This window comes from Acomys russatus, chromosome 4 (assembly GCF_903995435.1).
Source record: "Acomys russatus chromosome 4, mAcoRus1.1, whole genome shotgun sequence".
NCBI classification, from domain to species: domain Eukaryota; kingdom Metazoa; phylum Chordata; class Mammalia; order Rodentia; family Muridae; genus Acomys; species Acomys russatus.
The window spans coordinates 14,831,443-14,958,393 of record NC_067140.1 but is presented as its reverse complement, the minus strand read 5'-3'; the positions used below and the strand labels follow the sequence as shown (position 1 = coordinate 14,958,393).

The window sequence follows — 126,951 nt, the reverse complement described above, 5'->3', positions numbered from 1 at the left end:
AGGGTCATGGGAGGAGGTTTCATCACAGCCTGGGACAGGTCCACCGGGAAGTCACTTGGCCCTGGGATTTACAGGAATGCTATGCTTGCCTAGGTTGGGAGATGAGCCTGGGACCTCTTTTTTTTTTTTTTTTAAGAATATTTATTTATTATTATGTATACAGTACTCTATCTGCATGTATGCATGCCTGCAGGCCAGAGGAGGGCATCAGATCACATGATAGATGGTTGTGAGCCACCATGTGGTTGCTGGGAATTGAACTCAGGACCCTTGGAAGAGCAGTCAGTGCTCTTAACCTCTGAGCCATCTCTCCAGCCCTGAGCCTGGGAGCTCTTGTCAGGCACTTCACCCTCTCAAGGCTTCCCTGGGCTGCAAGTTCACTGTGGCTCTGCTCTCTACACCTTGAGGTATTTGGTCTCTTCTTCTATATTCCTTGACATTGTAGACATAAGTAGATTTTATTTAAAGGGGGGTGCTTTAAAAAGTCACAGATGAAATGAATTTTTAAAAACTCACCTGCCCCAAGTCAAAGGTAACTGCAAGAATGAGCGACTATACCACCATCTGATTCTGGCAAGAGACCAAAGTCTTCAGCTCCAATTCTAGTTCTAGAATTAATCTAGGTTCTCAAGAGCCTGAGGTAGGAGGATTACCATAAGTTCAACACCGGCCTGATCTACAAATCTCAATCAGAAAGGTCTCTGCCAGTGTGAACCTAAGGACTGAACTTGCTCCCTAGCACCTACATTATGAGCCAGGCACATTGGTGTGCCCTTGCAGTCCTAGAGCTGGGAGGCAGAGACAGGGAGATCCCTTATGCCAGCCGACCTGGCCTGACTGGTGAGCCTCCAGTCCCAGTCAGACACCTTTCACAAAACTTAAAGAGCGATTGAGCAAGATACCCAGTGTCAGCCTCTTCCCTTCACATGCACACACATGTGCGCACACACCTGCTACCACTTCCTCCCCACAGACTTGTGCACTCAACGTTCAAAGCAGCACTGTTCCTATCAGCCAAAAACGCCAATAGTCTCAATGTCCCTCAACTGATGAATGACTGATAAAATGTTGTTTTACACGATGAAATACTATTTAACAATGAAAAGGAGCAAAGTGCCAGTGCATGCTAAGACAGGGATACCTATGGAGACTCTGTTGAGTGGGGATGCAGACAGCAAAGGGCCCACACCATCTGCTTCTATTGATGCTAGCCGTTCAGAACGGGTGGCGCTCTAGAGCCGGAAGCAGGTCCTCAGTTGCCAGGGGCCACGGGGTGACCGTTCATGGTGTGGAGCTTCATGGTGGAGGCAAGAGCACCTCTAAATCCTCAGGGGTTCCCAGATGCAACCAAGGTTGGGAACCAGCCTGCTGGACATTTCAAGGATGCTGAAGGCGGGGATCATCCTGAAGGGTGAGCACACACATGTAGAAGTTTGCAGTACCTGCAAGAGCCTGCCATGGAGAGACACATGCTGGCTGCAATGGTTGTGTCCCATGTTGTCACCAACATCAGTAATCTCATACCAAAGAAAGGCACACGTCACTGTCCTTTGGAGCCTGTGCTTCTGGAACACCTTGAGGAGAGTGCTAAGCACAGGAGTTCAACTGACTTATATAACATGCTTTTCATGTAATTTTTCATATAATTTTTCCACCCCTCTCATGTTTTATGTGAGTCCTGATACTTATGGTCCCAATGTAATACACACTATGTAGTTAGTCATTACACTATATCTTCTAAAGAATAACAAGAAAAAACCCCTGCATATTCCGAGAACAGGTTTAATATTTGGAATATTTGCTCCTTATGGGTGGTTGAATGGGGACATCATGAGCCCTTGAGTATAGAGGGCCAGCCACACTGAGGGACACGGCTGCATGGGTGTGGCATGTGCACCTGGCCTATACTACTGTGCTTCAAGTCCCCATTTTGTGTCCTTGGATAAGTTCATTGAGCTCTTTGTACCTGTTTCGCCCTCTGCAAAATGAGGCATGTGAAGACCAATTTGCGGTGGACTGGGCCCTCCTACATCAATTAACAATCAAGACAACCCCTCACAGACATGCCCACAGGCCAGTTTTGATCTGGGAAAATCCCTCAAATGAGAACTCCCTTTTTAGGTGACTCTAAGTTGCGTCAAGTTGACAGTTAAAGGTGAGTGTGATAGTTCCCTCCCACACCCACATGTAGTTACATGTTTCCATAAGCTGACTCTTATATGGCTCAAACAATAAATATACAGAAATCCCCTTGTGACAAAACTCACGAGTACCTTGACACCACAACTCAAGTTCGTACTCTACTTTCTAAATTTTACTTTTTCTTTTCTTTCCCTTTCTTTCTTTTCTTTGGGGGAGGTCATAGGGGTGTGAGGGGGAGAGGGACAGGGTGTCATAGAGCCCAGCCTAGCCTTAAGCTTATCCTGTAGCTAAGGCTGGCCTTGAACTCCTGATCCACCTGCTTCTACCTCCCAAGCCCTGGGAGTACAGGTATATGTGCACATAACAGCCCAGCTTTTACTTCATTTCCTACTAGAATGTTGCTAGAGTCTAATTTTATGCCTTCCCAGATACAGTGTTAATACACACACACACACACACACTACCACCACCACCACCACCATCACCACTACCACCACCACCACTTCCACCACCGTCACCATCACCACCACCTCCATCACCACCATCACCACCACCACCATCACCACCACCACCACCATCACCACTACCACCACCACCACCATCACCACCATCACCACCACCACCATCACCACCACCATTACCACCACCACCACCACCATCACCACTATCACCACAATCACCACCACCACCACCATTACCACCACCACCATCACCACCATCACCACCACCACCATCACCACCACGATCACCACCATCACCACCACGATCACCACCATCACCACCACGATCACCACCATCACCACCACGATCACCACCATCACCACCACGATCACCACCACCACCACCACCACCACCATCACCACCACCACCACCATCACCACCACCACCACCACCACCACCACCACCACCACCACCACCACCACCACCACCACCACCATCACCACCACCACCACCATCACCACCACCACGATCACCACCACCACCACCACCATCACCACCATCACCATCACCACCATCACCACCACCACCACCTCCACCACCACCACCATCACCACCACCACCTCCACCACCACTTCCACCACCATCACCACCACCTCCACCACCACCACCACCACCACCACCACCACCACCATCACCACCACCACCATCACCACCACCACTTCCACCACTACCACCACCACCATCACCACCACCGTCACCACCACCATCACCTCCATCACCACCATCACCACCACCACCACCACTACCACCACCACCACCACCACTACCAGGTTGAGCCTAGTCCTATACTCCTACACCATTCAAGCTTGAGTAACAGATACCTCCTTTTTCACCCCGAGACAGGCTGTTGCTGGGCAGACCAAGCTGGCCTTGAATTCTCCATCTGTTAACCCCCACCCCAGCCTCACAAGTTCTGGGACTGTAGGCACCTGCCATCACACCTGGCTCCTTTTCTTGGTGCAGTCTTACCCAGCCACACGAGATGCTATGAAATTCCTATATTCTATGCAGCAATATTGAACATTAATTTTTGGCAGTGCTGGCTGTCTGGCTAATATAGAAGGTACAAGATATTATTCAGGGCCCAGAGAGATGGACTTAGCTCTTAAAAGCTAAGGCTCCCAACCAAGAGAATCTGCTTCCACTCTACCATCCCAACTCCACCAAGAAAGAGGCTTTCACTCTTCTACAGAGACCCGCCAACATGGGCTGCATTTGCACCACAACTGTAAAGAAGATGGCCCCAGGTCAACTCGCTTGGGTAATGCCTTGCACACCAACAAGCACATGCACGAGGAGATCGCAAGAAACTCCGCAACAAGATAGCTGGCTGTGTCATGCATCTGATGAAGCGATTCAGAGAGGTCCTGTGAAAGGTATCTCTATCAAATTTCAGGAAGAAGAGAGAGAGAAGAGAAACAATTATGTTCCTGAGGTCTCAGCCCTAGACCAGGAGATCTTTGAGGTAGATCCTGACTCCAAGGAAACGCTGAGGCTTCTGGACTTTGGCAGCCTCTCCAACCTGGAGGTCACTCAGCTACAGTTGGGATGAATTTCATAATACCATGTCGAGCCATTTAAATCTGTTCTCTTATATTTTCCATAGACCCGAAAACAAGTTTGAAGAAAAAAAAAAAAAAAAAAAAAAAAAAAAAAAGAGCTTTCTGGTCTTCAAAATAACCAGTGAAAACAACTTGTAGAGAGCCAAAGACATAAAGTCTGAAGTAAATAGTGTTTTTCACACCTCTATGTGTGTGGTTTGTGTGCATGTGTATATGTGTGTGTAAGCCTGTGTGTATGGGTGCATGTGCACATGTGTGCATGTGTGTGAAAGCCTGAGATAGACACTGAGAGGCTTCCTCCATCACTCTCTACCTTATTCACTGAGACGCGGTCTCTCACTTGACCCCAGAGCTCACCCACATGGCTGGTCTTCCTTTGGGTATCCCCCGTCCCTACATTCTAAGCCCTGGAATTACAGGAACGAACCCATGTGGTGTTTATGTGGGTTCTGGGGATCTGAACTCTGGCCCTCAAGTTCACAAAGCAAATGCTTTATCCGCTGAGCCAGCCACCTAAGGCACTACATTTTAGCAGAAATGGCAAGATCATTGCAACGGAGAAAAGTCCCTGCCGCTCCAGTTCCAGACCAGCTGCCCAAGAGCAAGAACTGCATCCCATGCAGGTGAGGAGCTGGCCATGTGCCACAGTCCCAGATTGGCAGGGACAGAGGCCACTTACGAAGGAGGTCTGCATCTGCCTGCTGCCCAGCATCGTGGGTTTCACCATGCACAACAAGACACCAAAGGGAGGGGATGGAGTGAACGAGGAGTCCTGGGGAGGAAAGGGCCTCCCTGAAGAGCAAGGAACTGCAGGCATGAGGGCAAGGAGACCTGAGAACTGAGAGGGGAGGCTGAGGTGATGCACACTCACCCATGACACTCAATGAGTCCGAGAAACTAAGAAGCATCCTTGCTCCCAAGAAGTCCAGACTGGGGTTACCAGAGATTGAATGAAGTGTGAGGTGTCTAAGAGTTAGCCATGCCTGGCATATTAGGCCTTCAAAACTGTGTGGGTGGGGTCACAACCCTCCTGCTACCAGATGATTGACAGCAGCACTCACTACAAGACTCTTCCAGCCCCAAGATATGAGGTGGCCCTGGTGGGAAGAGGTCACCTCCCAACAACCACAAAACCCCATGGTAACTCCGCTTTACATAAGGGAGACACTGGCTGCCATTCCCAACACAGGCGCTAGGAGCCAAATAGCTCTGGCTGCCCCCATGCACTTGCTCTCAGAGCATTTGAAGCCAGAGGCAGTTGAGACCACACAGAGACTGAGGCCCAAGAAGGCCAAGTGTCCCCTCCTGAAGGGAAATGTGATGGACACCATTCTCTCCTGACCTTGCACACACTGCATTCAAAGATTAACAGACGGGATTGTGGGATGGGAGAGCTAGCTCTGTTAGTAATGATCTTAAAGAGGATCAGAGTTCAGTTCTCAGCACCCATGCCAGGCAGCTCATGACCAAACCACCTGTTACTCCAGTTCCAGGGGATCTGATGGCTTCTTCTGGGTGCTGCAGACACTTATGTGGCAGATACTCACACAGACAAGTGAGACTCTGCTGGTTAAAGTAGAAGCCTAGATTCTCCAGAGAGCCATTTTGCTATCCATCTAGAGCGAACCCCCATTTCCCAGCAGGATCCTCACTCCACCTGATCTCGTGACCCCAGATCTTGTGAGGAGAGTCACATAGTCCTAATGCATGACCTCATGCATGAGGACTGAGCCCTGCCACAGGTGGATACAGTGAAGGACAACTTACGAAAACCAAACACAGGATATTTAGGGTACCTAGACTGGAACACACAGAGGGAAAGGGCAAGAAGATGTGGAAGGATTTGAAATTTGCATGCTAATACGAAGCACTCTAACACCAAGGGCTCAAACACCAAGGATTCTGATACCAAGGGCTCTAACATCAAGCACTCTATCACCAAGGGCTCTAACACCGAGCACTCTATCACCAAGGGCTCTAACACCAAGCACTCTATCACCAAGGGCTCTAACACCGAGCACTCTAACATTTCATGCTCTAACACCAAGTGCTCTAACACCAAGGGCTCTAACACCAAGGGCTCAAACACCAAGTGCTCTGACACCAAGGGCTCAAACACCAAGTGCTCTGACACCAAGTGCTCAAACATCAAGCACTCCAAGAGGGCTCTAGCACCATGTGTTCTAACAATAAGTAGTCTAAGACCAAGCGCTCTAACACCAAGGCCTCTAACACCGAGGACTCTAATACCAAGCACTCTATCACCAAGGGCTCTAACACCAAGCGCTCTATCACCAAGGGCTCTAACATCAAGCACTCTATCACCAAGGGCTCTAACACCAAGCACTCTATCACCAAGGGCTCTAACACCAAGCACTTTATCACCAAGGGCTCTAACACCAAGCTGAAGAATGCTCCGTTTTGAGAACCGGTCCTGGGCACAGAGAAGGCCTTCTGGGCAGGGAGGAAGTGCAGGGCAGCTGTGCTCAGCCGGGTTGAGACAAGAAAAATCTGAATCCCTTCCAGAGGGGGAATGAAGCCTCTGGCTACACTTTATTAAAATAAAGACAAGCTGGGCGTGGTGGCACACGCCTTTAATCCCAGCACTTGGGAGGCAGAGGCAGGTGGATCACTGTGAGTTCGAGGCCAGCCTGATCTACAAAGTGAGTCCAGAACAGCCAGGGTTGCATAGAGAAACCCTGTCTCGAAAAACCAATAAAAAACCAAAATAAAATAAAATAAAATAAAGACAAAAAGAGTCAAACAGCTAGATTTTAATTCACTAAGTTTTAAAAAGAACAAGGGGGCAGAAAGCTGTGGGGAAGGGATAGGGGTGCGCTGCTCAACCTTTCAGCCCCTGGGTTTTTAAACTAAGCTTACTTGAATAGCAGGAGACACTCCCAAGACACTTTCTGGGGTTTGTCTCCAGGGTACCTTTGATATGTTTTTCTTCAAAGAGCCAGCTTTTGATATCTTTTGTGTGGGTTAGAGTCTGCAAGGAACTATCTTTTAACACATTTGGTTCTGGCTGCCTGTTACCAGCAGAGGGTCTGCTCACCTATGTTGGAGCACAGAGCTTACCGGGAGGGAGAGGGAGCGTCCTCCGCCTCCAGGCAAAGGTCCATAAGCCGCCATTGGGGAAACGTGTCATACTCTTAAGGAGGCAGGTGACCAGCTGAGTGTAGACCAGAGTTGGTCCTCGTGCCTCTTGCTTTGCATGGGCAAGGCCTTAGGTTCCTTCCCAGCATCTCAGGGAAACAGAAAAGTCCGGATGATCCCTTGTTGCAAATACAGCGGTCTATGGAGGGTGCTGAAAAGCGGGAGGGGGGCGGCGCTAGCTGCTGGCGGCAATGTAAAAGTGCAGACTAGGAAGAAAGAGTCCCTGGTTTCTTAAAATAGTAGAGGTTAGATTATAAGCTGACCCAGCAGCTGCCCATCTGAAACTGGGGATGTTGGCACACTTCCATAATGCCAACAACACTCAGAAAGTAGAGGCAGGAGGATGATGGGAGTTAAAGGTCATCCTCGGCTGCATAAGGAGATTGGGGCCAGCCTGGACTAAATTAGAGCCTGTCTACCCCGGCCCGTCCCCCCGCCCCCAACCAAGCAGGTTGTACCACTGTGAAGGGAATACTCCCACCCACAGGAGACTGGGCCCTTCGCACTAAGCATTCTCCCCACCAACCTCCAGTCACGAAGAGGCTGCAAGCATGGTTGGTCACTAGAGGCCACTTATGGGTCAAGGCACCATGGTCTGTCTCGACAGGGTCTGAACTAGGGTGACAAAGCTCAGGCCTTCAGCCTCACTTGGTCTTTGCTTCATTTCCCACGTGAGTCCAGAGTGGGTCGCGGGTCTGCGGGTGTGTGTGGAGAGGGGGGGCGGCCTCTGGGGCCCCTTTCCTGCTCCTTGTCCTCAACTCTCCCCGGCCCAGGAGGCGCGGCCGGGGCGGTTCCGCGTGGCTCCTCCCCGCCCCTTAGGGCTTTTAGGTCCTTGCCGGCCCCGCAAGGGGCAGTCGGGCCTCTCGGGTCTCCGGCGATCGCGCGGATGGCGGCGCTAGCGGCGCTGGCCAAGAAGGTGTGGAGCGCGCGGCGCCTGCTGGTGCTGCTGCTGGTGCCACTGGCTCTGCTGCCCGTGCTCTTCGCCCTGCCGCCCAAGGTATGGTGGCCCCAAGCCGAGACCCTCCCTCCTGCCTCGAGCTGGCCTCCAATTAGGAACACCAGCTCCTGTTCTGCCTTCCTTTCCTCTCCCTGGTCCGCCTCTCTCATACCTCTGACTCTTCCCCCGCTTCTACAGAAAATTCTAGATTTTGAGCTCTAACTGCGTGCTTGGTGCTATTGCGGCATCTCCCTTCACAGTCTTTCCGAATGATAGCTGTGTGACCTGTCGCCAGTCACTTAACCTCTCTGAGCTTTGGTTTACTTACCTCCATTTAAAAAGAGAGAATACGATAACGCCACGTACACTCATGGTGAATATCTTAGAACCAAGCCTGGTATGTAGTAAGCGCCTGATGCGCGCCAGCTGCTCTTGCTCTGTACCCGTTGCTCAAAGGTTAGAGAACTACGCCTTCTTCCTGAGTGCTTCCTAGAGGAGGTGTCACCTGTCCTGTGTCACTTCTGGAAAATTCCTGCAGAGACCCCCCCCCCCAATCAAGCTGCGGCAACTACGGTTTGGACACAGCAAGAGACAGTCTCAGGGTGACTCAGAGTGGCGAGCTCATGTCTGAGAGCTCAGAGCCCTTGGTACTTCTAGAGTTCAGAGTGGTCTCAGAGGGAAGGTTGGGAGTGAGCTCGGGGCACACATCAGTTCCTAGGGGCTCTAACACCATTGGGAGTCCCCGAAGGGCACCAGGGCCATCATGTTAAGTTGCCTTTTTCAGAAGGTGCTTGGCCACCTCAGGACAGTACCATGAGCTAGTGACACCCAAGAGCAAGCAGCTGAGCCCCACCCAGGGAGCTGCCTGCAGAAGGCCTCCAGCGTGCCTGACAAGGAACGGTGACCCCAGGTGGGCCGTGCACAGCGAGGAGTTCTTCGGTGCTCACTTATCCAGCCCATCGGACTCTGTTGACATTGACTAGAGCAAATAAATGAGCTCAGCAGGGCCCTGGGCGAATTGCTTGCCTGGGCCCCCCCACAGTCTCCTTCCTTCTCCAGGTCTGGCTTTCCTTGGCTTTAAAATGGGGGTGATCTTCTCTTTGAGAAACAATGTGGGGCTGGTTGAGGCTGGTGTGACAGGCTTCTTCCGGGAAAGGTGGAGGGTCAAGCCGGGACACTGGTCTCGTGGCCAGCAGAGGTCTGGATAGAGATTGTGGACTCGTAGGAACAGGATCTCTGCAGGGTCGTATGGTTGCTGCATGCTCTGCCCCAGAGTCTCCAGTGAGGCCCTGACAAGAGAGAGGACATTCCCACTCTGCCTTTAACTGGATGGGGCAGCCGCAGCTGCAGCCGCAGCCACCTTAACTTGTGTTGGAAGAGTGGCCAGCCTGTGGTGGCCCCAGGGTAGCCATGAATATGGCTCAACACAAATCTCAAACTTACTTAAGGCATCATGATATATATATATATATATATATATATATATATATATATATATATATATATATATATATATATATTTTTTTTTTTTTTTTTTTTTTTTTTTTTTTTTTGTAACTCAATGGTGAGGTTCTTAGGTGCTTGTAGATGGCATGGTGTGGCAGTGTCAGAAGGTCACACATGCTCAGTAGGGCTGTTTGTAATGGGCTGGCACCTTAGTTACCCAGGAAGGACTACTTGTTGGTGGTGGCTCCCTGGTAAGAACTCTTTCTGTGGCCCTAGATGTCACTGCCTCTAACCGTCGTGGAAGGCAGGTGGGTTCAGCTTGGGGAATGAGTGATTTCACATATTTCTCCTCAGGCTCCTGGTTAGTAAGAGCTGCTGGGTGCTACTCTGCGTCTGGTGTGAAATGTGATTTCACGGAGGGCACCTTGGTTTTCCTTGCTAACTCCGCTTGAAAGCTTCCAGGCAGTGTAGACACGGCCTCCCTCAGGGCCAGTGGTCCAACCTGAAAGTGCTAACCGTAGCTCAGTGCGTCTGTAGTGTCTGCCCCACTTCCCTCCTCAGGTGGCTTCCTGGAAGCTTCTAAGCCCAAAGCATGCCAAGGCCACCATGCAGGAGGCACTGGACAAACATGGCCTGGTCATCTTTGAGAGTGGCAGGTACCTAGTCAAAGGAAGACAATCGGAGGGCCAGGGCATCTGCCACTTGGTGTGTTATGAAGTAACGGGGGGGGGGGGGGACCTGCCCCAGATAAGCCCCAGGCTTCTACCTCCGTGATCCCTCCTATAGGCCATATGTCTGCTATCCAGATGGAGCTGGTCCACTGTGGGAAGCTGGGGTCGAGAACGGAGGTTCTTGGCCTTGTATCTTACACCGCGATTCGAGGTGTGAGCTGAGGGGAAAGGGGAAAGCCAAGCTGAGGCCTAGAATTCCTGGCACCCTGGATTTTTGCCCCCAGGATCATTTTCCATGGCCCCAGGGGTTACCAGAAACTCCGGAAAGTCAAGAGGCTGTTGTGTTTCCCACCAAAGGCCCTCTCCGGAGGTGGGAGTGTACCAGTGGCATGGATAGCGGCTTGTGGCCGGGACCACTGTAACCCGCCTCCGAATTAACAGCAGCCTGTCTGCTTGCAGAGTAGCTCTCTTCCCTCTGGTTCTAGGAGGAGCAAACAGCTGCTCTGTCCCTCTGGCTGCTGTGAGTTCTCCGGCGTTGGCATATGACTCTGAGGTTGTGCTAAGGAAGGAAAGCTAGGGAAGGCTGGACAGCAACTGTGGCATAGGTGGTGATCCAAGCAGGCTGCAATGGAGGGCATTCCCCTGGGGAAGGCCCTGCTTTCTTTTCCCATAGGCGTTCTATGCACAGGCTTTGGGGGGGGGATGTCTTTTTAGGGGGAGGTAGTTCATCTGTAAGTTCAGGGGTGCTCTTTTGTTAGAAGGATTTTTACTTCCCTGTTGGTGGGATTTGAGACCAGGACTGGATTCTCATCCCACAGGCCTCCTCTGGCACCCAGACAAGTCACTGGCTCCTCTGGGTCTTCCCTTCAACATGGCCGGAATGCCGCCCGCCTTTCTGGCTACCCTTTGGGCCCCATGATTTTAAAAAACCATGGAAGCATGGGTCTTTGTGACTCTAATTCAACACTCAGGAATGGGAGCAGCTCCCATTTTCAGATAAGGAAAACAGGCCCCGAGGAAATTAAGTGATGGGAGAATAGAGACTGAAGTGAAGGACTGAATAGAGAGGATGTCTCCTTGCTTGAAGGCGGAGTTTCTGAGCCTTACTTTCCTCCTTGGTGAGGGAGGGGCTCCCCAGCTCAGTGGATCGTGTGTGGGTAGAATCGGGCAAGGCTCTGAGGCAAGACAAGGCTACATGTGTGTGCAGCCAGCATGTTGCCCCTCCCTTCCTGAGCCTGGCTGTCACGGCACAGCTCACTTCCCTCCCACACTGGTCTTAAGCAGGGAGTACAGGCCACGTGCTGTGGGGCACACCTGTAATCCCAGGACTCTGGGGAGGCAAAGGCAGGAAGACGTCTGTGAGTTCAAGGCCTGCCTGGTGTACACAGTGAGTCCAGGACTGCCAGGGCCACACAGAGAAACCCTGTTTCAAAAAACAAAAACCAAAAGAAGAAGGGAGTACAGCGGCCACCTTCATCTCCACAGATGAGGAGAAGGAGACAGAGCAGTTGAGTCCTGTTCCTGACAGAGCACCACCCCAGCGCCTGTTCCTCCACTCTTGTCCCTGCGCATTGGAAGACAGAGTGACCAGGTTGTGCAAGGCCCTGGTGGGGAAATACAATAGGATTCCAGCCCCGTGGGACAACATTTTCTGTGACCAGACCCTGCTGAGTGCTCTTCACTTACAGCATTTCACTGAGGCCCAGAGAGGGAGGGGGCTGGGGGCTGGAGGGCGGACAGCTCAGATTGTATAGCGCTTGCCTCGGAAGCATGTGGGGCTGATTTCAAGCTCCAGAACATGTCCCATGCACCTGTGATTCCCTCACTGTGGGAGGCAGAGACAGGGGATCCCTGGGACTCACTGGACAGCCAGGCCACTGAGAGACTCTGTCACAAGGAGGTAAACGATCTTCCTCAGGATGCCCTCTAGCCTCCAGGTAAGTAGATACATCATGCATGAACACACACAAACACACAAACACATACATACAACAAACACACACATACACACAAACACATAAACGCACACATACAAACACACACAAACACATGTACACACACAAACACATAATACAGACAAACACATATATACATACAACAAACATACACAAACACATAAACACACACACACACACACACACGCACACACACACACCACTGAACCCTAGAAAGCTAGGAGCAGGGTCTGACTTTATCTCCTTGTATAAATACCACCACAGCAGTCACTGGTCCCACACACCTCTGCTATTTCCTTGATCACAATCCTCTTGTTTACTTTTGTTTACAATCCCATACTGTCCCCCATGCCTTCAGTACACGTACAGGGGAGCCTTTGTGTGTGCCCACGTATGAAGATCCAGGATTGTAAAGATCGAATGAACGGAGACGGCAGCGCATACATGGATTCTGGGGTCTAGGTCATCCTGGTCACATGGTGCATCCAAAGCCCAGGGCCTGAGGAGGCCTTTTGGGGTACCAGGTCATTAGGAGAGAAGGCAGGCGTACACCAGAGTTTCAGAAGTAACTGGAGGCACGAAGGTAGTGGCCCAGGGCAGCCTGTGGGTCTTTAAGCCTCTGTGTCCTGTCCAGCCTTCTATGTTGACCTTTTGTACCTAATCGGCTGGATTTGGACTGGGCTCCTGCTACACTGGGCAGCTGTGAAAGTGCCAGCAGCCCTGACTGCTCGCTGTTACCCTGTGAAAACCTGGGGACCACCTAGGTTCAGGAAGTCTCCGAACAGTGGTCACCAAAGATGGCGGCACCCAAAGCCCTTGTGTATTGAATAGGAAAGGGACTTGACAGAGGTGACCCACAGAAGGGGAGGCCATTGCCCCATTATGACATGGGTCATATAGAATGGTATTGGAGCCAAAAAGTGACATGATGGCAGAACCTCAGGGCAAGCAGGAGGATGCCTTAGAACTGGCTCTCACCTCAGGGCCTTCGCAAGCATGCTTCCCTCTGTTCACCCTTGGGGCTCACAGCACCTCCTCTAAGGCCTTCCCTGCCCCCACCTTCAGGTGCTGTCTAAAAGGGAAAATGAAAGGTGCACCCGGCTCTGCTTTCTTCTCCGCTCCTTTCTCTCACAACCTTTACCACCAGCTGGCAATCCATTTTGTATTAAACTTAAACAATGTATCTGTCTACACCCCTCCCTCTGCTCAGAGTTCAGCTCCACAAGAGTGGGGTTCTCTGTTCATACCGAGGAGTCTTCAGCCCAGCATAGGGCCTGATGTGTAGTAGATACCCGGCAAATACATGTTGCATAAGAGAACAAAGGAATGCTGGCCACCAGCCAAGCTCTCGCGGTGCGCTTCTCACAAATCCTCTCTTGTGACCCTGGAGAGGAGCTCCTGTGGTCCCATGGTCCTCTCTGCCTGTTTGATGCAGATCTGAGGCCGCCTTCCACCCCCACCACCCGACTCTGTGAGTGTTGGTGGGCAACTGCCTTCGGATGTTCCCCAGGCTGAACCCAAAGTCTAGCTTGTCTGCCCCCCCACCAGGCCTTTTGCCTTGTTTACCATGGTGTTGGGGTGACATGGACAGACAAGCTTTTACCTTGGGCCAGGCCGGCAAGCCAGAAGGCATCTGTCCCATCGATTGTCCCTAGCCTGGATGGAATAGGGACAGGGAGGAGGGTAGGACCCTGCTCACTGTGCTGGGAACAGCAGGAAGTGGGGCCTCCATTTGCCCCACACTAGACTTCAGGGCACTGTGACCCCAGACGGCAGGAGCTGGCACATTATATCCAATAGAACTGATCCTGTGACACCAAGCAAGGCAGCCTCCAGGGTCCAAGGCTGTAAAGCCACTTGGACATTAGTAGATGTCTCAATTCACTTCCAAGTCCCGCCCTGCATTGGGCTGTCCGTCATCCACCTGCCTCCTCCTCTTCTCATGATGCTGGGATTTGTCAGTGTGCTCCTAGCCACAGGGTGACTATCGTGGAGGAAGAAGTTCGGCACATTCACAGGCGCCTAGAAACAGGAACAAGCCACTGTGCCACCAAGGATGCCCAGGAAGTCCAGGGCTTGCCAGAGGCAGAGGGAGGGAGGAAGAGAGATTGGAGCCCCTTTCAATGGGGACAAAAGCTGAGGCAGGGCTACAGGTCAAGGCTGGCTGCTGGGAGGACCTCAGTGCTCTGGGACACAGGGCTGTTCTAGATAGTGTCTGGCCCTGGGGTGATTTGGGGGACGTGAACAACAGCCTAGACTTGGGTCCCTCTAAGCATGCCGCTGGAGTGGGCTCTGCAGTGGTTAGCTTGCTGTGTGAGCAATGCTGCAGGCTTCTTATCTCAAGGGGTAGATATCGCTTGGTGATGCAGCCCATCCACGTGTCAGCCCACCAGGTGCAGAAGCCACCAGCCATGCTGGCCTCAGGACCTTTGCACTAACTCTCCCCCTGCTGTACCTGGATGCCTATGGTTATTGAGGTCTTAGGACCTTGGGCACATCCTCCCGGATGTGCGCTTTAAAAACCTTGTCCCTTTCACCCCGCAAAAGCTCTCCAGAGCTACACTGCTTGATTGTCTGTACAGCACTGTGTTCGGGTCTATTGTTTTGTTCCGTGTCCATCTCTCACCCTGGCCTGAGGGCAGCTTTCAGGGTAAAGGGTTCCCTCTGTGTCCCCAAGGCCTAGAACTTTGTCTGGCGCCTGGAGGGATGCTTGGCACCAGCAGAGTGGACAAGCTTGAGTTTAAACATAGGTCCCTGCATTAGAGTGTGTCTGCCTCTTAAAACCCCCGCCCACAAGCCGGGTAGTGGTGGCGCACGCCTTTAATCCCAGAACTTGGGAGGCAGAGGCAGGTGGATCACTGTGAGTTCAAGGCCAGCCTGGTCTACAGAGTGAGTCCAGGATAGCCAAGGCTACACAGAGAGACCTTGTCTGGAAAAACCAACAAAACAAAACAAAAACAAAAAACGCAAAAACAAAAAAAACTTGCCCACATCTGGATTGTGGCACATTTGAGCTGAACACAATGGCTTCTGCTTCTTCAGCTGGGAGACTGGGGTCAGGGTACAGAGGGAAGCCATCCTGGCCTACCCACAGGGAACCCCAGAGCATCCTAGAAGTCCTCTTGGTTAGGTGGCTAGCTGCCTGTCTCTTGTGGGCAGCACCCCTAGCTCTGGGCCTCAGCCGTAGTCCTCTGAGGCCTGGCCAGCTTTCTGCGTCTCCATACTTCTGCCAGGTGTGTAAACAGGCCTGCGTGGTTCCTGGTGAACCAGCAGGGAGCTAGATCAAGTGTCCTGACCCAGCCCCATGGGACGGTGCCCTCTGCATTGATGAGCTAAGGGATCTGATACCCCCCAGACCCTGAAGATAGGGACAGCGTACCACTGCCAAGCTGCTGCCTCCAGGGCAGAGGCACAAGGCACTTGGGAGGAGTTGTTTCCCTCCCAAGCCTCAACGTCCCCCCAGCAGAGTGGCTCAGTGAAACCCTCTGGCCAGGAAAACAAAAATGCCTGGTGTTCAGCAGGTGCCTAGTAAAGGCTGGCTGCCGCTGCCTGCAAGATGAGGGCGTCAGTGTCTGTGTTCTGTGTCTCAGAAATGCACATCAGTTGTGGCAGCAACCCACAGGATGAGGACACTGGAGAAGGGCCCTCCAGGGTAGCATGCCTCTGTCATCCAGCTCGGTGGGGACCCACAGTTTCCTAAGGAGCCCTGAATTCACAGGCTGGCCTGAGAGAGACCTCAGTGTTCAATGTATCAAGCTCCTCTGCAGAGAAATGATGGAGCCCAGGAGGCTGCAGGGAGGGATTTCTTCCCAGAAGTCTTTTAAGAATCATGGCTCAGCAGGATAGTGGTGGTGCACGCCTTTAATCCCAGCACTCCGGAGGCAGAGGCAGGCAGATCTCTGAGTTAGAGGCCAGCCTGTTCTACAGAGTGAGTTCCAGGACAGTCAGGGCTATCACAGAGAGAAACCCTGTCTCGAAGAACAAAAACAAAACAAATAAAAGAACCACAGCTCAGGTGTCACATGCCAGCTCTGGGATGTTCAGGACTGCTCCACACGTGTGTGAAGCAACCAAGGCTAAAAAGCATTTCACTGAGCTGTCCTGGCTGGTTTGTGGCAAATTAAAACTTCTTTGAGGTAGCCCCTCATCCCCGTTACAACGGCTATCATCAAGAAATCTGATAACCTGGAGACTGGAGAGATGCCTCAGTGCTTAAGAGCGCTCACTACATTGCAGAAATGAGTATTAGAAATAGAGGGGGCTGGAGAGGTGGCTCAGTGGTTAAGAGCACTGTCTGCTCTTCTGAAGGACCTGGGTTCAATTCCCAGCACCTACTTGGCAGCTCACACTTGTTTATAACTCCAGTTCCAAAGAATATGATATTTTTACACTAATGCACATAAAATAAAAGTAAATAAATTATATTTTAAAAATATTAGAAAAGTCTGACAAAAGTGTTGGGGAGGATATGGAGAAAGAGGAACACTTATTTACTGCTGGTGGGCATACGAATTCATAGGCCCACCATGGAAACATGTTTGAAGGTTCCTCAAAACTTTTTAAATAGAAGTTAACATGAGCCCGCTGTTCTGTTTCTGGGGTATACCCAGAAAACCCCATGTCCTGCCATTTGCATTTTGCTGGTGGTCAGGGATATTGAAGACTTTTAAAATTAGGGATTGGCTATTTGTTTTGCTTTTCTTCTCTTCTTTTGAAAACTGCCTATTCCATTATTTTGCCCACCGCTGATTGGCAGCTCTATTTCCTCAGTTTTTAATTTCTGCAATTCTTTGTAAATTCTGATGTTAGCCCCTGTCTGAAGCAGAGCTTCTCAAGATCAACACCTGTTCTGCAAAGCTCCCGGTGCTGACTGGTTAACTCTGCCCACTGTTTCCTTCTTTGAACTCCATTAATTGACACAGACTCCCAGCTGTTGGTACTTGGGGCCGGCTCCTGGGCTGTGCATGTTCTGGTCAGAAAGCTCTTGTCGGCCCTGCTGCCTTGAGGAATATCCCTTGGCTAGAAGCTTCAAGATTTGGGGTCTTAAAATCAAGGTTTTTAATCCATCTCGAGTTGATTTGGGGGGCAAGGTCAAAGATATGACACTGATTTCCGTCCTCTGTAGGTGGACACCTAGTTTTGTCAGCACTGGTTTAACAGGCAATCCTTCTTCCAATGCACAGTTTTGCTTCCTTTGCCAAAAACTAGGCAGCTGTAGCTTTATCAGTTTATTTTCAGGTTTCCAGTTCTGTTTGGGTCTACCTGTCTGTTCCTAAGCAGCACCAGGCTGTCTTTATCACTGCCACTTCTGCATTGTGATTTGAGATCAGGTGTGGTGATCCTTCCAGCTGTTTCTACTCCACATGGTTGCTTTTGCTGTTTGTGGTTCCATACGAATTTTGGGTGTTTTTCCACCCTAGGTTGTTGAGATGTGGCATCAGAATTTTGGGAAGTGTTGCTCTAGGTCTACACATTAATTTTGGTAAATGTTGGTATTGCCATTTCCATAATATTAATTCTGCCTATGCCGGAGCGTGGGAGATCTTCCCACCATCCTCTGTATCTTCTGTGATGTCCTTTCTCGTTGACTTGACATTTTCATAGTGGAGGTCTTTCTTAAGTGTATCCACGGGCATTTAAGTTGGTGGGGCATCTGCTTTGAATAGGAGATTTCCCCTAATCTCTCTCTTGGAGAGTACAGGAGAAAATAAGGCACAAAGATGTGCTCCTGCCTTGACTGCACTTGACACATGGAACATTTCTCCCTCAGCCTCCCCAGCAGCTGTTCATTGTCACCTCAGCACCTCATGACTGCTGCAAGAATGAACATCTGTGCCAGGAACAGGTCCTTGGATTTCTGTATCAAACCTCGACCCCCCCAACAGTGCTGGTTTACAGCAGCTCAGTGTGAGTGAGGAGCTAGGGTCACTGTCTCTCTGTAGAAAGGTGAATGGAAGCAATGGGGTCACGATCTTTTGAGGACATACCACACACCAGACCCCAAGCTACATTTCAGCTCCCTCACACATCATAGCAGCTCTGCCCAGAAATGGGTAAACTGAGGCATGGGGCAAGCTCAGCAACTCCTCTGCCCAGGGTGAATACAAAATGAAGCTACAGCTGAAGGATGGTGGTCTGGACCCACGGACCTCAGATCTCCGCAGTGGGTTCCGGTACCCCGTGCGCAGTGTGGGGCTGAGCCTGGCATAGTCAGCGCCTGACTCCTCGTGCTGGAAGGTTCTGGTGGAGGAAATGAAAGGATGACCCTCGGCAGAGCGCTTCTATGGGCTCTTCCCACTTCCTCCCTGGGTGGCTCAGCATGGAGGGTCAGCAGAGCACAACGCAGGTTCCCTGTTGCTAGAAGGAGAGACTGAGGCAGGAAAGGCTCAGCCAGAAGCACCCTGAAGGTTCATGGTTGAAAGGCATGCCTGGGTCATCCTGTTACACAAGGGTGGGCCTCTACTACTCTCCCCAGACCTTACTGCTCCATGATTCAAGCCCGGAAGCCATCGAAAGAGAGTCGTGGCTCAGGAACCCACCATGTCTCTCTTGAGTGCCTAACAGGTTCAGTGCATAACAGGTTTTCCTGGCTGCTTCTGGCTTCCACACAGGGTAAGAAGGGGTAAAGGGGGCAGAGAAAGCTTCCTTCTTTCTGATCCTGTCCTCTGCTCCCCAGAACCAACAACCAACAGAGAGAGAGAGAGAGAGGGAGAGAGAGAGAGAGAGAGGAGAGAGAGAGAGAGAGAGAGAGAGAGAGAGAGAGAGAGAGAGAGAGAGAGAGAGAGAGAGAGAGAGAGAGAGAGAGAGAGAGAGAGAGAGAGAGAGAGAGAGAGAACAAGGACAGCTGGGTGGTGGAAGGTGGAACAGGCTGTCTTTTGTTAGCTCCTCCACTTCAAGGCAGGCACCATCTAAGCTCCCAGGAACCCAGAAGACAGAAGACCAGGGCAAGGAGCGCCTTTACATTCCCATGACCCTCTGGGGCTAGGCGGTGTCCAAGGCTTCTGCTCCCACTGTGGGCCAGCTTTGCTGATGGCGAAGCCAGACTTCTTGTGCCAGTCTTGTCCCTCCACTTCCTGGCTGTTTGAACTTGGGAATGTTACTCAGTTTCTTTATGCTGTGGTCTCCGCTTCTCTAAGTGAAAAGACAGCTGGTAAGGAGCTGGAGGGATGGGGGTGTTCAGTTTGTGTGTCTGAGAAACCGAAGGAGTGAGGCCCATTAGGGGCACTTGGGAAGCGTTCTGTAGTACTGTATGCTAGTCTGGATATTTGCATCACTATGAGCCAGTGGCTGGTGGGCCCAGAGGGCCTTTAATGGAAGCTGGGGCTCATCCCTGTACCCTCTGGCCTTTCCTCATCACTAAGGTCCTGAGTTCTTAGATTCTCACCCCCCCCCCTTTCTTCCCCTTTAAGCTGGAGTAAGGCTCCTCTGCCCTAGTGGGCTGCATGGAAGGTCAAAGGAGATAGTTAGTGCCTGTGCTGAGAAAAACCTCAGAGGGCACTCTGTTGCCCTTCTTATCTTTGGTTCAAAGCCCAGTGCCCTGGAAACAGGGGGGGTGGGGTGGGGTGGGGGGCGGCAGGGGGGCCCTGTGTGAGTAGTGGAGGCTGTCCATCAAAGGGGATCTGGAGAGTGCCAGCGCCAGGCCTGGGAGGGCAGGGCGAGGTTCCTGGGTCGGACAGTGGAAGATCACTGAGGTGGGGCAAGTTGCCCCATGCCAGGAAGCCCTGGACACGAGATAGGACATCTGACCCATGAAGCATCTGAGTTTGGCTAAGATCCAGCTCTTCGAGAGGAAGCCAGGCACATCCTCCCCAGCCTCAGTTTCCTCACCCCGCTCACCTCTGCACACTAGGCCAGTCTACCATGCTCTCCCTTGTACCCAGTACTAGGCATGCAGGTGCCTCGGACACATGTTCTAAACTTAAAGTCAAAGGAAGCTTTCTTTTGTTTTATTTCAGAGACAAGGTCTCATGTAGCCCAGGCTAGCCTCAACCTCCTTATGTAGCTGAGGATGACCTCAATTGTCCAGCCCTTTCTGCCTCTGACTCCCTGGGACCCTGGTCATAGAATGGAACACTCTGGATAGGATTTGAAGTTCACCTCACCAAACACCTTCAGGCAGGGATCCCCCCAAAGCTAGAGAAGCTCTCCTGAGGCACCTGGACCGCCAAGTATGGGATGCATCTCCTGACCCCATGTTTAGAGTTGATGGGATTCCGAGACAGTTAGGGAGACTGAGGCACAGCCAGGGGAGGAGCTGCACAAGGTCATACAGTGAGTCAGCTTCTTTTCCCAGAGGGACACAGCAGACTGCTCTAGGGCTGGGCTAAGTCAGGCTGCTCAGGCTCCTGATCCAGGGACCTTCCTGCCTGGAGCCTGGCTGCCTGCTGGCTTGTGAATGATTAGTGAGGCCTGGGCAGCCAGAGTGTGAGCTGCCCCAGGAACACTTTTAATGAATGGCTCCAGGGGCTTGAACTTGTCAGGACATCTGCTAATGAGTCCAGGGGTCAGCACAGCACTGGGTAGGGGAAGGGGCAGCATCCCTGCCCCCCACAACCAGCTCCTCTCTTCTGTTTTGACCCCTAGATGCTTTCTTGGGTGGTCTCTAAGTCACAGAGTGAGAACCTAAGTCAGGCTTGGGGATTCCTGGTCCTCTCAGAGCAGCCTCCTGCTCAGAAGGGACAAGCACTTGTCCCAACACTCATGAGACCTGGGAGCTGTGGCACAGGATCTTCACCTAGGACTGGGTGACACCTCCTGGGCTTATCTCTGGGCCTCTGAGGCCGTCACAGGACCCTTGTTTACAAGTGGAAGCCTCTAGCTGGCACCTAGCTCTGTGGACTGCATTCCTGTTGGGTTCTTGTTTGAATTGTCAGGTCAGGACCCGACCCCAGGCTAGTGGTCTGTACTCCAAACTCCATTCCCTTCAACACTTGTGTCCAAATAGCACCTACAACCATCGCCTTCACCCCACAGAGATGATCCCGAATCCCATGGGCGTGTCAGAAGGGAAAGTCTAAGGCTTCCTTTTGTTAGGTCTTGTTTGAGCTAGGAGTCTCGTGACGTAGCCCAGGCTGACCCCTGCTTCTGCCTCCAGAGTATTAGTTAAGGCTACAGGCGTGGGCCTCCAGGGCAGGCAAACCTAATGTAAAAGGAAAGAAAGGTGCACAGGTGGCAGGGCCACTCTGCAGGAAGTGGCGCCACACCTGCAGAGTGTGAATGTGGCTGACTCTGTGCCATGCTTGGCTGCCAGGCACAGGGATAACTCACAACTAGGAGGTAGAAATTGTTTTGGAAAGAGTTAAGTAATAGAGGCAGGATTCAAACCCAAGTACCACGGCACTGGACACCACCTCATAAGTCACAGGTTCCTCTGGGTCCAGGGTTTTACCTAGGTCTCGGTTCCCTGTCTACTGCTGTCTCCATGGGCCCCACACCTGCTTTGTGGGGGATGACCTGTCTTCCAGGTGGTAGACCCTTCTATGGTGGTAATGGGGACCATTGTCCCTATCTGTTTGCAAACAGGCTCAGAGAAGAGAGGCGGCTTAGCAAAGGATCCACACCACCGTCAGGGCACCTAAGTCTGACACTTCAAATCCTGCTCAGCTCCTTCCCTGCTGGAACCTGCCTCAGGGTCTCATAGTGGCTGTGCATTCCTGGAGCCTCGAGGGACAGTGGGTACCACTGTGGGCAGCTGGTCCCTTTCCTGGTCCCTCAAGGGCCAGCCTGGAGCAAGGGAGGAAAAGTCACCTGGGGCTGCCTGGAAATTATTCCCCAGCTCAAAAATTAACCTTCTGACACGGCATTTTTCTCCCCCTCCTCCTGCATGCTTTGTCTGAAGACTTTAATCCCTGTGACAAGGGTTGCAGAGTTGGGCTTTCTTTGGTGGAGAGATTACAATGCTTCTTCCTGTGAGAAGGCTGGGTCCTGGCCAGTGTGTCAGGGTAGCCCTGGCATGACTTTGGCTGAATCAAGAATGGTAACCAATTGCTAACTCTATCCTTGCTCTTAAATAGGCAAGAAACAAGGGTGAGCCCAGAGTACCCCCACAGAGTAGGTTGGGGAAGAGATTCCCAGTAGGGGTAGGTGCAAAACCTGAGTTCTAGGGCTCAGGAAGCAGAAGCCAGGGGATTTAGGAGTCTAAAGCCAACAATGGCTACATAGTAAGTTGGGGCCAGCCTGGGCTACATAAGACCCCTGGCTCAAAAAACCAACTAATCCACCAGGTAAAAACCAGAGCACAGGTCTCTCCCAGGGCTTAAGGTGGGACGAGAGTGGAGGCCCTGACCGAGCAGGGGCAGCTCTGACAGGCCTGTTCCGGGCTGCCTGATCTCCTAGTCAGCTCTTCAGTCAGTACCACTTCAAAGGTTCCTCTCCAGAGAGTTTATTCTCACTTGCACAAGCGTTGGGATTCTTTCTGGCTAAGCTTCTTCTTATTTGCTGGAGTCGGCTGCCAGTTTGTCGTCCATCACCTACCTGCCCCCCTCTGGCCCCCGGGACCTGCACCATCCCCCCACCCCCTGCCATCAGACAGGGCTCCTGCCTGTCTCTGCTCACTTCCATGCTCAGCACAGTAGACAGCAGCCACAGGAAGAAAAAAAATGCTGCAAACCAGGCCATGCAGGCTCGCAGGCAGGGCACAGTGGAGTGAGTGGTGGGCTTGCGTGAGAAAAGTCACAGCCTCAGCAAGGATGTAGGGGAAGAAAGAGCATCTCTCACAGGGGGAGATGCTCCACTGGAGGGTAGCTTAGAGCTAAGACGGTAGTGTCCCAAGGACCACAGGGAGGGGTGGAGGTGGATGTAAAGTAGGGCACAGGGACAGAAAGTACTGCTCCCAGCTCTGTGGCTGGGCAGTGAGGATGTGGGCCCCACTGTGTCTGAGTGCACCTGAATTCCTAAGAGGTGCCTCAAAGTGTTTATCTGTGGAATTTAAGAGTATTAAATTTTTTACTCATCAAAAGGAAATGTGAGCCAGAAAACAAACAAGAGAAACCTGTCTTTTTGGGATTTTGTTTGTTTGCTTTTGGAGACAAGATTTCACTATGTAGCTCAGGCTAGCCCCTGTCTTCTTGCATCATCCATCCTGAATGCTGGGGTGACAGGCATGTATCACCATGTCCAGCCTGCAATCTTTTATTTATTTATTTATTTTGAATTGGTGAAGTCATAGATGCCTATGGTAAGGAGTGAACATGTTAAGGGAGTGCTCATGCCTCCAGTGCTGAAGGTAATGTCAACACAGGGATGAACACTAAGTGATCCCAGGACCCTCTGCCAGGTCCTGCTGTCCTGAAACCCCCAACTTACAGATGTCAAAGCTGAGGCCTGGGGAAGCTGGGGAGATTTCAGGACCATGGAGAGCACACAGAGAACTCCTTGGTTCTGTGTCCTGGCGGGGGGGGGGGGGGGGGGGGGGGTTTGAAGTGTCACAATTCTGCCACACCCCCACAGCAGATGATTCTACTTCTGACTCTGAGCTTCTTGTGTCATTAGCTCGTGCCAGCCACATGGCCACACCGCCATCTGCCAGGAAGAAGCTGATAGAGATGGGACTTGGGAAGGAGTTGAAGTGGGAGTGCCCATTAGCATAGAAGAGAAAGGAAGCCCCATGTCACAAACCCAATTAATATGGGCAGCTGAGTGTGTGTGTGTGTGTGTGTGTGTGTGTCTAGATACATGATGTATGTACTTGTTAGTGTAAGGTATGTGCAAACACATTTATTTGAGATGGGTTCTAACTACGTAGTCTAACTAACAGTGATCCTCCTGTCTCTGCCTCTCAGGTGCTGGGATCACAGGCATGCACCATCTGTCATGCCTGGCTTCTCTTTTGTTGAGTCTTCTCACCTGTGGTATTGTTTTGAATGCACCCCTTACTTTCCATCCCTAAAGGCCAGCTTTCTGCTGCCACTCACTGCCCGAGCCCTGGTCTCCACCACCCCTCTGCTGAACATTTATTTTTAGACTTGTTTATTAATTTATGTTTATTGTTTTACTTATATTTGAGACAGTGTCTACCAGGCTGGCCTGGAGCTTGCAGCATAGCCCAGACTGACCTAATGCCAATCCTCCTGCCTCATCCTGCTCAGTACTGGGGTTCCGAGCATGTGGCACTCCATCTGGGGCTTCTGTTTTTTATTTGGAGACAGTTTTAGGGAGGCCATGCCCTCTGCTTTAGCCTTTCACAGGGGAACATTTGCTTTGAGGCCCCTGCTCTGTAGCACAGCTCCTCCTGGCTTTATTTCCTTTCCTATTGCACTCTCTTTCATCTTATTGCTCACTGCAGCATTGTGATGCTGCTGCACTGGCTGATCACTACACACTTGGGACCATTCTTTTAGAGACAAGTATTGGAGGAAAGTGTGGGGTCAGGGTCCAGAGCTGCAGGTGTCTGTGTATAACCAGCCCTGTGGGCTATCTCAGGACTTTGTCTGGTCTGTATTGCCCTTGGAGTGCTCTCTTCTAGCCAGGCTGGATCCAAGTGTGAAGAATGTCACATGCTTAGCTTGGGAATGGGCTTTTATGTCTCTTTTAGTCAGAGTGCGTTCCAGGCTGGGCTCGGTAACATACTCCTGTTATCCCAGCATTCAAGAGGCTGAGGCAATGTGAGATGTGGAGTTAGAGGTTAACCTGGGCTATACAGCAATTGCAAACCTGGTTTTTTGTTTGTTTTGTTTGTTTGTTTGTTTGTTTGTTTTACTCCCAAACCCCAAACCAACTAAAGTCAGTGGCGACCGGAACACTGAGCCATTGATCACAATACTGATCACAACCGTCATTGTCCTGCAGTTGCCACTCAGACAACCTGCTTCTTGTCAAAGGTCCTGGAGTCTCTACAGTCAGCTAACTTGGACTCTTTACGGTCACATACCTCAGGACACGTTCTCCCCCAAGTGCATAAGTAGTAAAGATGATATTGCTTCCCAGAAACCCACATACTGTCACACTCTGAGGATGCAACTGCCAACAGAAGGGGCCCCCTAATTCTAAGGCCTAACCCGACTGTGGGCGCCAGCTTTTCTTCATACCTGGGGATGGACTTTGCTCTTTTCTTTCATCATCAAAGGTAGCATCTTGTTCTACTCTGTCCCTCTTTGTGGCCAACACCCTGATTGCTCCAGCAAGGTGACCACAGTAGAAAAGACTTTGTCCTGTTAGCTTGCTTGCACACACTTCCTACCCACTGATTCTGCTCTCGGTAAGTGTTCAAGAGCTTTGTTCTGAATCATTTCTGCCCTCCAGACCCAGCTTGGCTGGGAGGACATAAGGGGCAGTGGCCTCTCTCCATTCCCTGGCAGACCTGAATCCATTGCACATAGGATGCTCAGCTGGGGAAGGGAAGATGTTTGGGGTCACCAGCACTGCTCCAATTGCTAACCAGAAAAATAATGAGACATATTCCTGACCCATGTACTGCCTAAGCCCTGCTGCTTTCCCAGCATCCTGCCAGGGCCAGCGCATCCAGGGAGGAGTTCTGTGCAGGTGGAGTCTCTGTAAGAGAGAACAGGGTAATCAAGACTCGAGGTCAGACTCAGTAGCCCAGGAGCTGCGACAGGATGTGGACTTGGCTTTCTGGGCATGACTGAAATGGATGGCTTCCTGCTACTACCTCTGAAAAGAGGGGGCAGGTAATAGTGTCCCCATAGATGTTGGTTGGGGACATTAATTGAATCTATGTGTATGAGAAGCCTAGGACTTAGAGAGTATTCTGGAAATGTTGCTGGTTGTCATTGTTACTGTCTCACCACAGCTACCTGGTGACATGGGTCAAGGCAGAGAAGGAAAACAGGACTCAGAGCTTCTTGAATTGATGTCTCCAGGCAGTTCTGTACACCTGGCCTCACAATTATTCCAGTCTACTTTCTTTTCTTGTAAAACCATTGTTGAGGCAGCCCCAGGTTATACTTGAGCCCACAGACCAAAACAGGAAATGCCCCTTTTAGTCCATTCTCAAAGAACTATATACAAGACACAAACCCTGCCAGGTCCACTTTGTTCAGCAGAGTCAAGGCTGAAACAAGCAGGGCAGAGGGAGGGAGGAGATGTGTATGTGTGTGTGGAGGGGTGAGGGGTATCTTAAAGACCGGTTCCATTTCTCGAGGGAGTGTTGGAATATTTCGCTTTTCTACTTCTGTTTCTTAGAACTGAGTGCGCTGTTTTCAAGAGATTTGTTTCTCTGAAGTCGTTGGCATGGCTGTTCGGTTTATCTTCATCGTCCCTTTGACACTGTAGTCACTGTGGGGCCTCCTCCCAGGTCATTGTCTGATGAGTTTCAGCCTGAGTGTTGCTAGCCAAGAAGCCACACTGTTGCCTGAAAGTTTTAGCTTGGGTATTATATGAGAGTGCACACACACACACACACACACACACACACACACACACACACACACACCAACTTCTAATTAGTCAGAGGGCCTGACTTGCAAGATTCCTCTACTGCCCCACAAGTCTCCTCGGGGATCTGAGTGCACAATGAGAAACAGACACTGTGTCCACAAGACAGCGGGGAGCTTGACCTGTGGACTCTGAGGAAGTGTGCAGTTTTCTGAAATGGAGCTGAGAGCTCCGCCTGGTGTGCCTGACTTCTCTGTTTGGCTTGTAGCTAATCATTCCTCTGGAATCTCCTCTGGGGCCACACCTGCCACTGAATACACTGTTTTGTGCTGGGCGTAGGACTCTACAGACATGACTGCAGCCACCTGCCCTACTGCAGCTGAGGGCAGATGTTTCTTTTCTGCCTCTATGTCCTGAAGCTCCAGCCTAGGACCTAGCCAAGAGAACCCATCTACCCTTCCTTCCACCTACCCACTCATCCAACCATCCATCTGCCCCTCACCTACCTATCCATCCACCCATTTATTCCTCTATGCATTCAATCACCACCCATCCATTCATCCATCAGTCCATCCATCCATCTATTCATTTATCCATCCATCCATTTCTCTATCGATCCATTCATCCATCAGTCCATCCATCCATCCACCCATCTGTCCATCCATTCATTCATATGTTTATTTACCCATTCTCCACTACAGACAACAAGACTAAGTATGTTTCGGGCTGTGCTAGGTTCTAGAACACAGAAGAGAATGAGACACAACACAACAAACAGAAACCCTCTTCTCCCAGAATTTTGGTCCTAACTGGCTAGACAGCACAAGGAACTCTCGTTGAATGCTGGAATCTCCCCAGGTCACATAAAATTAGGCTGATTTTCTAGCTGTTTCCACAGAGTACAAACTAGAGTGTTTAAGAAGTACTGTGCATGAATGCATCTTAGGAAACTTCATTAAACAAATGCAAATATGATTTTGTAACTTGTCAGCTTTCAACGCATCTGTCATGGAGCTTTAGCAGATGCTTGAAACTTCCCTTGGCCTTAGAACCCTCCTTGGGAATATCTTACACATCCTTAGATGATGGGTCTGGGTATCTGCTAGAGATTCCATAATGCCTGATCAACCCCTGGGAAACCCCCCCTTCACTGTGGTTCTGCCCATGTAGAATGCACTGGCTGGAGATACAGATTGCCCTGTTGAGGAATTGCTTGTCTGCAAACATGAGGACCTGAATTCAATCTCCAGAACTGACACGGAGAGCTGGCATGGAGGCCTCTGCTCATAATCCTATTGGCTGGCCAATGTAGCCTAACTGATGAGCTCCAGCCAATGAGACACTCTGTCTCAAAGGAGGCCGACCACATTTCTCAGAATGACTCCTGAAGCTAGCCTCTAGCCTCTACACACATACCAATATGCACGCATGCCTGCGCACGCACACACATCCATCCACACACATGCCTTTAAAAAAATATATTTCCTACCAGACATGGTGACTCGGGCCTGTAATCTCAGATACTTGGGAGTCTGACACAGAAGGGCTAAAGTTCAAACCCAGCCTGGGCTGTGGCATGTGCTCAAGGCCATCAAGTGAACAACGACTGAAACTAGTTGGACAACTAGTGGAATCCTGCCTTGAAATCTACAAAAGTAGAAAGAGGCCTGGGGTCGCAGCTCAGAGTTGGAGGAGTACATGCAAAGCCCTAGGTTTAGTCCCTGGTACATCAGAAAATACCAGACCAAGAGAGAGCAACCTGTGTTCCCATCTGCCTGCCTCAGAACACAGCAGACAGATGCTGGGCACACAATGCCAGCCCTGGTTAGCTAGCTTTGGCATAGATAGGCTCTGGGTTCAGCTGGAGAACACAACTTCTTTTTGAGTCCCACACAAAAGAAGCTTCCAGCACAGGCAAAAGGCATCCCTTCTCCTTCCCTGTGCCAGATACCTCTCACCCCCAGGTCAGAAAGCTGCCACTGTCTCCTAGAAGGTTTCAGTCATCCCTTCAACAGTTCTTCAAAGGACCCAGAGACAGAATCTGAGATCGAGGTATGACAGGAACCCAGGATGAAGAGGTTAGGGCAAGGATGATGAGATCCAAGCTTGGGAGACGGTGTTCAGTATGCTTCCATCATCTTGCTAGAAAGTTCACCAAACTCTGTAGTGAGAACAGGTCCCAGAATGCTGTTTCCCTGGAAGTCTTGGCCAAGAGTGCATCTAAAGCCGGAAGAAGCTGGAATTTCTCAGCTCTGGTAGGAGGGCAGCATCTTGGTCCATTTGAGCTTCTGTAACAAAACACCTCAGCCCGGGCCGTCGATAAGCAATACAGGCTCCCTGTTCACAGCCTTGAAAGCTGAGAGCCTTTATGATTCAGGTTGGTGGCCCAGCAAATGCCCAAGATGGAGATATTGGCTGATTAGGCTCCCAGTGCAGTCAGCACTCAACCTCAGAGAAGTGTCCTGCTCCAGAGTCCTCACAGAGCAGAAGAAAGGCCCTGAGGCCTTACAAAAGCACTCCTCCCACTTCTAAAGACCTCACCTGTTAATCACCACCACAGTAGAGACTGGGCATCAACAGGGAGGAGAGGGACATGCACATTCAGATGCTGCCATCTGCTCTTTCAACACTCAGCTCCTACCCCCTCAATTCCCACAGCTCATCAGAACCAACTCTGCTATAAAGCTTACCTCCCAGGGCCGGAGAGATGGCTCAGCAGCTAAGAACACTGGCTACTCTTCAAGACGACCCAGGTTCAATTCCCAGTACCTACATGACAGCTCAAAAACTGTAAATCCAGTGCCAAGGGATTAGATGCCCTCACAAAGACATACATGCAGGCAAAAGACCAATGCACATCAAATGAAAAATAAGGGTAAGTAAAACATTTAAATTTTAAAACAAAAATAAAACCTGGGCTGGAGAGATAGCTCAGCAGATAAGAGCACTGTCTGCTCTTCTAGAGGTCCTGAGTTCAATTCCTAGAAACCACATGGTGGCTCACAACCATCTATAATGAGATCTGGTGCCCTCTTCTGGTGTGCAGGTGTACATGCAGACAGAGCGCTGTATATGTAATAAATAAATAAATCTTTAAAACAACAACAACAAAAACAAAAAACAAAACAGTCTACCTCCATGGGAGTGAACGCCACACTCCATGTTCTCTCCTGGAGAAGCGGAAGCCAGTCATCCAGTGGTAGCCAAGGCACCAACCAACCCAAACAGCATGTTGGAGGGTCTGCTGTTGCCTAGCAGCCTGGATGTCTTGGGTTGGACCCAAGCTAATAGTAAATGACCTTACACACAGAAGGACCCACCTTTCTGAAGCTGATATTCATGTCAGGCGGTGTGCAGAGCAAGGCAAATGCTTGCTGAGTGTGGCTCCTTCCTCCCATGTGGAGGGTGTGCCTGCCTGAGTGTCCTGTAGGGAGGTAGTTGCAACCAGTGCTGGCCAGTCCCACTCACACCAGTGGCCTCTGACTGCCTCCATGGCAAACGTCTCTGGCTGAAGGGACACGCTCAGTGTGTGCCTGGGGCATTTGGGAATGCTGAGAATTGATGCTCCCAGGATCAGTCCTCAACCAGGACTAATGAGGGGTCAGCTGTGAAATACTCCAGACATCAAACATTTCAGAGAACAGCTCAAAGCATGCTTGACAGCATAGAACTGCTGAGGATCGCTGTCAGCACAGCCCCACACAATCCCCTAAACTTACAACATTAAGAGGTGGCTTCTTAGCCAGGTGGTGGTGGCGCTCGCTTTTAATCCCATCACTTGAGAGGCAGAGGCAGGTGGATTGCTGTGAGTTCGAGGCCTGCCTGGTCTACAAAGGTAGTCCGGGACAGCCAAGGCTACACAGAGAAACCCTGCCAAAAAAAAAAAAAAAAAAAAAGAGGTGGCTTCTTTTTTCTTATCTTTCCTTTTCTTTCTTGTAACTGTACTATGTGACTTTCAAGCATAATCTTTGTGGATGGCATCTTTTCCCAGCATCAAAAGACTGGAAACATCTGTTACTCCACCTCCACGGTTCGCACCAGAACCAAGCTTCAGGCGTCCATTCGGAAAACCTTCTAAGTATTCTTAATTGGGTTTCTTCTGTTTCACTTCCCCACTGTCTTTCCAGAACTTTCTAGAATTTTCGTATATCTCTAACAGTGTCTGTGGCACATAGAGAGCTTCTCCTTTTTATAGTTGAGCAAGATGACACTGTCCACTGCTTCCTTGAGTATGAGCCTTGGTGCCCACCCCCTCCTCCTGCTCCCCAACGCCTCTGGCCTGATGCACAAGTCGCTGACCAAGTGTTCACTCCTTGCTCCACACACAGGAAGGCCGCTGCCTGTATGTCATCTTGCTCATGGCGGTGTACTGGTGCACAGAGGCCCTGCCCCTGTCTGTGACAGCTCTTCTGCCCATCGTCCTCTTCCCCTTCATGGGCATCCTACCCTCCAGCAAGGTCTGTCCCCAGTACTTCCTTGATACCAACTTCCTCTTCCTCAGCGGGCTGATCATGGCCAGCGCCATCGAGGAATGGAACCTGCACCGGAGAATCGCCCTCAAGGTCCTTATGCTGGTTGGGGTCCAGCCTGCCAGGTAAGGCCACGCTATAGGGCAGCCTGGGGCCGGCGGGGGAATCAGCAAAGCTCTTCCTGTTTGGTCACTGAACCAAGAAACTCATTTCCCACATGTTTTGGCTTATTAGTTTCTAGACAATTTGGTGGGTTCCTCACTTGTAAAGGGTCGAGCTGATTTGGTGACAGCTGTCTTCAATATGCTTGAAAGTCACTCAGTGCCAGCCATGACAGCGCATGCCTTTGGTCCCAACCCTCAGGAGGCAGAAGAGGGCAGGTGGATCTCTGTGAGTTCAAGGTCAGCCTGGTCTACATAGTGAGTTCCAGGACAACCAGAGCTGCATAGTGAGACCCTGGCTCAAAAAAGCAATAAAATAAAAGTTAAAACTTACTGGGGATGGGGTTGGGCTGCTGGCCCCTCAGCCTTGTGCACAAGGACTTAGAATACTGTCACCAGGCCTCCAGGGCGGAAGTCAAGATCCTCTGCCCTGGAGAATGGCAGCAACCATCTCTGCGATGCTGGGTGTCAGCATTTGTTCCATGAAGTCCTTGTGGGATTAGGTGGGCAAGGTCAGGGGATCACTCGGACTCTGGCTGCCAGTGTGGAGGGCATTGGAGGGGCCTAGGGGAGCCAGGAGGAGGGTAGGAGACAGAGAGAGAGACTAACCAGAAATGGCCTCAGTCTCTCAGAGAGGATTTGATCAGATGATTGAGTGCCTTAAAAAAGGAGTGTTCCTGGGATATGGTGGTGCATATCTTTAGCCCAGGTACTCTGGGGGGCAGGGACAGGTGACTCTCTGTGAGTTCAAGGCCAGCCTGATCCATATAGTGAGTTCGAGACCTGCCAGGGCTGCATACATAGTGAGACCCTGTCTCAAGAAGAAAGTAGTGTTGGCATGTATTATTGTTTTCCTGTGAGCCCCGGAGGCAGGCTGCTGACTCTTGCCTTTTCTAGAAGGTTGTTAATGGCATGAAACACAATGCGTGGAATTTTAAAATGACTACCCAGGCCTGTGATGTCCCATCCTGATGACACGAACCTAAATCTGAGACCCGTACGTAGTAGGAGAGAATCAACTCCCAAAAGGGGTCCTCTGACTACCAACATATGCCTTTGTGTATGTGCGTACACACACGGGGGGGCTGGGGGGTGGAGGAGAGAGAGAGAGAGAGAGAGAGAGAGAGAGAGAGAGAGAGAGAGAGAGAGAGAGAGAGAGAGAGAGAGATTTAATAAAAATAACGGCCCCAGTGACAGCAAAGTGCAGTTACCTAACAATTGTGCCAGCTGTGCCAGGGTGCCACACACTAACCTCCAGTAATCCAGCACAAGGTGCACTCCATGGCAAGTCTAACAAGAACCATCATTTGGTGTCAGGTTTAACTGTCCACGACACCTCAAGGTTCCAAAGCTCTAATAGTGGCACACGGTTCTCAACCTGTGAGTCTTGATCCCTCTGGGGGCCAAATGACCCTTTCACCGGGGTCACCTCAGACCATCTGAAAACACAGAGATTCACATTGCAATTCACATCCGCGGCAAAAATCATGGTTATGAAGTAGCAACAAAATCAGTTTATGGTTGGGGGAGTCACCACGGCCCGAGGAACTGTATTAAAGGGCTGAGGACCCGCTCGCTATCTTACAATGTAATTGGGAAGCGCTCATGTCAACGTGTTTCGGTGACACAGTCCCCGTTCATGCTATGAAATGCTCTGCTCCCATTAGAGCTGTCCTGTAGGACACTCTCAGATAAAACCTTGTTTAATGCCAAGTGGACTTGGACCCCCTTAGTATGATGTCCCAGCAGAGAGCCAGGGGACTTCCTGGAGGAGGCAGCCTGTGGGCTCAGCTGGGTGGAGTGGACAAAAAGGGCAAAAAACACACGCTGAAGCTGCAGCCGGGGGGGGGGGGGGCGGACAGGAAGGAGCTGGCCTAAGAGGAGACAGGAATGGATGAAGAATCCAGAAGCTATGGAGTCACAGGGAACCTGACAGGGCTTGGGGTCCTTGGTTTAATCTACGGCAAAGCCTCCACTTACCTCCTACTTAGCGCCGTAGTTAAATGAGCTCCAGGTGGAAAAACGCCATGACACCTCAATTCTGCTGGGGGGGGGGCGGGGGGAGAGGGGGGGGGGGGAAGGGGCGGTGGACCAGACAGAGACCAGGAACAGAAGCACCCAGGTGGCTTCACGCTGGCAAGAAGCAGGTGAGCGAGCAGTAGGTGCAGGCACAAGTGGGAGAACAAGGAGCGGCAAGGGGGCAGATTGAAGTGCCCGGTCAGCCAGGTGGTGGTGGCTCACGTCTGTAATCCCAGCACTCGGGAGGCAGAGGCAGGCGGGTCGCTGTGAGTTCGAGGCCAGCCTGGTCTACAAAGCCAGTCCAGGGCAGCCAAGGCTACACAGAGAAACCCTGTCTCGAAAAACAAAATAAATAAATAAATAAATAAAATCAAGTGCACACCAAGCCACATTTTTTCCTCTAAAAACAAACTTAGGGCAGGCACGGCCAGCGGTGCAGTGGGGACCTGAGTTAGATCCCTAGAAAGTGCATACAGATGGAAAGAGAGAAGTTCGAGTGCACCATTGTGCACACACCCCAAAGAAAACAAGAAAAGCCTAGCTGCTCCTGTGATTGCTACTCATCTGCCTTCTCTGGACCCCAACTTCCCTCTTGTAAAACCAACCACTTAGACGACTCCCCAGGTACTCGACCATAGCTGCCCTTGGACCCTGAGTTCTAGACCCAGTCCTAACTCTTTCTGCCGCCCAGGCTCATCCTAGGGATGATGGTGACCACTTCGTTCCTGTCTATGTGGCTGAGCAACACGGCTTCCACCGCCATGATGCTGCCCATCGCCAGCGCTATCCTCAAGAGCCTCTTTGGCCAGCGTGAAGCTCGGAAGGACCCTCACCAGGAAGGCGATGAGAGCGCAGGTGAGGCTGGGCAGGTGCCAGGGCCCATGTTGCTGCTCGGGGGATGGGCACTGGAAATCCACCGGCCACTGAGGAAGGCCAAGGGCACACTCATGTGCTAGGCACACACTGTGGGATGAGTGTTTTAATGATGACGGTTGAGGAACAGATACACCAAACCATGGTTACCTTGGCCTTTTTAGATGTGTTTAAATTGTATACTAAGTAATGGGCTAAGCGTGCTTCCTGTACATTTGTAAGCAAGTGCTGTAGTTAACATAGTTTGCAAGCATTTGAACAGGCACTCCTAAACTCTGAGACCCAGGGAAGTATCCCAGGAAACAAAGAGGCTAGCAAGCATCAGATGGGCAACTCCCCGTGCTGGTAGGAACAGGAACTGTGCAGATTCTCAGGCACTGCAGGAGAGAGTGTGGTCCAGGCTAGCCTTTTTTTTTTTTTTTTTTTTGTTGTTGTTGTTGTTGTTGTTGTTTGTTTTTTGTTTTCGACATGGAGTTTCTCTAGTCCTGGCTATCCTGGACTCACTTTGTAGACCAGGCTGGCCTCGAACTCACAGCAATCCACCTGCCTCTGCTTCCCAGTCGCCACCACACCTGGCCAATCTAACTCTTCTTCTTCTTCTTCTTCTTCTTCTTCTTCTTCTTCTTCTTCTTCTTCTTCTTCTTCCTCTTCTTCTTCTTTAAGATTTATTTAGTTATTATGTATACAGTGCTCTGCCTGCATGCACACCTGCAGGCCAGAAGAAGGCACCAGATCACACTATAGATGGTTGTGAGCCACCATGTGGTTTCTGGGAATTGAACTCAGGACCTTTGGAAGAACAGACAATGCCCTTAACCCCTGAGCCATCTCTCTAGCCCGGTCTAACCCTTCTTAAAGGCATTTTGCAAGGACTTAATCAAGTTACAGGAAAGCTTGCAGTTTCTTTTCCAGATGCAATTGCTCACGGAATTCTCCAGCTGACTGGCAAGGAGAACACTGTTACTGCAGTATTCTCCATGACGGGAGGTGAGATAAAAGGGGTTAGGGTGGTACAGGCCTGTAGCACCTGCACTCAGGAGGCAGAAGTAGGCTAATCTGAGTTCTGGGTCAGCCTAGTCTACATAGTGAGTTCCGGGTCAGCCAGAGCTACATAGTGAGACCTTGTCTCAGAGTAGGGCCTGACAGGGGGATGAGATCAATGTAAGATAAGCTACTGTCACAGTGTGTACTGACATGAAAGGTCTGACCTCTCTACCCTTTGACACTTGGCTCTCAGCAGATGCTGTGTTTTCAGGTGACTGTGTTGGGCTCAGATGGAAGCTACTGTCCTAGATCACACAGAGAAAAGGCGGCTAAGCCTGACTTTAAACCCATACAATGTGGCCAGAAATGAGTTACATTTCTTTTGGCATACATTTTTTTTTTTTTTGCAGCAATAGAAAACATGTCTGTCTTCAAGTTATTTTCTTCATACATGACAATATCAGAGAAAGGCATGGGGGGTCACTTTGATGACAAAAGGATATCGAGACTTTTCATTGTGATTCACCCCAACCTGTGGTGATAAAGTGACTGCCACATTACCTCTACTTTAAATTGTCTTACTTTTTTATTGATGTCAATATACTTCTAAGAGAGGCCTAAGATTCATCCACTCATGGGCCAAAATTGCCAGCTCATCTCCAGCATTATCTCTTCCTTGATCACAGAACCTACATGATGCACATGCTAAGCTGAGGAAGGTGGAGTTTCCCATGTTCCCTTGTGTATTAGGTGATCAAGTGTCTCCGTTTGGTCCATGAGATGTTAGTGGAAAGATGGGGGCTCTTGTGGTTCTGCCCTTCCCTGTCTCTACCCCATGTTGAATTGATGTGACTGCAATGGTGAGAGGGGGAGACACCTCCTGGGATGAGAGATGAAAGTGGTTGATCACTCCCACAGAGGTGTCTTTCAGGCCAATAAATGCGGCAAGCATCATCCTTGAACCCATGGATAGCATTATCCACGAAACTATGCTAGCAATGTTCTTTGCAAGTGTCTGTTTCTAGGCTTACCTCAGAACAGACTTGTCCTACAAGGATAAGGACTTGAGTTCCATTCTCAGAGCCCATGTTAAAAAGCCAAGTAAAGTGGCGAGTGCTTGTAAGCCCAGCACTGGGGAGGTGAACACAGGTGGATCCCTGGAGTCTGCTGGCCAGTCAGCCTTGCCGAATTGTTGAGTCCCAAGCTGTTCCTGTTCCAAAAAAACCCAAGATGCTAGGTAGGGTGGTGCATGCCTTTGGCCTTTGATCCCAACACTTGAATGATAGAGGCAAGTGCATCTCTGTAAGTTCAAGGCCAACCTGGTCTACATAGGGAGTTCCAGGCCACCAATTAGCACTGAACGTGAGACTCTGTGTAAAAAAAATTATATTTATATATATATATATATACACACATATATATATATAAAATAAGGGATGACTACTCCTGAACAACAATACTTGAGGTTCACTTCTGCCTTCCACTAGCACAGATATGTTTGCACACATATACACATACACACATGCATGCATACATACCTACATACACATGTACACTGCCTATTCACACACTGTATACATACTCAAACCTGTACATGCATATACATATGCATACCTACACAGCATGTCCACTGCATATACATGCACACAAATATACAATGCACACATGTACAGCCATACACACGCGCATACTGCACACACATGTACACATGCACATCCAAACATATGCATGTACACATGCGCACACACACACATACACTGTACACATGCAAACCTGCACACACATACACGTCCACACATGTATGCACAAATTGAATTGCACATTGGTCCATACAGCATGTCTGGCAAGTGTGGGTGTTTATTCATCATGCGAGGCCCTGACAGCAGTTAGAAGCACTGTATAGGGCAGGGTTTGGAAAGGCGGAGTGACACATCTGGTGTGTCACTGTTGGTGAAGTAACAGAGGTGGATTGTCACGAGGACAAAGTCTTCCAGGTAACCCAGGAGAGTTGCCAGGTAGTGGGGTTAGCAGTTGTTCCCTGCAAATAACCAGACAGTAAACATTGTAGGCTTTTGTGGGCCACTCTGTCGCAACTTTCTAACTCTGCCTTTGAAGAAGGTGGCAGGGTGCCGACGGCTGACTACATGCCGAGAAAAAGTCAGGTATGGAAGCCAAAGTTAAGATTTCCTATAATTTTGTTGTCCCCAAATGGTCTTCTCCCATGGATCATGTGTGTTTCTGTTTACATTGCACATGTCCATATGCATCTGAGGGAGATGCACACGCAGCGTGTCCTCTGATACATGGTCCCCTGATAAACCTGGAGCACACTGGTTCAGCTAGACTAGCTGGATGGCCAGCTTCCGGCAAGGGGCCTCCTGTCTCCTCCTCTCCGGCTCTAGGATCACAGGCACATGTGCACTTGGCTTTTTTTTTTTAATGATTTATTTATTTTTATTTTACATGCCTTGGTGTTCTTCCTGCATGTGTGTCAGGTCCCCTGGAACTGGAGTTACAGACAGTTGTGAGCTGTCATATGGGTGCTGGGAATAGAACCCAAGTCCTCTGGAAGAGCAGTGCTCTTAACCACTGAGCCATCTCTCCAGCTCCAGCACTTGCCTTTTACTGGGTGCTGGGAACGAAACTCAGATCCCCATGCTAGTAAAGTGAGCGCTTTGCTGACTGAGCTATCTCCCAAGCTTCGGATATTTTCAACTATTTAAAATTGTAAGAGCTGTTCTTGGTGGTCAACTAAAATGAGGGGAGCCAGGTTCGGGCTACAGAACCTGGGCTGCTGAGCCCACTCTGCGATGCTGGCCTTTAAACTGCTCCCTCCCAAGCTGTGGGGGCTCTGAGAGGAAAGCTTCACAGTGGCCTTGGGGTGGCCTCAGACAGTTGGCACTACCTCTGCACTCATTTGCGCATCAGCTTGCACCTGTATCTTCTGTTTTGCCTGATGTGTCTGCAGAACTGTGCTCACTGGATACTTAATCTATTCGAGGACCCTTCTGAGGGCCTGTGCCTGAATGGGGCGGGCTTCCATCGACTTCATTTTGATAAGTGAGAGTCAAGGAAGAAATAAGGAGAAGATGAAGAAGATGATGCAGGGGTTACCGTGGCAACATGGCCTGTGGCACTAAGAGTTTGGGTTGGGCTGGCTGACTGTGGGGCTGTCCTTCCATCCCATTCTCCTGCCTCCCACGAGATGGCCACATAAATGTTTGACTATCCAGTCCCTTATAACAAAAACAGAAACTCTAAGACCTTTAAAAGGGAGGGCACTTGCCTGAGGTCATACACAGGAATGGTTATGAAAAGAATCCTACTCTGCAGGCTGTGGGGAGGTCGAGACCCTGGAGCCCAGGCCGGACGTCTGCCTTCAGGCTGCACAATCAGAAGCCTGAAGGTTAATGATCAGCCTCAGAGACTCAGGGGCAGTGTTAACTTCAGGGCAGAGAGAGGCGTTTTCCAGTCAGTTTCTGCGCTTTAGGCAGGAGGGAGGACGTGTGGGGTTTGTGTTAGTGGAGACAGATTGGAACAAGGAGTGTCTCAGAGGCTCCAAGTTCATGAGGGTCACTGATAGGCAGGTTAACAACAATGGCAACAGCAAACTGTCCCTTCCTGAAGACCCCGAGGGTCAACCTGGCTCATTTCTCAAGAGCCTGCTTGATGTTTGTGGTCCCCATTTTAGAGGCAGAGAGATGGAGGATCTCAGGGGCAAAATGTTTTTGCGCTGAGCACATGAACAGATAGGAACAGATGCTCGTGAAAGAGTGGGGATCACTAGACAGGACCGCAGGAAGTCCCCCACCTTGCAGGGAGTCCCTGCCACCTCTCCTTCCTATCCTGGTACTGCTGTCTGAATGGTTCGGTGGCATTTTGCAGTGACACCTTCCACTCGTTAGGGAGTGCTGTTCTAACCCAGGCTTCAGTCAATGTATATTCCTTCAAAGCTGTGTTTCACTTGAGTCCATCAACCAGCAAGGGTTTGCCTAGCTTTCGAACCTGAACTCTTCCGTCTTTTCTCTGCCGGGAATAGGCCGCCTATATGCTCCACCCATCGAGTTGTAGTTAGAGCAACCATTCAGGTTGAGGTAATTAACTCGCTTTTGTATCTTACAGTACTACCTGGCACATAGTAGGTGCTCAATAAACGCACATAGGTAATGAGTGAACAAATGAACAGACCAGTAAGGATCCGTGATAACCCTCAGTTTCCCTCCAGGCTACTGGATGTGCTGAGTGAGTTGTGTTCATTAAACTACCTAATGCATTTAGCCCTCTGTGAGGTGCTCTTTGCCTAACACAACAGGCTAGCTCTTTCCTGAGGCAAATTTAAGAGCTTGGACAGGGAAGTTGGAATAATCATTAGCTCTGCATCATGCCTACTAGGTGCCGGGAGAGTGTCTTGGACACTTGGTGAGAATTACAGGTGGAGATGGGCAGCTCAGGGTAAATCGTCAGTCCTGGGTATAGCATAGGTTTGCTTCTGCCACTAAGCCATGGGGGTCTCCTTGCCCCCAACCTTGACCTGCCTCTTCAGGCCTCATTTTCCAAATGCAGAGGATGGTAAGTAGGCCAACTCCATGGCTGCTGGAGGCTATGTGCTGGCACTCTCGCTATCCCAGTGTCCACTCAAGGCTTGTTGTCTGCATGGCCCTTACATAAGCACCAAGCTCTGGGCTGACCTGTGGCTCCAGGACCCAGCAGAGGTGCCCTAGAGACGTTGCCCCACAGACCTGTTTCCATTCAGTCTCTCTAAGGCCAGTTGGGTCACAGGAACGCTGTGGGACAGCCAGAGTAAATGTCGAGCAAGGAACGCTCACTCCCCTTGGTTTTCCTGTTTTTCCAACTTCATGTTCATCACCATGTCATCAAAACTAGTGCCCAGTGCCGAACACTTTGACATCGATATGAACCCCCGCCAGTGTACACACCAAGCCCCTTGTGCCTAGTCTCATATAGGGCTCCCCAACTCTCATGTAGGCAGTGAGTAGCCAGGTTCCACATGAGATGACACCTCCCTGAAGTGTACATGCCCACTACCAGGACCTGGGCAGACACCTCAAGCTGCAATTTCCCTTCTGTGACTTCAGATCTGTTGCTCTCAACCCCTATTACACAAACGAATCCCCTGCCAGTCTTGTCAAAACCACCAAGGCCCTGTCCACTGCATGTCCCCTGCAGACCCTCCTTGTAGGACTCACACCCAACAGAGTCCCTGAGGCTGGGGATTCTGCCCCAGGTACCAGGGGCCCAGTAAGAAAGATACAGGGCAAGGTAGAGATATATGGGCCAGGGGTCACTGGGTCAGAGGTCATCCCCTAGGGAGTGACTCCCCCCCCTCCCCAAGCCCCACCCCCATCTGTGTGCTATTAACAGCCTTTTACTCCCTGCTTCAGTGCCCTGAGCCCTGGCCTCGTGCACCGCATGTGGACATGTGTCCCATTGCCCTAGCCAAAAGCTGTTCAGCACCTGGCCTTTCACCTGAGACCCCTGCTGTGCTCAGCAGGGACGGGGCACCCCAGGGCACAGCAGAAATGACACTGTCAGCCACCATAAAGTCTTGTTCTCTTTTGCTGCTGGCAAGATAGTGATAGCCTGGGGCAAGGAAAGGTGTCCCCAAGCTAGTGGAGGAGACTGAGAGAGGCCAAGGCAAGAAGAACCCAGACCCTCTCAGTGCACAGGGCTGACCGTATGGCCTGATGTCCAGAAGGAAATCAAATGGTGAGTGGGTGTGTATGCTCAAGTTTCCGTGTGCTGGTGGTGGTGGTGGGGTGTGTGTGTGTGTGTGTGTGTGTGTGTGTGTGTGTGTGTATGTCTGTGAGAAAGGGGGAGGAGAAGGGGAGGGGGAGTGTCTCCAGGCCCTCTGGTCTCCTTTGATGTGTAGTACTTTCCTGCCTCTGGTCTTTTGCCATCTTTCTTCATCTCCCTTGGAATTTGCACCACCTGTCCTGTCCTCACTTCCTGCACATAGCTAAGAGATGACAGATTGCTCCCTCCCATCCAGGTCTCCAGTCAGCTGGACTCTTGTCCCCCTTCCGTGTGTTGTGTGTTTCCTGTGACGCCCACCCACCTACGTATTCTATTTCTTTATCCCTGGCTGGAAGACAGTACCCAGTGACAAGCTTTGTGTCTTATCATTCCTTGCTGGGTACATAAGAGACACAAAGAGATTTTTTGCGATTGGCCCATTTTGTAAAAATTTGCATGTGCGAGTTCCAGCTTCCACTCCCAGCAGTGGTGAGGTCTTGATTCCAAACAGAGAGAAACCCAGGAGCAGCTTGATCACCCTCAGTGTCTGTGAGCACGGCTGTTGTCCAGCCACCATCCTTACTTAATGTGTACAGCCAGCTCCCTGTAGTCCATCCAAGCCTACACCTTCTAAATGCATCTTCCTTCTCAGGCCTCACAGCCTACAGGGCAGTTCTGTCACCTTTGGCTTTCCACGCCCCTTAACCCTTCTTGACTCACTACTGTCCCAGTATGCCCAGCTTCCTCAGGTCTGCTGGCCTCTCCTACCCCAAGGCCTTTGTACTTGCTGTTCCTGTTTCCCATGGAGCTTCATAGGACTGACCAAAACTCATTAGCGCATAGTGACATGACATCAGTGGCACCTGACTACCCTTTCCCTTTCCTAGCCTGGTTTTATTTCTGCTATAACATGCATCACTGCTTGAAACTGTCATTATTATAGTCTTGTCTGTCTCCTATTCTAGAATCCAGTCTCCAGTGGAGCAGGGGCCTTGTTCAGTGCTGTACACTGGGCCAATGACTGTGTTTTAGATGAACGGATGGATGGATGGATGGATGGATGGATGGATGGATGGATGGATGAACGGATGGATGGATGGATGGATGGATGGATGGATGAATACCACCCCTCACATTGCTCATCTTTCCCAGAGAACCTTTGGTAATGGCCCCTCAGGTCAGCTTTGGTTCTGTTAGATGTAGGGTAAAGTGTAGGATGCAGAGTGTTGACCTTCCCTTTCCTCCTCCCATGTCCCCCTACTCTTTTTCCTTCCCTCCCTCCTCCCTCTTCCCTCATTTTTATTCTTCAATGAATAGCACACCATCTTGGCAATGAAATCTTGTTCATTGTGACTGGCTGCACAAGAGCTGGAAACTTCCAGTTGGTGCCCTTGCATTCACCCATGTGTCTGCTCTCTTCTCCCAGCTGCTGTGCGGGGAAATGGACTTCGAACAGTGCCCACGGAGATGCAGTTTCTCGCCAGTTCAGAAGGGTAAGCTCTGGCTACATTCCCGGGGAATCCTGAGCCTGGTTCAAAGGGGTGATTCACAAGGACTGGGTATCACACCAGCCCCAAATTCTCTCCAGAGGTTCAGAATCCAGGTTTCTGCCCTTCAGCCCCGTGGCTCAGGTGAGGCCCTCCTTTTAAAAAAGCAGCCAGTAGCCAGGTGGATAAACACACACACACACACACACACACACACACACACACACACACACACACACACACATATCTGTAGTCACAGCCTTTTGGAGACTGAGGAAGGATGAAAGCTTGGAGGTTATTCTGGGAAATGTAGCAAGATAGTATCACAAAAATTTTAACTATATCAAACCAAAAGGCATCCATGTGGCTGGGGGTGGGGGTATCTACCAGTTACGTGCTCATCTTACAAATACAAAGATGAGTCGGGTGTGGTGGCGCACGCCTTTAATCCCAACACTCAGGAGGCAGAGGCAGGTGGATTGCTGTGAGTTCGAGGCCAGCCTGGTCTACAAAGCGAGTCCAGGACAGCCAGGACTACACAGAGACACCCTGTCTCAGAAAAAAAAAAGAAAAGAAAGATGAGTTTGATCTTAGAATCCATGTAGAAAGAAAGAAGGGAGAAAAGGAGAGAGGGAGGAAGGAAGGAAGGAAGGAAGGAAGGAAGGAAGGAAGGAAGGAAGGAAGGAAGAAGTCAAGCATGATGACCACAGGGAGATTCCTGGTGCTTGCTGGCCAACTAGCCTAGCCTTCTTGGTGAGTTCTGGCCAATGAGAGATGTTGTTTAAAAATGTGTGCATGTGTGTGTGTGTGTGTGTGTGTGTGTGTGTGTGTGTGTGTGTGTGTGTGTGTGTGTGTTTACAGCCACAATATACATGTGGAGGACAGAGGACAATTTGCAGGAATTAGTTCTCTTCTTCCACCATGTGGGCCAGAGGGATCAAACTCAGGTTAATCAATTTTAGTTTTGAAAATCAATTTTCAAAAAAACAAAAGAAAATTAATTTTCAAATATGTTTTAGAAACTGCTTAGTTACACAATAACTTCATTTTCATTCTAGTGTCAGAGATCAAAGCCAGGGCTTTGTGCAGGTTAGGCAAGCCTGTTGAACCGCATGTCCAGCTTGCACTTTGTTTTTGTTGGGTGTTTGTTTGTTTGTTTTGTTGAAACAGAGGTTCTCTGTGTAGTCCTGGCTGTCTTGGACTCACTTTGTAGACCAAGCTGACCTTGAACTCAAAGAGATCCACCTGCCTCTGGCTCCTAAGTGCTGGGATTAAAGGCGTGTGACACCACCACCCAGAGAAATTTTTAAAAATATTCATTTCATTTTTCTTTTCCTGATTTGTTGGGGAATAACTGACAAACATCAAGATGTTTTGAGACACATGTATGTGGTGAACTGAGTGCTTTAGTCAGCATACCCCACCTCAGACCCAGCACATGCAGCTCCTAATTCCAACCATAAATAAGCACTTTATAGCAGCCCTAGACAGTAAGCATCACCCTTAAGGGACGAGAGATAGCTCAGTCTGTAAGGTGGTCCTGTGCAAGCCTGAAGACATGAGTTCAAATCCCCAGAATGCAAGTAAAGAAAAGCCAGACATGGCACTGTGCACCTATAATCTCAGAACTGGGGAGTGGAGACAAGTCAACACGTGAGGCAAACTGGTGAGCCAGCCGGTCCAGCCAAATCATGGTCTCTGATTTTGAGACAGGGAGTTCTCACTGTGTATCCCAAGCTGACCTCAGTCTCAGGGTCCTCCGGCCTCGGCCTCCAGAGCACTTGGATCCCAGGCCATGCCGTCTCTGGCTTCCTCACAATCTCTCAAAGAAGCAGTTAGGAACTCTTTGCTTCATTCACTCCCAAACTGTACAAGGAAAACAATACAGAAAATTCAAAGAAGAAATGAAAGTGGGGGAACACGGTAAGGATGGAAGTGAAACAAGATGGTGTACACCGTTGGGGACTGAGCACTTGTGCATCCCTGAGGCACAGTATTACACAAGTATCATTACAAGAAAAGTCCAGGCAGTGATACCAGCTGCCTCTCATGTGATTCTGATACAGACACTCATCGGAACAGATGCCTCTCAAGGCCACCCAGTTAGTTTTACTTCTAAAATTACACTCTACAATTTTAATTTTGCTGGGTTTGTGTGCATGTGTGTACGAGTGTGCATGCCATGCACGTGTGCGGAGGTCAGAGAGCAACTTGCAGGACTCGGTTCTCTCCTATCGCCACATAAGCTCCAGGGGCCTTTACTTGCTGAGCCCCAAAGGACACATTTTAACAGCTGCAGAGATGTCTCAGCCAGAAAGAGACTCCACGTGTAGCCGATCCCCCTTTGATGGACATTTAGGTTGCTTTTGCGTGAAATAATATTTAATGCCATGGTGCACCCTGCATTGTTTCCTTGGCATAAATTCTTTGAGTAGAGTATCTGAGCTGAAGGCTTTCAGGGCCCATGGCCGTTCTGACTCTAGAAAGACTCCTGAAGCAGCAAGCCGAGCATTGGGTGGCTGCCTTCTCCCAGAGCCAGAGGCTCAGATGGCTCTTAATTGCTTCTCTTGGGTCCTTTCCCACAGAGGCCACCTGGAGGATGCAGAGGCTCCGCTGGAGCTGCCCGAGGATTCCAAGGAAGAAGAACACCGCAGAAACATCTGGAAGGGCTTCCTCATCTCCATTCCCTATTCAGCCAGTATCGGGGGCACCGCCACCCTCACAGGCACAGCCCCCAACCTCATCCTGCTCGGTCAGCTCAAGAGGTAAGTGTGGGGCTGGGAAGATGGCTCCGTGGGTAAAGTGCTTGGTGTGCAAGCATGAGGACCTGGGTTTGAATCCCCAAAGCCCACATAAAAGTGAAGCATGGTGATGTGTCCTGGCTCCTGGGAGGCAGAAACAGATGGATCCCTGGGGACTCACTGGCCGGCCAGTGTAGTTGGGTCAATAAGCTCCAGGTTCATGGAGAGAGATCCTGCCTCAAAAAGTAAGGTGGAGAGTGATCAAGGAGCAGACTCTGCACTGACATCCGGCCTCCGTGTGCACACAATGCACACGCATGAGCACACACATCCACACATACATACACACATATGCACACACATAATGAATACATATGCACACAGACGTGCACACAATGGGTGGATATGCACACACACACACACACACACACACACACACACACACACACACACACACGCATTGTTAACTGCAGTGTCCCTGTGAACCAATGGTCCATCCTTCTTCTCTTCCCCTTCCTTCCCCAGCCAAGGATGGTAATCATGTGACTCTCTTGGTCTAGCTGTAGGAACACAGAAACACTCAGTCCCATCAGATCTCCATCTTTGGGGAAACCTCCATTCTTGGAAAAAGACAAGGCAATGAGCAAAGAGCAAATGAATGCCAGGTGGTATGGTAACATAATCAGGAGTTAGAAACGGGAAGATCCAAGGTTCAAGGTCATCCTCATAGAGTTCGAGGCCAGCCTGGGCTCCTTGAGATCCTGACTCAAAACACAAACCAAGCGAAAGCAAATGAATGCATGCTACGCATGAGGCAGAAATAAAGCAGAGCAGGTGGCGTGCTACAAGACCGGGGCCTGTGGTGATAGGGCAGCCGGGGACATCTGTTCACTGAGATGACCTTCCACAAGAGCCCTAGAGTGGGAGCATGACACTGGAAGCTGGAAAAGCAGAGGCTCCGAGGTGTGCCTGCTCTTGGGAGTCTCAGGGAACAGTAAGACCAGGGAGGGAGGGGAGGGGGCACCTCTGAAGGCTGTGGCCAGAAGATCACTGGGGTTCATAGATTAGGCACTAGCAAGACATGATCTCAAAAACAAACAAACAAAGTGTTTTAAAAAGAATGGGGCAGAGGAGGGGGAGTTCCAAGCATAGTTGGTAAGCTGTCTTACCAACAAGTAAGACAGTGAGACCCTAAGGGGCCAGGTGGTGGAATGGCAAGATGTAAAACTCAGATCTTAGCTGGACAGCAGTGTTGGCACAAGCCGGAGGCTTCTGGCTCTGAGCAGGCTCCTGCAGGGGAGCCCTCAGGCCAACAGGTAGGGTCTCTAGACACTGAGAACAAGAGAAAAGGGCTCCCCAGTGCTTGGCTTCACTCTGATAGCGCAGGCTCTGGCTTGTCAATCTTATTTCAAGATTCCCTATGACTTTCAGATCCAGGATTCCAAGTGGTGGGGTCCCCGGAGTTTCTCTGTCCGAACCCCCTCAACCCCCACCCCCTTACTGCCTATTTGTGTGATCTGCATGAATGCAAATGTAAACATTTGGCAGACAGCACTAAAAGGGACCTGGTAATTCAGCATGGCTGCAGAGCCTGGCCACCAGCTACACCTAGTGTTCAATCAGAGTCCAGAGCTGAGAGGCAGGTGGTGGTGACGGCCTGAGGAGCTGCTGGTCATTTCTCACATGCAGCCATGATAACAAGTGATGCTTAGGCATCTCCAGCACTGTAAAATGCTCTCTGCCTGAGCATGAGGACTCAAGTTAGATCCTCAGCACCCAGGTGAAAATCCAGATGTGGTGTGTACCTGTCACCTGTCATCCTGGCACTGGGAGGCAGAGACAGGAGGGTCCCTCTGGCTCACTGAGCCCCAACAGGGACCGGGGAGAAAGGAAAGGCTATGGTGAGTTGCTTTTTGCACAGACACATCTTTACCGGTTTATTCTGGTGACAAAATGAAATGAGCACACTATAAACTTTTAAAGAAATATTAAAAAATTTTAAACCTTCAATTCCACTGAGGGTAAGCTTTTTTATAGTCCTTTCTATATATTATATATAATAGTAATATATTTATTAATATTTATATGACTATATTTTACATATATTAGCATAGAAATAACATGCTGTTTATTAATATATGATATATTAATTAATAATATGATTTGTATAATGTTATAAGCACACATTTCTATTTAGTACTATTTTGCCTACAGTTTATCTACTTTTATAGCCTGATTTTATCATAAAAATGTTACAGAAAATATACATTCCTAAAGGGTAGAAATGATCTGATCTTGGGTATTATATTTAATCAACTATGGCATCTTGATTTCTTTCCTTTTAGTATTATTTTGATACATTAAGAATTTATGCAACTTGTCTCATATCTGCTATGGGATACACTTTTTATTGTAGAAAATCAGATAAAACCAAAGTTATAAAATTCTGTCGCTCTTCAGTTTATTGATGGTCTTATTTGCTAGACAACACCTACTCATGTTTGGTTCTGTCTTGTTTATTTATTTATAACTGACTGCTGGTAGTTATTTGTCCACATATTTTGTCTTTTTGGGTTTCTTTTGAGACAGTGTTTCTCTGTAGCTTTGGCTGTCCTGGACTCACTTTGTAGACCAGGCTGGCCTTGAACTCACAGCGATCCGCCTGCCTCTGCCTCCCGAGTGCTGGGATTAAAGCTGTGCGCCACCACATGTCCATATTATTTTATCAACATCATTTTATAACTTTTCCCCAATCTAATACCACATTTTCTTCTTTTTTTTTTCCAGTCAGTCGCTCGCCACTGTGCCCAGCTTTGTCTGTATTATTTTATCTGCATCATTTTATAACTTTTTTTCCCCAATCTAATACTTTTTTTTTTTCAGTTTTGTTTGTGACACTATGTAACCCTGGCTGGCCTGGAGCTCACTATATAGACCAGGCTGGCCATGGACTCACAGAGATTCCCTGCCTCTGATTCCTGAGTGCTAGGATTAAAGATGTTCACCTCTAGGTCCCACCCTTGGGTCAGATTTACAGGAAACATTTGAACGTGATGCCGGAACTTAAACAGCACAGAATTCCAAACAAGGCTCACAGGGCATGTGGTTCCACTGAGTCAGAACCCCTCCCACCAGAAGGAAAGGTACCTTCTGCCTAGGGGAGGGGATCTTCTCTTCCTGTTCTCCCAGGGCCTGTAACTCTGTCCTGACCCTGTGGATGCCTCCCTCCTGGCCCTCATGGTCCTGTCTGATGGCTGCCCTTGCTTTCCTCTCTTCTCCAGTTTCTTCCCACAGTGTGATGTGGTAAATTTTGGCTCCTGGTTCATCTTCGCCTTCCCTCTCATGCTGCTGTTCCTACTGGTGGGCTGGCTCTGGATCTCCTTCCTCTATGGCGGAATGAGTTGGAGGTATGTGGAACCTTCTAGAGGGCTGGTGGTGGGCCTCACCTGTTGCCTTTTGAATGAAGAAAAAGTGGCTCTGGCTTTGAGGATGATTTGGACCAGAGATGGTGTCAAACCAAGACATAGGCATATGCTCTGCCCTCATGTCTACCTTTATGGCTTCTTTTTGCTTACGACCATGGCTGTGTGTGTGTGTGTGTGTGTCTGTATGTCTGTCTGCGTGTGCCTTTGTGTGTCTGTGTATGTCTCTGTGTTGGTGCACATATAAGTATGTGTTTGCACAAGTACATGTGTACAAGCACACGTGCCTGCCTGTGTTTGGAAGCACACACATTTTCACAAATGTGTGTTGAGGCCAGAAGGCCTCTGGCGTCATTCTTTAGGCACCATTGACCCTTCTATTTTTTGTTTGTTTATTTGTCTTTATTTTGTTATAGGGTCTCACTAACTAGGCTAGATTGGCAGGCCAGCAAAAGCCAGGGATTAGCTTGCCTTCCCTTCCTCAGTGCCGGGACTGAAAGCACCAGCACTATGCCCAGCTTTTCCACATGGGTTCTAAGGATCCAGCTCGGGTCCTCATGCTGACAATGCAAGAGCGCTACCCACTGAGCCATCTCCCGCTCTGTGACAGTGATTCTCGCTTCCGTTTATGGGTGTCATATGAAGTTTGATATTTAAATTCACTGTTGTCTGTTTATTTTGTTTGTGGTGCCCTGAAATCTCACCCAGGGCCTTGTACATGCCAGGCAAACATTGTCATTGAGCTATACCCCCGTCTCCTTGTCTTTGTAAGACTGAGTCTCACTATGTAGCCCTCCTCCTGGCCCCACTTGTTCCGTGGTGCAAAGGCCCCAGGGCAGAGGTGATAAGGGGTATTCTGGAGCAGATAGAAGCTTAGCAGCTGGTCTCAGGATACAAGAGATAGAGAGAGGGAGACAGAGAGAGAGAGAGAGAGAGAGAGAGGGACATTTGGAAGTATTTTGGTTCTCAGTTGAAAGGGCTACTGGACTCCCCTGGATGGAGAGCAGAGGTGCCACTTAACACCCTGACAGGCACAGGACACCCTAGAACAAAGAACGATACAGCCCCATCCAAATATAGGAGGGACAAGGTTGTTGATGGCTTTGTGGGGCTTGGTCCTCACACAAGATAGCCAGTGTAGGTCACTTTTCTTTGTTTGTTTGGTGGGTGCTTGTCTTGTTCGTCTGAGACAGGGTCTTGCTATGCAGCTCTGGATGTCCTGGAGCTCACTGTGTAGACCTGGCTGGCCTGGAACTCACTGTGTAGACCTGGCTGGCCTGGAATGCACTGTGTAGACCTGGCTGGCCTGGAGTTTACTGTGTAGACCTGGCTGACCTGGAATGCACTGTTTAGACCTGGCTGGCCTGGAGTGCACTGTGTAGACCTGGCTGGCCTGGAGTGCACTGTGTAGACCTGGCTGGCCTGGAGTGCACTGTATAGACCTGGCTGGCCTGGAGTGCACTGTGTAGACCTGGCTGGCCTGGAACTCACTGTGTAGATCTGGCTGGCCTGGAGTGCACTGGGTAGACCTGGCTGGCCTGGAGCTCACTGTGTGGACCTGGCTGGCCTGGAGTGCACTGGGTAGACCTGGCTGGCCTGGAGTGCACTGGGTAGACCTGGCTGGCCTGGAACTCACTGTGTAGACCTGGCTGGCCTGGAGTGCACTGTGTAGACCTGGCTGGCCTGGAGTGCACTGTGTAGACCTGGCTGGCCTGGAGTGCACTGGGTAGACCTGGCTGGCCTGGAGTGCACTGGGTAGACCTGGCTGGCCTGGAGCTCACTGTGTGGACCTGGCTCGCCTGGAGCACACTGTGTAGACTTCGCTGACCTCAAACCCAGAGATCTGCCTGCCTCTGCCTCCTGAATGCGCGACTAAAGACATGTAACACCATGCCCTGAGTGTTTTTAAAAAATGTTTTCCCATTTGAAATGACAATACATGCACATGGCTCAAAAATCAAAACAACACAAAGTGGTGTGTGGGGGTCTCTCTCCAGGCCATTTCCCAGGTGATTCTAGATTCTGACCAATTGGCAGTGAACACCAACCACCACAACCCCGCCCTCTGTCACCTTGACACCCAAACACATTGCTTTAAAACCATAGCCTTCTACGTTTGCCCCCATGGGCTTATGACCATGTTATAGGATAAAATGTGTCCAAACAACTTAAAGTCACCAAATCACTAGCAATCCTAACACCTGGAAAGTCTAAAGTCTTTTCACAGTGAGATTGCATGTGTCCATCATGTAATGCCACATGTGACACTGCCCAGTTCTTGGTGAACTTACATGTGTCCATCATGTAATACCACATGTGACACTGCCCAGTTCTTGGTGAACTTACATGTGTCCATCACGTAATACCACATGTGACACTGTCCAGTTCTTGGTGAACTTACATGTGTCCATCACGTAATACCACATGTGACACTGCCCAGTTCTTGGTGAACTTACATGTGTCCATCACGTAATACCACATGTGACACTGCCCAGTTCTTGGTGAACTTACATGTGTCCATCATGTAATACCACATGTGACACTGTCCAGTTCTTGATGAGCTTACATGTGTCCATCATGTAATGCCACATGTGACACTGCCCAGTTCTCGGTGAACTTACATGTGTCCATCATGTAATGCCACATGTGACACTGCCTGGTTCATGTAATGCCACATGTGACACTGTCCAGTTCTTGGTGAACTTACATGTGTCCATCACGTAATACCACATGTGACACTGCCCAGTTCTTGGTGAACTTACATGTGTCCATCATGTAATACCACATGTGACACTGTCCAGTTCTTGATGAGCTACATGTGTCCATCATGTAATGCCACATGTGACACTGCCCAGTTCTCGGTGAACTTAAATGTGTCCATCATGTAATGCCACATGTGACACTGCCTGGTTCATGTAATGCCACATGTGACACTGTCCAGTTCTTGGTGAACTTACATGTGTCCATCACGTAATACCACATGTGACACTGTCCAGTTCCTGGTGAACTTACATGTGTCCATCACGTAATACACATGTGACACTGCCCAGTTCTTGGTGACTTACATGTGTCCATCACGTATACACATGTGACACTGTCCAGTTCCTGGTGAACTTACATGTGTCCATCACGTAATACCACATGTGACACTGTCCAGTTCTTGGTGAACTTACATGTGTCCATCACGTAATACCACATGTGACACTGTCCAGTTCTTGGTGAACTTACATGTGTCCATCACGTAATACCACATGTGACACTGCCCAGTTCTCGGTGAACTTACATGTGTCCATCACGTAATACCACATGTGACACTGCCCAGTTCTTGGTGAACTTACATGTGTCCATCACGTAATACCACATGTGACACTGCCCAGTTCTTGGTGAACTTACATGTGTCCATCACGTAATACCACATGTGACACTGTCCAGTTCCTGGTGAACTTACATGTGTCCATCACGTAATACCACATGTGACACTGCCCAGTTCTTGGTGAACTTACATGTGTCCATCACGTAATCCACATGTGACACTGTCCAGTTCTTGGTGAACTTACATGTGTCCATCACGTAATACCACATGTGACACTGTCCAGTTCTTGGTGAACTTACATGTGTCCATCACGTAATACCACATGTGACACTGCCCAGTTCTCGGTGAACTTACATGTGTCCCATCACGTAATACCACATGTGACACTGCCCAGTTCTTGGTGAACTTACATGTGTCCATCACGTAATACCACATGTGACACTGCCCAGTTCTTGGTGAACTTACATGTGTCCATCATGTAATGCCACATGTGACACTGTCCAGTTCTTGGTGAACTTACATGTGTCCATCATGTAATGCCACATGTGACACTGCCCAGTTCTTGGTGAACTTACATGTGTCCATCACGTAATACCACATGTGACACTGTCCAGTTCTTGGTGAACTTACATGTGTCCATCACGTAATACCACATGTGACACTGCCCAGTTCTCGGTGAACTTACATGTGTCCATCACGTAATACCACATGTGACACTGCCCAGTTCTTGGTGAACTTACATGTGTCCATCACGTAATGCCACATGTGACACTGCCCAGTTCTTGGTGAACTTACATGTGTCCATCATGTAATGCCACATGTGACACTGTCCAGTTCTTGGTGAACTTACATGTGTCCATCATGTAATGCCACATGTGACACTGCCCGGTTCTTGGTGAACTTACATGTGTCCATCATGTAATGCCACATGTGACACTGCCCAGTTCTTGATGAGCTTACATGTGTCCATCATGTAATGCCACATGTGACACTGCCCAGTTCTTGATGAGCTTACATGTGTCCATCATGTAATGCCACATGTGACACTGCCCAGTTCTTGGTGAGCTTACATGTGTCCATCATGTAATGCCACATGTGACACCTGCCCAGTTCTTGATGAGCTTACATGTGTCCATCATGTAATGCCACATGTGACACTGTCCAGTTCTTGGTGAACTTACATGTGTCCATCATGTAATACCACATGTGACACTGCCCAGTTCTTGATGAGCTTACATGTGTCCATCATGTAATGCCACATGTGACACTGCCCAGTTCTTGATGAGCTTACATGTGTCCATCATGTAATACCACATGTGACACTGCCCAGTTCTTGGTGAACTTACATGTGTCCATCACGTAATGCCACATGTGACACTGCCCAGTTCTTGGTGAACTTACATGTGTCCATCATGTAATGCCACATGTGACACTGCCCAGTTCTTGGTGAACTTACATGTGTCCGTCATATGATACTGCATGCACCACTACCTAGTTCAAAGAAAGTGGAAGTTAGGCAAAAACCAAGACTAACCAAACAAAAGCCAAACTTAAATCCAGCAGGGCAAATGCTAAACCCAGGATCTCTGAGCCTGGCACCTGGGGCTCACCTTGCAACGTTCTAGGCTCCAAATGTCTGGGGCAGCCCCTGCAGCCAACCCCTGCCACCCCACAATGCCAGCCCTGCAGCACACACAGCTCCTCTCTGAGGACAACTCCACTCCCTGGCGGATGTCCCATGTTCCCATCATCTCCAGGGTCCCTAAATCTCTGCCCCAGCAGAGGCTTCACCATCACAGATTCACACTGTGGCCTCCCAGGGCCTGTGTGCAGGAGCTCCAACCCTGCCACACGTCACCAGGCCTCAGCTCCTCCGTGACCCCCTTCAGTCTTGCACCTTTCATGTCTTCCAAGCTTAGACAGACGATGTGGCCAAGTTTTGCTGCCAGCTGAAGATGCAGCCTGGATGTAGCCTGTCCGCCACCCCCCCATGGGCCACAGTTGTGTCAGTTCCTGTGCGCTGACGCTCTGAGGCAGCTGTTTCACTGGTAGACACTCCCCAGCTTAGGTTTTCTTGCTTTAAATGAATCTGGGAGCCTCTAGTGGACGGACACTTTTCCCGATGTCCTAGCATAAGTCAGGACACTGCTCTTCTATCGCGTTGATCTCTTTAACAGTTGGAGCTGCTTTCCCAGAACTTGCCTGAACACTCTCCTGCCCTGAAATTTCCTCTGCTGAACACATTAGTTCACCACCTCTCAGTTCCAGCTTCACTCGGACTCTCAGAATATGAATAGGACAAAGCCATGTTCTCAGCTAAGATGTCGTACAAGCAGCCCCTAGCCTAGGTGCTGATGGGTCCTAGTCCCTCATTCCCCTGAACCCACCCGTGTTAGTTAGCATTTTGTCTTCCATTTTTGTCACTGCCCAGCATCTGAAGGCTTTTCTAGCCCAAAGCTCCAAAAATCTTCCCACAAGCCAGTTCCAGAGGCCTAAGAGCCACATGGCCAGGCTCATCACAGCAAAGGCCTCACTGCTCAATGCCAGTTTCTCTCAAATGCCCTGGCGGAAGCAACTCAAAGGAGAAGAGTTACTTCAGCCCACAGTTCAGATGAATAGGCCATCCTCACAGGGAGGTTCAGGCAGGGACACCTGAAGCAGCATGTCACAGGCGGTAAGCAGAGAGTGATGGATAAACGTTGGCTAACATCTGGTTCTCTGAGATCCAGGATTTCCTCCTGCCCAGGGAGCTGGCCTACCTACAATCAGATGAATCGTCACACCTCAGTCAGCACAACCAAGACAGTTTCTCACAGGCATGGCCAGAGGCCATCCTAAGCCCTGTGGTGTGTAGAGAACCCAGATAAAAAATGAATAAATGCTTCACGGCATGAAGTATTCCCTAATCCCAGAACTGAAAACTGCCCAGGGCTGTCAATCCACTGTCCTGCACATCCAGCACTGGGATTGACTAGCCCTCTTTTCCAGGCCAGTCGAAGACATTGTCCTCACCATAGACTGAATTCTCACTGGTGATGGAGTCTATTTTTGTTTCGTTCCATTGGCCTTTTGTTTATCCATGAGCATGTTTGACTTATAGCCAATCACATTTCAGGTTTTTTGTTTGTTTGTTTAAAGATTTGTTTATTTATTTATTTATTTATGTATTTATTTATTTATTATGTATATAGTGTTTTGCACCAGAAGAGGACACTAGATCTCATTATAGATGGTTGTAAGTCACCATGCGGTTGCTGGGAATTGAACTCAGGACCTTTGGAAGAGCAGGCAGTGCTCTTTACCTCTCAGCCATCTCTCCAGCCCCCATTTCAGGCTTTTAAAAGGCCAACCCGAGCATAAGTTGTAGGAAGGAAAGGCAGATGGCAGGAGACCACGCATCAGGCATCAGAGCCTACAGAATGGGCATGCTGTGGCTGGGCCAGGCAGCGAGGAGGGAAGGCAGGTCAGATCATCATGATGGCTCAGCAGGTAAAGACACGTGCAGCTTAGCCTGAAGACCTGAGTTTAATACCCACAACCCACTCATACGAGAGACTCCAGCAAATTGTCCCCTGATCGGCAGGTGGGTACCAGGACACTTGCAGGCTTCCAAACCTACATGAGTAAATTAACAAAACAGGGAACTTTAGGGGTGAAGTAGTCTCGCCGCACCTGGCAGCCACTACCTTTAACCTTTCTCTTTTCTACCCCAGGGGCTGGAGGAAGAAGAAATCTAAGATAAGAGCTGATGCAGAGGATAAGGCTAAAGCCGTGATTCGGGAAGAGTTCCAGAACCTGGGGCCCATCAGGTATGAGAGAGTGTTGGGGTGGGCTTCAGGGAGTTACCTCAAGCTTGGCCCTGGCTGAGTCTCAGGTGCACCTCAGGATCGGTGGCCGAGAGTGATGGTGACAGAGGGCAGGAGATGGCTCCTGCCTTGCACTGGTGCCGGAAGACACCTTAGGGACCATAAAGCTCAGGGTGGACTTTGTTGGGCACCTTCCCTGTCCCACCTGAGATAACCTTTCTCCTGTAGTATCTAACACCACCTCCCAGAACTGTGAGCCTGATTAACAGGTGTTTCTTGTGTGATTAGAAACAAGTACACCCCTGCAAGCTCCAATTCAAGCAGTGGTTTGGCCATTACTTCCTATGCCTTAAGAGTCCAACCCCTGCCCGCCCGCCCCCCCGCCCCCCCGAGTCTGGGACTAGATACACTGCTTGCTGCTTCCTCCAGACTCGAAGAGTCTGTCTTCCCACCTCTATGCACCCCCCTTTCCATGTCTGGCCATGCCCCCTCCCTGTGTATGCCCCTCTTGGAGCATCTGTCATTTTCTGTGTATTTTGGTCAGTCTGTATGACTGATTCTCTGTGTCTCCCTCCATTTTGTTTGTTTGTTTTCTGGTTTTTGAGACAGGATCTCTCTGTTATGTAGCTCTAGCTATCCTGGAACTCACCATGTAGACAGGCTGGCCTTGAACTCAAAGAGATCTGCTTGCCTCTGCCTTCTGAGTACTGGGATTAAGTATGTACTGCCACAGCAGGTCTGCCCCCTTCCATTTTTATTTTTCCTTTCTCTTTGCTTTTCTGCCTTTCTTTTGTTCTGTCTGTCTGTCTGGTTTTTCTGTAGGACCCTGGCCAGCTCCCCTTAACAACAATAGAAGCCTTTGAGAACCCTGGGGAGATGTGACTCATTTGCTCCCTGGACACCCCCCACCCCCACTCTAGGTTTCTGTGAGAGTGAATGCCCACCCCACCCCCATATATCTCTGCAGCAGGGCAGGGCCAGCCCAGGGCACCTGTCTGAGCTCTCTGCAGCAGGACAGGGCCAGCCCAGAGCACCTGTCTGAGCTCTCTGCAGCAGGGCAGGGCCAGCCCAGGGCACCTGTCTGAGCTCCCTGCAGCAGGGCAGGGCCAGCCCAGGGCACCTGTCTGAGCTCCCTGCAGCAGGGCAGGGCCAGCCCAGGGCACCTGTCTGAGCTCTCTGCAGCAGGACAGGGCCAGCCCAGAGCACCTGTCTGAGCTCCCTGCAGCAGGGCAGGGACAGCCCAAGGCTGTCTGAGCTCTCTGCAGCAGGGCAGGGACAGCCCAGGGCACCTGTCTGAGCTCTCTGCAGCAGGGCAGGGCCAGCCCAGGGCACCTGTCTGAGCTCTCTGCAGCAGGGTAGGGCCAGCCCAGGGCACCTGTCTGAGCTCTCTGCAGCAGGGCAGGGCCAGCCCAGGGCACCTGTCTGAGCTCCCTGAAGCAGGGCAGGGCCAGCCCGAGGGCTCAGAGCCATCAGCATGTCTGTATCTCTGCATCACAGGTTTGCTGAACAGGCTGTCTTCATCTTGTTCTGCACATTTGCCATTCTCCTCTTCTCCCGCGACCCGAAGTTCATCCCTGGCTGGGCCAGCCTCTTCGCACCTGGGTGAGATTCTGCAGCCCCAGAAGGCAGTGCCTCGTGGGAGGGTCCTGGGGTGGGCCTTGTGGAGCTAGAGGGCAGAAGTCCCTCCCAAAAGAGGTTAGGGGGATGATAACATTTGGTTTCTCAGGTAACAAGCACTCAGACAAAACTGGGTTAGAATCTAGCTCAGTCTTTATGACCTATGTAACTCAGTGTGCCATTTGTTCCTTAAGTCACTCACTTATAGAGAATATGTCACATGCTAAGCCTGGGACGGTGTCATGGGCACAGTCAAGAGCAGGCTCTAGCAGCTAGGACCGGGTGCATTGTTGAGTGGGCCGGCCTATAAAACAATGGAGTGGGGCCCCCGACTGTGAATAGTTCTGGAAAGAATGCAAAGCCAGAAAAGGAATGTCCTCTGAAACTGAGGCATGTGAACCGACTCAACTGTTTGAGCTGGTAGGAAGGAAGGATGAGGGGCTGCGGTTGGGAGGGCGGACAAACACCTGCCTCCAAGGCCCTTCTCAGGTGTGTTAAGCACAGGCCTTTCCCTGAGAGTACCGGAGCAGTTATTGGCGGGTGGGTGCATAAGAAAGAGTCTTATTCTTGAGGGTAAGTAAAATAGCTCAGTGGAGGAGAGGTCCCATGTTAAGAGTGTGAAACATAGCCAGGCGTGGTGGCACACGCCTTTAATCCCAGCACTCGGGAGGCAGAGGCAGGTGGATCGCTGTGAGTTCGAGGCCAGCCTGGTCTAAAAAGTTACCAGGACAGCCAAGGCTACACAGAGAAACCATGTCTGGAAAAACAAAAACAAAAGCAAAAGCAAAAGGCAAAAAAAAAAAAAAAAAAGTGTGAAACATGCTAAATCTCCCCCACACAAGGCTAACCCCACAGATCATCTCACTACTCAAGTGTTCCCAGTGCCCTCACTAGGCTTGTCCCTGTGAAAGGCGGCAGAAAAGTGGCTCCACTTAGGATATGAGATTAGCCCAGCCCTCTCCATCTTTTTGGCAATTCCAAGTAATCTTGGTTAGTGTGAATTTTAACAGTTAGCAATGGGCTCTGGGCTTCATTGAACTTGGAATTGGGAAAATCAGGGTTTGAGGCCCACTCCCCAGGCCATGGTCTGGTCTTAAGCATGTCATTTGTGCTTTCTGAACGTCCCCTCCTAAAGTCTGCTCTGAAGGCCTCATGTCTACTAAGCTCCCACAAAGACACCGTGTGAGTTATTAAAATGTGGAAGCTGGGTTTGGAGGCTGTGAGGCTGGTGTAGGTGGCTGTCCCTTCAGTGGTGAGCTGCCTGTGTCAGGAGTCCAAGCAGAAGCTAGACACAGGTACAGGGCTCTTATCGGGGTCTAAGGTTAGGTGATTTATATTTGCTCCATGGGCCCTTCAAATTCTCCTCTTTGGAAAGTCCCTACTCTAGACTCTTAGATCAGGAGACCAAGCTTTTGTTTGATAGCAGTAATATGCCCTAGGGAATGCTGGGTAATGCTTGAGCCCACCTGGGAAGGCACTTCTGACCTGGGCACAGGCGATGGTCCCACAGCCCTAAGTGTCCCTTGGAGCAGACTTCTCCCAGTCCACAGACTCTCCTTCACACATCTGCCAATCCCTGGTCTGTCAGGAGCCAGAGTCACGTGCGTGTGGCCTTCTCCCTGCAGCTTTGTTTCGGACGCTGTCACCGGTGTGGCCATTGTCATCATCTTGTTCTTCTTTCCATCCCAGAAGCCCTCACTCAAGTGGTGGTTTGACTTCAAAGGTAAGATGGGCACAGCTAGGATCTTCAAAGATAAGATGGGCACAGCTGGAGTGAGCCTTCGGCTTGGTAAGGAGTAGGCAGGGGACTTGAGAATCAGGGAGTGCCTCTCAGAACTGCTAGCCACAAGGTGCCCATGTGAGGACTAGGGACTGCCCCCAGGTGACCGTCCAGGGCAAGTATTAACAGCTACAGCCCCCCCCCCCCCAGCAAGATCCAGCCGCTCTCTGTACCACCCACCCCCGACTCAAGAGCTAAGGGTACTTGCCACATTTTCAAATGGTTGGGAAATGGCCAAAGGAAAAATATTTCCTGGCATGTGACAGTTATAGGAACTTCAGCTTCCATAGTTTGTAAAAAAAAAAAAAAAAAAAAGACTCAGCATGCCCAGCGGTGGAGGGGAGCACACCTTTAATCCCAGCACTTGGGAGGCAGAGGCAGGTGGATCTCTGTGCACTCGAGGCCAGCCTGGTCTACAGAGTAAGAGGAAACCCTGTCTGAAAACACCAAAAAAATTAAAATAAAATAAAGAAAAGAAGAAAAAGGGCTTTCCATTTCTTCAGTAGATCTCGGAAGTTGCTTTTTTATTTATTTATTTATTTTTAAGTTATGTGACGGTGAAGACAATGGCCTCAATTTGATCTCTGGGCCCACAAAGCCAACCATATTTATTTTTGGATATTTTATAAAAAATTCTTGCTCAAGGTAGGAGTTGAAACTAAGATGCCTGAAGAGCCAGGCAGACAAGCCTGAGCTAGACATAAACTGAACAGACACTGGGGAGGCAAACTGCCCGAAGACATCCAGTGAGATGGTTTTTGTTTGTTTGTTTTCTTTTGTTCTGTTTTTAAGAAGCCATTAAGTATTACTCTAGGGTCTCCCTCCCCTCAGAGTTTCTCTCCTCTCAGAGACTACTTTTTGTGTCTGTTTTGAAGCCTCCACGTCCTCTCCGGGTCTCCTTCCTGGGTACATCTGTTTTTCCCCAGGTCTGCCTTTTCATCTTCCTCCCTCTTGTTTCTCCTTGAGACTCCAACCTACTCCTTCCCCACCTGTACCGCACAGCCATGCCCTTTGGGGTCTTCTCTGTCCTTCTGGCTGTCGCTGGTCTCCATCCCTGCTTCCAAAATAAGTGTCTTGTTGCTGTGGCTGGTTTCTTTTTTTTTTTTTTTCAAGACAGGGTTTCTCTGTGTAGCCTTGGCTGTCCTGGACTCACTTTGTAGACCAGGCTGGCCTTGAACTCACAGCAGTCCATCTGCCTCTGCCTCCCACTGTGGAGTGTTCTTATTTGGGCAGTGTCTCCCAGGAGTCCCCTCATAGCAACGTGGACTCCTGAGCAGACTTCGACCTGATGGACCTTAGTCTAGGATCTGTCCCCTACATTCTTCATTGTGGAGAGGTATGGTGACACAGAGGACTACTCCCCGACTCCCTTTCCATCTTGCCTTGTGGCCTCCGCTAAGGCCTCCCACATTTTCTAGGGCCTTGCTTCCCACTTACACAGCCGGGGGTCCTGCGGGGGTCCTGCCACTGGTGTTGACCACTTGAAATATCTGGCTTACAAATTCTAAATCCTCCAGAGAGAGCATCTTGGTCCAGCTGAGAGGTAGCAGGAAAGTGTCGCTCACAGGACACGTGGCTCCCTAGTGCATTATCCTGTCATGTCTTTGAAACAAAGGACAGTTCCCACACCACAAGGACTAGGCAGCAGAGGGCGGGTTCATTACTTTTCTCAGTATTGTTACCAAATACCTGACAAGAAGCACGTTGGAAAAGGTTTGATGTGTTTTGTTTTGTTTTTTGGGTTTTGTTTTGTTTTGAGATAGAGTTTCTCTGTCTTTTCTTGGCTGTCCCGAACTTGCTTTGTAGACCAGGCTGGCCGCGAAAATTCACGGCAATCTGCCTGCCTCTTCTTCCCAGGTGCTGGGACTAAAGGTGTGTGCCTACACGCTCAGCTGGTTTGATGGTTTTAATCATCTGGAATCACCTGGCAAGACAGTTGCAACGAAGAACTATCTAGATTCGGTCAGCACCTTGTCTGTGGGGAATCATATTGTCCTAATTATCTTCATTGGTTTTGGGAGACCCAATTAAAAAGTGGGTAGAACCATTCGCTGGATTTTGGTCCCGAAATGTTAAGGAGAAAGCGAGCTGTGCCTTGCATGTGTGTGTGTGTGTGTGTGTGTGTGCGCGCGCGCGCACATCCACCCTCTCTCTGCTCTCCACTGCGGATGTGTCCAGCTGCTTGAATTCCTGCTGTCCTGACTCCCGGCAACGTCAGACTATAGCCTGGAATCATGAGCTCTGATGCTTTCTGCCAGGGCGCTTTTATCACAGCAACAGAATGAAACCCGATTGCCTTGCCCCAGTCTGAAGGGAAGCAGTTCATCATAGCAGAGCAGGCATGGCGGCAGGATCTGGATGTGGCTGGTCACATCATATGTGCAGTCAGGAAGCAGAGCTGAAGATGGCGCTCAGCTCCTCTCCTCTTTTATAGTCAACTCTCAAACCACATGGGATGGTGCTGCCCACTTTCAGGGTGGTTCTTCCTTCTTTACTTAAACTTCTCTGGAAACATCCTCACAGACATTCCCAGAGCTGTGTTGCCATGGTGATCCTTAAACCAGTCAGGATGACAGTAAGATTAGTTGTCACGAGTTCAGTTCCCAGCAACCACATGGTGGCTTACAACCATCTATAATGAAACCTGGTGCATATAGACTTTCTGGCCTGCAGGTCTATATGCAGACAGAAAGAACACTATTACATAATTAATAAATAACTTAAAAAAAAAAAACAATAGTGGGGAAAGCTCCGTCCCTGGGCATGTCAAGGTCCATGCACACTCACACCTGCAAACACTACTTTTGAGGGAGGTGTCACTCTGTTTTCACTGCTTGCCACCATACACAAAACCAGAACCAATTTCCGTTCAGATTTTCTGATTTTTTTTTCAAGAGAAGCAAAGAATCTAGATTTCTGCATAAAATCTCTCCTAGTTTTAGATATTGCCAAATGACTCAAAATGCAAAGCCAAAATATGTGGCCATAACAGTAACACGATCAGTCAGGTCTATGGAGTCACACCACGTCCCTCTGCAGAGGCTGTCAGTCTGGGGTTTCTGGAATTAGTGTATGGGCAGGGGTAGGAATCCCATGTGTGGCCATCCTCTGGCTACCAGTTGCCTTGCACAGATGCGACCGAGGCAACATTTTGTAGTATTCCTCTGTGGAGTAGGAACCATGGAGTCGTGGCAAGGGGCCACTGGGTTTCCATGGGAAGAGGTCACCTGATCAAAATCACTAGTTAAAAGAGATAAGCTATAAAGACTAGGCCATGAGAGTACCCTGATCACACCAACTGCCTTCCCTTCATGGGTCTGAGTGGCACTGATGTGTCTTTCTTCAATCCTCAGTCACTGAGGCACTGGGCACTGTGCTGTGGTTGATAAGTAGATGATGATGGTAGCAATGGTGATGGTGGTGAGGACAATGGTGGTGCTGATGGTGAGGACAATGATGGTGCTGATGGTGAAGACAATGGTGGTACTGATGGTGAGGACAATGATGGTGCTGATGGTGAGGACAGTGATGGTAATGATGGTGAGGACAGTGATGGTGCTGATGGTGAGGACAATGGTGGTGATGATGGTGAGGACAATGGTGGGGATGATGACAGCAAGGATAACTCTTACCAACCAGCCCAACCAGCTCTTCTTCCAGGTGTCTGCCTGGTTTACTCAGCAGCATCATTCAGAGCTCTGCCCAAATGCCACCTCCCCAGAGAAGCCCTCCCTGAACACACCATCTCTCTTCTGTTCTAATTCTTATTTGATTATTCCTTATTTTTGTTATTTTCAAGACAGCATTTCTTTGTATAGCCTTGGTTATTTTGGACTCATTTTGTACACCAGGCTGGCCTTGCATTCACAGAGATGCTCTTGCCCCTGCCTTTCTGAGTGCTCATTTCTTATAACATATATCCCAACGTTGAGATGTATTTATTACCTGCCTTCCCTGGGGAATGTTCGTTCTCCAAGGAAAGAGTTGGTCTCCACACACTTTCTGTGTCTGTGGTGTCAAGAAGAGCATTAAGCACATGGTAGACATGTGGGATTTATTGGGCAGACAAAGAACCAGGGCTGAGCCCTTCACACTGCCGAGTCCTTGGAGGGAATGTTGCCGTTCCGTCTTGCAGATGAGGAAATCAGGGCTCACAGAGGTGGAGTCACTGGCCCAAGGCACCCAGCTTATGAAGGAGATGTTAACTTGGTGCCCCAAGTCTGGCTGGTACCCGCCTTTGTTTTTGTACTGCAGTTTCCTTCCCACCACAGTTCCAGCCTGCAGAGCCCAGCTCATCTCCCTCTGACCCCAGGACCAGTTATTTGCTGCCCACTACCCCCACTGTAGCCACAGCTGTCCAGTTCCACTCTCCAGGAAATGGTAGCCACCCCACACTGCCATGGGCTCAAGAATCCTAGAGTGTATTTTTCTCAATTTCCTTCCTCTTTTTGCTCCTTGTTTTTGAGAATGAGCATTCTAAACCAAAACAAATCCACCACTTCTCCTGGGTCCACAGTCCCAATAGACCCTGGACCTATAGCACCCATGCCTCCTGGGCTGCAGTCTGGGGTACAGTTTGGGACACAGAAGCTGTACAGAGAAACTTACTCTCTCCTTGGAGAATGGGTATTCAAAACCAAAATGCTAAAACCACTTCTCCTGGGGCCACAGTCCCCACATTCAAACACAGAGAAAAGCCTTTTCTCTTGTAAATGAGGATAAAAATAGTCCTTCCCCAGAAAGGCTGGTGAGACACTTAAACAGTGTCCTAGCTTCTGGAAAGCCTGAGTGCAGAATATTTTTAACTATTGGAGCCTTGAAAATGATTTCCATTCTGATGGGAGTAAGGGATGGGGTTTCTCCCTAAAACCCCAAGACAGATATTAGGAGTCGGCTTGTCTTTCTGGGGTCCCTGAAAGTCCCCCACAAATATGAGGCTTCAGGGCTGCTATCTTTCCCACTCTGAGCCAGACTGGGTTTGTTTCTCTACCTAGCTCCCAACTCGGAGACTGAGCCCCTGCTGAGCTGGAAGAAAGCCCAGGAGACAGTGCCCTGGAATATCATCCTTCTTCTGGGAGGTGGCTTCGCCATGGCCAAAGGCTGCGAGGTGAGAGCTGGGATGACTTGGGGGCAGTGGACCGGAGGAGGGAGGATTGTGGCCTGGGAGGAGCAGGGGGGCTGCAGGGAGGGGGCTATTGTGAGGTGAAAGCCTGGAAGGGTGGCTGCTGTCCACACTGGAGGAATAGAGGCTTTGCCAGGAAGGAGGGACCACCGTGGCAAGGGAGGGAGCCTGGGAGGTGGGCTTACGGGGAATGGGGACAGTGGGAAGGAAGGGTAAGGACTGGCCACAGCCCAGGAGGCATGGCACTACAGGCCCAGGATCTGTGAAGACCCAGGAAAAGGGGTGTTTTGGGCGTGCTGCTGAGTAGGCCTGAAGCTGTGGGCCTGGAAGGTGTGGCCAGCCTCCTCCTGACCTCCTGGGAACAAGTAGGGAGACAGCCAGGCTCTGTTGTTACCCAGGTGTATAATTCTTGATTGTAGCCTGTAAGTCTCCTTTGGTGCCTGGTGGTATAGAAAGGGAGGGATCAGGTTCCACAATAGGCATGCGCCAAGGCTAGCACTAATATTGGGGTGACAGAGAGTACACCCCACTTCTGTCATATGACACTAGGGACACCTCCCCGCAAACCTCTGAAGTGGATGCTGCTGTTACCCCATGGATTGCAACAAAGCCAGAACACAGAGAGGTAAAGTGAGTTACCTAAAGTCACACAGCTATGGGGCTGGGATTCAAATCCAGGCTCCAGAGTCTGTGGCCTTGAGCCCAGTGACATGAATGCTAGGCATTGATGGCCATTCTAAATGCCATTCTGTTAAACCCAAATATGCCAGGAGAAAGTTCCATGATTGTCTGACTGAAGCAAGCTTTATTTTAGAGGTGCATCTCACCCTAAGTCAGGATTTCAGAGAGCAGCCCCTCGCTGGCTTTTTGAGGTCCCCTTTATAGGAAAGGGGAGTGGTGCATCATGGCGTGGATGGTCATGAGTATTGATCAATGTCTTTTGATAACATGTTTTTGAAAGGCACAAAGTGATCATGGGACCATGAGTTCAACCAGGCAAAGGGCAGTCGTACCTCACAGGGTCACAAGTTCAGCACAGGTTGAAAAACAACATTGTGGAGCTGGAGAGATGGCTCAGAGGTTCTTCCAAAGGTTGTGAGTTCAATTCCCAGCAACCACATGGTGGCTCACAACCATTTATAATGAGATCTGGTGTCCTCTTCTGGTGTGAAGGCTCACGTTCAGGTAGAATACTATATAAATAATAAATAAGTAGTTTTTTTTTTTTTTTAAAGAAAGAAAAGCATGTTTTTCTGGGTACCTTAGGTTTAGAAACTATGAATTAATTCCTGTAAGGTATGGAGACTTAATAACAATGTAGAACAATGTGGCTCCTGCTCCAGTTTCACAATTTCTGAGATGCTGAGCTCAGAGCCTGGCTAGGACCAGGGTAGGCACAGACCAGACCAGCTCCGAGGTGCAGTTTCACACCTGTTCACCTGTGAGGTCAGGGTCAGCCAGCCCTGACACCTGAAGTGCAACCGAGACATCGCCTGCCTTATTTAGTCCTGACCCCTAGCCCTAATGGAAGTAATATTTCTATCCCCATTTTATGGGTAGGAAAAGTGTGACAGTGGATAACTAAGTCTCCAGGAGCTTTGCATAAAAGCAGAGACCCAAAATGAGCTTGATTCTGAAGGCTAGAAGCTGCACTGCCCCCTCTAGAGAGCCTGGAGGCCAGGATGAAGTGAGTCATCATCTCTTCAGAAAACCCCCGACTCACTGCTGCTGCCTAGCCCATCCCATGCCATCCCATGCCATCCCATCTCATCCCACACCATCCCATCCCATGCCATGCCATCCCATCCCATCCCATGCCATCCCATCCCATCCTATCCCATGCCATGCCATCCCATCCCATGCCATCCCATCTTGTCCCAACCCATCCCACACCATCCCATCCCATCCCAACCCATCCCATGTGATTCTATCCCATGTTATCCCATCCCATGCCATCCCATGCCATCCCATCCTCTCCCATTCCATCCCACTCTACTCCATCCCATCCCATCCCATCCTATTCCATCCCATTCTGTCCTATCCCATCCCATTCCACTCTACTCCAGCCCAGCCCAGCCTAGCCCATCCTATCCCATCCCATCCCATGCCATCTCTTCCCATCCCTTCCCATCCTATCCCGTCCCATTCCACTCTATTCAAGCCCAGCCCAGCCCAGCCCACTCCATTCCACTCTGTTGAGACAGGGTCCCATGCAGCCAAGTCTTGCATCAAACCTGCTACATAGGCAAGGATGACCTTGAAATTTTTATCCTCCTACCTCCTGCCTCCTGCCTCCCCAGATCCGGGATTATAGGCATGCACCGCTGTCATAGGCTGTACTGGGGATTAAACCCAGGACATCGTGCATCTGAGGTATGTTTTGAACTGCTGTCCCTACTTTAAAGACAGAAGAAGCCAGTTGCTAAGCCTGTTTGCTCAGCCAGGGGAGGGCAGCATCAGGAGATCCCAGGCCAAGCACTTGAGAATCAGCTCAGCCTCAGGCAATCAAAGCCATAGACAGCTAAGGATGTCTCTGAGAGAAGGAAGGCTAGACTGCCCTCTTACACGGAGTATCTGGGATGTCTTACTGGAGGAAGTAGTGTGTTATCCATGTTTGGAGGCTCAGGCCATGTGGAAAGACCAGACTGTCTCCATTAGAATCACAGATTTTCTTGTGTGTGACCTTGGTCAAGTTACTAAATCTTCTGGGCCTCAATTTCCCCATCTGTAAAATGGGAATGACAAGGTAGCCACCTGCTAGAGTCGTCACAATCATGTTATAAAAGGAGACAGTACTTAGGACGCAGCCCGATGTGGTTGGCTATACGGATTAGACATTAACGTGCCAATGGAAAGTAATGGGGAGGCTCAGGCCTGCACACTTCAATGGCCAAGGTGCCTTTTGCTACAGTGACTGGCACAGCCTGACCCTGGGACAGGGGCTGCTGGAGAACCTGTACCCCAGAGGATTTCCCAAGCTGGGGGATTGGTGGAGGGGCACTGGCCCTGGGGCTGGGATTCAGGGCCGTAGTGCATGCTGGGAAGCCAGCGCTGGGCAATCAGCCAAGGTTTCCGTTCAGTGAGGCCTTTGTCTACCAGCTGCCCCTCACCCCAGCCTCTGTCCCCAGGCGGCATAATCTGGCCCAAGAGCCACCGGGAAGCTTGTGACACCTCTTGGCTTCTGGACACTGTCCAGGATCTTCACCAGAGTGCAATCAGACCACGCAAGGCTTAGGGATCCCTGGCTGGAGCATAGGTGGGCCTGGACATGTGGCTTCTCTAGAAGCCATAACTCCCTCAGGCCACCTGCTGCAAAGCAAACACTAGACACCCCATGTACTGCAACGCTGGCCATCACCAGGAGCACACAGAATGTCGCAGCTGCTGTAGCTGCTGGCAGGTGACCATCTTGTGTCTGGTTGTGTGCTAGTGCCTTCTTGAGTGTAAATCACATCTTAAGGTCAAATCCACCAAGCTTTGGGGAGCTTGAGATTAAATCAGAGGCAGTGAGTCCCAGAGACAGGCAAGAGATGTGTTCCTGCCGTCTGCCGCTTTCCAGTGGAAATCGCCATCAGTTTTTATGTATGGTCTGTTAATGGCTAAGATTTGGAGTCTAAACTCAGAATACATCTTCCAGCTCTGTTCTAGTCAGGGTTACTATTGCTGTCATGAAACACCATAACCAAAGCAACTTGGGAAGGAAAAGGGTTATTTTACCTTATATTTCCAGGAAACAGTCCATTACTTCGGGAGAGTCAGGACAGGAACGCAAATAGGACAGGAACCTGGAGGCAGGAGCTCATGCAGAGGCCGTGGAGGAGTGCTGCTTACAGGCTTGCTCCCCCATGGCTTGCTCAGCCTGCTTTCTTATAGAACCCAGGAGCACCAGCCCAGGGATGGCACAGGTGACTACAATGGGCTAAGTTCTGGCCCCATCCATCACTAACAAAATGCCTTACAGGATGGAGGCCACTTGTGTTAAGTTGACATAAAACTAGACACCACAAGCTCCTAGTGCTTCAGTTTCCTCAACCATAAGAGGGGGAAAGTTACACCACCTACTTCATGCACGGTCACGAAAATTAAATTAATATAGCAAAGTACTTGGGAAGCACTTCCAGCATGGAGGAAAACACTGTTGCTAGCCAGATTACTTACAAAGTAACAAATCCTTTTCTGTGCTTATAGCCAGGGGCGGCCATGTTTTACACACACCCATTTAAACCTCAAATGGTAGGTAACTTATCTAAGGCCACCGAGCTCTTAGATGCTGCAATGGTTAAATGCTCACACAACAGCCTTCTCTTTACTCAAACTTGCTTTGTCTCCCACTAAGAATTAGTTCGCTGAGCTGAGTCTACTGTGTCTTATGAAACCTTTAGAGAGATTTCCCAGGGCCCCAGTGTTGCTCTCTTGGAGGCGTGATTAGATTAGTTTTCTCTGCCATTTAAAGAATAAAAAGGCGAGGGGGGAGTAGTGGGGGGAGTGGGGGGGCTGTCTGTCCAGATTCTAGTTTCTCACTGGGACACTTTGGATTTTGCACATTGACTTGAACTGTCCTTAAGAAACGTGGCTACACTGTGAAGTGAGGAGAGCACAGAGAGAGGCTCTAGTTGAAGAAAAAAGGGGGGAAGAGTGACACCACTTGGTAGCTCAGTCTCCCTCTGTCCCCTTCTGCAAAGTGGCCTTGGGTCTGCTGGTCACCTCTGGGGTGTCTAGGGAACACAGTCTGACAGCCACTGTGTCAGTGAGCTCTGAGTTCCCCCATAGGTAACCACTAGTGACAGCCAGCTATTTGGCACACACAGTGCCCAAGCATTTTAGATTGGCCACTTTTCTTGCCTATGACCTCTGGTTTACAGATAAGGAAACTGAGGCATAGGGAAGGTGAAGGTTAGCTGCAAAGCACGCTTAACCCAGCTAAGCACAGCCCCGTAGCTCTACCCACACTGCCTCTGGCTGCTGCTGGCCTCTGGCCTCCCTGGGAATTCTGGGGCCTGTTTCTAAGGAAACCACGGCCATGATTCCTCGGGGGATTGAAAAGGGCTGGGGGAAATCCCTTTAGTGTCCCCAGCAAAACCTCAGGGAGCTGAGAGGAAGAAGACTTCTTCCATTGAGGAGCCCAAGTCAAAGGCACTGTGAGGCTGGCAAGAGGCCTCTCCCTCAGAGGCCAGGCCACAGGGAGCTCTTGATTGGCCACTTGCCTGGTCATTAATAGTCTCTCTCTGCCGTGCACATTGTGCCAGACCATGGCTTGTGGGAACATAGCTACCCTGTGCTCCCTGTAGCAGAAAAGGGCTGGCATAGCCTCTCACAGAACTCTGCAGGTTGCAGAAAATGCCTTAACGCTAGGAGGACTTTGCTGGGCTGAAATATGTCTAAGCTGTTATTTGGTTTTGTTTTGATTTTGGTCCTTTGGTTTTGGTTTGTTAAGATAGAGACTCGTGAAGGCCTGGCTGGCTTGAACTCCTGATCATCTTGTTTTCTACTTCCCAAGTGCTGGCATTAAAGATATGAACCACCATACCTAGCCTCTTAAGCTCTTGTTACTTGGGCCCTGAAAGTAATATTTAAGGTAAATCAGAGAAGTTAATGTGTTGTTCTTTCTGGACAACAACTGTTGGGCCCCAAAAATCTGTCAGGAACTCTTCTGAAGCCAGATATAGTGACACAGGCATGCAATCCTAGCTACTCAGGAGACTGGACTAGGGAGATTGAAAGTTACAGGCTAGCCTGGGCTACAGAGTGAGTTCAGGGCTAGCCTGGGCAACTTAGTCCCAGAGTTAACAGTAAAGTGTGGCCTGTGGGTAGAGCTCAGTGGTAGAGCCTTTGCATCACACGTAGGAAGTCCTGGGTTCAGTATCCAGTATTGCAAAGGTAAATAAATAAATTACTAAGAAACATGACCTTAGAATGAGCAGTGAACATTTCACTCAATATGAAAGAGCAGTGATCAAGCACCTCTCGTAGATGATGTGCCCGGACCTGAGGGTGCCGGGTTGTGATTGGGCAGTGGTTGACAGGCATTTAACTCTCAGCGTTTGGGGCTTATCCAGTCCTGCCTTGGGTTGGCCCCTAAACCTGCAGCTCCCTTACCTTTCTCAGGAAGAGCTCTGAGGTGGGATGGGGAGCTCCCACTTCCTGCGCTGTTATTCAGACCTGCTGGAGGGGGCCCTCAGCTGTGAGGTGTTAAGGAAAGTGGCCTGGATCGGCGTTGCAAGATATATTTGGTGGTGGGAGAGAGTGTGTGTGCAATGAACTGTTGTTAGCCACGGCAGTTTCTGGAGAGGTCAGTAAAGAGGGTACTGTCGTTTTAAAAACAAAATCCCCAAATGTTCAATTTTACCAATAAAGACTCAGGAGACAGATGCTAGAATGAAAGCCTGCTAGCTCAGAGAGGCAGAGAAAGCACCCAGCTGACCTTCCTCCTCAGCTTGCATCCCAGAAGGAAAAAAGCCCCCTCTTCTCCATGCTATCTTAAAAACTCCTCTAACTAGATGTCCCTCCTTTCTACTTCCTGTGCATCTCTAGCCATCCTCCAGACTTCCTCACATTCTCTATGTTTTTTTTTTCCCCCTATGTTCATGCCCTGTCAACTGGTTGCTTGCTCTACTCTTGACCTGTGGTAGACTTTATCTAATGCTGTTTACAGAAAGGGTTGAACAACACCACAACTAGAAACAGGTTTTTCCAGTACCAAATCTTGGGGTACATGGTGTGATCAAACATCCTGCAACAGGGTACCCTGACAATTGTGTAGCATTGGCCAGAGAGAGGAGTCTAGGGGGCCTTTCTGTCCTTCCAAGCACTGGAAACCACGGTCCACATTGGACATGGATCTTCCTTTGTTTTGTGTTGTATTGTGTTGTGTTGGGTGTTTGCTTCGGGACAGTATCAAGCTGGCCTGGTACTTGCTATGTTACCAAAGAATCCTCCTGCCTCCACCTCCCATGTACCAACATTATGGGTGTGAGCTACCACACATAAGTGGGCAATGTTCTTAATTAAAAGTCAAGTGACAGACCAGCTCCTCCAGAGAAAGGTGGTAATGATAGGGAACTTTCTAGAAGTTGATATGAATTTAGGTAGGTATCTCAGTCACTGCTATTGGGCCATAGGCAACTCACAAGAATTTTTCCTCTTCAGTAAGCCAGGGACCAATGGTAGGGCAAAGCCAGCAAATGCCAGCAGGTGCCCAACCTTGATAATGGTGATTCTTAGGACGGTGACTAATGGTACCATACTACTATTGGTGTCTTGTGGATCAATATTGGTTCATTGTCGTGATAAAAATCCTTAGGGCTGCTTATAAGTCTATCATCAATCACATTGCGTCACATCTGATATATCAGACACCTGTTGTCTCTGTTTCCTTTCCTGTCGATGTGATAAAAATACCCACAGCAAAAGCAACTTAAGAGACAATATTTAATCCTTTATAGATGAAACAGTAGGCATTTTAAGTGGTGACCATCATTGGAGAAATAAGACTCAGGCATAAGGGTCTGTCTGGTTCCCTCTCCCACTCAAGCTGGAACTTTAGGCACCAGACCCAAATGGAAACAGAGACTCTGCTTTCTAACCAAATAGACCATGGGGCCCCAGGGGACTGGGCCATGGCCTGCAGAGCAAGCGGCTGAGGAGCATGCACTGGTGGCTGCCTGTGAAGGGTGGTGTTGGGGGCACTGACATCGAAGGCATATCTGCTCATAGGAGTCGGGGTTGTCAATGTGGATCGGTGGGCAGCTGCACCCCCTGGAGCACGTGCCCCCAGTGCTGGCTGTGCTACTCATCACTGTGGTCATCGCCTTCTTCACAGAGTTCGCCAGCAACACCGCCACCATCATCATCTTCCTGCCAGTCCTGGCAGAGCTGGTAAGGGTCCCCGTGGGGCAAGGTAAAGGGATACCTCTGGTCCAACTCTGAACTCGGAGTCCCCTGCCACAGAGCTTCCCTGGGGCCCCAGCTGCCCTGCTTGCTTCCAGAATGCACAGCAGAGTTGGAACCACAGAGCCAGTTCCCAAATGGCAGGGGTTTCTTTCTTAAAGGAACACGTAAGTCAGGTAATTGTCAAATTTCCTCTGTGTGAGAATTAACCCAGGAGGACATGCTATGTTGCTTAGAAAGAGAAAGAATTTGAGTTACAGGGAAATTCTTGAGTCACCAGACCAGCATAGGAGAAAGTCCAGCCACAGTACTGTTGCCTCCTGTGTTAGTCTAAGAATTTTCTGGAAGGAGGGTTGTCCTGCACCTTGTGGGGTGTCAGAGCACTCCTCATCTTCTGCCAACCAGAGGCCAGCAGCACCCCATAGCAGTGGCAATCCAAGATGTCACCAGACATTGCCAAGAGAGTCCTGGGAGGACAGATCTCATCCTGTTGAGACCCTCTGCTATGAAAGGCACCGGACTTAGATGGGCTGGGCTGGACTCTTCCAGGGTGATTTGTCCATAACCTCCCTTTGCTAGGCAAGATCCAGCAAACCTTCCACCTGCGACTTCCCACCTCACCCCAACCATTCCCGAGGCACAGAAAGATGCAGACAGCCTTGTATTCTATGATGGATTCAGCAAAAATCCAGAGGAAACCAGGCAGGAAGAGAACAAAGTGGGAGAACAAGAGCCGGCATGCAGAGAAGCCAGGACTAGCTGAGAGCACATCTGCCAACAGCTGGACTGCATTTTAGGAATATAAAAGGCAGAGGGATCTGATGGCGCACACCTTTAATCCCAGCACTTGGAAGACAGAGGCAGGGAGATCTCTGTGAGCACAAGGCCAACCTGGTCTACACAGTGAAGGTCAGGATAGCCTCAAAATTAAAGAGGGTGGATGGATGCTAGAAAACTAGTGATTTTCTTTTATGTTTAAACTAATTGAAGAAAAACAAGCCATAGGGCACTGTTCATAAAATTCAAATTTGATAAAAGGTAACAATGTTAGCAGTTGAGGTACCCACCTTGGACAGGGCTTGCTTTATCTCCATACCTCTTTGTTTATTATGTTTCCATTTTTAATGGCATTGACACTGTATCAACCACTGATGTACATGTGCTTTTGTTTTTTGTTTTTTTTTTCAACCCAGAAACATTCCACTGTAAATGAACAGTGTTAAAGCAGACATTTCCATAAAGCTGTCAATAGTTGGTGTTTAAGCTCCATCCTAATGGACAGGCAAGCATTTTAGAAAGCTGTCACCAACAGTTAACAGCTGGTCCTCGCCTTCTGTGCACAGGCTGCTAGCATGAAGACAGGTTCGCCTCAGAGTTCCTGGGTGAAAGCGTATGGGCCCTGGAAACTGTGCTGGATGAGAGTAATTGCCCTCTGCTGGGGCAGCCCAGAGTCCTCAGGCCCTTGCCAAGTGGGACTGGATGAACCAGATCCTGTTCTGGAGTCTAGGGTACCCAATAGTAGGTGGAGATAGGGGTGCTATGAGGTCGTCTGAAGGAGGCAGGGAGCTCAAAGCCTACCTACCTAGTCTGTAACTGGCAGTTCCTAGAAAAGATACCGATAAAGGACATTAAAATATGGCTTCTCATCAGAATCAAAACATTTACAGACTGGGAAATGATGCTAGAGCCAATTAGAAAAAGCCTACAGTTTGGGTTATAGAAATTCCCTCTAGGGAGTTTCAGAGATGCAGTTGGCCTGGAGGGTGGGTAGATTCTCTGTTATAGGAACATGGCAGTGCTTGCCAAGGAGACGCCCACCTCCTCTCTCAACTCCAGCCAGACTCTGAGCATAGGTGCCCCATGGCAACCTCTAGGGTGGCATAGCCGAGGGCAAGACTGAGCCTGGTTATATAAGCTGTGGATCTCAGCCTATGGCCTTAGACCAGCTGCAGCCTAGGCTCCTGGGAACATATGAGAGATGGCAGTGGCTTGGGCCCCACTCAGACCTCAGGCTCAGTTACTCTGGAGCAGCTGGGACCACAAGATCGCTCCTGTGGGAAGGGGCATTCTAAGTAAGTTTCCTTGCCTGCTCCCTGGTAAAATGAAGTGTGTCCCTGTCATCATTGACCTTAAGAAGGGTCTCCAGTTCCTCTAAAACCGCATGTCGCGTGTTTGTGTGTCTGTCTACATGTCCCTCTCTCTGTCCCTCTTCTCATGTGACTCTACTGTCCTCCGTCACTCTGACCATCTCTGTATCTTGCCGCTCTCTTCCCAATGGTCTCAATTTCTTACCGACTTCTTCTGGCTAGGCCATCCGCCTGCATGTGCACCCCTTGTACCTGATGATTCCAGGCACGGTCGGCTGCTCCTATGCCTTCATGCTGCCCGTCTCGACACCCCCAAACTCTATTGCCTTCTCCACTGGACACTTGCTGGTCAAAGACATGGTAAGTGTGGGCCTTCTCATCAATGACCTGGCAAGAAGAGGGGTGGGTGATGGCCAGACACAGCGGACATGGCCAGTCTGTTCCATGCCCCAGTTGGATCTCCCTACTGCCACTATTCTCCTCCTCCTCCCACCTCTCCCTCCTTCCCTCTCCTTCTCCAGTCTCTTCTTCCTCTATACCAGTGGTTCTCAGCCTTCCTAATACTTCAACCCTTTAATACAGCTTCTCATGTTGTAGTGATCCCCAATCATAAGACTATTTTCATCGCTACTTTATAACTGTAGTTTTGCTTTTGCTAGTGTTATGAATCATAATGTAAACATCCATATTTTCTTTCTTTCTATCTTTCTTTCTTTTTTTGGTGGGGGGTGGGTTTCGAGACAGGGTTTCCTCTGTGTAGCCTTTGCTGTCTTGGACTCACTTTGTAGACCAGGCTGGCCTCGAACTCATAGAGATCCGCCTGCCTCTGCATCCCGAGTGCTGGGTTTAAAGGCGTGCGCCACCGCGCCCGGCAACATCTGTATTTTCTAATGGTCTTAGATGACCCCCTGTGAAAGGGTCATATGACTCCTAAAGGGGTCACAACCCACAGGTTGAGAACCACTGCTTTATGCTCCATTTTCTTCTATGCCTTTTCTTCCTCCTCTTCCTTCTCTTCCCTCTCTTCTGTCTCTTTCTTCTCTTCCTCCTTCTTTTTCCCTTTCTCTGTCCATAGCCGCCACCACCGCATGCATCCTCATGTCATGCAGCTGAGGACAGTCTACTGAATCAGACATAAATCCCCACCAGGATAAATGAGGACAGACCAAGAATTAGAAAGAGGCAGAGGAAAGAACTCCCTCCCTGCCTCTTTCCTTAGTTGGGTTTGCCCGGTGTAATCTGTGGTCCGGCCACCGGGGGGCAGCAGTGCAGAAGAGACAGCCGTCTGCCTCCTGCGAGGGTACTTTTTGTGGCTGGAAGACTACTCACTATTCATTAAAAATGTGGATTTCAGAATTGCTAAGTGAAAAAAGGACACAAGGTGCTAGATATCAAAAGAGGATGATGGGGTGAGCCAGATGGCCACTCTGTAATGGTAGGGCCTTGCAAGGAGCCTTGGCAGTGCAAATGTGGGGTGGGGTGGCACTATCCAGGCAGAGAGCCCAACCCGTGCAAATGTCTAAAATGGGGAAATGGCTTCATTCTCTGTCACCAGATGCACAGGACCAAGGGTGGCTGGGGCTGGGTGGGTCCCAGGAAGCAGGCCCAGAACAATTGAGATGTCTCACTTTGTGACCCTTGGTGGCCTTGAACTTGCAGCTGCCAAAGCAAAAGCTGCTCTCACCTCAACAAAGGAGAAGAGACAGTGTACCCTGGAGCTAAATGTATGTGAGCATGGCCCAGAAACACAGGCTCCGGATGCCACAAACGCCATGTTTCGGTGTGCTAACAGCTTTGTCAGGTGTCATAGCAACAGACCAGAGAAAGTCATCAGTCAAGGAGCTTTTAACATATGTTGGCAGAAACATCAGATAGACAGGTAATAGAAAATCAGCTGTAGTCCCACCTCTTAGAAGTCAAAGGCTAGAAGAGCAGGAGTTCAAGGCCAGCCTTAGCTACATGGTGAGTTTGAGGCCAGTCTAGGCTACATATGACCCTGTCTCATAAAGATAAGAATTTCCACCGGGCCTCCCAGCACTCAGGAGGCAGAGGCAGACGGATCACTGTGAGTTCGAGGACAGCCTGGTCTACAATCCGAGACCAGGACAGCCAGGGCTACACAGAAAAACCCTGTGTCAAAAAAAACAAAAAACAAACAAACAAACAAACAAACAAAGGGAAAAGAAAAGAAAAAAGAATTTCCTTAACTGGCGCTCCAGTGTGTGCATATGAACACGCACATGTACCTGTATCTACATGTGTGTGCTGAGTGTGGAGAGGGGCATAATGATCAAATAGGACTGTTAGGCAAGGCTTGCCCTTCTGTCTTAAAGGGGAATCGATAACCTTATTGACATGGTCTTTGTGCTAATCGGGCCTAACCCATGATCACTCTGTAGCCAGGTGCCCGGCACCTAGAGACCCTCGGTGCAGTGGGGAGGTCACCTGGCTTGGGGGCCAGCCTGAGCCTTGGAAAGCATCTGTTGCCTACAGTTGTGGCTGGCTCCAGTATGCCTGCTGGAGCACTGCCAGGTGTGGGCTGAGCCGCCGTCTTCTGCCTGCTCTGAGGTCCTATGGTGCTCAGCTCGCTTGGTCTCCACTGCAGGTGCGGACTGGCCTCCTGATGAACCTGATGGGCGTCCTGCTGCTCAGCCTGGCCATGAACACCTGGGCACAGACCATCTTCCAGCTGGGCACCTTCCCAGACTGGGCCAACACCCACGCTGCCAACGTCACCGCGATGCCACCCACCTTGACCAACAACACGGTTCAAGCCCTCTGAGCCCTGCTGGGGACTTCCAATTAGGCTGGGCCTTCCCTGAGGGTTGTTGCTGTCACTTGCTGCTAGGACCCTTATATGCTGACCAAGCAATTCTTTTCTGTAATCTGATAGGAGGCAGCAAGCAAGGATGACCTCCAGTGGTCCACTTGGGGCCACAGGCTCACTTCCTGCAATGCCTTCTCTTTCTTTTTCATGCATTTCAAAGCCAGCTATCTCTTGCATCTGCTGCCTGCAGAACAGGCTCCCCCCCCCCCCCCCCCCCGTGAGCTGGTTTGTGGTCAGGGTTCAGGAAAGACCTCTTCAGCCACAAGGAACGAAGCTCAAATGGCACTTGTTTTGCACGCTTGGGCTGGTTGGCTATCCACGCTGTCGCTGCCATTGGCTTTTAGGTTTGTGTAGACATCACCACTCTGCTGGGAGGGGCAGCATGGCGGCAAAGATCCAGGCCACTTTTTACAGATGTTCACAGCAGGGCTGGATTCTGCCCTTTCTGTTTAATCATCTCCCTTGCAGACGCCACCGGGCAGCCAGAGGTTAGCTCCCATTCCCTGAGGCAGAGGGAAGACACAGGTCCAGGTCGTCCAGAGACTCTCTGTGGCTTCCCCAGCCTCACAAGCAGCAAGCACACCACGGGGTTTGAGAAACCCCAGCTCACACATCTACCCTAGACACTTAGGGTTCTCTTTTCTCGTCTGATTTTCTTGGGTCAGCCCTGCTGGGTCCCCATTATCCTTCTAGGACCCTCCTGTGTGTGGTCCTTGGGAGGGGCTCCGTGGCTGCAGACCACTAGCTGTTTCTTACCCCCACAGCTGGGTTTGGCCTCCGAACTCCCATCTCATGTAGTCAGTCTGTCTTATTTGCAAAAGCCACAATCTTCAGGGATGAGAGGGAAAATCTGAAGGTTGTCGGTGCAGGCCTCGGAGAAACCCAGGGCAAAGTGTCTCAGGCGGGCCGTATGCTGTGACATACTGCACAGATGGAAAGCCTTCCAACAGAGGCTGGAGCCGGAAAGCAGACAACTGCTGTCCTTATGGCCAGTGTAAGGCACACTGTGAACAGCACAGTGTGGGGACAGTGGGTGGCTTGAAACTCTACTCGCACCCAGGGATGGAGCCCTCACTTCCTCCTGAGAGTGGACATCCCAGGGACAGACACTTTCTGATAGGGCACAAGTGAGTCAGAATGTTTTTCCAGAGCTGGAGGAGACTCTAAGTTGGAGGTGGCACCCACCATAAGACTGAATCAACTTCAGTCCCTCCCCCGGCTGGGTGGGGCTGTCCCTTAGGACAGGGACAGGCCACGCACAGAGACGCCCACGGTCTTGTGACCACAGGAGTCATGATTTCTGATACTGCTGATCCAAAATGTGCTCAAATAAAGAATGTTGGTCAATACTGGATATGGTGACTCTTGGCCTTCCAGAATCGCACCCCCAGATTCCTGGTCAGGACTTCTGCAAGTCTGACCTCCAACTTCCCTCCCCGTGCAGTCTCCCCTGACTCACACTTCCGTACTCTCGGGATGTGGAGGCTCTTATTTTCTTGTTTGTTCCACTCCTCCCCCCGCCCCCCGTTCAGTATAAACAGCAACAAGCCATTCTCTGGCTCCCTGATGTAAGCAGATGTCTGGACCAGGTTCCAGCACATGGCCAGAGCTCAGTAACTACTTGACCCTTGAACTGACTGCAGCTTTGACCATGACCTCCGTCTTTCTCTACCACTCCCCTTGGCCCATTCAGCAGGCTCTTAGACTGTGACGCGCTGCTTCAAATGCAGCAGAGGAGCAGACGGCGGAACAGCAAACGGACGTACAATGATCGGTCACCGTTTACACGGCCACATGATGAGCTGACTCAAGCTGTGGGGTTGGGGTGAGCTCCTCTGAAAAGGTGGCATTGGGTTGAGGTCACACACAATGGCTGGACACTCATAGCTCTGCGGAAAGGAGGAGATGGGGGTGGTGGGAGTCCAGAGGAGGAGGAACAGTGTGCAACAATAACGTCAGGTTCTGGGCTCTCAGCTGGGTCTTGAATGTCCAGCTTCTGCTCCCTTCTAGTGGGTGGCAGCTGTCCTCACCTCTCCTAGGACTGTCACAGGTCCCCTTTACTGATTGACTGCATTCTCAGCAAAAGAGACCTGAGGCAAGAGGACAGGCACTCACCATGGTGGCGTGGGAAGTGGGGAGACTGAATCACAGGCAATACACTGGGGCTCCTCTGGAGCCTGCCAGCAGCGCCAAATGTCAGAAAGAACAAACAAGCCAGTCCCGGTGCTGTTTGCCATCCGAAGATGCTCAGTAACCCACTTTCCGCACTGTGGCCTTGGGAAAGATTTGATGGCTCACAGCTCTGAATTTGAGGTTTGTGGAGGCCCCGGGACCCCAGCACCTCCAAGAACATGAGCAAAGGCCCTGTGGTGTTTGCTGATGGAGGCTGACTAAACATGATAGGAAGGTCACAGAACTTGGCCGGGGCTAGAGTGTTTGTTCCCAGTGGTCATTAACTCTCTGGGGTCCCTCTTTGGGTAGCTTCCCAGGTCTCAGCCTGGACCATGGAAATCACCTGTGCTCCGAACAGGAGCTGAGATGGTCAGCTCTGACCTATGTCATATTTGTGGCCTGTGGCGAAACTGTGGATGGTGAAATCTCAGATGGTGCGGCTGCTGCATCTCACTGAAGGGAAAACAGAAAGAAGATGTGTTTTGGGGGTAGGCTCACAGCTAAGGAAACTTGGTGAATCCCACACCTGAGGGGATGGGGAAATCGGGGGCCAGCAATCTGGGAGTGTGGAAAGAAGGGCCGTTGGGAGCGCCATCTGCTGCAAACCACTCTAGCCCCTTCTATCCATGCTGTCCTTTCACTGACTAGATTAGGCCCCACCCCTATTCTGAGGCCCATCTTCCTTACTCCAAGTCCATTGACCTAAATGTTAATCCAATCAAAACCACCCTTGCAGAAACATCCAGAATAAAGTTGACCCAACGTTGGCACCATGGCTTGGCCAAGTTGGTACATGCAATCACACATGTCCCACCAGCAGAAACACAGAGCCTTCCATGTGGCCTTTCTGGGTCATTCCCCGGGCACAGCATAAGGAGGGGGAGAGGGGTCTGGAAGGAACAGACCCCAAAGCGTGGCACATGGCTCTCCCTGTCAGAGCTGGCCCCAGACTCACAGCAGTGCCTGCCAAGGCTTTCTTCTTCTCTCGCCCTCCCTTTGCTTCTAGCTGGACACTTGTCACCAAACTTCAGTGTCAGGAATGACACCTAAGAATCTGGGGTTCTATCTCTCTTGGGGAACAAAAGGCCAAGCTGGGTGTGGTTGGACACACCTCTTGTCCTGGGTCTCGGTAGACTGAAACAGAACAATCAGGGTTTATGCATGACAGGATAGCCTGGGCTAGACTGTGAGCTCCTGACTCCAGATAAAAGCAAATGAAATAGTAGCAACAATTACTAGCTTGTGTGTGGGTCACACCCAAAACACCCTCTCACCCCAGGCCGCACCTGTCCTTACTGTCATACACTGGCTTCTCCACTTTCCACTCAGCCACCTTCCCAGCCTGTGAGCTGGAAGGTCTATCTCAGCCCCAGTGGTCACTGGCTCTGGCTGTCTCAAGCAGCACTGCCCACGGCTCTTCCTGAAGGGATGGCACTGGTCGCCATTTGCCCAACTAACACTCAGGCCCTGGCATGATTGACTCTATCAAGCACTTGCAGTGACACAAAAATCAATATAAATTATCCCGCCACGCTATTGTGTGTGTCATAGCTGGGATATATTCAATGAGACAAATATTTCATTAAAGTGGATTTCAGGGCAGGCAAAATGACGTAGCGGGTAAAGGTTCCACATGGTAGAAGGAAAGAAGCAACTCTTTAGATTGTCTTCTGACTTACACACATACACACACACACACACACACACACACACACACACACACATTAATAAAGTGGTTTTCGGTTTTAATGTCATTACTAGAAACTTCTATGGCTCCTGCTGCCGGCTCTCATTCTATTTCTGTTAGGTTATCTACGGCAAGACGGGTGTCCACATGCATGTGTTTATGCGTGCACCAATGCGAGTGCCTGCAGAGGCCAGAGGCAACCCTCAGCAGCTGCCCATCTAACCTCACAGAACCTCGAGACACCCTTCAGCCAGGCTAGCATGCCAGCAAGCTCCAGGAACCTCCCTGATTCCACCTCCCCAGGGTTGGGGTTATGAGCATACACCAGCACAGCTGGCTGTTTCCCCACGAACTCTGGGGCTAAGGCGCAATTCTTCAGGCTTGCACAGCAAATACTCTACAGTTTGAGCCATCTCCACAGCCTGCAGGTAAGGTTTTAGCCTTCTCTGAATTCTCAGCCACCTTCTCACCCCTACACTAAAAAACACAAGGACATTAACGCCTTGCAGGGCTGTGAGCCAGAGTGGCCCTGGGAACAGCTGGAGACGCCTCACTTCCTCTTTATCTCGCGTCTCTGATTCCTTCAAGATTAAATTCCCACACTCCCCAGCCCAGCCCTGTGGACTTCTAGTGACTCAGCAGCCCCTCAGGATGCTGTGGGCCTCGAGGTCAGGTCACCCTGGCCTGTGAGGTGACTGCCCACGTGTGCCAAGAGAACCCAAAAATATCTCCTGCCTTTCCCTTCCCAGGTCCTGGGCTCCAACTCTCCTTCAGCCACCTGAGGCTTCCCCAGTGTCCTCTGTTTCTTAACCAACTAGCTACAGAGCTGGGCAAAGGCTGGCCACATTTTATAGACTGCAAGATGGAACTCAGGTGGAAAGGTTTATAGTAGGAGCATTTATGTACTGCCTGCTGAATACTCTGTGTGCAGGTCATAGCTGCTCATGGGGTAAGTGCTTTGTTCTCTTATATCAGAGGACATAGAGACTTCAGAGAGGGACAGTGTCTTGCTCAAGGTCACACAGCACTGGAGAGTGAAAGCCCTCATTGCATCTCTTGCCTCTAGTCCAGGACCCCTTCAGAGGCCAGCTGAGTAGCTCCTTGCAGCCTACTAGACAGCAAAGGACCCAAGTCTCCTACAGAAGTGGTGGCCCTGTTAAGACTGTCCAGCGAAACATAAGAGCCTCTCTCTCTCTCTCTCTCTCTCTCTCTCTCTCCTCATCCGCTCTCCTCCTCTCTCTCCTCTCTCTCTCTCTCTCTCTCTCTCTGTGTGTGTGTGTGTGTGTGTGTGTGTGTGTGTGTGTGTGTGTGTATGTGTGTGTGTGTTTCTCTCTCACTGTCTGTCTGTCTCTCTCTGTCTGTGTCTGTCTGTCTCTGTCTCTCTCTCTCTGTGTGTGTTTCTCTCTCACTGTCTGTCTGTCTGTGTGTGTGTGTATGTGTGTGTTTCTCTCTCATTGTCTGTCTGTCTGTCTGTCTGTCTCTCTCTCTCTGTATGTGTGTGTTTCTCTCTCACTGTCTCTCTCTCTCTCTCTCTCTGTGTGTATGTGTGTGTGTTTCTCTCTCACTGTCTGTCTGTCTCTCTCTTTCTGTCTGTCTCTGTCTCTGTCTCTCTCTCTCTCTCTGTGTCTCACTACCTGTCTCTCTCTCTCTATCTCTCTCTGTCTCTGTGTGTGTGTGTGTCTTTCTCTCTGTCTGTCTGTCTGTCTCTCTCTGTCTTTCTCTCTCCTTCTGTGTGTGTGTGTGTGTCTCACTGTCTGTCTGTCTGTCTGTCTGTCTCTCTCTCTTTCTCTGTCTGTGTGTTTCTCTCTCACTGTCTGTCTGTCTGTCTCTCTCCCTCTCCGTGTCTAACTGTCTGTCTTTCTCTCTGTCTGTTGTCTCTGTCTGTCTCTGTCTCTGTCTCTCTCTCTCTCTCTCTCTCTCTCTCTCTCTCTCTCTCTCTCTCTCTCTCACACACACACACACACACACACACACACACACACTGTCTGTCTGTCTCTATGTGTGTGTGCTCCCTCCCTCCCTCTTCCTTCCCGGTTTCCTTCTTTCCTGGCTTTAAAACCTTGGCAGTTTGTTGTTGTTGTTGTTGTTGTTGTTTTGTTTTTGGCACTGAAGTGCGAGTGTCACACTGGGACACCTGAGCAGCAGTATGTCAACTCGGCAGAGCAGCAGCTTCACAAAGGCCCACGAGGCCAGAGGGCTGGCTGCTCCTGCCTCTACTGTGTGTGCCAAGGCTTTGGTGGGAGTGGGAGTGGGGATCTGTCACCTGTGGAAGCTCCTGGCTTCCTAGAGGGGCTCACAGCCTTCTGAGAGTCTGGCTGCAGTGTCTCACTCAATTTTGTTCTATGTGAAGTCACTTCCCCATGGCCCAGCAGGATGTCCTTATAAGGGAAAATGTCTGGCAATCAGAATCCTGTCAGCTGTGTCCCTTAGTGGAGGAGCCTTCCCATAACTGAGGAGGCCTCTTGGCGACTGGGTCCTGGGGTAGGTAGTGAGGACTGACACTGGGGAGACATCTCGGCATGCCAGGTGGGAATGAGCTTCTGCAATGGCCTGGAGTTACGCCTTCAGGGCAGTCACCACAGGGACATGTGCAGTTTCTGAGCACTTACTGTTTTCTCTCTCTCTTTTTAAGTTTTATTTATTTATTATATATACCATGTTCTGTCTGCATGTGTGCCTGAAGGCCAGAAGAAGGCACCAGATCTCATTATGGATGGTTGTGAGCCACCATGTGGTTTCTGAGAATTGAACTCAGGACCGCTGGAAGAGCAGCCAGTGCTCCTAACCTCTGAGCCACCTCTCCAGCCCAAGCACCTACTGTTTTCAATGCAGGCTGCATTTATCATTCCCTTCCCGTGGCTGTACATTGTAGCTAAGAACAGCACAGTGTGGCCTTAGCAGGGGTCCCTATGGGTCAGGAATTGTCAGGAGGGACAGGGACAGCAGACTGGCGTTCTTAGTCTGCTGTTACTGTTGAGTGAGCTGCATGGTTTCTCTGAACCTCAGTTTCTTCCTCTGTGAAACGGGCTATGATCCTGCCCTCAAGATCACAGGCATCGCCTGGAAAAATGTGTCTCCCCCTCCCCCACCCCCTGGCTGCTCCTGACTGCCTTTCAGGAGAGAATGAGGCAGCTGGCCCAGCCCCCAGGAGGTGGGCCTCTGGCAGAACAGGAGCAGGCAGCCAGGAGGGTTTATAAAAAGCAGAAGCTACAGGACTTTCCAATAGCCACACTTCCTCTCCACCTGCCTGCGCCTGCCACAGCAGCTGCCTGAACACCGCTCTCAAAGACCATGAGGACCATCTGGGGAACCACAGAACACCTCATCAGGATTGGGTAGGTCTGAGGATTGGGCCACAAGGGCCATGGGGCCACATGCAAGAGACGTCAGCAGCCCATTGAAATGGGTATGAGCTTAAGTCTCAAGCCTTCTCCTCGCCAGCTGTGACCACCAACGAAGCCTCCTCACCTTTCTAGACCCTGGGTTTCTTCTGGCGGGGTGGAGAGAATAGTGGTGCCGATATAGCTGTGTGGGAACTGAATGAAAGACATGCGCAGAGGGTGAGGTTCAGAGTGAGAGCTAGGTCACCCCCTGCTGCCACTGACAGAGCTCCTAACATGACATCCCGTTCTTAAAACGATTTGTGCTGGTTGATATTACTTCAGCGGTTTGCCATTCCAAAAATAATCATACTGTGTTTTGGAGAAGTGTGCGGTCCCACCCCTAAATGTCCTCAGGGGCCAGAAAGGGACTATAGGTGTTAAAGACTCTTGGGTGTGCAGCAGTGACAAGCACCTGTAGGGGGCTCACTCAGACCTGCAGCCCTGGAGGCAACAGATGTTCAGCTCCATCCAGACACCTGCAGCGAAGCCGTGATAAGCCTGTGTCCCTGGATCCAGCCGTTTTGTAGCCTCCCTTCTGCTGTAACTATTGTGAGCTCCTAGGAAGTCAGTAAATGTGCTTCCCTTACCGCTGTGCCTCCAATGCTGAGCTGGAGCGATGGCTCTCTGAGTAAAGTGCCTGCTGTTCATGCTCAAGGGCCTGATTTGGATCCTCAGAACTCATGTGCAAAAAGCCAAGCATGAGAGAATGCAGCCTCACTCCCAGAACTGAGGCGGTGGAGGCAGCTCCCTGGGGCTGACTGGCCAGCCAGTGTAGCCAAACTGGTGAGTACCATCCCAGTGAGAGACCCTGTCTTGGAATAGTGTGGTGGAGGGTCTGCGAGACATCTTAGTATAAAAGTGCCTGCCACCAAGCTGGGCAGCCCGAGTTCAATGCTTAAAACCCACATGATGGAAGGAGAGAAGCAGATCCCAGAAGTTACTTGTCCTGTGACTCTTGCAAGTTGCAGACGCGCGCGCGCGCGCGCGCGCGCACACACAAACACACACACACACACACACACACACACACACAGTAGCATGCAAGCATCCACCCACAAAATAAAAATGTAATTTAAAAAAATTGAGATGGAGAATGAATGACGTTGACATGCAGGCACATCTATCTAATGAATAATACACAATAGATAGATAGATAGATAGATAGATAGATTAGATTAGATTAGATAGATTAGATTAGATAGATGCTAATTTAATGACTAAGGCTGGTTGAAGAAGAAAGGTCCCCAAGAGGCCAACTGGCCATCTCCTTGCCTATAAGTGATGGAGGGGACATTGAAATCTATAAATATATGAATGGAATCAACAGTGAGGTACACACACACACACACACAAAAACCAACACCAACGGAATACAGATAACAAGATAGACTCTTAGACCGCCGCCTACTTCTATATCTACATCTCTCTCCCCTATCTCCTCCATCTCTCTCTTCCCCTCTCTCTTTCTCTCCCTCTCTCTTTCTTCCTCCCTCCCTCCCTCTCTCCCTCTCTCTCCTTCCCTCCCTCCCTCCCTCTCTCTTTCCCCTCTCTCTCTCCCTCTCTTTTTCTTCCTCCCTCGCTCTCTCTCCCTCTCTCTTTCTCCTCCCTCCCTCTCTCTTTCTCTCCCCCTCCCTCCCCCTCTCTCCCTCTCTCTCTCCCCCCTCCCTCTCCCCCTCCCTCTCTCCTCCTTGCCACATTCTCTATTTCAGCCATGCTTGCTCTCCTGCCACAACTTATCTGCTACTCCCAGAGCCTGTAATCATGGCCTCGGCCCAGATACCAAGCCCTGCACATTCAAGTATTACAGAGACGCTGGGCTATTGACTGGCAGCCCTGGGAAGACTTCCTGGCGATTGGTTCAGCTGGTGTGAGCCCGGATGGACGGAGTACCTCCCATTGGTCTATCTGGAAAGCATGCCTGTGCCTGTGGCTCTAAGAGGAGTCTGCTAGCAGCCTGGCCGGTGGGCCAGAGAATAGCCACACACCCCTGACACAGGGGCCCCCTATTTCCTTGTGTGCAGGTGGAAGCACTGGCGCTTGGGGATCTGCAAGGCAGTGGTCCCCCTGCAGGCTGCCTGGGAAGCCTTCTCTCAGCCTGTTCCAGCCACCTGTAATGAACTATTGATCCAGCTTCTCCTATGTGTCTCCCTGGCCACTGTCGCCACAGGCCTGGTTCATCACTGGTTGGTCTCTTCGCAGCTTTATCCTCTGGGACCCCCTGCCTCAGTGACAGCTGTCTGTGGCCTCCTGGTCTTCCTGAGCCTGGGCCTGGTGCCCCCCATTCGCTGCCTATTTGCACTCAGCATACCTACCCTGGGCTCCGAACACGGCCGCAGGTTGCTCCTGTCCTACAGTGCAGCCAACCTGGCTGTTGCTGTGGTGCCAAACATGTTGGCCAATGTGCGTGCAGCTGGGCAAGTGCTGAGCTGTGTCACTCAGGGCTCTCTGGAGAGTCTGCTTAACACCACATACCAGCTGCATCAGGCAGCCAGGGAACTGGGCCCAGCCAGCCAAGCAGCCAGCCGGAGCCTGGCATTTGAGGCAGAGGGCAATGGCTCAGCCTTCCGCCGTCACATGCACACAGTCACTCAGCAGGTCCTGGAGGACTTCTCTGGCCTGGAGGTCCTAGCTAGGGCAGCACTGGGGACTCAGCGTGTGGTCACTGGACTGTTTATGCTGGGTCTCCTGGGCGAGTCGGCCTGGTACCTCTATCGCTACCTCACTGACCTGCGCTTCGACAATATCTATGCGACTCGGCAGCTGGTTCAGCAGCTGGCCCAGGCTGGTGCCACACATCTGCTGATCTCTCCACCTCCCTGGCTGCTCCAAACAGCCCAGCCTAAGCTGTCGCAGGAGGAGTTGCTGAACTGCCTCCTAAGGCTGGGGCTACTGGCACTCCTCCTGGTAGCCACAGCTGTGATGGTGGCCACAGACTATGGAGCCTTCCTCCTGGCACAGGCAGCTGTGGCTTGGGCTCAGAAGCTGCCTACTGTGCCCATCACACTCACGGTCAAGTATGACGTAAGTGCACGGAGGGGAATGCCCTTAGAATAGTCAGTTGGGAGGCATCTGTATTCGCTGGCCTCTGGGTCATCATTCTTGGATATTCCTAGGAGTCTGACGGACAAATGATAAGGAGGCATGGGTGGGCGTGGGGGTGGGCGTGGGGGTGGGGGACAAGTAAGCAGAGAAATGAAATACAGGAAGGGGCCAGGACTAGGCACAGCCCCCAAACACCCCCAGTGACTGCTTCCTCCTGCTGGGCCCCATCTCTGACCTTTCCATCTCCTTCCAACAAGGCCTTTGTGCTGTAGACCCATCAACCAATCAAATCATTGATTAGTACAGAGGCCCCATGACCTAATTCTCCCTGAAAACGCCCTCACAAACACACCCAGAGGTGTACATTGCTAACGTCCCTGGGCATTTCTCCATCAAGGTGGTGGAGCCCAGGGCTTCCTTCCTGTATGCTAGGCAGTCACTCTACCCTCAACCATCGCTACATCCCCAAGCTTTCATCAGTTTTCTCTAAAAATACTTTACTCAAAGGTAGTATGTTGGAGCATGGTCTGGTGCTTGGTGTTTGTTAATTGTTTGTCCCTCCCTTCCCCCCCCCCCCCCCCACCTCCCACCCCCACTACCAAGATTCTTACTGTTTATGAGCAAACTGCCAGGTACCCCAAGTACTGCTGTTTAACTTTGCCTAAGAAATTATTCCTGATTGGCTGATTAAAAGGCCTAAGCCTGGGCAGGGCAGAATGGGGTAGGCTTGGCCAAAGTTCCTGGGCTTTGGGAGAGACAGGTACCGGAAGAGGATAGCCATGGGATAGAAAGGTGTCACGTGGGCCCAGAGGAGCAGCTCTGAAGTCCCATGTGGAAAGAGATGGCCCAGATGAACAACCTCATCAAGTATTTTGGGCTTATGGATGGGAGGCAGCCCTAAGGCAAATTATCAGAGGTAGATGGCGTGGGAAATAATGGAAGGTAGCTTAGGAAGCAATATCTGCCTTGCCCCAGGTGAATTAAGGCTATTCTAAAATATATCAGATGTCTGTGTCTTTATTGATTATGATAGCAGGTAAATAATATCGCCATAGCCGGGCGGTGGCAATGCACGCCTTTAATCCTAGCACTTGGGAGGCAGAGGCAGGTGGATCTCTGTGGGTTTGAGCCCAGCCTGGTCTACAATGCGAGTCCAGGACAGCCAAGGCTACGTAGAGAGACCCTGTCTCGAACAACCCAACCAAACCAAACCAAACAAATAATACCGCCATAATAATTGTAAGCCTAATAATAAACATTTATTAGGCCACGCCATTAAGCTAACAGCGACAGCAGTAAGAATAACGGAGGTAAGATTTGTGTGATGCCGCTCTGATGGCTAATGAGTCACAGCTGCCCCTCCCTCTACCCGCTCTGTAAGTGGCAGGGATAGGAAATGGACCGGTGGCTCCTCTAACTCAACCCCTTTCTCTGTTTTGAAGGCCTCATATAAAGTCCTGGACTTCATCCTCTTCGTCCTCAACCAGCCTCCAGTGGAGAGCGTGTTGGCCTCAACGCAGCACTCCTTCCAGTGGGAGCTGCACTTCACATCACAGGACTGCCACCTGCCACAGGCTCAACAGCCTAGAGTCTCGGAAGCACTGGCCGCGGGCACCCTGCAGCTGCTAGCAGGTGCAACGTTGGTGCTCCAGGCCTACGCCTGGCGCCTGCGGCATGCCATCGCAGCCTCCTTCTTCCCGACCCAGGAGGCCAGGAGGCTTAGCCACTTGCAGGGCCGGCTCCAGAGAAGACACGACCGACAGGCCTGCACCTTGAGCACCTGGGGACCCAGGGAACCCGGCCGGGCCGGAGACAAAGGCTTTGCAGCCACAGGGACCTCAGTCACTTGGCCCTCTTCAGCCTCTGTGTGATCTTGGGTAGGTCACTGCGCATCTCGGAGCCTCGGTTTCTGTATCTACATGATGGTGGAGCGTGGCAGCCGGGATCTGCTTTCCATGTGGGATGTGCGTGAAATCACGGCAAGTGGAAGGCCCGGAAGAGTAGGGAAGGGGCAGTAAAGAGATGTGGAAGGCGGGGAAGACCAGTACAGCTCAGTTCCATCCCACCAGATGAAAAGTGCCCTGGTAACGTCCACGTGCAAATTCTGCCTGTGGAGTAACCTCAGCTTCTGAGCCCTCAGAATTTACAGTAATCTCAAAGCTTGATCTTATAAAAGTATTAGATATAAAGAGTAAGCTGTTTGGCTGTCTCCTGCGCCCTCAGAGCTTTACATCTGGACTTGCCAAGTTTAGTAAATAAAAATACAAGACACCCTGCTCAATTTTGATCTCAGAGAAGGGACACATTCGTTTATTACAGGGTGACTCTTGGCAGTGAGCCAGGCCTCTGGTTAGCCAGGGGTGGCCTTGAGTTCCCCATAGTAAAATAACAACAGTAATAAGACAACAAATTCCAAGGCTGTGATTGACTTCTGAGGTTGAAGCATCAGGCAACACCCCCATTCAGTAAGACAGAACCAAGTGTTGTAAGGACTAACCGAAGGAGCTGCCTCTGTGGAGAGGGCGGGGGTGAGGAAACATGAGGAGTGTTACCCCCCAAAGCCTGTATGACTAGTGTGAAACACGAGGCTCACATTTATTTTTAGGAAATCAGTACCACAAACACACAGGTGACGAACCATGTCACTGTGACTGTGGCTACAGCCGATTCTTTAGCATTCTGTGGTGATCTGAGTGACAAAGCCCCCCCCCCACCGCCCCCATGGACTCATACATTTGACTGTGTGGTTCCCAGTGGATGGCACTGTTTGGGAAGGATGAGGAGGTGTGGCCTTGTTGGAGGAGATGTGTCTTGGGGAGTGGGGTTTGGGAGAGTAAAAGGCTCATATCACCCTCAGTTAGCTCTTATGGTTCTGTCTCAGGATGTGAGGTCTCAGCCGGGCATTGTGGCGCACGCCTGTAATCCCAGCACTAGGGAGGCAGAGGCAGGCAAATCTCTGTGAGTTCAAGGCCAGCCTGGTCTACAAAGTGAGTCCAGGACAACTAGAGCTATCACACAGTGAAATTCTGTCTCAACAAACAAACAAACAAACAATCAAAGGCGTGAGGTCTCAGCTACTGCTCCAGCACTGTTCCTGCCTGCCATGCTCACTGTATGATGGTCATGGGCCCCAGCCCTTTGGAACTTTAAGTCCCAAATGAACTCTTTCTTCTATAAATTGCCTTGGTCATGGTGCCTTATCACAGCAAATAAGAAAAGTAACTAAGACGGTGTCATTTCTTTCCTTTCCTTTTTCCTTTGTTTATTTTGTTTTATAATCCTTGTTTTGGGACAGGGTCTCATGTAGCACAGGATGCCCTCAGACTCACTATGGAGGCAAGGATATCCTTGAGCTTCTTGATCCTCCTGTCTCCACCTCCCAAGTGCTAGAATTACAGCTAGGCAAGAACCCAGAGCAGAAAAAGGGGGAGAGCCAGCCTCAGTCGAGGGGAAGGTGAAGATTGGTGCCAGAGACTGTCCTCTGACCTCTACATGCATGCTGTGAGCTACATGTTCCCGGAACACACATGAGCATGCATACATAAACTGAGCACCCACAGGGAAAAGAAAAGAGAAAGAAGGAAAGGAGGAAGGGTGGGCTGGAGAGATGGCTCAGAGGTTAAGAGCACTGACTGCTCTTCCAGAGGTCCTGAGTTCAATTCCCAGCAACCACATGGCGGCTCACAGCCATCTATAATGTGATCTAATGCCCTCTTCTGGCCTGCAGGTGGAGACATGTGGCAGAGGACTGTATACACAATAAATAAATATTAAAAAATAAATAAAAAGAAGAAGGAAGGGTTTAGATGTTTTCATTTCAGGTATAGGATCAGATTATTATATTTAATATAATTTCTCTCTAAATTAGATATGTCCAGTAGTATTGAAAACATAAAGGAGAATAAGTACAAATTAGACAGACAGACTTGTGGTTGCCAGGCTGCAAGCTCCGCAGGACAACTGAGCTGGGAAAGAGAGAAACCGAGGGTGTCTTTCACCTGGCCACTAACTCTCTGCGGAGGCCTAACCATAGGAACCCAGAAGACCTCACCTCTTGATGCCATTGCTTGAGGAGCTACGACGTCAGCATCCGAGTCTGGAGCACACAGACCCATCACCTCGGGGATCTTGCAATCTAGACAGCTGTGTGAGAAGCAGGGGGCACACTCTGGGACAACCTGAGCTCTAGTCCCAACTCCCACATGGTGGAAGAGTTGAACCAACCCCCCCGGCCTTGCCCCCTGACCTCCACATGTTGACCATGACATGTGCACACACATCCGTGCATGCACATGTGCACACACACACACACACACACACACACACACACACACACACACACACACACATAAATAAATGCTTTGCACTCCTGGACTCACAGAAGCTGTGGTTGCCTACACAAAATAAGCCAATCAACATGCTGGTGTGGATTGGAGAGGGGCACATGAGGCCTCACTCCTAGCTGAGGAGCTCTTGACAGCCAATGGCCACTGAAGTTGGGAGTAACTTTTCTTCAGGGGCATGGTTCCTGGCGGATTGTCCGTTCTCTACCAGACGGCCCCATAGCGTGCGCTTACTGGCAGCACTGATTGGATTCATTCATATATTGTATGTATACATGAACTCCCAAAGAACAAATTTAAATATTATAATAAACAAATGTAGCAGAGCAGGGCTGGGCACAGAGGAGGCCTCCTGAGTTTTGATCAGATGAACAAGAGTGCATGATAAGTAAAGACTGGCCTTCATCCTAATGCAGAGCTCCTTCTCAGAGGCCTAGCTCCCACCTTAGCGAGTCAGATGTGCAGCCTACTCGTGGGGGCTCTTTGTTTGCCAGCAACAGAAAACATCTCTGGGTAACTCAAAAGGCAAGCTGCAGGAGTTAGGGAGAGGCAGAGCCACCAGAGCCTGGAAGACCCGACCCCTATAACTGGCATCACGGGCAGTCCCTACAGCATCTGTGCCAGAGTGACCCCATTCCACTCTGGGTTCAAGTTCAGATTCCTGGCATGCTAGGTTTGGGTCACATGCCTGCTTCTTGGCTAGAGAGAAGATGGGCTCTTTCTTTCTGTGGATGACCTTGAGAGCTTTACAGGTTGGGCAAAGATCCGTCTAGTGGGTTCTTCTCACACAATGGAGGGTCCTCTGGTGCTGTGCAGTGCACATCCCGTGACAGCGTATTTACAGCATTCTTGAGTAATGGTTGGGGTAGTCCCCCAATGGAAAAGTGTTATCAGAAAAAGGAGCTGGTTTCACAAGGCTACAAAAAAAAATTACTTGACCCACATTAATGGTATCTGGATACATTATTTGAAGTCAGAAAGAGCTAGAGCCTTGCCCAGCACTTGCTATCACCAGGCCTTCTTCTTTTTTCTTTCTTTCTTTCTTTTTTTTTTTTCTTTTTAAAAGAAATTTAATATATTTATTCAGATTACATCTCAGTTGTTATCCCATCCCTTGTATCCTCCAGTTTCTCCCTCTCTCCCGCTTTCACCCTATTCCCCTCCCCTATATCTGTGACTGAGTGGGACCTCCTCCCCCATTATATGGTCACAGCCTATCAAGTCTCATCTTGGTAGCCTGCTTATCCTTTCTCTGAGTGCCACCAGGCCTTCTATGAAGCCTTGGCTACTGAGACTTCACCCTTCCTAGCTAATGAAATTCATGGGGGAGCCTCCAGGGGAAGTTGGCTGGGGGCAGGGGAGGGGGTGCCTTCTGCCGTCTAGTGGTCATTGTGGAAAACTGCAGAACCCAGCACCTGCCGAGCCTGCCTTCTTTTCCTCTTCCTATCTCAACAGTCTACCCACCGCTCCACCACTGTGTTCAGTTCCTAGCACTTGGGAGGTGGAGAAAGGTGATCCTAAGTTCAAGGTTAGCCTGGCTTAAATAGTGTAACTCAACCTCAAAACCAAAACAAAACATTTTGGGAATGTCACTGATACATATCTTTATACACGAGCTCAGTTATTTCTTTAAGATTCTCCTGAGTTGTTAGAATAAAGAACATATAATCTCCAATTTGGGTGCAGAAAGTGTCATAGAAACGTGACAGTAATGACAGCCTTACTCAGCCAGATGAGAAACAGTTTTCCAACTCTATGACCAAATTGCTTTTTTATTTTTACCAAGCTTGTCTGCCAAAAAAGTATGTAATTTAATATTTTTCACTTCTTTAATCTATAGTGTGATTGGCCATTATCACACACACACACACACACACACACACACACACACACACACACGGTGTCTTAGTTGAGTTTTATTGCTGTGAAGACCAAGACGTGACCAAGGCAACTCTTACAAAGGAAAATATTTAACTGGGCCTGGCTTACAGTTTCAGAGGTTTAGCCCTTTACCATCACGGCGGGAAGCATGGCAGCGTGGACGCAGACTTGGTGCTGGAGACGGAGCTGAGAGTCCTGCATCCCGATCTGAAGTAAGCAGAATAAGACTGTGCCACACTGAGCAAAGTTTGAGCATAGGAGACCTCAAAGCCCACTTTCCACAGTGACACACTTCCTCCAACAAGGCCACACCTCCTCCAACAAGGCCACACCTCCTCCAACAAGGCCACACCTCCTCCAACAAGGCCACACCTCCTCCAACAAGGCCACACCCCCTCCAACAAGGCCACACCTCCTCCAACAAGGCCACACCTCCTCCAACAAGGCCACACCTCCTAGTAGTGCCACTCCCTGTGGGCCAAGCACCCAAACACGTGAGTCTATGGGGGGGGGGGTCATTCCTATGCAATCCACCGCATATGGTTCCTCTCTAACTCATTTCCAAATCTTCTATATTAATTTTCTCGTTCATACCTTATTCCATGAAAAAAATTAGCATGCTAATTTTAAATGATTTCTAGAAGCACTACTAATACCTTGAGCCCGCTTTTTACATTTGTTATATATAGAAACCAACTGTATTTTCCCCATACATTTGCTTTTGAAATCCATCTTTCCGCAAAGACAGCTCAGTTCTCTTTTCACTTGGTACATGCATGGGCACACATGCCACTGTGAGAACGCCACGGTACACATGTGCGGCTCAGAGGACAACTTGTGGAAGTTGGTCCTCTCCCTCCAGCACGTGGGGTCCCTGGGGCCCAATTCAGGTCTTCGGGCTTGTTGGCAAGTGCCTCTGTCCACTGAAGCATCTTGCAGACCCATCACGTCTTCATTGCCCCATAACAGACTGCCCCCGAAACTTGATGACTTAAAATAATGAAATTGGCTATCTTGTTAATGCTATACATTTGCCGGTATTGGTTTGGGGCTCTGCCTCATGTGATTCTAGATATGCACTTGGCTCAAGATGACTCACTCCTTGAGTCTGAAGTCTTGACAAGGATGCCTGGAAGATGAGGCATGGCTGGGTTCCTGGGAAAGATTTGCCTGTTTCTCCACATTGCCTCACTGCTTTTTTTTTTTTTTTTCCCCATTTGGCCTCTGGTAACTAGGTTACTAAAGTCACGCACCAGCTCTAGGAACACTGCTAACTAACCAGACTGCCATGGCACCACAGGTTTGTTTTTTGAAACCTGTCTTCTGATGACCCCTTTTATTTAAAATCACAACGCAACCACATTCGATGTAGGAGACAATATACAAGCATTAAATCTCTGGAAGTCAGTGCTCCTTTTGGTATTTAATGAGAACAGATAACTGTGTCAGAAACCTCCAGGCCTTCCAGTGAGTAAAACATATTATATAGCTTTCCTCTTTTAACATACAATTAGTCCTTGTGGATGAAGGACTAGTTTCTATATTAACTTGTATTATATATGATTGGCTTTGTTAAAATATAATGTTAAGGAACTGGAGAGCTGGCTCTGTGGTTTAGAGCACCGGCTGCTCTTCCAGAAGAACAGAGTGCAATTCCCATTGCCTCCATGATACCCTCTTCTGGCTTCCTCAAGCACCAGGCACGGCAGGTGGACAGTACACATATGCAGGCAATATATGTAGTCCCTGAGCTGTCAAGGTTGTACACTGCAAGAGCTGTCAAAGAGGTGGAACCTCCTTTCCATGCCCAGCCTGCGCAGTTGCCACAGGAGCTGCCAAAAAAGACATCTCCTAAGACTGCTACCAGGAGACAGCAACACAGGACCTGTCCACAGTGTCTGCACACACACAAACACACACACACACACACACACACACACACACACACACACACACAAGAAGTGAAGTGGCTGGGTGGTGGTGGCTCACGCCTTTAATCCCAGCACTCGGGAGGCAGAGGCAGGTGGATCTCTGTGAGTTCAAGGCCAGCCTGGTCTACAAAGCAAGTCCAAGGTTACACAGAGAAACCCTGTCTCAAAAAACACAGGAGCTGTACACACACACACACACACACACACACACGCACACACACCACCACCACCACCACCACCTCACTCTGCTCTACAGTGGGAAGCCACCACAGGAGCTGTCCACAGTGCCTGTGTACATACACACACACACACACACACACACCACCACCACCACCACCACCACCACCACCACCACCACCACCTCAGCCTGCTCTACAGTGGGAAGCCACCACAGGAGCTGTCCACGGTGGCAGCGCCTCCTCTCCAGTCTCCCCAAGCAGCTCCACAACAGTGGCACCTTAGTCAAAGCTGCCTGTGGTCTGGGACCAATGCAGAAAAAGGGGGGTGAAAAAAGCCACCAATCCCTGAGCGTGCGCACGCACACACATAAAACAAAACACCAATCCCTGTGCTTCCCAAGCTCGGGACTTGAAATCCCACCAATCCTCACTCTGGGAATCTCTGCCCCCCCCCTAAGAAATCCTATATAAGCCTTGGCCTTTGTTCAGTTCCCTCCTGTCCTCTCCTAGGAGCAAGGGCAGCAAACCCTGGACCCTCCCAATAAATCTGTTTTATGAGACTTGTTCCCTGGAGTGACTCTCTCATTAGAAGAAGCCAAGAAACAATGAAGAGACAAAGTGGAGTGGGGCTGAGGTTCCTGAGCTCCTCAGCTCAGCTGGGCATACGCTCCACTGGGAACAGCAACACATCTGCTGAGGAGGCTTCCTCTCAGAGCTGTGTGGTTCCTGTGTCTCAGATACCCTTCCCTGGGGACACTGCCCCACCTCAGAGCTGTGTGGTTCCTTGGCTCTCAAGTCCCAGGATACCTGTCCATCAGAACAGGAAGGACAACAATATATCCATGCATATAAAATAAAATTTGAAAAAAGTGTATTGCTAAAATATTTTGTCATTAATTATTGTCATTTTCCTTTCTGTAAAATTGGCAGAAGAGTATGCACCTGTCAATAAATTCAAACAGCTGGGAATAAACAATATGACTATTATTTTCCTTTAAGATATTTAGAGATCATCTGGTTTGTCTTTGTTAGGTGTTTCTTCTGTAATTTGGGGACGCTCACCATTACTTTTTTCTTTCTGAGAGGACTCTTTGGTTGTGATTGTTTTCTTAATACACTGTTGGAATTTCTTTCCAGATCTGTAATTTTTCTTTCTCACACTTCTTTTGTACTCGTGAGTCATATAGACCAGTGATTAAACCCAATCGCCACGAAGGAAATCGGCTGAGCGGAGGCCGCAGCTCCTTGCGGGAAATGTAGTCCCGGACAGACTGCAGCTCCCCTTGGAGAACCGTGGGAATGGCCACAACTGAGGCTCTGCGCATGCGCTGTCTCTCAGACTCTAAGGACGCGCTTCCGGTTAGCGGGGCTTTGCTAGGCGAGGCTCCCGGGCATCTCAGCGCCACGGTTCCTCGGGGCATTCTGGGAACTAGAAGAGAAGCGAGGTTCGCCCCCCCCCCCCCAGCCATAGAAATACCGAGTGGCGATCTCGGGGTAAGATCAGAGGCAACGGAGCCTTCGTGGCGCCCACGGAAGTTCGCGGGTGTCCAGTGGCCGGGTGAGGCCACCAGGCGTGACGGGGCTGCAGGCCTCAGGGCGGGCAGGCTAGGAAGGACAGAGAAGTGTGTGCGTGCAAAAATCGGATCCAGCAGTCCTGCGGACGCCCTTGGATGGGTAAAGCTTCGGGGGTGCTAAGGGTTGAGCTGCGACTGAGGGAATGGAGCAGGTACAGATTGGGCAGGATGGCGCTTCATTGGAGGGTCTGTCGTGTGGAGGGAAGGGATGCCAGGCATAGCTGAGGAAAAGGCCTCTCCTCCATCACTTCGAACAAATGCATCTCTTTCCTTAGCGCCCCTCCATTCTGTTTCGCCAGAGTTGCTCAAACCACGTCCATCACCATCCTGGGCTTTTATTGATTTCCTTTCTATAAAAGAATGACACAGTATACCTACAGAGAAGTTGTTTGTTTGGTTGGTTTGGTTTGGTTTGGTTTGGGTTTTTTTTTGAGATATTTAAACTTCTTCTCAGATGAAGAAGGCAGCTATTTTAACCTTTATGTAGTTTGCTGGTGACAGAGCCAAGAATTGAATTCTCATCTGTTGATGCCTAGGTCAGGCCTTTGTCCTCCACTCCGTTTTAAGCAGAGTGGAGTTTAGGTGGGGGAGGGGAGCAGCGCCATAGTCACTTTAACACCCTCCCTCCCTTCTGTCGGGGCTTTCTGATTGCATCTGATGAATGCGTTAGGAGAAGAACTGGTAATTGACACCCAAAACTCAATCAATCAATCAATCAATACAATCTTAGACTTGCTGGCCTGCTGTTCCAGGCTTTATATAAAGTTTATTGATCTGACCTGGTCTGAACTCTGAAGTATTGTTTGTTTGTTTTTCAAGGAGGCATAAGTAACACAGTAATTCAGTATAACACTTTGTTTCCATTCACAGTTTAAAAAAAAAAAAAAAGCTCTGATTGGTCCACTCAAGAGCTACCCCTGGGCATTTTTCCTCAAGCAGTTGCTTCCTGTATGATACCCGTCAAAGGGGCTGTGAGCACTGTAAGAGCTGCTAGCCAGCCTGCTGATCCTGTCCCCCGGTCTTCCTCACCCAGCTCCCCAGTCATCATTCCTGGCCCTTTCGTGGGAGTACCTAAAAATGGACAGTACTCAGGTAAGTCAAAGGGGTTCACTCCCCACCTTCTGCAGTGGAGGTTCATGGATTTGCACTGTATACATTCGGATGAAATAGTGGAAATATATAAAATAAGGGAATCAGATCAATATCAGAAAAGTGTATGTCAATAAACAAGTTATTGCCAGGTGTGGTGGTGGCGCCTGCCTTTAATCCCAGCACTTGGGAGGCAGAGGCAGGTGGATCTCTGAGTTTGAGGCCACCCTGATCTACATAGAGAGTTCCAGGACAGCCAAGGCTACACAGAGAAACCTTGTCTCAGGAAAATAAATAAGTAAGTAAGTAAACAAGCAAATTATGCACCCCTGTAGTCTTATTCAGGTTATATGACAAAGACCCAAGTGATAGGAAATAGGTTTTTCTGTCATGCATTTATAAGCATGATTCTTAGATTATCCGTGGGCATATGATGCAAAGTCACCTTTACGAAGAACAGCTGTGGATTTCCTGTGACTTACCGCTTGGCAAGGCCTAGCAGTTGCAGATTTCTTAATCTGTTCTCAGGGGTGTAGATGGCCTTCCGAGCATTCTCCCGGGGTGTAGTGGTAAAACCTAGAATCAATGCGCTGCATACGCCCCGCGGGCCTCCAGCCCATCATTCTCCAGGCGCCTGAGTGTTTCAGCTCTACCTTTAAAACAGACATCGCAGGACACGGTTCGCCTTTAGATTCTGTGGTAAAGCTGTTTCGCTTGCTTGTCTAATGTGCCCGCTCACTCCACACCTCGGCGTCTTCTACTCCTGTTGAGATCAAAGTTAGTGATCATTCGCCTGTTTCCTAGCCTAATAGGTTTTCCACTCCCTGCTTCACTGAACTCTTGTTGCACTCCACAGCATGGCCATCCCTCCCTAAAACGCACTTGGGGCTGTTTCTAGCTTTCACCCAACTTTCTCTTTAACTTTAACTCCCTAACCATTTCCTCTCGTATCAGCCGCTCCACCTTCCGCCACCGGCGTTGTGTGCTTAGTCCGTTATTCTCCCTGCTCCCCTTTGTGTCGTCTGGAGTTTTAACTTGAAGCCTTTGACCTCTGAAACCTCCCTACCTGTAAAGGATCTCGTGTGATTTTTTTCTAGCTGTCTGCAGGGGGTCTTCAGATGGCACTTGGAGTCCCCCTGTGCAGAACAGAAATAAGGTCCCCACCTCTGCCTGTTTGCTGTGTTGCTTCCTCACGGTTCCTGCCAGTGTTGCTAACCCTCCCAGTCACCTCACGCTAGAAAGAAAGTGAGGCCCAAAGCCGGGTGTGATGGCTGATGCCTCCCTCTCCCTGCAGTACTCAGGAAGCCGATGCAGGAGAATTGCTATGAGATGAGGTCAGCCTGGGCTACAAAAGGGGAAGGGGGAGAAAGAGAAAATGAGGTTGATGTTAGAAACTTCCTGTTCCCTGCTTCCAGCCCCGGGCAGCTGTCAAGCCCTGTGTGTACCTCACTTCTAGCCCTACTTCCCCGCCTCGGTTCCCGTCTTTAGCATGGTCATAACAGGTGTCTCAATGGTCTACCCACATCTTTCTCAAGCGTGTTGTCCACACTTGCTTGTCAGGTTAGCAACACCCGTCTATAATGTCCTGGTGCCACAGCTGCCCAAGCAGGTCCATAGGATGCAGGATAACAGCTCAGCATCCTTGCTTTAACTTAACAAGGCCAGTTACCTTCTGGCTTACTGCTCCAGATCTTTCCTTTAACAGCTGTGTATGTACCAAACGCTGTACCTGGAGCTTGACAGAAGCCAGCCCCTCTGCTTGAGCCTCAAACTCGTGGAGGAGTGGGTTTGCTGTGGTCGACACCTAGGCAAGGCTCAAATCATTACAGACTCACCATTGGTGTAACCAGGGCATTAGGAAGTTATGTAAGACTCAGGGCGTGTCTTTTTTCTTTCTTTTTTCCTTCTTTCTTTCCTTTTTTGTTTTGTTTTTGTTGTTGTTTTTAGTTTTCTAGACAGGGTCTTTCTGTGAAGCCCTGCCTGTCCTGGACTCACTTTATAGACCAGGCTGGCCTCGAATTCACAGAAACCTGCCTCCCGAAATGCTAGGATTATAGGTGTGCGCCACCATGCCTGGCGGGGTGCATCTTTTCTGTAAGGCGGTCCAGTAGGCTGTAGGATACCTACCATCCCTTGCCCTCTGCCAGAAGTCAGTGACATCTCACTGGACTGCAGCAGGCTGTGTGCTGTGTCCCCAGGAAGCAGGTGCCTGCCACGTGGAGCCGTGCTGCCGAGGGACACTTTCGTGTCTAGATTCCTGATCGGGCACCGGGTTTGACTTTAAGCCAGTTCCCTGCTATTTAAATAGTTCCTGATTCTTCATGTTATTTGAGACCACAGCCAAAAACTGTGCGGCCATCTCCATTTCTGCATCAATATAAGTTCTGCACATGTGCCTACAGAGCTCCCTACATGTGAGGCCATCAGCCCTTGAAAGCACAGGCTGTGGCCACTCCTCTCTGTGCTCTCTCTGCACCTGTGCCCCTTATAATCAGGCTCCTCATTTTTTTTTTTTTTTTTTTTTTTTGGTTTTCTTCCCAGATTGCATACCTGAGTGACCAGAATATGAATTTTCTTTTTGGTCATTTGTCATGAACACCATTCAGTCTCCTCCAAGGGGCCTATGCTCTTTCCTCAGCCGTGGGCCATGTACTGCCAAGGGCAGCTGTATCTGTCTTAGTCAGCTGCCCTCGTTCAACTCTTACCTGGCCTTTTTCTAACATTCTTTGCAGTCACTCTTTAGTTATGTAGTCATCACATTGCCTAGGTTATAATTATAAATTATAAAGTAATTTATTACCTGTTTATTACCAGGAAGCTTATTTTGGAGGGAGTGGCTCCTGGAGGATATTTAATATAGATAGTGACCTGCTTCTAGGAGACAGGTATGTGGTCCTGAAGGACCACACCATGATGCGTGTGTGCAGATGTGTGGCAGGATGAGGAAGAGAGGCTCAGTGACCTACCATAGCTGTGCATGAGGTGGAGCGTGTGGCAGGCCTGGCACACAGGGAGCACATGGGCTTCTGCAGGGCTGGAGGATGCTCACTTATTAGGACTACACTCTGAAATGAATTCAGATAGAGACAAGTGTGGAAACCACAGGCAGTTCTTATGCACACTCCTCCTAGCTTCCCTTGGCCTGCTAGTCCTGGAGTGCAGTGATCAGAACCAGGAGAAAACGCCAACCCAGCTCAGTTACTATGCAGACAGCAGTGCAGTGCTGTGTCGCACTGTCTTCAGCTCAGGGGCCAATGTTACACTTGGTTGTCATGTCTCCGTGGCCTCTTGCAGTCTGGGATGTCCTTTGTCTATCGTGACCTTTAAGTGGCCAGTGGCCCTCATTTGTGACGCCTTCGTCTTGCATCTACACTCTGTTGCCTGGCTTGTCCGGCTGGGTGTGGTGCTGCTGTGTCTTGTAATTCCCCTGCCTTGCCATGTTCTGTTCCTCTTACTCAGTTGGGGTGGGAGGCGCATGACATCTATGCAGTGCAGTGCCCTGCCTCTCGTATCTTTTGCCCTTTCCCCATTCTGTTCTTCTCTCCCTCTGCCCTCCTCCCAAAGGTGACAAGTTCATTCATTCCTGGGTGGCCTTTCAGTGTGTTTTGCACAGATACTGTTACACATGTATGTTTTCTTCCACCTCCTCCTTTCTCACCTAACAATGCAGATGTCGTTGTGCCTTTCCTCCCTTCACAGTGCAACGACCTAGAACCCATTCCGTGTCAGTCAGAGACATCTTCTTTTTGCCTTCGGATACTATTTCCCATCACCACTCTCCTCCTTTGAGCTCCAAAACCAAATGTCCACCTGCCAGGGTCAATGCCTTTACCCCTCTCCTCCACAGATGCTTTGAGCACAGTGTTGCAGGCTGACCCCTTAGCTTCATGTGCTGGTGAGCACGTGAGGATGTTTATATCTGGCTTTCTTACATTGGTGTACGTTGTCGGCATACACCCAGTTCTGGTCATTCAGAACAATGTGCTGACTCTTCATCTCACACTCACTGAGTTCCCTGGAGACAGGCATCCTAATTCTCTTCCCCTTTGGTTGGACCTTTTAGCTGTTTCCCATGTTTTCAAATATGGAACAGGAAGCTTTTTCTGCAGGACCATATGGTAACTAATTCAGTTTTGCTTAGACACACAGTCTCTGTTAGCTCTAAATGCAGCAGCTGTTGCACGCAAAAGTCACGGGCAAAGTGTGAACCAAGTCACGGGCAAAGTGTGAACCAAGCACTGGCCAGATTGGGTTATGGTAGATAGACTTGGCACGTGGGCAGCGGTTTGCCACCACTCATACATACGCTGCACATTGGGTCCTGATGCTCCGGGTATTTACAGACACCTCTGTGGATTTGCATTTTTTACACCCATGCTCTCCAGAGGAGAAGGTGAGGAGCTCCCCAGCAGCCCCTGCCCTTCTAGTCATATTCTTGTCTTGGCCATGGGAAAACAACAAATCGATACAGGTGTTAAGATGGGCAGCCTGTACACTGGGCCATCTGTACATGAAAGAGTGTTTTACTGGTGTGTCGCAGTAGCAGAGAACTATATGGCTGAGTATAGGGTAAAGGGCTCCCCATTCCCCACCACTCCCCGGGTTTCTCTCTTGTAGATCACTCCTCAACTGTCATGTATGCATTTGCGGAAGTGTGTTTCTCAGCCAACACCCTCTGGCGAGACATGCCTTAAGTAAGACTGCAATGATCACCTCACTGAAGTCTGATGGCACAGTAGGGCCATTTGTGGTCACCCTTGGTCTAGCATGTATGTTCCTACCTGAAGTGCAGTTCCTGCTGTGTCACTTGCCATACTGGGTGCTTCTCGAGAGAAAGAGCCATAGTGCACATGAGGCAGTAATCCAGGAATTCCAGGACACGGTATAAACTCTGCACAGATAGTGAACAGTTGCTGTTCCTTTGTCCCCCACGAAGGACCTCTGTGTAGCTTCACACTGGCCACGGTGGCGCCTTCCTTGTGTTCGACATTCCGCAGACCTGCCATTGCTCAGATCTTATATCAGATGCAATGTGTTCTTTCAGAGGTCAGTTTCTTTCAAGGACTTGACTGTGGTCTTCACGCGTGAGGAGTGGCAATATCTGGGCCCTGCGCAGCGCCTCCTGTACAGGGAAGTAATGCTGGAGAACTACAGAAACCTCATCTCAGTGGGTGAGTGCAGTTCCACACCGCACCCCAGAGCTAGCCGCCTTCAGGGTCACGAGACCATGGCAGGGGTGAATTCTTTCTCCTGAGTAACAAGGGAGGAAGATGATGACACTTTGCACACACATGTGTATACATGCATGTACACTGCTATATTGGTGGGAATCTCCGTCGTTCAGTTTCCCCCATCCTTAAGTCCTTGAAGTTCACAGAGCTTGGTTCACGTTTTGTACTATTTTTCATTAACAGGGTTTCGTATTAGCAAACCAGATGTGATCTTAAAATTGGAGCAAGGAGAAGAGCCTTGGATAGTGGGAGAATCATCAGGTCAGAACCGTGCAGGTATGTGTGGTGACGGAGCAGGTTAAAAACCAGAGTTTGAATCCCAGGCTGGTTAGTGATCACAGCTGGCACCTATATAATCTTTTTCTGGAATCTTCGAGGACCTAGAGCTCTAGAAGTGATTGAGGAAACTAGCTCTTGTGCTATAGATACTAAAATGTTCACCCCAAACAAATCTATTCATTTAATTGCAGCATAGAAAAATGTTTGACTTTGTGCACTGTCAGCAGAACTCAATCCCCTTCAGCGCACACCGATTCCTTCATTCTTCTCCACCAGGTGCCCACACAGACGCCCACCCAGGCGCCCACCTAGGCACCCACCCAGCTGCCCTCCCAGGTGCCCACCCAGGCACCCACCCAGATGCCCTCCCAGGTGCCCACCCAGGCGCCCACCCAGATGCCCACCCAAGTACCCACACAGCTGCCCTCCCAGGCGCCCACCCAGCTGCCCTCCCAGGTGCCCACACAGGCATCCACCCAGGCACCCACCTAGGTACCCACCCAGCTGCCCTCCCAGGTGCCCACCCAGGCGCTCACCCAGATGCCCACCCAAGTACCTACATAGCTGCCTTCCCAGGTGCCCACCCAGAGGCCCTCCCAGGTACCCACCCAGCTGCCCTCCCAGGCACCCACCCAGCTGCTCTCCCAGGTGCCCTTCCAGGCACCTTGCTTGCTTCCTGACAGTCCATGCCCACCCACCTTCCACTCATGCCTTCCATTCTCCATGTGCGCGAACTCCAGAGTTCTCAAGTCACCAAACACAGTGTCCAGTTGGACTCCTCCTCCTGCTGACTTTTGAGCACTGACTTCCTGAAGCCAGCCTCACCTGGCCTCACCGCCGTGCTCCTCTTGTCTCAAGTTCCCACCTGATCCTTGTCCATGCCACCTGGTCACCCATACCTCCAAGAGATGTTGGGGACTGCTCCATGTAGGAGTGTGTTTGTCAGTGTCCAAGGCTCTTGTGTTCCTCGCCAGTTTCTTCTGTCTTTGACCCAGTGTAGTGAGCTGGTGTAGGTGAATTTGCTTTTCCTCCCTCCTCCCACCCCTCCTCTCTTCCTTTGTGTTGTCATGTATTTGTTTTCTCTATAAATGCACAAAGTAGGAGATATTTACACTTGAATCTCTTTAATACTGGGAAGCCAGCACAGCACCAAAGCCGTGGCTACCATGCGGCCTTTATACAGATTGTCATGTCAAAGGCTCAGAGAACTCACAGGTTAATGTCAGTTCTGTTCCTTCCAGAAGGTGGTGGTGCCACAGAGAAGAGCAAGGAACAACCAGACAAACATTTGGAGCAGCTTGTAGTCTCCACTAACAAAATGATGCCAGAAAAAGCTAATCTGTTGGAGAAAACAGTCACTCGTGACATGAGTATCGTTACTTCAGAAAAAATGCTCCATAAATATGATCCAGGTGGAAATGACTTGAAAACTAGTTCAAAAGAAACAGTGGCAAAGCAAAGCCAGGCAAGTGCACAGGTAGCTGTGGAGCATGCTGGGAGTGGGAGGCCTCCGCCGCCGCGCACGAAGCCTGACAAGAGTCCCTCTGGGGCGAAGCAGGCCAAATGTGATGAAGTCGGGGATGCTGGGAGCGAAGGGGAAGATGTCACGCAGCACCGGAATAACCAGCCTTTAAGCCCACCCTCCGAACATAGCAAACATGGGGAGCCTTCCGAGGAGCCAGCCGCCTCTGCGGGGACGGAGGAACGCCCTGAGAGGAAGCGAAATGAATGCGCCGAGTGTAGGAAAACCTTCTCCAAGAGGTCCACCCTCATTGTCCACCAGAGAATCCACACGGGCGAGAGACCCTATGCCTGTAATTACTGTAGGAAAACTTTTCGTATAAAGGCAAGCCTCACCCGGCACCAGCGAATTCACACTGGAGAGAGACCTTACAAATGCAAAGAGTGTGGGAAAGCCTTCATTGACAAGTCCGCCCTCATTGTGCACCAGAGGATCCACGGAGGGGAGAAGTCGTATGAGTGTAACGAGTGTGGGAAGACCTTCTTCCGGAAGTCAGCCCTGGCGGAGCACTTCAGGTCGCACACAGGAGAGAAGCCTTACAAATGTAAGGAGTGTGGCAATGCCTTTGGCAAGAAATCTTACCTCATTGTGCACCAAAGAACTCACAGGGGAGAGAGGCCAAATGAATGCAAGGAGTGCGGGAAAACCTTCTTCTGCCTGTCAGCCCTGACAGCCCATCAGAGAATCCACACAGGGGAAAAACCCTACGAGTGCAGTGAGTGTGAGAAGACATTCTTCTGTCAGTCGGCCCTCAACGTGCATGTGAGGAGTCATACCGGAGAGAAGCCCTATAAGTGCCGCCAGTGTGGGAAGTTCCTGTGCACCAAGTCAGCCCTCGTGGCGCACCAGGTAATTCACAGAGGAAAGAAGTCCTTCGAATGTAGTGAGTGCGGGAAGCTTTTCTACCTTAAGTCAACACTCACGATCCACCAGAGAACCCACACCGGAGAGAGGCATGCTGTGGGCAGCAAGTGGAGCCGGACGGCCACTGGGAAGTCAAACGGCAGTGAACAGAAGAGAGTGGACACGAAGGAGAAGCTTCCCGAGGCTCATGAGCACAAGCGCACGGCCCACAAAAACTCACGCCGCTTTGTCCACAAGAGAACCATATGGGAGAGGCCTTACGAGTGTCTTGAGTGTGGGAGGACCTACTGCCGGAAGTCAGCCCTCAGGCACCACCAGAAGACACACACAGGAGAGAGGCCCTACGAGTGTAAGGAGTGTGGGAAGACCTTCTGCCAGAAGGTCTCCTTTACTGAACATCAGCGAACTCATACTGGGGAAAAACCTCATAAATGCAAAGAGTGCGGGAAATCTTTCCGCCATAAGTCAGCCTTCACGGTGCATAAGAGAATTCACACAGGAGAGAAACCGTACGGTTGTAATGAGTGTGGGAAAAGCTACCGTCGGCTCTGGACTCTGACTGAACACCAGAAAATCCACACGGGGGAGAAGCCGTACGAATGCAACATGTGTAAGAAGACATTCCGCCATAAATCAAACTTCCTCCTACACCAGAAAACCCACAAGAAGTAAGTTCCAGCAGGGTGACACTTAATTCACTGCTCCAGTCCTGAGTTGCACATCAAGGACTGAGACTGCTGGCACAGGGACGATGGGAAGACTTTTTGCCAAAGTTAGCCATCTCTAACAGCAGAGAGCTCACGTAGGCAACACAGACAGTTTGTTTTATGAATGTTGTACTTTCAGTGTTAACTGTGAACACATTCAGCATTTCAGACATTACACCAGGTGTGCCTACCTCCCCTTCAGATCAAGAAACAAACATTGATCTCTACTTGGTTACCCTCCACAGTTAATTTATGTCATGTATGTCGCCTGCCGGACGTGAGGAGCCAGTGTTGATTCTAGGTCATTTCCAGTTGTTCCTGTGATGACTGAGTGCTTTCCATTCATAAGTTTACAGTATTAACAGCCCAGACGACACGACCTGCTCATCTTCTGTCCACTGTCTAGTGACAGACCTAATCCCCTTGTCTGCAAAGGTGAGGCTGCCTTGCCCAGCTGTTGTGACTCCCACACAGGAGCAAGCTAGCATTTGCTAAAGCCAAGTCACTGCATGTTCCTGATCCAGTGAGAGGCACAAGGTAGCTTCCACCAGCCTCCTGGAGCTCCCAGGTAGGCCAAATTACCATAACAGAAACAAAAATATAGCCAGCAGATTTGGAGTAGCAAAGAGGATTAGGGAGTGTTTGAGTCAGAACAGTGTCTCTACTGTTAGTGTTTTTAAATACCTCTGTTTGATTAGTGTTTTTGATTATGTCAGTGTTTCCAAAAATGTCTTGATTTTTTTTTAATAAACATGTCCATAGGAATATTATTTAGAGTACCTATCAGCTTCTTAGAAAAGCTCTCCTTGGTGCCAAATAGGGTCACCCAGTGTGGATGAGTGCATCTAGCCAGATGGCCTGCAGTTCATAGGGGTTAATGTCAAGTCCTGGTAGCCAGCCACAGCGGGATTTTCTACAGACCCAGCCCTGCTCTCTGATGTGCTGTGCACATCAATGTCCTAGGACAGTGAAGTGAGTTTATTTCATTGACAAAAACCAGAAAGAGCCACTGGGTATCTGGCCGTGGGCCTTGCCTGTAACTAGGCTGGCAAACCAGCCCTTGGAGTAGCCAAAGTAGGTTGTATCATCCAACTCTGTGGTGAGGGTCTCACGCTGACCTGTGTGCTGCCTCTGCTTGTGATGTTGGGTTCTTGGGTCGAAAAAGCTGCCCTTTGTTTGAGACCCATCAGAAACTCCAGTATGAAGAAGATGATCTGTTTATTCAGTTCATATTTTACATCCTTAAGTACGAAAACATATTGTGAATGCACATGCATTCAAAATATACTAATATATACTGAAACATAAATATATGTGTACATCAACAGTAACCTGTTTCTGAAAATTTTAATAATTACTTAGAAGATTCGGTTGCTGTTGCAAATGGAATTTTACCATCTGTTTCTAAAATTGCTGATAGAGGCCTGACGAGGACCAGCAAGCAAAGTTGCCTGCTCATGAGCCTGATGGCCTCAGCGTGGTCCTTGGCCCCACCTAATAGGAGAGAACTGATTTTCTTGCAAGTTACCCTGACTTCTACAAGTGTGATATGGCATGTTGCCACACACAAAATAAGTAAATAGATAAAATTTAAAGTGTTTTAAAACTCACCGATAGGATTCTTAAGCGTTTTTATCAAGTTTGTCAAAACGTATTCCTCGTGCTTTTCTTTGCTTGGTCTTATAAAGCTCACAGCTCCTTAGGAAGGAAGTTGGTGGGCTGTCTTGTGTAGGTAGTTTTGCTTCCTGAAGCACTGTGCCCTAGTTGTGCCTTCTGCTTGCCATGCAACAAACCACAATCCTGGCATTGCTGTAGTTGCCTTTCTTGCTTTGACTTAGTATAGAGAAAGAAGTGCTGTATGCTGGGGGAACTTTTTTTTAAGTCTGGTGAAAAAATGTAAGTCCACAAATGGAAGGCCAGTGAGCCCCAAACAGGAAAAATCACTAGACACATCAGAGTAAAACTTGAAGGTCCAGTGAGAGGGCTCAGCTGGTAAAGGTGCCTGTTCTGCAAGCTGGCACCCCAGGAGCCCTGTAAAGGTGGGCAGGGAGATGGGTCCCCACAAGGTTGTCCTGCTCTGCGTGTACGTGGATTGCAGCACACCCTTGCACACATACAGTAACAGCGTAGTTTTTAAAATTGCTTTTTAATTTAAGACACAAAAACCAAAACTAAATAAATGTTTAAAAAAAAAAAACTTTAAAAGCAGCCGAAGGGAATAGCAGCATGTAGGGACTGTGAGCTTCCTACAGCTGCTGGAGGAAATGGCCACACTGATGAGAAGAGCGGACCTCACAGGACCTGAAACAGCAGACAGCCCAGCGCTGCAAGTGCACTCCTGACTGCCAGGGGCTGCCTGGCCTATCCCGCGTGCTCTTCCTGCAGCTTGTGGCTACGCAACTTCAGTCTTTGCATCTGTTCTCGCTGCGCACGTCGGTCTCAGTTTTCGTTTTATCAGAACACGCCTGATCAGGGTCCCACCTTACTCAAGCGTAACCTCATCTTGACTGACATCTGCAACAGCCTACTTCCGTAAGGTCACATTTGGAGGTATTACAGGCTGGGAGGACTTTATCTGTTGGTACCCTAAAAGTTATCCCCATGTTTCCCAGATTAAAATCACAGTAGATGTTTGTTGTGTGAGACTTTTACTGGGGAGATGCAACACACACACACCTACTGAATCTAGGACCGGGGCCTGTGCCAGGCCAAAGTAACGATTACAGCATCTTGGTGAGCCAGTGAAGTTATTGGGGTTACTAACGGGTCTGTGGGTGGGGAGTTGCACACAGGAGCAGGGATGGCCCAGAAACAACTGCATCACGAAAATCCCGCCCCAGCCTGGTGGTGACAGCTAGGGCCCTAGAGCTCCCTGCACAGCTCTCAGACAGCTTAGCAGGCTGAGGATCTGCAGCCTGGCTGGTCAGTCCCCTTCCCCAGTGATTATTCCTGCGTCTGTAAAGAGGCTGAGAGGCTTCCAAGTGTCAGCTTTCCTGGACAGTGTGGGGTAAAATCACTTGCCACCAAGCCAGACAATCTGCATTTGGTCCTTGGGACCTACTTGGTGGAGGAAGTAGACCAGCTCCTGCAAGCTGTCCTCTTGTCCCCACACAGTCTGGTGCATGCATCCATATCTGTCCAGCTCCCCTCCCCATATACACGAGTAAATGTAAGTTTTGTGGGGGTTTTTTTTGGTTTTTTTTTTTTTTGGTTTTGTTTTGTTTTTTTTTTTTGGAGACAGGGTTTCTTCGTGTCCTGGAACTAGATCTGTAGACCAGGCTTGCCTCAAACTCAGAGATCTTCCTGTCTCTGCCTTCCAAGTGAAGGAGTGGGCCACCCCTGCCCAGCTTGTAACTTTTTTTTTTTTTTTTTTGATGATAAAAGGTTTATTTGTAAAGATTGGGATAATTGCATGTTTATATGCTGTTAGGAAATTGTAGGAAGGGAGGTTAGCTTTCTTTCTTTCTTTCTTTCTTTTTTTTTTTTTTTTTTTTTTTTTTTTTTTTTTTTTTTTTTTTTTGAGGTTAGCTTTCTATTGCTGTCATAAAGACACCATGACCAAAAGCAACTTGGGGAGGAAAGGACCCATTATAGTCTATACCTATGGCCAATCAGGGCAGGAACCTGGAGGCAGGAGCAGAAGCAGAGGCCGTGGAGGGTGCTGCCTACTGGCTTGCCCAGCCTGCTTTTTTATACCACCCAGGACCACCTGCCCGGGACGGCACCACTCTTAGTGGACTGAGCCCGCCACACAGTCATCAAGAAAATTCCCCCACAGGCCAGTCTGACAAAGGCTTCCTCTCAATTGAGGTTCCCTCCTCCCAAATGACCTAGTCTGTGACAAGTTGACAATATACAACCAGAACACGGATGGAATTCCTGACTGGGGCCACGTGGAGTCTGGTGCACAGGGAACCTTTTGATGATCGAGATGGTGTTGGCCTGCCGGTTGGTCCACGTGATGCACACAGGCAGTGGAGGTCAGGGTAGAAGCTTGTGCACTCCCATTATAACTGCGCCTATGCTGCCAGGGACGTGGAGAGTAACATCGTCCTCCTCTGAGGGGAGGAGGCAGGTTTTAGAAGTTGTCCATTGCTGGTAGAGCTGACAGCTTTCAGTTCTGCCCCGCTGCTTCATAGCCCCCTGCTGTGGGGAGTCTTTCCATATCCAGGGAAGTCTTCTCAGCTAATGTTTTCGTGTGATGCCTTAGAATGCCCTGTGGCTTGCAGGAGTGCAAAGACACTGTCCACTGACTACATACAGTCAGCCCATGTTGAAATCACTTGGCGATCTCATCTTCCTAGTTCACTGGAAGCTAGCTTAATGGACCGCTCTCTAGTCTAAGATGGGCACAGCACCCCCTACCTGGCTGTCTGCTTGCAGTATGTGTCTGTGGAGTGGGTGTGAAGTCAGTGGGACTACCTGGGATAGCCTTGGCTTCCGCCTACACAGCAGATCCTTCACATCTCGTGGGATAGCCTTGGCTCCCTCCTACACAGCAGATCCTTCACATCTCGTGGGATAGCCTTGGCTCCCTCCTACGCAGCAGATCCTTCACATCTAGTGGGATAGCCTTGGCTCCCTCCTACGCAGCAGATCCTTCACATCTACTGTGAAGTGTTCAAAACCTACATCTGATGCCCCTGTACTCCCAGAACCGCTCGACACACAGGAACTGTTACCAACATCATCTCTGGCCACCGCATATGTGGTTGGATGACCCCATCAGTGATCCTTTGCTGGAGTTTGAGCTCTCTCCAGGTCCCCAAGTTGCATCATTCCCGTGTCACCCCAGATTTAGTCAAAAGCAGAGGGCTATGACTCCTTGCAGATGTCCGTTGCTGACCCTAACTCCAAAGGCATGGCTGCGTTTTCCTCTCCTCTTCCCAGCCACTGAGATTTACAGCTTGCCTGTCTGCCCTGTGGCCTTTCTCTCAAATTCATAAAGTGGTCTGCAACCTAAAATTACACACACACACACACATACACACACACACACATACACACACACACACACACACATACACACACACACACACACGTGTATTTATATATACATATATATTTATTTATATTTAACAGAGGTGTGACCTTAGGCAGGTATGGGGAAGCTGTGACATGACTGAGCCCGTGTCTTCTGCCTCCGCTTGAAATCCACAGACTGAGCAGCGTGAGCATTAAATGACAAAGTCAGGCACATGGTGTGACTGTTCTGTAGAGGTGACACCATCTGTGGTGTCATGCTCTCAGACAGTGAACAACGTGACACAAGCTAGAGTGGCAACTGAAGGCCAGTGGGTAGTGTGGCCCTGAGTCCCACACAAAGCTGTCCCTGCAGCTGTTTCCTCAGCCCCGAGTGCACCCGTGAGACAGACTGAGGGCTACAATACGATTGCTGCTTTCCCGAGGCCTTTCATCTTCAGAGACCCATGTTTTCAGAAACCCAGAGTGTCGTCTGCTACACACCCAAGCTATATATTAAAGGCAGCAGGGTTTCCCAACAAGCTACAAACCTGTACAATATGCCATGGCCCACAGAGACACATGCAGTTGTTAAAAATCTTGTGTATCTTGACAGATAAGGCACAGTAGAGATGCTGCCCAATTTAGTTACTTCCCGTTGCTGTAATAAAGTGTCCTTTACAAGCAAGTTAAGGGAGAAAAGGTTTGTCTGGCTTACAGTTCCAGAGGGACACAGTCCACCTTGGCAAGGAAGATGTAGAGTGGGTAGCCGAGGCAAGGTGGGGGGTGGGGACCAAGTGTTTTAGACACATTTGCCGATGGGGGGTGTTTCATATTTAAGCCACAATACTAGGGTATAGGGGTTTTCAGCTCCATTACATAATCTTACGGGCCCACCGTCGTTGTCTATACAGCCTTAGTCAATCAAAGCATCATTATGTAGGAGCTTGAGGCAACCGCCGCATTACATCAGCAGCATGGAAGCAGAGAGCAAGGCGTGATCGCAGCTTTACCGCTCAGCTCCTTCCCTCCTTTCCGTTCAGTCCAGACCCCAGCCTGGGAAACAGCACCACCCACACCCAGGGTGGGTGCCCCGCTGCAGCTAACCTGGTTAGGAAAGTCCTCCCCGGCCCATTGCCACCAGTGTTTGTCAAGGTGACAGTTAACACTGACCATCACGATCCCCACGGCCGCTGGAGAGAGCAGGACTGTCAGAAGGTCGGCATGCACTCTCGACTTCGAAATGTTTGTTTCCACACGCTGGAACGGCGGCCACACAGAGAAGATGGAGGGCAGTGCCGCTTGGTACCCAGGAGTACAGTGTAGAGACTGGAACTGAAACCAAAGACATGGTGGACCACCACGTCTTGTGCTGGGGCCCAGATTCCAACTCCGTACAGGTCTTCTTTCCTCCCCGCTCCTTGAAGAGGTGCAGACCCAAAGTGTAAAAGCGGCAGTGAGCACTAATTGTGAGCCTAGTGTGTGTTGTGGCACTTGTCCGCATCACTTTAATATGAACCTCACTGCATCCATTTAGCATGAGTGCTACTGTCCTGTCAAGGAACCCATTGCTGCCAGGGTCTTAGAGTATTTTGAGTTATTTAGTAACTTGGTTAATCATTTTAATGTTCGCTTTTACTAAAATTGTAAATCACTTAATTACTATGCCAGCCTCATTCAAAGTCATTAAGGGATGGTGCTTTTAGGGACCTAAAAAAAAAAAAAAAGACTCACGGAGGCCAATTACTTTGAAGTAGAAATTAGATGCTATAATGCACAACAAAGACACTTAAACAAGCACCATAATGCACTGTGCAGTTAATTTAGTGGCAAACACTAAATACATCATGGGACTACACGGGGAAAATTAAAGAGGCAACATTAAAGTGATGCCTTCCACGGAGAACAGCAATTCCCACCTCTGAGTGTGGCCCGCCACGCCTGGGTCTGCCAGCAGGCTAGTGCTAAGCAATAGAGGTCAGGAAAATTTAAAGGCTTTTATAAACAAAATCTGTTCAGAGATTTCTCTATTGTTATGGGTGAAGTCTTTCTTTTTCTTTTTCTTTTTCTTTTTATGGTACCTATGTTTGCTACTTACATTTACTTTCAGACCCTAGGAGGGGCAAATGATTTTTTTTTAATGTGGCTTCTATTCTTGCTGATCTTTTTGGTTTTTCAAGACAAGGTTTCTCTGTGCAGCCCTGGCTGTCCTGGAATTCACTCTGTAGAGCAGGCTGGCCTCAAACTCAGAGAGACCTACGTAGCTCTTCCTCTCAAGTGCTGGAATTAAAGGTGTGTGCCACCACCACCCCGTTGTGGCTTATATTCTTTATTTGAAATTTTTAAAGCATTACTTTATTTTATTTTATCTTATTTTATTTTATTTTATTTTATGGGTGTGAGTCTTGCATTCAAGCATAGCTGTGTGCTAAGTACATGCCTGGTGACCAGAAAGGCCAGAAAAGGGCACTGGATCTCTTGGAGCTGGAGTTATAGATGGTTGGATGCTGCTATGTGGATGCTGGGGCATGAACCAGGGTCTTCTGGAAGAGCCAGAACTTCAGGTCTTTATTTTATTCCTTTTTTGGGAGGGCGGGAGCAGAGGGGGGTGGGAATCTCACTGTGTAGCATCGAACTCACTATGTAGACTAGGATAATCTTGAACTCATAAGAGATCCATCTACCTATACCTCCTGGATTCTAAGATTAAAAGTATATGCCACCATGCTCAGCTCTAATTCTTACTTTTAATTATGTGTATGCATCTGTGTCTTTGCGGAGGCATGCTTGTGTGTGTAGGTGCCTGAGGAGGTTAAATCCCCTAGATCTGGGTTAGAGGCAGCTGTGGGGGCTGGGAATCAATCAAGTCCTTTGCAAGAGCAGAAAAAGCCCTTAACCCCCTAAACCATTTATTCAGCTTGGCGTTATATTCTTTTTAAAATATTTATTTACTTATTTATTTACTTATTTATACAGTATTCTGCCTGCATGTGTGCCTGCACCCAGAAGAGGGCACCAGGTCTCATTATAGATGGTTGTGAGCCACCATGTGGTTGCTGGGAATTGAACTTAGGACCTTTGGAAGAACAGCCAGTGCTCTTAACCTGTAAGCCATCCTTCCAGCCACTCATTATATTCTTAGTGTATATTTTGTTGGAGGTCTGGGAAAATGGCATATGCCCAGCAAGCATGAGGACCTGAGTTCAAATCTCTATCACCCACGTAAAAACCAAGAGCACTGGGGCAAGTTGGGGAGAGAGACAGGTGGATCTCTGGAGCTCACTGGCCAGTTAGTCTAGCAAATCATTGAGTTCCAGGTTTAGAGAAAAGACCTTGTCTCAGAAAATAAGGCTGAGGAGAGACAGAGGACGACAGCATGCACACATGGGTACACACATACGTACGACACTATGGCGGTTAGAATGAGAAATGTCCAATCTCCAACATTGGAAATGTGTTATTGCTGGAGGAAGCATTCACTGGAGGAGGGCTTTTAAGGTTTCAAAGACTCACACAATTCCTAGTTTGCTTACTGCTTCCTATTTGTGGTTAAAGATGTGAGCTCTCAGCTGTTCCTGCTGCCATGATTTCCTGCCTCGATGGTGGTGGACTGTTATCCCTCGGGAACCAAAAGCCCAAATTAGTTCTTTCTAATATAAGTTGCTTTGGTCATGGTGTTTTATCTCAGCAATAGAAAAATGAAACACACACACACACACACACACACACACACACACACACACACACACACACACACACACACACACCCTCTGATGGCTGTTCTTGGTTCTCAACTAGACTACATCTGGAATTAACTAAAACTCAAACATCTGGGTACATTTGTAAAGGATTTTTTTTCCTTAATGAAATGATTTGAAATGGAAAGACCCACTTTAATCTGGTTCTTCTGAGGCAGGAAGGTCCACCTTTAATCTGAGCCACACCTTCTGCTGGCAGCCTATAGCAAAGGACGTGGAAGGAGGAAGCTTGCTGTCTTTGCCCACTTGCTCTTATTGGCAAGTCCTTCCTTCTCTGGCATCAGAGCCCACTTCTTTGGGATTCCAGAATGTACTGAAGACCAGCTGAGACATTCAGTCTAGTGGACGGAACAACCACTGGAGTCCTGGACCTTCCATTGGTTGGCAGCCATTGTTGGATTAGCTGGGTGCTGCTGGACTTAGCCTGTAAGCAATCAGGAACGTAGCCGTACGTGCATTTTTGGATTTTACTCCCTTATGCCATAGCCCTGAAGATAGAATGGCTGCATTGACAAGGCACAGGCTCTTTTGGAACCCTGAGACAGAGCCTCCAATTCTTCTACACATTACATTCCAAGGAGATATTTATGAGAATGAGCATTTCTCCAAACCTCAACCACCCTGGATGCCATATTTCTTTATAATCTTCACCTACTGTGAAGGCAAAAAAGTATTTAAACACTTGCAGTTTTTATCTGTAGTTTATGACCAGCTTCCGCATATTTATTCCTCATTTGCATTTCCCTTTTATTACTAGTCTTTTGTATCCATAGATCATTTTTATGGGACTGTGATCTTCTTACAAATGTGTAAGAGATAATTAAATGGAGCCAGTAAACCATTTCTTTCATATACATATACTTACAAAATATATTTTCCAATCTCACTTTTTTTTTTTTCTTTTTAGATAAGGTGACTTTTTTTTTTTTTTTTTTTAAGAGTAAAGCTGTGAGTCATGCCTTCAGTAGCTGCTATTGTTGATCCTTGCCCATGGACATGGACAATTCTTTTCTAGTCCCTGCCTAGTGCCTGGCGATTCAGAATGTCAGCTCCATCCATTTGAGGCACCTGCACTGCTCCTCTCCCACCGCCCAGTCCCCTAGTTTCCTAGGATGATTTTTCTATGGTTTCTTCATTTCTCTTTTCTCCCACTCAGCCTCCAACATGCACATTTTCCCTTTTATTATATTACTAGGAATTCTTATGAACCTTTGGGTGTAGAGGAATTTTAATGCAGCAACATGGCTGTCTGGCCACATCTGAAGACCTTCTATGGTCTGTGGGATCCAGCTGGAATACAGACATGCTCTGGATTACAGTTTGATCTGGCTAGAATACATACACACCCTTAGTAAGCCCCCTCGATTTCAAATAATGAAAATAAAGTTAGTTTATAGAAGACAACCATATTTGAAAAGGGATGTCTGATTGAGGGACAAAGTGACAAATCAGAGAAAGATTTGACAGAATGAGTGAGAGATAGAATATGCCCAACTCTCACAAGGAAAGATAGGCTGCTTAAGAGCAGTGCTGGGAGAGAGTTTTTTATGGAGAATTGATTACCAGGACAATTTTACAGAGACAGGTGGCAGAGAAAACAAGCTAGACACAGGTGAAGACAGAAGGAGCCAGAAGATTAAAACATATTGCCAGAATTAGTTTGAGGCCAGGCAGAGCAATTCAGACAGAATCCAAGAGAAGCCAGTTTGAATCAATCAGCTTGGAGAGGCGTTTAGGACAAAATACCTGCGTTGAACCAGCCAGAGAGACTTCAGAAAGATCTAGGAAGACTTAGGAATGGCTCTCATCTTATCCTCTTATCTGAGGAAAGAAAAACAACATTAAACTTGGGTTCAAGCCTGTCTTTGCTGGGAGAAGGGGCAGTTTCCATGTCTCATCAAAACTATTCTAAATTACCAATTTAAAATGTCTGAGCCAGGTTGGTGGTGCATGGCTTTAATCCCAGCACTCGGGAGGCAGAGGCAGGTGGATCTCTGTGAGGCCAGCCTGGTCTACAAAGAGAGTTCCAGGACAGCCAGGGCTACACAGAGAAACCTTGTCTCAAAAAAACAAAACAAAACAAAAATGTAAATGCCTGATGCTGTTTATGGACTTCAGTTCTTCAGGTGAACTTTAGACATGTTAAGTAAAACAGTACAGTGAAGTGCAACCAGAGTAGGACCACCCCGCTCACCCAACTGCAGCCGAAAAATATACTCTTTCCTTTGTCATCGCAGCCTGCATGGGGTTTTGATGTTTTGTGTTTTTATTATAGACAGAGTCATTCCTGCCTGCCCTGCAACTCTCTATGTAGACAAGGCTGGTCTTGAACTCTCAGAGATCCTCCTTGCCTCTGCCTTCCCAGGGCTGGGATTAAAGGCGTGTACCAGTGCAGCCTGCGTTAGCCTCTAGTTTCAGTGGCACTCAGCAGCATGCAGTGATCGCTTTCCCATGAGTTCTACCCAGCACTTGTAAACTTAGTCCTAGATGCTGAAAATCACAACGAGTAGAATCTATGGTACTCTCAGTTCCCAGTGCCCATGTGTACCTCCAATTCCAGGGCATCTGGCGCCCTCCTCTGGACTCAAAGAGTATCTACATTCACACCTGCACACAGTAAGAAAATGATTGATATGCTTAACGAAAAATCCAAAGTCAAACTTCTAGGGTCCTCTTTCAATAACGGTATTGCCCAGGAACTGGGGGAAAATGGCTCAATGGTTTAAAGTAGTTTTTATGACTGCAGAGGTCCAGAGTTCTATTCCCAGGACCCAGTGGCTCACCACTTCCTGTAACTCCAACCCCAGGGGACCTGATGCTCCTGGCCTCCAAGGGCATCTAGTCTCACGTGCGCATAACCATGCTTGTGCACAAACCTTTTTTTAAAAATCTCAACGTATCGCTCAATATCACCCATGCTCACCTCTGGGAAAGAAAATGATGTATGGGCTCCTTTGCCCATATTCTCCCTTGAGTTGTGTATTTGATTTTGTTTATGGTTTGGGGCATTGCTTTCGATACTCGGTTTCGTGTGAACATGTCGCGTGCGTTTGGGAGAGAAAACTTGAGGGTCGTATTGATCTTCTATAATAATGCTTGGCTTTACGTTCTATAAACACTTCTCTTCCTTGCTCTGTTGTCCTGTGGTGTGGGCAAGACTCTTCTCCAAGTGACTTTGCTTACAGTGGCTGCGGGTGGCTCGGCACAGCTCTCCATCTAGGCAGGAGGGACGCGGGCTCCTTGGGAACAGAGTCGGGAATGTGATGGAAGCCAAGAGGGTCACGGGAACTGGTCCCTAACTGCTCTGCTGCGCTTGTGCAGTTCTTCTTCACTGTTCGCTCTGGTGTCCCGCTGAGCGCGGAGGAAAGCCTCAGATCCTCTCAGGGTCCCACGCCTCGCCCAGAGACCGGGTCCCCGGGACAGGCGCTCCCATGGGTGAGAGCCAGTTGGGAGGGTTTCATTGCCAGGCTCAGGAGCGGCTTTTGTGCCAACACCTGAGCGGGGTCTTGGGGGACCCTGACCCTGACCCTGACTCTGAGTGTGCTTCGCGCAGGGTGGGCTTCTCCAAAGAGAAAAGACAGGGCGCGGACTTGGCGGTCGGAACAAAGTGAGCTAGGGAAGGGTATCAGAGCTGCCTGCTGGGGTTTCGAGGCGCGCAGCAATCTGCAAGCGACTTTCACTCCTTCATAAGATGAGGATGAAGTCAACTGCCACCTGTCCGGGCAAATAAATTAAGGGCAGTGAAGGTCCTATAGCTGGAAAGGCTGCCTTCAGAATCTTAGTTCAAATTCTACTGCTACTCCTGAGTCTCCACCAATAAGAAGAGACCCTCAAGACTCAGTTTCAGGATCTGTACATGGGAGTTCTTCCCTGAACTTGCCTCTGGCTTGTTCTGAGCAATACCTGAGACAGGCTTTAGCCGGCATGGTAGCATTTGCTCAGGACCTGAAAGAGAGCTGCCTGCCTTCCTTCCCTGATCGTTAAGCCCTGTGCACTATTTGGCTCTGAAAGTCACTGTTACAGCTGCGTTCTAACAGAGACGAAAGACTGAAGTGGGCGGGGTGAAGGGCGTAGTCTGCCGAAGAGAGTTAGGGTGCAACCCCTAAATCGCAAGATGGGTTCAATCTACTCTCTCTCTCTCTCTCTCTCTCTCTCTCTCTCTCTCTCTCTCTCTCTCTCTCTCTCTCTCTCTCTCTCTCTCCCCCCTCCCTCCCTCCCTTATTATGTACCACATGGATCCTCCCTCCCCCAAGGGCTACAGGACCTGCCTAGAGCGTGGAGGGCAGAGTGGTCCAGAGGGCTCCTGAGATTACTGCTCACTCAAGGCCTCTGAGCCCTTCTGCCTGGGCCACCTGTCTGTTCTCACTAGAGTTTAAGACCACCAATAGTTTTCCAAGAGTCTGTTCTAGAATCACCAAAAGTGCCCAGGCCTAACAGACAGCTGGGTACAGAGCTCTGCAGAGAGGCCTCCAAATCTAGCCTTCTGTCTACTTCGGGCGATGTAGCTATTGGTCTGGACATTCACCATTGTAGGGAGTAGTTCTTCAGAGGGGAGAGGGGAGTCAGTCAGATTCAAAGTTCTCTGGATCCCAGGTCCTGTGTCCACCAGAAGCAGGACTCTCCCGAGGGGGAGCCCCTCCTCACCTCCTTTCTTGGGTGCAACGCTCCACAACCGCAGGGGAGAGGCCCAAGAACCAGGCAGAGTCCACATTCAGCTTGTGAAGCACTTGCTGAGCCCTTCTCCCCTGTAACATCACCTCGCTAGACACCTGTAGGTCAGCAGCGATGTGGACCAGCTTCCAGAGAAAGGCTGCAAGCTGCGCCAGCCAAGGGAGGTGAGCAAGAGGCAGGCTGCTCGGGAAGAGAGGTCCACGGAAGTATTGTAGGGAGATAAGGTTGAGGAGGGGTGCAGGCAGGTGCGGTGGCCCCCTCCTCCTGGAAGCCCCTCCCACAACCCTCTTCCCACACTCACAGGTGTGGCTGGACTTCAGGGCCACACTGCCCACTCCCACTTCAAGGGCATGTCATTCTGCTTCATAGTTAGCAACCCTTAGGGGACAGACTGCCAAGTTTGGTGTTTTGTTTTGTTTTTGTTTTGGTTTTTGTTTTTTCCGAGACAGGGTTTCTCTGTGTAGCCTTGGCTGTGCTAGACTTGCTTTGTAGACCAGGCTGGCCTTGAACTCACAGTGATCCGTTTTAGCACCACTCCCCACGACAGCTGTCCTTCGGGGCATCGGGAGTTCTCAAGCTTGGTACCCACAATAAGTGGCTTTTCGAGAGACTGAAAGCACATTGCCTGCATGCCCCTGGGGCACAGCGTTCGTGGCCGGTCTGGCTGCCTCCATTGCCTGGCGATGAGCTTTGCTCTGTTGAGTGTGATGGAGGTTGTGGCGCACATAGTGCCGCTCAATTGCTGGTCAGCCCTCTGAACCTGGATGTCTGAAAGGCCGTGTTCTGCTCAGCCCTATGGATAAGGGAATGGCTCAGGGAGTCTGGCTCCAAGCCCTCTGAGTACCGAGAGAAAGGCAGTCTGCATTACCACCAGGCACTGGGAGAGAACAAGGAGTGAGAGGCTCCTGTGGCTTTGTAACACTGCCACCTGCTCTTTCTCATTTGTCCTCTGGTGTCAGGGACTTACCCAGCCCATCATTCCTGCTCATTTATCCTTCCCCTGGTCTGTCCACTTGTCTCATGTCTGTCTTCCTGGGGAGTCTCCAGTTCTTCCAGCGTTTGCTTTCTCCCCACCTTCCTCTCTGTCTTGTCCACCCAGAAATCCTACCGAAGCCTCCCCTCCAGCCACTGTCTGCATGCTTTCGCTTCCATCTCCTCATTCCAAGTTCCCGCCTCGTTTCCCCTGAAAGGGTTGTTTTCCTGTTTCCCCAAATCAACAGCAAAACACTTAGCATTTTGGTGCCTTTTTAAATTTCTTCCTTTTTTTTTTTTTTTAAAGACGTATTTATATATTTATTATGTATACAGTGCTGTGTCTGCATGTACACCTGCACGTCAGAGGAGAGCACTATATCTTATTATAGATGGCTGTGAGCCACTGTGTGGCTGCTGGGAATTGAACTCGGGACCTCTGGAAGAGCAGCCAGTGCTCTCTCTTAACCTCTGAGCCATCTCCCCAGCCCTCGGCGCCTCTTCTTTTCTCATAGAAAACACCCATCCTTGCATCAACTTGGGGACAGTGACTTGATCGTGTAGAAATATTTTCTTTGACAGCCTTTCCCACTGATTTCATCTGGGGAGAACAGTGCACATGCCACTGTGGACAAGTAAGTGGTAGTCACAGAGGCCCATGTCAGAGTAATTTCCCTCCTTCCACGCCATGGTTCTGAGGATCCAGCTCAGGTCCTCAGGCTTGGTGATAAATGCCTTTACTGAGCCATCTCCCCAGCCCAACATTATTTTCTTCAGTGTCTATTTTTTTTCCCCAGTGATGGGGGCTGAACCCTGAGCCTTCTACACTATAAGCAGACGCTCTACCACTGAGCTATGCTCCAGCTCTCTCTTTAGTGTTTAATTGGAGTCATTTCCATCTTTCCTGTCTTCCCATCTCAATGCTTCTAGGCTACTATTTCTTATTCATGTTGCATTTGTTCTGAGGTCTCTGATTCCCTTCCTCTGCTTTGTTTTTCTTTTTAAGAAATATTTATTTATTTATTATATATACAATGTTCTGTCTACACATACACCTGCAAGCCAGAAGAGAGCATCAGATCACATTATAGATGGTTGTGAGCCACCATGTGGTTTCTGGGAATTGAACTCAGGACCTTTGGAAGAGCAGTCAGTGTTCTTAACCATTGAGCCATCTCTCCAGCCCTCTCCCCGCCCTGGCTTTCTTTTTGGACTGTGATTCCTTCTCGTGTCATAGGCCTTTCCTGTTTTCTGTGCAGGGGCCTCTCTGCAACTGCCCAGGTGGCTGCCCTGCATTTGGTCCACTGCATGGAGCTGAGGGCCCCTCATCATCTTTCCCACAGGGTAGAGGCCTGGCCTGGGGCCTTTCGTATGAGGTGCTGGAAGATGTCTTAGGTTGTTGCCTTCAGACTGTATAGATTGAGACGGGGAGGCAAGCTCAAGGGGACCACTTTTCTGATAGAGAGTGGGGTTTACTTAATGGTCTATGCCCCCTGAAGATCACTCAAAAGAAAGTAGTGCTATGTCAGGGTACTGTGCACAGTGCTTGGCTCCTGACTGGCTTCAAAGTTCCCATGGACTCCAGGGGACAGTTCCCTGCTTGTCCTAGAGAATACTCTCCTAAATATTAACCCCCAGGGGTGAGAATCTGCCCAGGATCCTGGCAGTCCATCTGCTGCTCACGGCTCTGATCAACTCCTGGGCCTCTGCACCTTCTAAGCTGAAAGGCCTTGCTGGGCTCTGCTGGGAGGACCCGAGGCTCTGCTCAGTCTGCGACTATGGTGTGGTGAACAGGTGCCTGGGGTACCTGCCACCCACTTACTGTCTGCCAGAAACTAATAGAAATCTCTAGCAAGCCACAGCCCCTCCGTGTGCTCCTCTGCGGGGATAAGCCTGGGGCTTCCGTGCCTCTCTCTCTCTCAAGATGCTGAAGAACAGAAGAACAAGGTATATGACATAACCCCTGTCACTCGCTCTTGAACTAGTCATTTCTGAGCACCACTACAGACCAAAAACTCTGCTTCCAGTCCCTTCTCGGGCCTTGGGGCCTGTGCATCATCTCCACTGATAGGCTGCCTCTGCTTGTCCAGCCTTCGTGTTCCTTGTGGACAATGTCCCTCCTAGCAATTCTGGATACTGCTGAGACAGGCCTGGTTTCTAAAATGTGCCCTTGTCCCTTATCTCTCTGGAGTCTAACTCACCTTATGTCTACTTGCCACCTGGACATCTCTACCTCAGTGTGTTTCCTGACTCCCTCCCTCCCTTCTTTCCTCCCCCCGCCCCCCTCTCTCTCTCTTCTCTCCTTCCCTCACCTCACACCTCTCTCTGTGTCTCTCCCTCCCTCCCTCTCTCCCTGACACAGTCTTTGGTTTGTTCAGTCCCCTCCCAGGACATATGTGGCCCGAGCAGCACCAAGCCCACTCTCTACCTTCAGAGTTCCTTTTTTCTTCTTCCTTCCTGCTCACTCTCTACCTTCAGAGTTCCTTTTTTCTTCTTCCTTCCTGCTCAGTTCCACGCAAGCTGCTGCAGCATCCTCATCCCCAGCGCCAACACCAAGATGGTAGAGCATGTTACCAGCCCATTACCACAGTCTCTAACTTCTAACCATTGGGGAGGGGCAGTTCTTTGCTGTAGGGCCTTTAGCTGTGTTCCTGGGAAGATCCACTAGATGGCGGCAACGCCCTCTCAGTTTAACAAGTGCGATGTCCACTGGTGTTGCTGGCATTCACTGTGGTTGAGAACCAGTTCCTTCTTTTCTTTTTAAATGAAATGTATATGAGTGTTTTGTCTGCATGCATGCCTGGTGTCCAAGGAGGCCTAGAGAGAGCATTGGACCCCATAAAACTGAAATTAAAGATCTCTGAGCCACCATGTGGGTGCTGAACTGAAACCCAGGCTCTTAACCACCACCGAGCCATCTCTCCAGCCCACAAATTGGCCCTTTAAGTCAATCTCCAGCATGTTCCTGGAGCATCTCTCAACATATAAATCTAGTTGTGGTAGTTGGATTGGCTGTGTGTCTCCACTAGCCATAAATGACTCCCAAGACAGACAGGTGATGCTCTCTGAGAAGTGAACAGGCCAAGCCAGGGGAGTTTTGGGGAAAATACTGGGATATCTACTACCTTTGGGGGGGTGGAGTTGGTTTTTTTCAACAAAAACACACAAACAAAAGTGTTGAGTTTTACTTTAGGGGGTGGCCTGAGGGCTGTGTGCATACATTGAAGACCGCCAACGGGTACTGATGAAAGCCACTGGCCCACACAAGAAAAGTCCATTTCTCCCGCTTTCCCTCTGTTTCTTCCTGAGATCCCCCCTCCCCCATTTGAACTGTTCTGGTCTCACTCAGGCCTCCTCCTCTCACTCCACCCTCCCTGTAACTCCTCTAACAGCAGCTATATTTTCAATTACTCCCTAAGCCTTTGCTCATGCTGCAGCTGCAGAGACACACAGAGCTTGCTGTTCACAGGCAACCAGCATCTGACAGAAAGGCTGGGAAGATGGCTCAGAGGGTGAAGTGCCTGCTGTGTGTGTGTGTGTGTGTGTGTGAGGACCTGAGTTCAGGTCTCAAGCACCCATGTTTGACAAGCACCTGCAATACCAGCACAGGGAGGCAGAGGCAGGAGGATGGCAGCATGCACCCAGGGAGGGTGCTCACTGGCCAGTTGGTATTGGGGAGATGACTCAGTGGGTAAAAGTGCTTGCCCCACAAACCTGATGGTAAGCCAAGGAATCACCATGTGAGGTCACACAAGCACCAGAAATCCCAGCATGCTCCCTACCAGGAGACAGGAGGCAGAGATAGGAAACTTCCCAGAAGCTCCCAGCCAGCTAGCCATGGTGCACAGGCTGAAGAGACCCTGTCTCAAGTAAGGTGGAGATGAGGACCAACATGCAAAGGCTGTCTCCTGACCACCACACACAACTGTGGCATTTGTGGCTGCACCTTCACACAGAAGTGAGCATAAATGCACATAGGCTCACACTCATAAACATACACATACATATGTACACATATACACAATACATGCAAATGCACACATACACACACACATACACAAACAAAATTGATTTTAAAAATATAAGGTGAAGAGCTACTGAGAAAGACACCCAACATTGACCTCCACGTGTGCATACACATGCATGCACACGAACACAAACTTGGTGACATGTGACCTAGAGAAAGAAGTTCATTTCTCACAGGTCATTGCTGCCAATGTTTGTATGTAGGAAATCTCTCACTCCTGTAAGATCCTTAAAAATGATCTCCCAGTCTTATTTGCCTAAGTGTCCTCCACAGACAGAGCAGATCCAGGTAGACAGGGTTACTTTACATGTTATTCCATGACTCCTCCAAAGTTTAGCACACAGAAGTGTGATATTAGGCCGTCGTGTGCTGTTTTCTGGAATGCTGATGGTGACTCCTTCCCTGGGTGTCTCTCCTGTTGCTCGGTTTTGCTCCCTCCCAGCTGAGTCCGACTGGTCTGTTGCAGGGACAAGTGTCATTCGAAGATGTGTCTCTGTGGCCTTCACTCAGAAGGAGTGGCACTTGCTGGATGCTGCCCAGAGGTGCCTGGACAGGGAGGTGATGCTGCAGTGGGTAAGCCCTGTCCCCCATACTGCTCCCATCAGCTGGTATTTCTCACCTTAGAAATCAGTGTCAAGAGTAAAGTTTTGAGCTTGGGGCTGGGAAGATGGCTCAGTAGTTAAGAGTGCTTGCTGCTCACCCAGAGGACTTGAGTTCAGATCCCAGCAGCACATGGGGGTGGTTTATAACTGTCTGCAGCTGCAGATGCAGGGGTCTGATGCCCTCTTCTGGCATCCTTCGACACCTGCACTCATGTGCACAGACACTCACCAGATGCCTGCTCCTCTAGCTGAGGACTTGGCCACCGGTCTCAGCAATAACAAGATAAACACATGTGACTCCTTCCCCGCCCCCGCCCCCCCACTGAGGACTTAGCCACTGGTGAAACACATCAGAGCCCCGTCATTGCATACCCGTCTCTTAGCCCTGAGCAGCTTTGCCAAGCCTTGTCATTTTCCCATCACAGGGCATAACATAACCAAACCTGAGCTGATGTGGACGTTGGAACGAGGGGAAGGGCCCTGGGAACCACCAGGTCACAGCCTCCCAGGTGAATTGAGGTCAAGTAGAAAGAAGAGGGCAGTGATGAAGGCCTGGGTGGCCAGAGCAAGGCTTGGCTTGGTTCCTTTAAGTGTATCTATGGCTCAGCTGGTAGAGTGCATGCCTAGCCTGCACAGAGCCTCGGCTTTGATCTCTCGCACAGCATCAGTGGGGTGTGATGGCACAGGCCTGTGATGCCAGCACAAAGACAGGAGGGTCAGACGCTCAAGGTCAGCTCGGGCTACGTGAGGCCTTGTCTCAAACAAAACAAATAAACAAAAAAGAGTGTCTGAGCCAGGTGCGGTGGTGCACACCTTTAATCCCAGCACTGGGGAGGCAGAGGCAGGTGGATCACTGTGAGTTCGAGGCCAGCCTGGTCTACAAAATGAGTCCAGGACAGCCAAGGCTAACATAGAGAGACCCTGTCTCAAAAAACAAAAACAAAACAAACAAAAAAAGTGTCTCTGAGAGGCTCTAAAAATTTCAAAGAGATAAAGAGAAATGTTCACAGCCTGTTATTTTA

General features: G+C 49.8%; 3 protein-coding genes across 4 annotated transcripts; all 3 read left to right on the top strand.

Moving 5' to 3' along the window:
* Nucleotides 1-8,194: 8,194 nt before the first annotated feature.
* Nucleotides 8,195-77,259, top strand: Slc13a3 (solute carrier family 13 member 3). 2 transcript variants are annotated; one of them, XM_051143809.1, is made up of 13 exons: nucleotides 8,195-8,361; nucleotides 31,033-31,298; nucleotides 34,045-34,208; nucleotides 42,391-42,457; nucleotides 45,037-45,216; nucleotides 48,474-48,599; nucleotides 55,641-55,736; nucleotides 57,231-57,335; nucleotides 58,976-59,073; nucleotides 64,125-64,237; nucleotides 71,966-72,127; nucleotides 74,449-74,586; nucleotides 76,832-77,259. In XM_051143809.1, the coding sequence occupies exons 1-13, from the start codon at nucleotides 8,251-8,253 to the stop codon at nucleotides 77,006-77,008; spliced, it is 1,803 nt and encodes a 600-aa protein (XP_050999766.1). In that variant the 5' UTR covers nucleotides 8,195-8,250; the 3' UTR covers nucleotides 77,009-77,259. The 2 variants fall into 2 exon arrangements, with proteins under 2 accessions (XP_050999766.1, XP_050999767.1); XM_051143810.1 differs by lacking the exon at nucleotides 74,449-74,586.
* Nucleotides 77,260-84,203: 6,944 nt separating this feature from the next.
* Ocstamp (osteoclast stimulatory transmembrane protein) lies at nucleotides 84,204-89,309 on the top strand. The gene is given in 4 exon segments (XM_051144845.1): nucleotides 84,204-84,247; nucleotides 86,317-87,316; nucleotides 88,780-89,104; nucleotides 89,107-89,309. Coding segments are annotated over 4 exon segments (1,572 nt in total).
* An 8,821-nt stretch (nucleotides 89,310-98,130) lies between these two features.
* On the top strand, nucleotides 98,131-106,982 carry Znf334 (zinc finger protein 334). Its single transcript, XM_051143808.1, has 4 exons — nucleotides 98,131-98,337; nucleotides 103,379-103,505; nucleotides 103,749-103,841; nucleotides 105,086-106,982. The coding sequence occupies exons 1-4, from the start codon at nucleotides 98,323-98,325 to the stop codon at nucleotides 106,900-106,902; spliced, it is 2,052 nt and encodes a 683-aa protein (XP_050999765.1). The 5' UTR covers nucleotides 98,131-98,322; the 3' UTR covers nucleotides 106,903-106,982.
* Nucleotides 106,983-126,951: the final 19,969 nt, after the last annotated feature.

What these genes read in the sequence shown, in the direction of transcription:
- Slc13a3 (XM_051143809.1), top strand. Translation starts at nt 8,251, where the DNA reads ATGGCGGCGCTAGCGGCGCTGGCCAAGAAGGTGTGGAGCGCGCGGCGC. An exon ending in CCATGGCCAAAGGCTGCGAG is followed by an intron (nt 64,238 to 71,965) that starts GTGAGAGCTGGG and finishes ATCTGCTCATAG; the next exon opens with GAGTCGGGGTTGTCAATGTG. An exon ending in TGCCAGTCCTGGCAGAGCTG is followed by an intron (nt 72,128 to 74,448) that starts GTAAGGGTCCCC and finishes TCTTCTGGCTAG; the next exon opens with GCCATCCGCCTGCATGTGCA.
- Znf334 (XM_051143808.1), top strand. An exon ending in CAGAAACCTCATCTCAGTGG is followed by an intron (nt 103,506 to 103,748) that starts GTGAGTGCAGTT and finishes TTTCATTAACAG; the next exon opens with GGTTTCGTATTAGCAAACCA. An exon ending in ATCAGGTCAGAACCGTGCAG is followed by an intron (nt 103,842 to 105,085) that starts GTATGTGTGGTG and finishes TGTTCCTTCCAG; the next exon opens with AAGGTGGTGGTGCCACAGAG.